The sequence below is a fragment of the Cavia porcellus genome, unplaced genomic scaffold (genome assembly GCF_034190915.1).
Source record: "Cavia porcellus strain 051 isolate PalLab524CR breed Dunkin Hartley unplaced genomic scaffold, mCavPor4.1 scaffold_6, whole genome shotgun sequence".
Lineage (NCBI taxonomy): Eukaryota > Metazoa > Chordata > Mammalia > Rodentia > Caviidae > Cavia > Cavia porcellus.
The window spans coordinates 82,562,283-82,678,882 of NW_026947489.1; the positions used below are offsets into that span (position 1 = coordinate 82,562,283).

The 116,600-nt window shown below is 47.4% G+C and overlaps 3 protein-coding genes and 1 pseudogene across 18 annotated transcripts; 2 read left to right on the forward strand and 2 right to left on the reverse strand.

The window, feature by feature from the left end:
* Positions 1-16,955: 16,955 nt before the first annotated feature.
* On the forward strand, positions 16,956-42,738 carry Tspoap1 (TSPO associated protein 1). 15 transcript variants are annotated; one of them, XR_216237.4, is made up of 33 exons: positions 16,956-18,115; positions 18,820-18,927; positions 19,174-19,302; positions 19,839-20,018; positions 20,573-20,758; positions 21,975-22,052; positions 22,137-22,220; positions 22,431-22,520; positions 22,653-22,775; positions 22,998-23,102; positions 24,415-24,465; positions 24,758-24,778; positions 25,458-25,659; positions 26,252-26,424; positions 27,855-27,970; positions 28,222-28,331; positions 31,467-32,300; positions 32,466-32,617; positions 33,064-33,441; positions 33,518-33,751; positions 34,176-34,370; positions 34,938-35,765; positions 36,376-36,475; positions 36,565-36,716; positions 37,394-37,562; positions 37,910-37,981; positions 38,339-38,425; positions 38,612-38,715; positions 38,801-38,872; positions 39,069-39,179; positions 39,734-39,795; positions 40,854-40,990; positions 41,306-41,488. XR_216237.4 is itself a non-coding variant. In XM_005002354.4 (32 exons), exons 1-31 carry the CDS (start codon positions 17,822-17,824, stop codon positions 39,761-39,763), a joined length of 5,568 nt encoding a protein of 1,855 aa, XP_005002411.2. In that variant the 5' UTR covers positions 16,956-17,821; the 3' UTR covers positions 39,764-39,795; positions 41,306-41,493. The 15 variants fall into 15 exon arrangements, 11 of the variants coding, with proteins under 11 accessions (XP_005002411.2, XP_063107300.1, XP_063107301.1 ...); XR_010048237.1 differs by having other exon boundaries at positions 40,916-40,990; XM_005002354.4 differs by lacking the exon at positions 40,854-40,990 and having other exon boundaries at positions 41,306-41,493.
* An 11,026-nt stretch (positions 42,739-53,764) lies between these two features.
* On the forward strand, positions 53,765-63,669 carry Mpo (myeloperoxidase). Its single transcript, XM_003467011.5, has 14 exons — positions 53,765-53,893; positions 53,989-54,078; positions 54,193-54,286; positions 54,862-55,037; positions 55,241-55,364; positions 55,471-55,600; positions 55,691-55,897; positions 56,614-56,932; positions 58,729-58,889; positions 60,048-60,303; positions 60,762-60,932; positions 61,777-62,014; positions 62,680-62,891; positions 63,579-63,669. The coding sequence occupies exons 2-13, from the start codon at positions 54,003-54,005 to the stop codon at positions 62,882-62,884; spliced, it is 2,157 nt and encodes a 718-aa protein (XP_003467059.3). The 5' UTR covers positions 53,765-53,893; positions 53,989-54,002; the 3' UTR covers positions 62,885-62,891; positions 63,579-63,669.
* Positions 63,670-64,951: 1,282 nt separating this feature from the next.
* On the reverse strand, positions 64,952-83,432 carry Lpo (lactoperoxidase). Of its 2 annotated transcripts, XM_003466812.4 has the most exons (13): positions 83,256-83,432; positions 78,023-78,155; positions 76,919-77,006; positions 74,830-74,993; positions 74,169-74,289; positions 73,759-73,888; positions 72,912-73,118; positions 71,874-72,198; positions 70,506-70,666; positions 67,640-67,892; positions 66,688-66,861; positions 65,810-66,047; positions 64,952-65,628 (listed from the first exon to the last, which is right to left on the reverse strand). In XM_003466812.4, the coding sequence occupies exons 2-13, from the start codon at positions 78,096-78,098 to the stop codon at positions 65,421-65,423; spliced, it is 2,145 nt and encodes a 714-aa protein (XP_003466860.2). In that variant the 5' UTR covers positions 78,099-78,155; positions 83,256-83,432; the 3' UTR covers positions 64,952-65,420. The 2 variants fall into 2 exon arrangements, with proteins under 2 accessions (XP_003466860.2, XP_063107302.1); XM_063251232.1 differs by lacking the exon at positions 83,256-83,432 and having other exon boundaries at positions 78,023-78,301.
* Positions 83,433-107,676: 24,244 nt separating this feature from the next.
* On the reverse strand, positions 107,677-109,816 carry LOC100725561 (ATP-dependent RNA helicase DDX50-like; annotated as a pseudogene).
* Between the last annotated feature and the right edge of the window lie 6,784 nt (positions 109,817-116,600).

Here is a 116,600-nt window from a genome sequence, read left to right on the forward strand (position 1 = left end):
CATTTTGATTTTTTTAACTGTGAAATGGGAGTGATTACACCCACGAGGGCTCCTGTTTGCCCTCATGTTTCAGGATTTTTGTGATTAGAGAGTAAGCAATATATCTTACAAAAGGTAAAATTCGTGTGCTCTGTTTATTAGTCATTCTTATATCCATACACATAAAATACACATTATCAAGTCAAAACGGGGGTGCCCAAACCCCAGCTTCAGGGTGAGTGCTGACCGCTGAGGTGCTGCTGCTACTGTTGTGTCTCAGCCACCTGGTGCTGCTAGTGAGTCAGCCTCAGCTTACCTACGCCTGGCGTGGGTGAGCAGGCGGAGATGCTGGCTCTCCTGTCCCCACCCCATGTCTTTCCTGGACCTGAAGGAACAAAGCAGGGACTGGCTGTGTTGCTCACACTCTCTCACTGGTCCTCAGACTAGAGCCATCTCACTGGTGCCTCCAAGCTCTGAGGGAGTAGTCTGTTAATGCCAGTTCCAAAGAGTTTCCACAGGCCCCCCAAAACAAAGCTCCACAATGGTGCTTTCTCTTGTATTTCAGTCTGAAAGCAGCCCTGCCAGGCTACAGCTTCCACTCTGAAGGGAAGAAATAGCTTTCAGCAGGAGTGTCTGATCATGCAGCCAACACCCAAACTTTCACTGCTTTCTCAAAAAGTCCCCTGGAAAGCCCCAGCTGTGTCCGTGTGTCTGACCCAGACTTGGCTGCTTGGTGAGAATGGAAACAGTTGTGGGGAGGGCAGGTAAGAAGAGCTCTGCACAGATAACCACACAGGGCTGCCTTAGTCCCACACCGAGCGGGGCCCTAACTGTCAGTCTCACAAGAAGCAAGACAGGCACTAATGGTCTTTGCCTGGTAGCTGCTTCTGAATTTCTTTTGTGTTTTTCTGGATGTTGAGCCAGGGAGCTACATCCCTGGCTCTAGAACTTTGTAGTTGAGGCTAGCCTTGAACTTCGTGTCTTCCTTCCTCAGCCTCCTGAATGCTGGGATTACATGCATATGCCACCACATCTGGACTGCCAGTCTCTTTCTTTTGGTACTGGGGATTGAACCCAAGGCATGTATACTGTACAACACCCCAGGATTTTTTGTTTTGTTTTGTTTTTAGAGACAGGGTCTCACTGAGTTGCTGTCTGGCCTCAAACTTGTAACCCTCCTTCCCCAGACCCCTGAGTAGCTGGAATTACAGAGATGTACCATCATGCCTGGCTCTGAATTGCTTTTCTGCCTTCTGGAACCTGAAGTTGCATATGCTGGCACTGAGCACCTCAGACAGTAAGATGCTGGACTCCTATCTACTAGAAGCCTGAAGACAGGGACTCCGTTGCGATGCTTTCAGAGGGCAGGTGGGGTCCAAGTGCTAATACTGCTCCCCTGCAAATGCATTTATTAGGGCTTTCTCTGTCCTACCCATTGTGTCTCAGAGTTTCAGCTCTGTTCCAGTTCCCAAAATTCTGAGTCTGCCCAGGGTCTTAAAATTCCTTCTTAGTGTCTTTCTCAGTAGTTTAACCTTTCTACTTTAGAAGGATAAAGCTTCCTAGTTCAGTAGAAAAGACTCAAGTCAGGCAGGAGACCAAAAATAGTAGTAGCCAGGAGGCTTTCCCCTGTCTGCCTGTCCCGCTCTACTGTAACTACCAAATTCTGTGGTACCAAAAATTGAAGGACAAAGTGGTAGTCCATTGATGACTGCAGCCTCTAGCCCAAGCAGGAACTGAGAGCTGACAGAGTAAGGGCCTTGGAAGAGAACAGTTTCCCCAAGCATAATGGTGACAGACCGGCAAGGGCCTCAGCTTAGATTGGTTTGACCAGGTATAGGGACTGAGGCCTGGCTCTTGCTGTGGCCACTCCCTTATCACTCCCAACCTGTCTGTATCCTGCTAGCCAGTCCTCAGCCCCCCCCCCCCAACATCTCATGCCTGTGTGTGTCAGAGAGACCAGGAGGTAATGTTGAAGGCAGACTAATAATATCTTACCTTGCCTGCAAGTCTGGCTTGTGTTTAGTGTCAGTAAACCCTTTCATTTAAATAGCATTTTGAAGTTGACAAAGGGCATTCACATCCATTATCATTTGATCCTCACAAAACCCCTGAGACACAGTTGACACCCTTATTTAGCAATGCGGAGATAAGCTAGGAGTTAAATGGCCTGGCTCTGATGAAGTAGTAGAGCCTTAGCTTGAAAAATACAATGCCCACACCCAGTTTGGGGCTGTTGTTTCCCACAGATTTAACCCAAAACAGCAGCTTTGCTCCCTTTGTGAGTGTTCCACAGAACCCATGTGCGTCATTAGTAAAGTTACAACACGTCCCTACACAGAAAGAAACCCCATCAGCCACCCTACTCTTAACACCTCTTGTCTACCATCTAAATTTAGCCAGCATGAGGCAGTGGGGGTAGTGGCCCAAGGAGGAGGTCCACAAAATCTCCCTCAAAGATCCCTCTGCAGAGCAACAGGAAAAATCCAGTCCTCAGTTTCCCTACTAACCTCTCTTAGGCACTGGCTGACCTGTTCCCCACATTTTTGTTGTTGTTGTTGTTGTCTTTTTGAGACAGGGTCTCTATGCAGTTCAGGGAGCTGGTATCGAACTTGCAAAGATCCGAGTGCTGGGCTTACGGGTGTGAGCCACCATGCCCAGCTCACACATTTTCCAGTCTCTTGTCTCTGTTTTCCTCCGGCCCGTCTTCCTCTGCCTGTGTGCTGGCTATGCCACCATCACACCACCCTGGAATTCAGATCTGTGTGATGAAAATGCATGTATCGGGCTGGGGATTTAGCTCAGCGGCATAAGTGCCTGCCTTGCAAGTGTGCGGTCCTGAGTTCGATCCCTGGTACCGATAAAAATGAAAAAGACAAAAAAAGAAAGAAAGAAAGAAAATGCATGTATCCAGCTCAGCCCAGTGTTCCTGCCTCCAGGTCTGTAGCATGCACCTGCAGCTAGCCCTGTGTCTTTAAAGTCACCTTCTCTAAAAGTTTTTTCTCTGAAATGGAGTTGTCAAAAGTACAAGCTAGTAAGTGGCAAGATAGTAGTACCTGTGATAGAAAAATACATATTTAAATTTTAAAATGTGGGCTGGGGATTTAACTCAGCAACGTAAGTGCCTTCCTGGCAAGTGCAAGTTTGTGAGTTCAGACCTTGGTACCAAAAAAAAAAACAGGTATTACAGTAACATTACTATCAATCCCCCTCAAAATATTCTTTCTTCCTTTGAACATACTTACTCCCCCCCCCCCTTTTTTTTAATCATTTTGAGACAGAGACTCCCTCTGCAGTTCAGGCTGGCCTTGAGCTCATTTTGTAGCCCAGGCTGGTTTCGAATTTGCAGTGATCCTCCTGCCTCAGCCTTCCTAATGCTGAGATTATTTTCCTTCCTTTTTTTTTTTTTTTTTTTCTATTTTTGCTTTTTGAGACAGGACCTCACTACACAATCCAGGCTGATCTGGAACTCACTATGTAGGCCAGGCAGCCCTTTTGTCTCAGCCTCCCAAGTGCTAGCATTACAGGCATGCCCTACCACTCACGGCCTCTACCACTTTCTGGTGCAGTTAGCAGTACTCTTTCATGAGTATCTTTAGTTTTGGTGTTGTGGCTGCCTCAGTGTCCTGAATCCATTCAAAAATTTGCCTTTCATGGTCATTTTGACTTTGAGAAAGAGCCACAGTGTGCAGATCTGGTGAATGTGGTAGATGAGGACTGTTCGTTTTTTTTTTTTTGTCTTTTTCCTTTTTACCGGTACCGGGGATTGAACTCACGACTGCCTGCTTGCAAGGCAGGCGCTTATGCCGCTGAGCTAAATCTCCAGCCCCATGAGGACTGTTCTTACGAGGCTGCCTTTTTAAAGCCAGGCAGGAGGCTTCCAGAACTGCTTCAGAAAGTGCCAAGAAAGGTGGGACAAGGTTGCTTGAAGTGAGAAGTATTTTGGGGGCGATTCATGGCATTGTGTATTTTACTACAACCATTTGTTTTAATTTAAAATCCATGGTACATTTTGATTACCCCCTCATAGGCGTGTTAGATGAGGGGATGAAGGACACTCACATGCTGACTACATTCTGTTTCTTGATCTGGCTACTAGTTAGGTGGGTCAGTTTACTTTCTGAAAATTTGGTGTTATACTCACTTTTGTTTGTATGTAATATTTCAAATAAGTCTGTTAGTAGTCCCTCTGTTGGGGGGGTTGTGCAGATAACATTAATTTAGGTAAAGGCAATTTGAGAGCTATGAAGTACTAAGTGTATGTAAGAGACCATCATTATCCAAAGCTGTCTACCTCTTGAATAAGTTCTGGTAGCTATGGCAAGAATTTTCTCTCTCTTAAAATTAGTGTTCTGATACATCTATCTTAGAGAAATACTGTATATTGAAACAAAAAAAAACATTTTTCTGAGGCACTAGGGTAGTTTTTTTTTGTTTTGTTTTGTTTGAGACAGAGTCTCACTATGCAGTTCAGGCAGGCCTTGAGCTCACTTTGTAGCCCAGGCTGGCCTTGAACTCAAAACAATCCTCCTGCCTCAGCCTCCTGAGCGCTGGGATTACAGGTGTGCACCACCACGCCCGGCTCAGGGGTTTGTTTTAATTCTGTTCTCATTTTTTGTAGAACCACACCTAGGGCCTCAGGCGTGCCAGGCAAGTGCTCTACTACTGAGGTTAGTTCTAGCCCACTTTTTAAAATATGTATTAGATACTTGTTTGCTTTTGGATAGGAGATTCTGAATGTGCTTCAAATTCTGTTTGCTGCAAAGTCATTGTTAAAACCTCCCTTTTATTTTTGTTCTATTTTTTGTGGAAACAGTGCCTCACTATGTAGTTCAGGCTATTGTAGACCAGATCGGCCGTCCAGTCACAGTGATCCTCGTGCCTCAGCCAGAACGTGTCACCATACCTGTCTTTACAAACCCAGTTTTGTATCATGTGGTAAAACGGTTCCCATACTGATTACTCTTCTAGCTCGTGGATTTTTAACCTGTCAGCTATTACTTCTGTAGGTCATGTGTGGCTGTCTCCTTTCTGGTCTTGCTTGATCCAGAAGAAAAGGACCAGCTTGGTGCACATTACTGGCAGTGAGCCAGCAAGGCTTAGCCTGAGGAGGAAAGCCCTTGGCTGCTTGCTGAGCCTGAGTGGGGTACAGGCCCTCACCTGTGGGAGCGCTGAGGCTGTGGAAAGTGAAGCACATCATAGAATTTCAGGGCCAGGAGAGTCATGACTCCAGCCAGCCCCATGCTGGCTGAGAGGTCTGAAGCCCAGAGACAGTGTCGGCCCTGTCTCCAGAGAGATCCCTGCTTCTTTTCACGTCCCACCCTGTATGGCTCTGCTTTTTGCATAAAGACGCTGTGTTTCTCTTTGCCTGGCACTCCCCACTCCAACATTCCCCTTCAGAACACAGGACAGGACTGTGGTGTTGAAGACAGAGAACTTGAAACCTGGGCAGCTTTCCTTGGGGTCCATCCCACTGCAAATGAAGGCCTGTGCCTGTAAGTCAGGGAGTTTGTGTGGCTTCCGGCCTGTATACCTCCTTCCTGCCATTTAAGTCCTTGTCCTGCAGACAGCTTGACGGAAGGCAGGGAGCAGCTTCAGACCCCGGGTGGAGACCCTGGCTTTTATTCAAAAGCCATTCCTCATTCCTTCTTCCCCAAACCTAGCACCTGCCATGTTTTCAACCCCTTCCCCTACCCCCATCCCAGAAAAATACCTGGAAGAAAGTAAAGGCTCTGAGGCCACTAACCGGAAATGGGGGGTTAACTGTCACCTCTTCCCTGGGGGCTTGAGTAGCAGAAGGCAGAGGGGGAAATGCAAATCCATACTTGGGAGGGAGAGGAAGCAGGTGGCAGCCTGCTGGGAGGCCTGAGCAAGAGAGTGATCAAGCCTGTGTAGGTAGCAACAGTACTTTCTCTGGGCAGCTGAGTAGACTCTCTCACTCAGCCCTGCACCCCAGAGAAGCTGGAGATAGTGGAGGGGTCTCAGGTGGAGAGATGGGGCCTGCTCGGAGTATGCCAGAGTCAGGCCTCTGATGGGGAAGATGAGGCAATGCAGGTGGATATGTCTCTGGGTATCTGTCTGTTCTGACTAAGCGTAGATCTGCAGGACCTCCTGGTCTCCTCTTCCCTGTCATAGATACCAGGGACTGGGGTTGAATCATGTGGCGTCCTTGTAGAGGATCTTCCAGAGCAACTGGAGACAAGAGAAAGAATGGGGAGCAGCCCACAGACTTGTGCTTCTAGAACAGTAATCCACTCCCTTAGTATGGCAGCTTCCAGCTTCAACACTGGCCACTTCATTATTGCATTTGAGCCTCTGTGACATCCTATTAGGTCTTATTATTCTGCTTTCACAAATGAGAAAACTGAGTTTCCCTTACACTCTGTTGTCCAAGGTCAGGCAAGGCTACACTGGTGTTTCAACCCAACCTCTTCCCCCTGCGTTGCACGACACCGCTGTCCTGATGGCTTCCCCTCAGTTTAGTCTTGGCAGGTGGGAATGCACTGCTCGCCACCGGGCTAGGGGCATGAGTTTCTCCTCAAGTTCCTTTTGCCTCCTTGAGTGCCAGCCTGCAGGTGCAGCTCCTGGGGTACAGGTCCACTGACCTCATCACCAGGGTATCTTTAGGGGTGAGGGCCTCAACACTCCTCACCTGATTACCCACCCTCAGACCCCTTCAGGAGGGCCTGGGCCCGGCCCCAAGCTTCCGCTCTCATCTGGCCCCAGGCCCTTCACCTCCCCCTCCGAGCCACAACCCCGTGACGTGCAGCGGCTCCCACCCCATTGGCCCGCCTCACAGCATTTGCCCTTATTTGGCCAGGCCGGCTCCAGGCCGGCCGCCACCCCCCCTCCAGCCCAGCCCCCACAGGCCAGTCTCTCTCACTTCGTCTTTTTGAGGTTTGGCTTTGGGGCCCAGCGGGCGTCGCTTCAAACGCACTTTCTGGTTGAGTCACTTTTTAACGGCTCCAGTGCTGTGAACTGCTGCTGCCGCCTTGGGCCCCCCAGCCTTGGTGGCCGATGTGCTCCCATCTGACTGCTTAGAGGCGCTGAAGGAAGGAGCTAGGTGGCCGCGGCTATAAACATTCTGCAGACCTACTAATTACCCTTTAGGCCCCTCTGCTGCCCTCAGCCACAAGTCTGGGGCCCAGGTCCCTCCCACTGCTTTTCCCAGCTCTTTTCTCAGACTGGGTTTGTGACCAGAGACAGACAGACCCAAACTGTCTTAAAAGACCTATTCGTTTTGGACATACTTTGAGCTGAGCATCACTGAAGGAAGGGAAACATGAGATGCACAGACTGTTGGCCGATTTTCAGGAAGGTGAAACTTAACCTCGCCAAGCTTCCGGTTCCTCATCTCTGAGATGGGGATACCATCATTTACCTCACTGGTCAGCATGATGATCAAATGAGATTCAGGCCGCATGTGTTTATCAAGTCTCTGGGAGCAGGCTGTTGCCCACCCTGTCCCCCAGCACCTATGTAGCCCTGGGAGGAGAATTCGCTGAGCCTGGAGTGATTCCCACACAGATGGGCTTTTCTTCTCACCTCCCACCTGCTACTTTTTCCAGCTGTTCTTGGGATGTTAGGAATCTGTGAGGGACAGCAGGCTGGCAGGAGGAAGCAGGCAACCTTTTACCCTGATTCCCAGCCAGGTCCCGCTAAGGAACTCTTCCTAGCCACCATGGCTTCCCAGATCTCCTGAAGATCTGGCCTTGAGCCAGCCGGGAAGGTTCTAGAGCAAGGTACCACAGTTTCCTCCCTGGCTAAGGTCCCTGGGCCTCATTGTCCTTGCAGACATCCTTGAGCACCAACAGATTTCTCCCTAATTTTTTTTCTGCTCTAATTTTATAGATGAAGAGATAGGCTGGGAGCCCCAACATTACAATGAAGGTGGACACAAGGAGTGGGATAGGCCCAAAGTTTCTTGTCTTCCAGTTCCATCCATCCACTTGGTGGTCCTGATGTTGAGGCTAGGGAGTTGGCTGATGGGAAATCATAGTGTGTCCCAGGCAGGGAACCATCATCATCTCTCCCATTGTCTGTCTGTCTGTCTGTCTGTCTGTCTCTCTGATTTTTGGAAGCAGTTTTTTTAAAACAGAGCAGGTGCAGCTTCTCAAGTTAAATAGGCGCCCATGTGTGGAGAGGGTTTTCATTTCCCAGCTTATGTCTCTAGGAGATCCCAGAGGAGAATGCTTCTAGTTTCATAACTACTCCCACAAGTGTGGTCAGGTGGCCTTCTCCCCTCAACACATCTGCCTCTTCCCAGACACTCTGGAAAGAACCCTGAATTTGGCCCTGACTGCTTTGTGGCCTCAAGCTGCCTTCTGTGTCTCTGGGCTTGCTTCTTGGTTTCCTGACTCAAGGCCTGATGCTCCCACACTTTGCTACTTAAGAATTTTTGAATCTTTTTTTTTGTCATCAGGAGAGCTGAGCCAGAATTCTGCCTCAGAACAAAGGGACCTCCCTGGATCTGCCAGTTCTCCGACGGAGTAGAGTAGGATAGTAAGAAGTTAAATCTAGAGGCCTGAGGGCAAAGCAGGCAAGGACCGGAAGGAGATGGCCCGCCTGCAGGCCTCCTAGCACTACTTGTGTTCCTGAGGCTCCAAAACAGGGGATCTTCCTAGGTACTGATGTGACCCCTGCTGGGGACATGGCCATCAGGGTTTTGAGGTACCTTCCTATTGATACCTGCTTCCCTTTGGCTGGCCCTCCAGGGACGTGTGGAGGGGACCAACATTTGGGACCACTCATTGCAATTGGCTTCACTCCGTTTTGCAATGCCGGGGGCTCAGTTTCCCCCCTTTGTGGCCAAGTCTATCCCCAGCCCTAGCTCCCTGAAGGGCGGGCCTCTCTGCCTTCTCGACTTCCTGTTTGTGAGTGGTTAGGTCGTGTGGCTTCTCTCTTCTTGTCTCTTCACAAGGCAGGTTATCTGGACTGCCATCTCTGCCTGCCTGCTGAGGGAGGGGCCCAGGCCCCTGCAGCTGCAGGAAAAGTCTTGGTTTTCTTCTAATTTCTTTCACTCTCGAGATGTGCCCTCCTTATAAATTTCAGCCTTGCAATGATCATTTTCTCCCTGTTTCTCCTTTTTCCCCATTTCTTCTTCCAAACCTCTTCTACCTACATTCACTTCTGCTAAGAAGTCACCTCTGTGACTCTGAAGCTGCAAGTGAGCATCCAACTGGCCAGTGCCACGACCCATCAACCCCATGGTAGACTACTCCCCACTTGTTGCTATAATGTTGTAAGAAGGTATGTGCGATGGGGTATATGTATGCCCTGCTTCACCACCTCATACTCAGTGTACACTAGACGTAGGAGCCACCTGTTCCCATCGTCCCCATCAGACCTAACACTCTACCCCCTGCTTTGGGTACAAACTGCTCACTGACACTAACAAAACTTGTTGACAGAGCCAGGTGTGGTGGTGCATACCTGTAATTCCAGCTCTCAGGAAGCTGAGGCAGGAGGATCGTTGCAAGGTGGAGGGTTACAAAGTGAGCTCAAAGCCAGCCTGAACTGTATAGCGAGACTCTGTCTCAAAAAGACAACAAAACAAAACTTGCTGACATTGCTGTCACACTGAGCACACTGAGAGGGTCCTAGTCTCACCTTCACCTGCCAACAGCCTCAGCCTGGTACACAAAGATGGCTGTCCCCAAGGTCCATGAGGTGGGGGTGGTATTGAAGGACTGAGCCTGGAGCCCTCTAGTATCCTGAGCCCAGACCACAGTGGCCGCACCGCTCTAAGCTGGGAAAGGGCTATTCCCACTCTTGTGTCTGCTGCTAGCTCTCCCCAAACCTGCCTCCTCTGAGCAGGGGAGTCTGACCCTTGGAATAAGAACATTAGAACCAGAAAGGACTTTGGAGGACATTTTACAGCAGAATCCAAGTGGGTGCAGATTGCCCGGTGTGCCGGGCTGAGCCCAGACATACTGAGGGGGCGGAGTTTGAAGGAGCAACTTGTCTCCTCTGAGACACATCAAGCTTTCCTCCTTAATCACAGCCACCATTAAGGGTACATACACTGAGCCCCTCCTCAAGTCCATGCATCTTCATCCCCGGCCTCAGGATGGAAACAGGGAAAGGCCCAGGCCCTCCAGAAACCTCACCTCAAAAGCTCTGCAGGTGGGGGAAGTAGCGTGCCAGGGTCTCTGTTTAAAACAAATTGGTGACTGTCTTTTGGCACTGAGGACATACAGAGGACAAGTAGTCTCTTGTCAAAAGAATATCCCTACCCTGCTCAGGATGGGACGGGGGCTGGTTGTTCAGGCTGCTGGAGCTCTGAGCGTCCCTCGGAATCTCAAGTCTGATTTGCCACAGGACACAACCTGAGGAGGCCCTGGCACATTTGGACCCAGACAGGACTACTATGCAGTGATGGCTGTGGGGAGCCCTGAGCAGGGGTAGAGGGCAAGGATGGGAACCAGAGACTCAGGTTACTGCACAATTTTGATATTCTTATCCTCTTATCACAGCCGCTTCCCATCGGCCAGGACTGAGCCAGAGGGGTCTCTTAAAGGAACATTGGCCCATTTCTGACCAGTGACCCCACAGGCCACTCTCCTCATGGTTTTTTCTTCAGAATTTAGGGTATGAAGGACATGGTCTCCTTTGTTTGACTTATTTTAGGGGACTGGGATGGGTAATAGTTTTCCAGGTCCTCCCTTCTGCAGGAAAGGGTGTGGGGTAGATCTCCCAGCTCCAGACCCCCAGTCTTCTTTTGGGCCCTGAATCTGAGAGTTGCCTGAAGTCTGCCTGGGCCTGTGTCTAGACGGGGGACCCAGAGAAGTGTCCCCCTGGGACACTTCTGGGAAAGTGTCACTGGCAGTTCTTACCCACTCCTACATTTTCTAGCTCCCCTCAAGCCCATTTCTCTTAATTCCAGGGCCAAACCTACTGAAGTGCTTGGAGGACCCTGGAGGAAATGTGTGCCCCACACTCAGCACACCCCAGCCCCCTGCACAGACCCACACCCTGTTCCCCTCCCCAACCAGGGGCCCTGGGCTGAGCAGCTTCCTGCCTTCCCCATGGGGAAAGCGGGGGTGACATGCAGGTGGGCGGGCCCCATGCCCACATCCGGGGGCTGCCAGAACCTTCCCTCAGAGCCTCCTCACCCACTCCAAGCCCCCTTTCTCTCCTGCCCCCCGTGGCACCTCTACCTGCCTGAGGACCTTAGTTTTCACCACTGCTCTGCCCTTCCCTCCTGTCCCTATAGTCGCTGAGGGATGGGTGAACACCCAGTCTGGGGCCAACAGGCCCACTTGGGCCTGGGTGAGACTCCCCCCCTCTTCCCTCCTCTGTGCTAAGAAGACAGACCTGGTCTATCGGATGAGGCTGGGGGAGGGGTGGCCTCTGAGCAACTGACTCTGAGAAGCGTTTTGGCCTATTGACCAGGACACCTATTATATATCTATTCCTTCATGGCTTCTCTGGGGAGCATTTATGGAGGAACCAGGGCTTGGTGTAAATGTCCAGAAGAGAACGCTATTTTCTGAGCCGACGTCAGTGGGGTTGAGACTCAGAGAAAATGTGCCTTTCTCGTGCTGGAATTCAGGATAACCTTGTTTTAGGCATTCACTGAAGGCCTATCAGGGAGTTTGTCTCTCTTGGAGTCACTGCCAGTGCCCTTAGTCAGTCCCAGACTCTTGGGCCATCTCCTGGAGCAGGTGCCGTGGTGGGGAGAGGGCACCCTGGGGTCCCGGAAGCCACCTGCCCAGCACATGTGAAATGGTTCTCCAGCCCCCCTCCTGCCAATACCCAGCCGTGTCGCTGGTTTCCTGTCAGTCTGTCCTCCCCAGGGTGGGGAGGGGTGGCTAATCTCCACTGCGGTGTGGGGGCGGGCTCCAAGACCGTTGGGCGCCCTGAGATCTGGCCCACGTGATCTCAGGGTTATAAGCCCTGCCCTCCCTGAAGGGAACCCCACTTTGGAGCCTGGAGCACAGGGCTTGTTCCCCTCAGCCCTTCAGCATCAGGTAAGGGCCTAAACTTTCACTCCAGCCCTAAGCAGGGCTCTTTGATTCTGGGCTTGAAGAATTATGAGGAGCTTGGATTACCGGCGGGGGCAAGGAGGTCAGGAACTTGGGTGCTAAGGTTTCCTAGTAGAATTCTAGGCTGACCCTCAAATTACTGGACTTCATGGTGGGACAGTTTCTTTAAAATTCTTTTATTCCTCTACTAGAGGTAGGATTAAAATGAGCTGGGTATGACTATAATCCTAGCTCCTTGGGAAGCTGAGGTGGGAGGACTGCAAGTTTGAGGCCAGCCTGGGCTATTTAGTGACCTTGTCTCAAAATAAAAAAGGGCTAGGTGTTAGCTCAGTGGTAAGTACAAGGCCCTGGGTTCAATTCCCAGAATTACATTAAAAAAATAATAAAGAAAGAAAAGACAAATGACAGGAGCCGGGCGTGGTGGCTCACGCCTATAATCCCAGCACTCGGGAGGCTGAGGCAGGAGGATCATTGCGAGTTCGGGAGACCAGCCTGGGCTACAAAGTGAGCTCAAGGCCAGCCTGCTGAACTGCATAGCGAGACCCTGTCTCAAAAAACAAGACCAAAAAAAAAAAAAAGACAAATCACAGGATTTACGGCCCTCAGATGAAGAGACAGGTGTCTAAGGCCTTGGGAAGGAGGGCTGAAGAGCAGGGTGGGAGAAGGCTGAGAAGTGGGATCAGTGCCGATGACAGGCACCACACCATTTCCCCTGCCCAATATGGCTACCGTTTCTGTTGAGATACAGAGCTCCTCTCTAGGGAGCGGCAAGAAGTGAGGAAGTCAGTACCTTGGGCCAGTGGGGAGGTTGGGGACAGACGTCCTGGAGGGCAGGAGGCTGTGGCTGCCTCAGTTGGACTCTGGACAGCAGATAGATGGGTAATGCAGCTGGGGGACAATTGGTGGGTCAGCAAGTCAAAGAACTAGGGGATGGGGATGAGGTCTCCTGAGTAGCCATGATATGTATCGGAGTGCTCCCTGAGTATGTCCTGAGCACTTTACCTGAGTGGGGCCCATAGGGTGGAGCCCTGGAGGAAGGGAAGAGGGAGTCAAAGAGGAAGTGGGGGGAGGGAGGTAGAGGAGGCAAGTATGGCGCCATGCTGAGTCACCACCCACAAGGCCAAGGGCGGGCCTTCAGGGGGCCATAGGCAGGGTGGTGGGGTCTCAGGAAGCCACACAGGGAGGGCTGGTGAGGCTCTCCAAGTTGGAGTTCAGAGGAAGAGCAGTGGCCAGAAGAGCACACGACGGACAGACAGACAGTGCAGTCACCCATAAAGTAGAAAGCACTACTAACAGCACTGGAGGGTGTAGTGTTTCCTACTTTATGGATGAGTGTACTGTGGGCTTCGGAGACCACGCCACGCTGCGGCCACCAGCCACCGTCTTCCTGTGCCTCAGAACCATGTGAGACAGGTGAGCACCTCTTGCACCTCTCCACCCTGCTTGGACCCCTAAAAGGCCTTCCTTGCCCCCCGCAGGGCTCTCCTTCCTGGTCCTTCACAAGTGCAGCTCTGCCGAAGTCCTGAGCAGGTGGGAGAGGGCCGGACATGTGGGCCTGCTGCGGCAGCCACAGGCAGCTGTGGGACAGGTGGGAAGGGCAGGTGGGGTGGGGCCAGGGACCCCAACACTAATAAAGAATGGATTCTGCTTTTCTTTTGTCTGAGACTCTCTTCCTGGGTTGGGAGTACTGAGTGGGAGTGTGTGGTGTGGACACAGTGCTGGGCGGGAACTCTCACACTTGCCCAAAAGAAAAAAAGGTTTGGTTTGTTTGCCCACAAGAGCTGAAAAGGCTCTGGGCCTGGTCAGGTTGCAGCCAGCGGGGAGAAGTTCCTGCAATCTAAAGAAAGGGACAGAAATATGAGGGGCCCCCATCTTTGAGCCCAGCTCCGGTCCTGCTCTGGTTTCCACTCATTCTCTATACCTCCAAACTGAAGGCTGCTTACTTGTTTTTTTATTTTTTAGTGCTGCCGGGGATTAAACCAGGGCCTTTGCACTGAGCTACTTTATTTATTTATTTTTGAGACAAGGTCTTATTGTGTAGTTCAGGGTGGCCTTGAACTCACTGTGTAGCCCAGGCTGGCCTCAAACTCAGGCTCCTGAGTGCTGGGATTACAGGCATGCACCAGCATGGTCAATACCTATTTATTTATTTAGACAAAGTCTTGCTAAATTGCTCAGTGTGGGTTTTAACTTGTGATTCTCCTGCCTCAGCCTCCCAAGTGCTGGAATTATAGGCATACACCATGGTGCCTGCCTCTGGCTTTAATCTATGTCTGGGGAAGTGGGTCATTTTTTTTCTTATTTTTTTGAGTCAGGATCTCTCTTGATAGCCCAGGGTGGCCTCAGAAATCACGATCCTCCTTAAGCCTCAGGAGTGCTGGGATTATAGGTTATGGAGACCTATACTTGGAGAGAGGGGCTTTGGTAGTATAAGACTTAGACAAAAACATTATGATATACTATGTGCATAGATACTACGTACATGAATAAGGGCATAGGTACTAATATACAAAGCACACAAGCACCAGCATGTATGTGCATTTACATGTAGGCTGTGTACGTGTATGCTAGCAACATAGACATGCAATGACATAGAGATGTGGGTCATGGCTGGTATTTCCCACAATGACACGTGGCTATGTATAATAATACAAGCATGATAGGTCACTAACTCCTCAAAGACATAGTGACATTCACAATAAACATGATGGCTCCACATACACATAGTAACATTTTCATACATGATGATAAATACAAAATAGATATACGGAGCTGGTTGTGGTGGTGTATGCCTCTAATCCCAGCCCTCAGGAGGCTGAGGTAGGACTGTCCAGTGTTGAAGGCCATCCTGCACTCCATAGTGAATTCAAAGCCAGGCTAGACTACATAGTGAAACAGTGTCTCATAAAGCCAAACTAATAAAATAATATTTGATTCATTAACACACTCCCCCATATCTGTGGGTTCTGCATTCATAGATTCAACTACCCTTGGATCAAAAATATTTGAAAAAATTGTGCTTGTACTTCAGTCTACAAGCTTTTATTCCCCCCTATCATTACTCTCTAAATACAACTATCTGCTTTGCATTTGCATTATTTTAAATTTTGTTTTGTTTGGTTTTTTGAGATAGGTTCTCAATATGTAGTTCAAGCTGCCCTTAAACTCACTATGTAGCATAGATTGGCCTTGAATTCACAGAGATCCTCCTGTTTCAGCCTCCCAAGTGCTGGGATTATAGGCATGTGTCACCATGACTGACTACATTATATTAAATATTACAACTAATCTAGAGATGACTTTAAAAGTATACAGGAGAGCCTGAGGGTGTAGCACAGTGGTAGAACACTTGCCTAATGCACAAGGTCATGGGATAGGCCCCAGCGCCACACATACAAAAATAGTATACGGTAGTATTTATGTGGATTAGATGCAAGTATACCCCACCCCCAATTTTTTGAGACAGGTTCTTTCTTTGTAGCTCAGGCTGGCCTGGAAGGTCCTGAAAGTACTAGGATTACAGGTGAGAGCAGCCACACCTAGATGTATATCATTTTACATAAGGAAGTTGAATGTTAGTGACTTTTGGCCTCCTAGGACAGAGAGGTCCTGAAACCAGTTCCCCTTGGGTACTGAGGAATGAATATATATATATATATATATATATATATATATATATATATCCACATCTATATCCACATCATAATATGTACAAGTCATGTTATGTCATTACACATATTTATGTGACCATGGGTATGTATTGCTAATGCCATGTGATGGTATTGATATCCCTGTATCATGGCAGAAGTGTCATTTATAAACTCCATAAAAGCATGCATATTATATACAGACACTGGTAAGTAGACATGCAGTGGCACACAAATGTGTAGCCATGTGCACCCGATGAGATTCCTTAGACACAACAATATACATGTATGTAATGTCCCCCACATACACAGAAACGTATGTCAATTCTATTTGTGCAGTGTATACACTTGTATTTGCATAATGTCATGCATCTATACCTTGCCATAAACATCAACAACACACATCATGCAGTGGCATGCATACTGATGTACACATTGTAAGCGAAGTGAGCGTCACCTCCTCCCCGTGCACCCCCTCCCCTCCCTGCTTCCATCAGCTCTGGCCCAGGGTGGAGTCCACTGTTGGTGGCTCGGTGGTTTAGAATAGCTGCTGCTATTCCACAGGGGTGCCACATGAGGGCCCCTGACCTCAACTGAGACGGGCTGGCCGGCTGCGTCCCAGTTTGTAAGAGAGAGGGGCTGCCACTCTCGGACCTCTTGTGGTGATACCCTTCTCTCTGGGGCCTCTGCCCACCCTCTACTGCCATACATACAAATGGGTCACTGGGTATGGGGGGTGCCTATGTTTTTGTTCCAAAAAGCCATTTTTCTCATAGCAGAAGAGCTTAAGGCTACACAGAAGATGAACTTCCTGGTAATTCAGGACAAAGCCAGCCAGCCCATCAGGTCATGTAGTTTCCCCTGATGACTTGGGACAACCAACTTGCTCCCCAAGTGTGGTCTGTCAGGAGGTAGCTGAGCAATTTTCTTAGCTAATTTCTATCTCTGTCTCTTTGCTTCTGTCTTCCTGTTTTTGTACTCTTTCTTCTCTTTGCTTAATCTCAAATCTCATCTTTTCTAGTCCTGCCCTTCTCCGTGGCTGGATCTCTGTCATCCTTCCCTTGTCTACATCTCACCCTATGAGGAAGACAGTCTCCAGCCCCAGCCTCTGTACCCTGAAGGGTGCGAAGGCGTGTTGGGACAAGGGGCGGAGAGGCCACGTGTGTAGTAGGGTGGCGCTGATCTGGCATCCCGTGAGGAACCTGCTCTTCCCTCTGTCCTGGACCCTGCTAGCCGGTCCAGCCCACCAGTCCAGCGCCATCACCATGGAAACCAGCAGCCGACTTCCTATTGGTAGGCAGGAGAGGAGGAGGGAAAAAGGGAGGGCTGGCTCTCCCCTGCTCCCCCTCCCCATTCTGAGGTTCAGCCCTCCTCCGCACCCACCATCTCAGGGCTCTGGGGCTGTAAGGGACCCCTGCAGTCCCTGAGCTGAGGCCAGCAGCGTGAGAGACTATGAGGCAAGCAGCCCATCGGCCCAGGCCTCCTTAGGACCAGCTCAGCCAGCCAGCAAGCGAGTGAGCTGCAACGGAGAAAGAAGCGGGAGGTAAAGGACCACAGCAGACCACTGGAGCTTACCCCCAGCAGCGCCTGAGGACCCGAGCCAGGGTGAGGGGTCACCATGGATGGCCAGATCCGCAGCCACTGACAGACACATTGACATGGATGCGTGCAGCTGCCCAACGCCGACACACTCAGATACAACCAGTGACAGCATCACACACTGCCACAGCCCTGCAACACAGACACCTACGCACAGAAACAACTGGTAACTCTGAAACAGGCACAAACAGTGACACACGGCATCACTCTCCTCAACACAAGGGCAGCAACACCCTCCAAACACACAAGGCAGCATTGGCCTGAGGGAGCAGACCAGAGAAACACACGCACATCCTCATCCCAGCGCTGCTGGTGGTGGCCTCTGCACATCCTCCCCACCCCCACAGGGACACCCTTGCCTCTCCACATACTCAGACACACACATAACCACGAACATACATAGCTCACATACCCCTGGCTCCAGCTCTGGCAGTCCCCACGTCTTCCGCAGCCTCCTTTGTGGGTCGGGAAAAGCTCAGCCAACCTGGATGGAACCTCGGTGAAGCCAAGTGCCAGAGGAGAAAGAGTCTGGCCTGGAATGACCCTCTCCAGTGCCCCCACTTGGCTGGGTGATGTTCCCCAGCCTGAGTTCTGGGGCCTCTTGGTGCTGCCATGGAGCAATTGACAACCTTCCCACGGCCTGGGGATCCCAGCGTCATGGAACCCTGGGCACTGTCTGCCTGGCAGAGCTGGACTCTGGGCCAAGGGGGCGAACCTAGAGACATAGCTCCAAGCATTGCCGATACTCCGGCAGCTCTGCAGGTTAGAGAAGTGAGTTCCCAGCCCCAGGCGGGCACTGACCCTGAAGGAGCAGAGGCTGGGCTGCCCAGCTTGAGGCAGCAAGTGGGGAACTCTGGACGTGGCTGCCCAAGGCTAGAGGATGAGGAGGTGCAGGCTTTGCCTAAGGTAAGGGGGCTGGGAAAGGGTTGGAATCTTTGAGCTGGGCTTCTATGTCTCCCTGCCAACCAGGAGGCAAGACAAGAGGTGCAACCCCACTGGCCCTCTCCTCTCTTGTCTCTGTGAGTGGGTCTGTCTCTGTGACTATCTGTCCTCCCTTCACTGGATGCAAATCTCAGTGACTCCATTTTTTGCCATTTGTCCGTCCTTTCAACCTGTCCATCTACCCTGTCCTTGGGGGCTGGGGTGTCGGAGGTATGGAGGTATAAAGTAGAATCAGAGTTCAGAGGAGACAAATTAGGGAGAGATGGCTTGGTGCTGGCTGAGCCAGGGAGGACAGGTCTGGGTGGGCGTGAGCAGTCTCCTGTAGAAGAGAGGGGAATAAGATGTTGGGGGAGGGCAGGGGGGCATGAGGAGCTGGAGCCATCAGGATGGGAGTTTGAGCTGGCATTTTCCAGGAGGAGGAGGTGGGCAGGGTTAGGAAGGATCAGGGAATAGGACGGGAGGCACCAGGTAGGAGGTAGGAAGAAGTTGCCATTGGGAGGACCACACTGTGCCTTCTCCTGGGTCTGTGAGCCCCTCGCTGAGGGCCTGGGATGTAGGAGAGAAATTTTACATCTCCTTGGACTGTGGAGGGGAGATGCTTCCCTATGAGATTTGCACTGGGTGGGGTTGGTCCCTGAGACACTGTACCTGGTCCTTTCCCATGCCAGGCCACCCTAAATACCAGCTTTGGGGACCAGCACAATCTGGAGCTGCTGAGGGCCCTGGGGGAGCTGCAGCAGCGCTGTGCCATCCTCAAGGAGGAAAACCAGATGCTGGTGAGGCTCAGAGAGTTCGGGTGCTGTCAAATCCAGCCAGGACCCTCTGTCTCAGTGCCCTCCCTGCTCACCCTGTAGACGTTGCTCAAGAGAGTCACGTGGCTGTGACAAAATCCCACCACCCAGAGAGGGGGAAGCCTTACCTACAGTTGCCAGGGACCCCACTATAAGCCCAAGGATCTGCACAGTAGGATTGGGCATATGGGTGCTCCCCATATGCTCTAATTCTGGTGGACCCCTTGTCAGAGAAACAGCAGCTTTCCTGAGACGGAGGAGAAGGTGCGGCGGCTAAAGAGGAAGAATGCGGAGCTAGCCGTCATTGCCCAGCGCCTGGAGGAGAGGGCCCGGAAGCTGCAGGAAACCAATCTGAGGGTGGTGAGGACAGAGTCTGGGTGACTAGGGAAGAGGGGAGCCAAAGACTGAGTCTCAGAGACTGGGGCTTGGGAGTCATGGACTCTGAGTACTCTGGAGAGCAGGAATTCAGGAACCGAGGATAGGTAGGGTACACTGGCTTGGGGAGGAGGCAGAACGTTGCTGGAGCCCCAAAAGGGAGTGAAAGGCTGGGTGGGGAGGTTCCGACGTAGGCAGGGAGCAGAATTCTGGATCCCCACGTGCTGGTGCTGGCTGCAGCCTCCTGCTGAGCTCATCTCAGGGTGTAGAGCTGGAGTGGGGGCAGGGACAAGACCCAACGAACTGGCAGCCTGGAATTAACAGCATCTTTTGGGCCCAAAGTGAGATGTGGAGTTAACTCTTTCAGTCTTTCAAGGAGAAAGCCAGGAGGAGACCCAGTGAAGCTGCTTGTCCTCTGGAACCCCAGATTGGGTGGTAACTCCTCCTCTGGGAAGGGGTAAGAAGCTGTAAAGTGCCCCAGCCCCTCAGATGACCTTTGGCCTTACCCTTCCTCTGGCTAGGTGAGTGCCCCTGTGCCCCGCTCTGGGGCCAGCTTGGAGATGTGCCGGAAAGCCCTAGCCCGCCAGCGAGCCCGGGACCTCAGTGAGACCGCCAGTGCTCTGCTGGCCAAGGACAAGCAGATCGCTGCCTTGCAGCAGGAGTGCAGGGAGCTGCAGGCCAGGCTCACCCTAGTGGGCAAGGTGCGAGAAGGCCCTGGTCTCTCCTTCCAGCTCCACCCGTGCAGGGCAAGGACTGTCAGCCTGTCTAGTGGGATGTGGAGATGTTAATGAGATGCAAATGAAGGGGGAAGTGGAGGCTGCTGGGGAGTAGGTTTCCTTGGCAACGGCCCAGGTGGGAGAGGGGATAAAGAGGCTGAACTGATGGAGGTGGAGCCATGAGTCCCAGACCTGGGTATTTCTGTTCTGATTTGGGCGGTGCGCCACTGTGTCTGGAGGTATGAACCTATACAGATCTCACACTTGTATGTGAGACTGTTCGCAAGGCTTTTAGCACAGTGTGGGGCAGACTGTGAGCGCCCAATACAGGAGTTGCGGTGAACGTCTCCACACAGGGTCTGGGAGCGTGTGGCTGTGTAAGCACGCACATATGACCAGGCGTGTAGGCAGGGGAGGATGGATGCGCACCTTTCCCCGCATCCAAGCCTCTCGGTTAGTTGACAGGCCGGCCCTGGCGCGGATGGCTGGAGGAAAGGCAGGGCTTAGGTCTGATTCCCCTCCTGGTCACCCTACCCCAGGAGGGTCCCCAGTGGTTCTGCGTGAGGGACTTCGACCGGTTGCTGCGCGAGTCCCAGCGGGAAGTGCTGCGGCTACAGAGGCAGATTGCCCTGCGCAACCAACAGGAGCTGTCCCCGCCGCCCCGACTGCCCGGCCCTGCTCTCCCCTCCAGGGCAGGGGCACCGAAGCCGGTGGCCCCGGGAGAGGTGAGCTAGGCGCCAGGACAGGTGTGCGCGCGCCAACTAGGGATGGGGAATCCCCCTGCGCTGCAATCAGAAGGAACTCGGTGGTGGGCTGCAAGCTCCCAGGGCCTGGGGAGCCTTCCCCATCAGCTGCAGCCGACCTCTCCGGGTCTCGCATGCTTGCACCTGCACCAAGCCCCACTGAGATCCCCCGGCTCCGCTTCTGTGGGCTGCACCCCGCGGGGGCAGCCTGGCGCCCCCCGCCGTGCCGTCAGTGGTACAGCCCAGCCGCAAATCCCTGGTTGCCCTGGCAGCCGCCCGGGGCCCAGCCAGCGCCGCCTTGAACGTCGCGGCTATAGAGCGGGACGCCCATTCCTGCGCCCGCTAGCCCGCCAGGCCTGGCCCGGACCCCCGGGGATGCGGTGAGTCCCACCCGGCTCCAGGTACTGGTGATTTTCACTGAGCGCAGGGCGTAGGCAGCCCTTGTCTGGAGGATCAGAGACCCACTCCGGACCCCAAGGACCTAAGAAAGGTCTGACTCTTAGGTGGGGAGCATCTGGGTCCTCTGCTTTCTTCTGGGAAGAAAAGTGGGAGGAGAGTCCCCATAATAATAGTGACAAAAGCCTCTGGGTAGGGAACACTACCTGCTCAGGTTTTGGCCCTCTGGCTGTCCCATGGAGGGTGATGTCCCTCCCATCAAGACCCATTCCCCTAATAGTTTGCACAGATACACAGGATGTGCAATAGGGTGGGTTTGAGGACAACCAGGAGGCGAGCCTGGCCGGACTAGCCCTGCTCTAGGCCAGGATCAGATTTGGGTGGTCCAGAACCACTAGCTTTGAAAATGCCACATCCATGGCATCCCAAGCGGCCTCCTACTTCTCTGCCAGTTGCTGAAGGACACCCAGGACAGTTATTGAGTGCAGAGCAGGGCAGCTGCTGAGTGCTAAAAAAGGAAAGCTTTGGCCTGGATAAAGGACCCATCTCCCAGGGCACATGTGGGTCCTAGGATCTCAAAGCACTCATGACTGGGGAACACAGGGTGCAGCCTTTGGTCCTCCATGTCAGCTGGACGTGTTAGGAGGGGGTGGGCAGCTAGTATCTCTCCCTCCTCCCAGCACAGTGCACTCATTGCTGATCATGCCCTGAACTGGGGACCTCCTGAGGGCAGACTGGGTTGGGTATGCAGCCCATGGGCCCTGTTCTCAGGTGCCAGCTCCTTGCCCCTGTGCATTTCCAGGTCACGTCCCAGGAGGATGTGGACAGCCTACCTTTGGTGGTAGGGGACCCTGAGAAACAGCAGAGGGTACAGCAGCTGGTAAGTTCCAGGTCAAGGGCTGAGGTGACCTGCCAAGGGTGGATCTGTCTTCCCCCATGAGGAGCCTTGGATTTGACCCTATAGGAGTCTGAGCTCAGCAAGAAGCGGAAGAAATGTGAGAGCCTGGAGCAGGAAGCCCGGAAGAAGCAGAGGCGATGCGAAGAGCTGGTGAGCTTTTAGGCTGCACAGGGGTCCATTCCTACCTTCTGCTGAGCTCGCATCCCTGTTGCCCTCAGGAACATGTGTGTTCCACCCCGCTGCCCATTCCTGGCAGATGCAGGACAACAAAGCCTTCCCTGGGAGGGCAGGGTGTTCTGTGTGTGGAGAAGGAGGAAGGTGGGTGCTAGGCCCCTCTCCAGACCTCTGCTCTCCCCTTAGGAACTACAGCTGAAAGAAGCCCAGAATGAGAATGCCCGCCTGGTGGAAGAGAACTTTCAACTCAGTGGCAGAGCCGCCGAGAGGGAACAGGTATCATTGTACCCTAAGACTCTGAGGCTGTGTCTTGGGCAGAGGAATCGTGCTGGGGTGGAGAGTGAAGGGTGCTATCCCCTGGTGAGGGACAGGTCAAATGCCCAGCTCCCTGCTGATGCCCCCTGCTAGGTGGAATGGGAGAATGCGGAGCTGAGAGACCAGCTTTTGGGGGTGACACAGGAGAGGGACTCAGCTCTTCGCAAGAGCCAGGGCCTGCAGAGCAAGCTGGAGAGCCTGGAGCAGGTGCTGAAGGTGAGGGGCCTGGGTAGGCAGGGAGGGCATTGGGACTTGGCACAAGGGAAGGGGAACAGTAGAACGGGCCCTTTCTGCAGCCCAGTCCTGGGGCTGCCAACCCTTTGCTCTTTCCTGATTCGGTTTCTTTTTAAAGAAAACACCTGGAGCAGATCATCTTAGATGTTCTGTGGGGATGGCAGAGTGGGGGCTCTGGCCTTGACTCCAAGTCTTGTCTTTTAGCACATGCGGGAGGTGGCCCAGCGGCGGCAGCAGCTGGAGGTGGAACATGAACAGGCTCGGCTTAGCCTTCGGGAGAAGCAGGAGGAGGTCCGGAGGCTGCAGCAGGTGGGGCAGGAGTGGGAGGAGCTGGTAGCTTTGGGACCTCAGCTTGGTCATCCTCTCAGCCAGCCAGCATTTACTGAGCACCTACTATATACCAGACACTGCGCTAGGCACTGGGGAACCGAGGCCAGGTTCCTGACCTGTCATCAGATAAGCAGACTCATGAATGAGATAAGTAGACTCATGAAAGTGATGATAAACACACTGGGGAGATGAAGAGGGTGAGTGATGAAAAGTGGAGAGTGGCTTTAAAGATGTCATCAGGAAACCCCTCCCTGAGAAGGTGACAATTGAATTAATAGCTCAGGAGTGAGAGGAAGTCAGGGTAGCCAGGGGAGAGCAGACCAGACAGGCAGAATAGATGTGCTAATATCCTGTGGCAGAGAAGAGCTAGTGGGAGTAGCTAAGGCCAGGGTAGCTAGAAGATAGCAAGGAACAGAGCAGCAGGAGTTGGACCTTAAAAGTGTGGGAAGAGTTTGGGTGTTTTGGTCTGTGAGTGGTTAGAAAGTCTAAGCAGGGAGTGACATGATCAGACAGACTTGATAAGACTCAGAGCTGGGCACCGTGGCACAGAATGGTAATCCCAGCACTCAGGAGGCTGATGCGGGAGGATTTCTAGTTCAAGGCTCGACTGCCCTAAATATCAAATCCCTGTTCCAAGCAAACAACCCTAAAGCCAACCAAACCAAACCAAAGCCTTACTTGGAATTCCAGTTGAATCACTACTTGGTCACCCTCTTTCTCATGATTCCTATGGGAAAGGTGGGGCTTTCCACTCACCCCAGGAGGTGAAGGATGAGGGCCAGCAGCTTTGAGAGATGAGGAGCATGAGTTCCAGGGAGTCCTGCTTTGGCAAATTTGCGCTGTGAGCTACGACACTCAGACAGAGGTGTCTGAAGCCGGTTGGGTGCATGAGTCTGCAGTTAAGGGGAAGCTGGTCTTGCAGATATCTGGAGTGATCAGCGCATTCAACAGTGTGACTGGTGGGGCTTTGGGAGAGAGAAGACTATAAGGTGGCCCAACACTGTGCCTGACATCCAGGGGCGGGCAGACAGGTCAAGAAGGAGCAGCAGGAAGGCAGAGAGAAACCAGGAGGGAGGATGTGCCTTGATTCCTCTGCCCTGGTCTAAGAAAGGGTTCAGCGGTGGGGTGGGGTGGGGTGGGAGGGAGAAACCTCAGCCTCTCCCTCCAAGACCCCCTTTCCTTTTCTCCGGTCCCTTCTTTGTTCCCCACCTTCCTCCTCTTACACCTGCCTCTGCTTCCCCTATTCCTCGTCCTCCTCCTCCTCCAGCATCTTGCCTCTCTCCTTCTTTAGGCCCAGGCAGAAGCCAAGAGGGAGCATGAAGGAGCCGTGCAGCTGCTGGAGGTAGAGTCCCTGGAGGTGGCAGAGTACACCAGAGACTGTGTGTGCGCGGGGTTGTAGGCTGGGGCTGTAACAGGGCCCCTAAACACTGCAGGGCCTGGGAGGGGGGGCCCCTCCATGCTTGACCTATTTCTCCCAGTCTGGGAGTGGTCATCTCCCACTGTCAGCGCCTGAGGCTGCCTTCACCCTGAAATATCCTTCCAGTTAGGAAGTGCTCTCTCTCTCCCTCTCTGGGTCAGTGACCTACAGGGCTCAGGGTTCTAACCTCTCCTCTGCGCTTCCTTCCCTGCTGCAGTCTACCCTGGATTCGATGCAGGTACCACCTCTTTACCTGTATGCCTCCCTGGGGGGTCCCCTCCTTCCTCCCCCACATCCCTTCCCAAGGGCCCCAGTGCTTGTGTCCAACAAAGGGGCTGTTCCTGGTGGCAGACCTGAGAATCTGTAAGTGGATGGGGTTCCTACGAGGACACATGGACTGTACCCTCATCTCAGACCTGCTGCTGTGCCTGGCAGACACCCGGGCTTCCTCCTGTGGCCTCTCAGGCCGTGACAAATTGTGTCACAGCTGCCCATGCTCCTGGTGACATTGGCCAGGGAAGAGACCCTGACCTGGGGACTCTCCTGATAACCGAGTGAAGGTCCTGAAAACCGGCTGTTCCCCATCATGAACATGTCCCCAGCATCCTGTGAAGTCTCTGCCTGCCTCTGGGACAGGGATTTGGGTCACAGCCTGGGAGGATGACCAGAGATGGAACTGAGCACACTCCTGAGATGACAGTGGTAGTGGTGATGGGGTGGGGATGAACTTCTTTGGCCTAGAGACCATCCAGAAGCAGGAGTGCCACTGTCCAGGATGTGAGGGCTGGGGAATGTGTCGCAGGCCCAGGCCTTGGCTTTGGTGCCCAGGCTGGGTGCTGGGTGGATGTGATCTGAGGTTCAGCATGGGGCTGTGTGGAGAGAGCATGGCCTGGGGGCTCATGGTGGTCTTGGCCCAGGCCCGGGTCCGAGAGCTGGAGGAGCAGTGCCGCAGCCAAACCGAGCGCTTCAGCCTCCTGGCTCAGGAGCTCCAGGCTTTCCGTCTACACCCAGGTCCCTTGGACCTGCTCACTTCTGTGCTGGGCTGCAGTGCCCTTGGGGACCACCCTCCACCTCCCTGCTGCTCCACCCCTCAGCCCTGCCGGGGCTCTGGCCCCAAAGGTAAGGTGGACCCAATGACATTGGCCTGGAACCTCCAGGTCTGGGGCTTTTGTATGGAGCAGAGTTCAGGATCAGAAAAGTCCAGCCACTCATTTAAAGCCATAGAGGAAGGGCAAGCTGTATCTGCCAGGAGCCAGGCTCTGATGGGGCAAAGGAATGCCCCTAGGAGTGAGTGTCCTGGACACTGACCCAGCCACCTCAGGCCAGTGTCCCTCTCCCTGTAACTCACCCTCTGTGGTCATACTGAGAGTTGGGCACTAGGAGCCAGTAGCAGGCTATGTGACCTTGGAAAGAGTCAAGGCTTGGGGATCAGTCAGACCTGGTGGTCCCAGCTCCACTCAGTAAGAATGTGATATTAAGCATGTTACTTAACCTCTCTGGGCTGTAGTTTCCTAAGCTTTGATGACCATGTGAAATAATATATGTAAATCACCCACATTTCTGCTTAGTAAGTCCCCCCCACCAAGTATTTCCCTTCTTATAAGGAAATCTGGGTATGGAGGGCCTGATCCCCATATCTAGGAGGCCCCCATATCTCCCTGGACCCTCCTCAGGCTACACGTTCCAAGCCCAGGTATCATCTTTTCTTTAGACCTTGACCTTCTGCCGGGTTCCCCGGGGCACGGCACCCCAAAGTCTTCCGAGCCTGCTCCTGCCGCCCTTACTGGGGCTCCTCGAAGGACAGCCAAGAAGGCAGAGTCTCTCTCTAACTCCTCACGCTCTGAGTCCATCCACAACAGCCCCAAATCATGCCCTACGCCAGAGGTCAGTGCTGGGAGGGGCTGAGGTCTGGCGTTGGCTTGGGAAAGGTGGGAAGAGGTTAGCTCTTGGCTCTCCAGGGAGCTCCCAGGAGTGAGAGCCATTGGTTCCAAATTGGGAGGTGATCACCCTGTGGATGCCTCCCTGGGTGGTGAGTGTGGGTGGAACTTGTCACTGCTCTCCAGGGCTCCTGCCAGCTCCACTGAGGCCCTGAGGGCCCTAAGCTCTAGCCCTGGCCCTCAGCTCCAGTGAGGCCCTAAGGTTTCTGGGCTGGATGGAAACCCTGGATGCCAGAATCTGACTAGTGAGTTGTTCATAAAAGCATTTCTAGAGAAGCAGCGGTTGTGAAAAAGAGCACAGGTTCTGGGATTCAAATCCCAGCTTTGTCTCTGGTAGCACACCCTTTCTGGGTCCTGGTATACCTATCTGAATACTGGTGGTAATAAAACCTTCCTCCTGAGGTAGTTGCAAAGGTTACCTGAACTAAGATATAAGGCAAGTGCCTCTCCCTGTGGGACACCCACGAAGTAATTAACATGTGGCAGCTGTTAGGTCACTAAGTTCCTGGGCATCACCCACAGCTCATGGAATCACCTTCTCTTTGTACCCACAAATCCCAAAAAGTGTAAGGGGACAGGTCAGAGCAGTTTTAGAATGGGTAGATCCCAGCCCTGGGCCTCTGCTGCCTCCTGGTGGGCTACAATGGTGGTGCTGGTGATGGAGGTGGTGGACCAGCTGCTTGCCTTGCCCTTTAGTTTCCTTCTAGTGGACAGCAAGTTCAGGGTTGCAATGCTGGACCACAAAACGTTGCCACCATAAGAGGCAGAGAGTTCTTCACCCCTTCTGCTTCCTTGCTTCCAACTCTTTTTTTTTTTTTTTGGTATGGGCTATTGAACTCGCAACCTTGTGCTTGCCAGGCGCTTACGCCACTGAGCCCCCCAACTCTTTACAGTCAAGATGCTTTGCTGAAGCTGGGAGTGGTGATATGAGCCTGAAGCAGGAGGATTACAAGTTTGAGCCCAACCTGGGCAACTTAGTCACCTAGTGAAACCCTGTCTGAAAAAAAAGAAAGAGCCATTGATGTAGCTCAGTACCAAGGCCCTGGGGTCTACTCCCCACACCAGCTTGGCCTCACTCCTTTTGATCTTATTTACTGGGCTGCTGGAGTAGAGGCCAGAACTTAGGGATGGGTCCAGGTTGTACCTACTACCTCTGCCTAAGCAGCTGAGTGCTTCCTGGACCTGCTGGCTCAGGTGCTGCTTAGAACCCTCAGGGGCTTGCCTTGGTGGTGCTGGCCTTGCCAGCGTGGGTGGCTGCATCTGTGCTCACTCCCTTATTCAGAACAGTGACTCTTCTCTGGCTCAGCCTGCAAATCTGCCTGCTGTGCCATTGACCCAGGCCCTGGAGAAGACCTGACCCTTTCTGTCTCCCCCCAGGTGGACACAGCCAGTGAGGTGGAGGAGCTGGAGGTAGACAGCATCTCCCTGCTCCCAGCAGCAACAGAGAGCAACCCAGGAGCATCCAGGATCCAGGTCTTCCTCACACGCTATAGGTGGGCCCTTCACTCCTGCTTCTCCATGCTTAGATTTGGAGTGTGTGGGAGGGTGGGGCTGGGTGAAGATGGAGACCTCGCCAGGACTCCAGGTTGACTTGCTCTCAATAACCTAGTTGAGGCAGAGTGACTGTTCTACTTGGCAAAGGTGGAAACCTGATCTCCACAAAGGCTTCGCAGGGTGAAAGAAGACTGACATAGAAATGCAATGTAGGTTGCCGTCCTGCTTCTCTTCTGTGTTCCCCCGATAGCTACAACCCCTTTGAGGGCCCCAATGAGAATCCAGAGGCAGAGCTTCCGCTAACAGCTGGTGAATACATCTATATCTATGGCAATATGGACGAGGATGGCTTTTTTGAAGGTAAGCCAGTAGCAGGGATCATTCTGTCTCATCTTTATGCTGTCATTCCCAAAGTCCTCCATCCATCCATTCCCGTTCCCAGCACCCTGAGCCCACCATAACTTTTCAGACTCAATTAATTGCATTCAGCGACCTGGCAGCCAGTGGGGAAAGAGGGCAAAAGAGCTCTGGCTTCAAGCATGATGGGTCAGCACTTACCACAGTCATGAGGGATTTTGGTTCCATTCATTTTGGTACTGGTAAACAGCATGGTGTTGTTTAACATGTGTGACACTTGAGGTCAGGCTGGTAGTGTAGATTTGATGCTAGACTTCCAGCATGTGTAAAGAGGAGGGACCCAGGTCCAGATCCCAGGAGAAGGTGTCAGCAAGGGCTTGGTAGGTGACAGGGCAGGAGCCTCAGGAAAGTTCCCCAGTTCTGGGGCCAGGGGGTGCCAGAGGACTCATCAGTGTATCTCTATTGAGATTGGGCCTCATAACTGGGCCCATAGCAGATATGGCCATGGGATCCTCCTTCAGGGTGGTCTTGACTCAGATACCAGGCTATATCTTTAGGAGTCGGGGCAGGGCGGGTGTGTGTGTGACAGAAACTGGAATAAGATAAGGGCTGGGCAAGACGGACCCACTGTATTTGGAGGTTTAGGAAAGGGTTAGCTCTGAGTGCGGAACACTGAAAGCTTTGACTCCTGCTCTTCTCTTTTCCCTGGGCCCTCTGCCCATTATTTTGTGGTCCAAACAGCTAAACTCCCCAAGGGGTAGATTTTGAAGAGCAGGATTAAATTGCTCCTGGGATAATAGACTTTTTTTTTTTGGTACTGGAAATGGAACTCAGGACCTTGTGCTTGCCAGGCAAATGCTACTCCACTGAGCTACATCCCCAGCCTGAGACTTTTTCCTTTTAAATGAAAACAAACAACATCATTTTTCAGAGGAGGCCAGCAAAAGCATAAGGATTAACTCACCCCAAATTATTCGAATTTGAAATAGGCAATTTCAGGATATGGGGATAGATTTAAAGGCATGTAGATAACTGACTTCAGAATGCCCTATTCCTTGTCCAACTTTATTAAGACACTACTTCTCCATATCTGGCTCTAGCTGTGCTTCTGTTTTTGGTGCTATGAGCTTAGTGGGCTTGACTAAGTGGTCTTGGCTGGCCCAGGCTTCAGCTCTGGCTTGTAGGATGCAGATTGGTGTAGGCTCTGATTATAATTCAGCACTCCAAGTACTGGTGTTAATATTAATTGCCCAATCCTGCCGTACAAATTACTACCAACTGGGTGACTTCAGACAGCAGGTCTTTATGGAATCATTGGCTTTTTTTTAGGAGGCTGAAGTTGGAAATAGGTGTTGATAGGGCTACACTCCCTGTGGAAGCTCTAGCAGAGATCTCATTCTGTCTCTTTCAGCTGTGGGGGGCTCTAAATGTCAGTGGGTTGTGGGCACACTATTCCAGGTTTTGCATCAGCAGACATGTTGCCTCCTTCTCTCTGAGTGTCCATTTCCTGTGTGTCTTTTTTTTTTTTTTTTTTTTTTGGTATTGGGGATCAAACTCACAACTGTGTGCTTGCAAGGCAGGCCCTTATGCCTCCAAGCTAAATCCCCAGCCACTGTGTGTCTTCATTTTATAAGAACATTTGTCATTAAATTTAGTACTCACCCTGGTAATCTAGGATGATCTCATTTCAAGATCTTTAATATAATTACATTTCTAAAGATGCTTTTTCCAAATGAGGTCACTTTCATAGGTTCCAGGCATTAGGATATGGGCATATTTTTGGGTGGCCACATTTAACCCACTATAATCGTAATATACTATTAAACTTAGTGAGGCTGCCTGTTGTTTCTTTAAGTTCTCACACTGTATTTCTTTCCTACATAAGCAGAGGGAGAGAATGGGGGCTACGAATCACTATTGGGTAAACTTGCATGGACCCTGCACCTCAGTTCTGCTGACCCCGCCACTCTGCTCTGGGGTCTGGCTTGTGCTTTCTTTTCTCCTTTAAATTGTTCGCTCCCTGAGTTTTTTTCCTCCTTAAATTGGCCACAGCATGACTTGTGTGTGCCTGGCTTCCTTCTCCCCTGATTTCCCTCAAAGAAACAACAAATGTTTTTTAAGAAAAACTCTTGTCAAGTCTTTAGAACTGAGACGAGCTCACCACTCGCTGCTCCTGGACTGGCTGCCAGCTGTGTTCTGAGGTGTCTTCCGGAACCCAAAGCGACTTTTTTTTGGCACTTCCTTCCGTTGTCCTTGCTCTGATGAGGTGGTCGCATCCCTCTTCCTTTGTGGATGCCTGTTTTTCACAGAGGGAAGGTGAGGGGCACTGCAGGGTACCTCTCAGGCCCCTGTAAAGCCCACAGGAGCTTTCCAGTCAGTACCATCCATTTCCTTTTCTCTTTCCCTCTTTCTCTCTCTGTGTGCATGTGTGTATGTGTGTACGTGTGTGTGTGCGCATGGTAGAGATTGAACCAGGGCCTTACATATCCTAAGCATGTTACAACAGCTCTACCACTAATCTACACCCTCAGCCCTTGCTTCTCCTCTTCACCTGTTCACCTTTTTCACTTTTTTAGTAAGGAAGCTTCCAAATATATAGAAAAATCAGAAAAGCACCTTTATACTCACCAGTGAGATTTTACAGTTCTTCACACTTCACTATATTTGCTTTATCATGCATATGTAGGTCAAAAATGATTTTCAAGCAAGTTGTAGACATTGTAACGCTTTGGAAATACTTCAGCATGCATCTCCTTGGACCATGGATGCTGTCCTACATGTTTTCAGTACCAGTGCCTTGGTGCTTTGTTAGAAATGCAGATACTCAGCTCCACCCAGACCGAACTGAATTAGAATCTCCATTTTAACAAATCTGCAAATGATTCACATGTGCATTAAAATTTAAGAAGCACTGTCCTATATAACTCAAAAATGCCTACAAAACCTAATAATAATTCTTTAATCCAGAGCTGCTCTTGTCTTTTAAAAGCACTGATGGGTAAATGTTCATTCAAATCAAATGCTTAATTAAGATCACTCACTAGCCGCTATAAAAATGCATTTATTGAATGGAGTTTTCTTTACCTGTTCTGTGTTTGTCTTTCCTTTCCCTGCCTTTTCCTGTCCTCCCTCTGCCAGGGGAGCTCATGGATGGCCGAAGGGGCCTGGTCCCTTCCAATTTTGTGGAGCGTGTGTCTGATGATGACCTCCTGACCTCCCTCCCTTTGGAGCTGGCTGATTTGTCCCACAGCTCAGGCCCTGAACTCAGTTTCCTGAGCAGAGGTGGGGGAGGCAGCAGTAGCGGGGGCCAGAGCAGCGGGGGACATAGCCAGCCCAGACCAGAAGAGAAGGAGGAGGATGCAAGGGACGAGCTCAGCCTGAGCCCCCCGCCGGAGGGCCTGGGCGCTCTTGCAGTGCCTTACCCTCGCCATCTGGTAGTCCTCAAACAGCTGGCCCACAGTGTGGTGCTGGCCTGGGAGCTGCCTCCTGAGCGAGTAGAACTCTGTGGCTTCCATATCTGTGTGAACGGGAAGCTGCATCAGGCCCTGGGGCCTGGGGTGCCCCCCAAGGCTGTGCTTGAGAACTTGGACCTGCGGGCTGGGCCCCTCCATGTTTCTGTCCAGGCCCTGACCAGCAAGGGCAGCTCCGACCCTCTGCGCTGTTGCTTGGCCGTGGGTGCTCGAGCTGGGGTAGTACCTAGCCAGCTGCGGGTCCATCGGTTGACAGCCACATCTGCTGAGATCACCTGGGTGCCCGGCAATAGCAACTTGGCCCATGCCATCTACCTCAATGGGGAAGAGTGCCCACCTGCCCGCCCCAGCACCTATTGGACCACCTTCTGCAACCTACGGCCTGGCACACTGTATCAGGCCCGGGTAGAAGCTCAGCTCCCACCTCAAGGAGCTTGGGAACCAGGCTGGGAGAGGCTGGAGCAGCGGTCTGCCACCCTACAGTTCACTACACTCCCTGCAGGTATGCAGGGGTGGGCACTGCTGTCTGGAACCCTCAGGAGGCCAGAGATTCTGAGTGGCAGGGAAGACTGGCCCTGCTGCTAGTGTCAGTGAAATGGCAGATTGGGCTGGTATCTCAGACAGGGAGTATCCTACATTTCTGGGTTTTATCCCTGAATTGCCCCAGGCCCACCTGATGCCCCCCTGGATGTGCAGATTGAGCTGGGACCCTCCCCTGGCATCTTGATCATCAGTTGGCTCCCAGTCACCATTGATGCTGCTGGTACCTCCAATGGTGTCCGGGTCACCGGCTATGCCATCTATGCTGATGGACAGAAGGTATGACCTGGAAAATTTACCTGCTTGTACCCTGGTGCCCCTATGGGTAACCTTCCTTGCTATACCTAGAGCGCTTGCCTCCCTGGCCTGGCAGTAATAGCCTGCCCCTGGCATTTGGGCCCTAGGTGGCAGGTTGGTTAAAAGCATAGGCTTTGTAGGAGCTGGGGATTTAGCTCAGCGGCATAAGCGCCTGCCTTGCAAGCAGGCGGTCGTGAGTTCGATCCCTGGTACCGATAAAAACTGAAAAAGACAAAAACAAACAAACAAACAAAAAAAAAACCACCATAGGCTTTGGAAGCACATGAGGGATTAAAAACTGCTTTAGTGCCATAGGCCAAGAGGACTGAATGAGATAAGGCACACAGAGCACTTAGCCTAGCAGGGTGCCTTCTGCCTTTGGCTCTCTCAGCCTCACCTTCCCCTCCTCTGCCCCTGCCTCCCTGCAGATCATGGAGGTGGCCTCACCCACAGCAGGCAGTGTGCTGGTGGAGCTGTCCCAGCTGCAGCTGCTGCAGGTGTCCCATGAAGTAACTGTGCGCACCATGTCACCCCATGGCGAGTCGGCTGACTCCATCCCTGCTCCTATTGCTCCAGCCCTGGCTTCCACCTGTTCAGCAGCCAGGGTCACCTGCCCCTCACCACGACCAAGCCCAGAGGTTAGAACACCCCTTGCTTCAGCATCCCCAGGGCCTGGGGACCCCAGTTCTCCCTTCTGGCGCACTGCTACCCATGGAACTCCGGAGCCTCCAGGAGGTCCCCCAGCAAGCCCCATCAAACAGATGCCAAAAGGAGCCCAGGAAGAGCCTGCAGCACCTTGCGCCCAGGTACCTGTCTGGTGGCCGGGTGAGCAGACGCGGGCTGGCAGAAGAGCCAGCTCTACCTCAGTGCTGTCTATTTCAGGAGGAGGCTGGGGCAGCCATGCTGCAAGCCTCAGAGGAGAGGAGGGCCAGTGAGCCACCCGTGGGTGAGGGAAGCTCTGGCCCTGTGGCTCCCTGCCAGATGATGCAGGAGGCTGAGTCAACTGCAGGAGAGGCCAGACCCACGGTCTGCCCCATCCAGGGAGCACTGACCCAGAGGGCGCCCAGTACTGAGGCCTGCCGTGGAGCCGACCCTGGGCTAAGAGCCAGGGCTGAGGTAGGGATTGGGGACACACTGTCACAGAATCGGGGCTTGCCTCCCTACACTTTGCCATCCCAAATATGGTTATCTTCTTCACTTGTCCTCTGCTCTGATTGGCTCTGATTCCTTTGTATTATACGTCTGTTTCTTATTTTTATTTTATTATTATTATTTTTGGGTACTGGGAATTGAATTCATGACCTCACTCTCGTCAGGCAGGTGCTGTGCCTGGGCTATATCCCCAGCTCGTGTGTCTGTTTTTTATTCCTTTTTCCTTTGCAGATTTCTCTCCCCACCGTGGCTCCTATCCCCGACCCTTGCATTCTGGGCATGGTTCTTTCTTCCCCTTCCAAGGACCCATGGTGGCTGATCCTGCCCACAGTCTCAAGGGTCCCTCATATCCCTTCTTGTCTTTTTTCCCTTGTCTCGCTATCTTCAGAGGGAAGACCCAGCAGAGCTTGGGGTTCGTCTGGTAAACCCTCTTGTGGATCATGGCCGTAACTCAGACCTGTCAGACATCCAAGAAGAGGAGGAGGAGGAAGAGGAAGAGAAAGAAGAGGAGGAGCTGGGTTCCAGGACTTGCTCCTTCCAGAAGCAGGTTGCTGGCAACAGCATCAGGGAGAGTGGGGCCAAGGTAATGGGGTGAGGAGGGGTTGGTGGGCCTCAGGTCTTGGGCTCCAAGAGTCTTCATCCCGTGTGTCAGCAGCTGCTTCATCATTGCCACTGAGTGCCAGTGACACTCACTGTAGGTGTGTGGCCCGGGTCCTGGCTCAGACAGCAGATATGAAAAGGCGCAGAGAGGGCCTCAGCCCTGCTGGGGAGATGGGAGGAGGAGGAGAGCTTCCCTGTACACCTTCCCTCCAGCCTATTGCATGTAGTGCCTTGTGCTGCCAGCCTCTGGGGAGGGGAGGGGATGGCCTCCCCACAATGACAGGGACAGCCTGCTTGCTGATGCTCCTACCTTGCAGGAGTTGGTGCCTGCTCCTCAGGTATATTCCCTTATTCTTCCTCTGGCTCTGCCTGGACATATGTGTGACTTTGGACTGCCGTGGCCCCTCTGATTCTTTTCCCTTGGAGGACACCAAGGGAGGGCTGTGGGCTTTCCCTGAGCCCCGTCCTCACTCGAGGGCAAGAATCACAGCTCTCCCCGGTTCCCCGTGGACATTTCTCTTCTCTGCTGCTCTCTTTTCCCCACCCTCAGCCCCAGCCCGACCCCTTTTGTGAGACTGACAGTGATGAGGAAATCTTGGAGCAGATCTTGGAGCTGCCCCTCCAGCAGTTCTGCAGCAAGAAGCTCTTTAGCATCCCGGAGGAGGAAGAAGAGGAGAATGAAGAAGACAATGAGGAGCAGAAGCCAGGGATGGGCTTTTCCCAAGACCCTAGTCCACTGGAACCAGTATTGCTGGGGTTGGGCTGTGACAGTGGTCAGCCTCCAGGACTTGGCCTGTGTTCCCTGTCTCCTGAGCCCTCCAGGGCCAGGGACCACCTGGAGGACATGGCTGGACTAGTCAGTGGAAGCAGCCGGAGGAGAGGATGTGGCTCCCCTGAGAAGCTCCCAAACCGCAGGCGGCCTCCAGATCCCCGAGAACACTGCAGTCGGCTTCTCAGCAATGGCGGCCCCCAGGCCTCCTCACGGCCAGCCCCCTCATGGGACAGGAGCAGCCTTCCTGTGATTGAGGGCACCAGGGGTGGAATGGAGGCTAGTGGAAAAGGGCGACCAGGCACTTCCCGGAGATGCCCCCGTGGCCGAGCCCTGGAGTCTGGCCTGGCCAGCTGCCTGTCCCCCAAGGGCTCAGAAATCAGCATTGAATATGACTCTGAGGATGAGGAGGAGGTGGGCAGCGGGGGCATCGGCATCACCAGCTCCTGCTACCCTGCAGATGGGGAGCCCTGGGGCATGGCACCTATAGGAAGACCGAGGGGGCCTCTGAAGGTCAACTCAGGCCCCAGCCTCCCAGCCTGGGAGAAAGGGGAGCCAGAGCGGAGAGGCCGCAGCGCGACCAGCAGAGCCAAGGAGCCACCCTCCTGGGTCTGTGCCCATTCCCGCCCTGGGCAGCCCCCTGCCTGCTGCCGCCTGGTGGCCCTGCTTGCTGCCCACCAGCCACTCCCATTCCATGCTGCAGCCTCCATCAGCAGAGGTGGGGCTGGGCCTCCTGGCCCCCTCACCCGCCTCCTCCCACCCACATTCCACCGCTTTGCTGCTTCTGCTGATTGAAACTGGGATGCACACTGTTCTGTCACCACTAGTTGCCAGTTGCTACCTTGAGGCAGGGTGGCCCTTCCCTCTGTGTAGCTAGTTATGTCTTCAGGACACTGACTGTGATGCCATGTCCAAGAGTCACCAGCCCTCACACCGAGGAGGAACGTCTTCTCACAAGCTGTTTGGCCACCTTAGTTCCCTCTACTGCACTCATCTATGGGGGCAGGCTGGGCTGGGGCCTTCCCTCCTGTCCCTCCCTCTGTGGGGCATTTGCTGTCTCCTCAAGGCCACCAAAGACACAGGAGAGGAATGCTATGTCCCTATTCTGCTGGGCTGCTGACACTGCTGCTGCTGCTGGCGGGGCAGAGTGGGAAATGTGGGTCCACCAGAAGGGTGGCATGGCATGTCACTTCTGCCATCTGTTGCCTTTTCTTTGCAGGCAGCGGAGATTGGGGAGGCCAGAGGGCAGAACGGCTCTGGGCGGAAGGGCCACCAGAGGAGAGGGGCCCGGATGCCCAGGCTGAGCACCACTGAGCTGGGTGAGCACCTTATGGAGCCAGAGTTGGCCTGGGGGGGCCCTTCCTAAGCCCTCACTGAGCCTCTGCGCTGTTCTCTCCATGCTCCCCAGCCCCTCCAAGGAGCCACTCAGAAACGCTGGCGCACCAGAACATACCTGTTAGGGTCTTTGTGGCTCTGTTTGACTACGACCCTGTGTCAATGTCGCCCAACCCTGATGCTGGAGAAGAGGAGCTCCCTTTCCGGGAGGGCCAGATTTTGAAGGTGAGTGACAGTGGCGGGCTCTCTGCCCAGAACTCCAGAATCGAGTCATTGTCAGGTCTAGTCACTGTGGAATGGCTGTGCTCCCTCCTCCTTCTCCTTTTCCTCTTCGGCTGGAGGCATCACGGTGGGGCTGGAGAACATAACTTCTTGAGTCAAATGATGGGATTGGATCCTGTCTCTGGCTCTTCGAGCTGTGTTATTTTGCATAATTACTTACCCTCTCTAAGCCTCAGTTTTCTCATTGGTAAATGGGGGTAATACTGATTTTCTGACTCACAGGGCTGTTTGTGGGGTCAATGATCCCATGTACAGACATCTCCCTTACTCACCCGCTGCAGCCAGTGCAGACTGCCTGTTTGCTGTTAACTTGGCTACTTTCACTGTCCCCCCAAAGATTGATCGAAAGCTTTTTGCTGTGTCTCTGAGGTTTTGGGGGTCCAATCTGGGGTTCAGGGGCAAGGGAGAGCTGTGTAGACAGCAGATGGTGACACAGAAAGAGCTGTTTTCTTATTTCCCTCTGACTCTGATTCTAGCTGTTTCCCCTCCTCTGTCCCATGGCCTGCAGAGGGCAGACCAACCTTCTGCAGTGCCAAGTAGGGTGATGCCAAGGCTCAGGGTCTGGGGGTGCAGGAAGCAAGCCCAACTGGCCTCCTGAGACAACTGGTCTTTGCTTCTAGGTGTTTGGGGACAAAGATGCTGATGGCTTCTATCGGGGGGAAAGTGGCGGCCAGACAGGCTACATCCCATGCAACATGGTGGCTGAGGTGGCTGTGAGCAGTCCCACAGGGAGACAGCAGCTGTTCCAGTGGGGTTACTTGTCTCCAGAGGTTGTCACTGAGGGCACAGGTAGGACCCGCTGTCCTCACCACCTGGGTTCCTCCCCAACCCCATCCTGAGAGATTGGTGTATCTAGGGTGACCAGTGCCTCATTTACACAGAGCCGTTGGAACCAAGGCCAGGCAGCCACCCCCTGGGTGCCGAGTCTGGTGCCAAGGAGAAGCCGCTTTGGGAGAACCCAGTGCTGCTAGCCATGCACTTTGGGCTCGGAGGTTGGAAGGTTGGGAGGGACTCTTATTCAGCCCTGTAGAAAATGAGCTCAGGAACCCTGTGCCACCCTAGAGGAGGCTCCAGAGTCGGTCCTATTTCCCTGTCTTGCCTCAGTTTCTCTCACACCTACTTGCCTTCCTGGACAGGGAACAGTCCCTTTGTGTACTCCACAGCCCATACAACTGCGCCTCCCCCCAAGCCCCGCCGCTCCAAGAAAGGTGAGCAGACCCCATCTCCTGAGGGTGACTGTGATGGAAGGTGTGTGCGGGTGGGGGTTAGGGTGGCACTGTTTGGCTCTCTGTGGGATTTTGAGCAGATAAAAGGAATCAGAGGAAAACTTTGCCCACATCTACCTGCTCCAGTGTGGGGCTTTATGGAGGATGGTTTGTCAAGATTTCTGTTCCCCAAACTATCAGACTGTAAATGCTGTGCAGCCTTGCACATATCACTTACACTTTCTGGGCCTTAGTCCATTCCGAAAGCAAAGCGTTATGCTGATGGGCCTCTGGGCACCCTTTCCCTTCCACATCCCTCCTGAGAGGGTGGGCAGTCCCGCCTACCCTTATTACCCCCAGACAGGATGAAGCAGGAAGGGCAGGATGGGACTCAGAGGCATCTTTTCCCTACAGCAGAACTGGAAGACCCTGCTCAGCCCTGCCCAGGTGAGGAGTTAACCTGAGGCAGGGATGTTTGGGGAAAGAAGGTGGGTGAGGTTACCTCTGGTCTTGTCCCAGGGGATATAGCTAGTCAGATAGTGGTGAATAGGTAGTTGTCCTGCCTCCATTACAGGTTGCAGGGAATGAGGGTAGTCTAGAGAGAGTCCTGATTCTTCTCTCCTCTCTGTGCAGGTCCCCCAGAGCCCATTGCCTCTGCTGCCTTGAAAGCTCCCCACCCCATGGTAGCTGCTTTTGACTACAACCCCCGGGAAAACTCCCCCAATATGGATGTGGAGGTGAAGCCCCTAGGATGGTGCCTAGCAATGGGTGTGGTAGTGGGGCCTCCCTGAGTCTGACATCTACCTCTTGCTGTCTCTACAGGCAGAGCTGCCCTTCAGGGCAGGGGACGTCATTACTGTGTTTGGGAGCATGGACGATGATGGTTTCTACTATGTGAGGACATTGTCGGGAAGGGTGCCTTGTACCCCTGCTTACCATCTGGGCATGGGATGGGCAACCGTCCCCACCAAAGCATCACTTCCCATCACAGCGATGTTGGTCCTAGGATGTTCTCCAAGGGGCCTCAGGTCCAGGGGGCAGGGCTGGGACCTCTGTCCCAGTCTCTGTCTCATCAGCATCTCCTCCCCAGGGGGAACTGAATGGACAAAGGGGCCTGGTTCCATCCAACTTTCTGGAGGGCCCCAGGCCTGAAGTAGGCAGCTCGGACAGGGAACCCACAATGCCCCAGGCAGAGAGTCAAGTGAGTGAGGAGCTGAGCTCTCAACTTGGTGTTTGTCTTTCCCGTGCTAGCGAGGTAGGTCCAGGGCTGTGGTAGGAGGGATGCAGCTGCGCTGAGTTACTCTAGAGCAGGGGCCTGGATAGGATTCTCTCTGCCAAGGGGAGATGGCTATGACTTTGATCCCAGATCCTAACCATCAACACCCCCGGCCCGTGCAGGGGAGGGGGACCTTTTCACTCAACCTCTAGGCAGTCACACCCTGGTGCAGGTACTCCCACCCTACTGGGCCTCTCTGTCCCCAGATGCCTGATGAGGCCCATAGCTCAGCAAGGCTGGCTTCCTGATTCTGGTTCTTACAGCCTGCTCGCCTTGGTTCGGGTGGGGGACAGTTAAATCTCCAGCTTCAGGGGGCAGGGCAAGGATGAGGAGGCCACGCCCCCAGCATAAGGCTCAGGGATTCCCTGCACAGAGCTCCAAACTCAAAGGCTGTGCCAAGCAGGAGCCATCTGGTGACTGGGCAGAGAGCTCACGGGTCTGTCGATAACTCATCTCCTCTCTTTGTTCCCTGCTCTCAGAGAACGAGGAGGAGAAGAGTCCAGTGCTAGATGGAGATAGATATATGTAGAGAGAGCAACATGTAAGTGGGAGGATTGGCCTCTATGTCTCATGCATCCCTACCCCTCACTTCACTGTACTCAGACAGCACCCCTTTGTGTCAAATCAGCTGGCTTGGCTTTCCCATCCCCCCCCTTCTAGGGAGTGGGGAGGAAGCTCTTGTCATGAGCCAGATTTGAGTGTGAGATTGTCCTCCCCCATTCTCCCTGTCCCTTTGTCTGCCTTTACCCTGGGCAGTGCCAGCTGTCACAGGGCACATGTCTTAGCATATGACACCCCATGTTAGCTGGCCCCTGTCTCCTCATAACTCATGTGGCTTATGGACTGTTATGTGATACCATATATTATGACTCACAGTGGTATTATGATACTGCATGGCTATGGTATTATAATATTATGATTATTATGGGTGACAGAAAGAGAACCCTGTAATGTCACCAATAATAATAACCTCCCACCCTTGTTCTCTGCATTACTACCCGTTAGGGAGGCCGCATACATGCTTTTACTGCCAACTCTCAAGTTTCTCTGGTTGAGGAATGAAAAGGAGGACCTTGTAGAGTTGAAATCCATACACATCCCCAAACCATTCTTCTCTGGGGCTCCCGGGTGGTCAGAGCCTTGGCAATCAGTGCTCTAATCTTTGGGTCTAGGAGGGGCTACTGCTTCACTCAGGGCCTTGCAGCAGGTAGAGGGGTGCTTGGCTGTGTGCCCAGGTCCCTCGCCTCTGGTCTGGTCAGGCTCTGTGGTTGGTTCTACCTGGGAATTTGAGGGAGGCAGGAGGAAAGAGGGGAGGCTGGACGGACTGGCAAGAGCTGACAGGGCTGTGCCAGGTCCAGGAGGCCCAGGGATTACATACACATGGGAATGCTTTTCTGGTGGTTCCCTGGTCAGTCAGCAGCCTCCCCTTATGCCACCACTTCCGGGGTGTACTTCCTGGGTGGGCCTGAGGCAGAGGGAGCAGCTGAGAGTTGCAAATAGAACTGGGAGGAGATTTGACAAGTGAGATGCTAAAGTGGAGGCTAATAATGCCTCCACCAGGATGTGCCCTCAGGGCCTGGCCTCCCTGTGTCCTCTCAGGAGGTTTCCAACAGAGATTCCAGATCTCTGTCCTTATGCCATGGCCATGGCTTCACTTCCAGAAGGCCTTTGAGAGACTGCCTCTGCCTGTGAGGTGCAGTCCAGTCGGCACTGCCGTCCCAAAGGGATGGCAGCTTGTAAGTGGTTCCTGTCCTTGCTGTCCCTTCCTTGGGTGGAGGATGATATGTGGGAAGTTGAGGGTACCTATCCCAAGAGTCAGGTTCCCAGCCTGGGTCGCAGAGTGAGATGTAGGGAAGGGGAGAGGCCTGCCCTGCACCGCAAGGAAGCAGATCTAAGAGGCCGTGTCCTGTCTCCATTCACCTGTGTGTTCTGTGTGTCCAGGCCAGTGGTGGGTGGTGACCCCTGACCCTAAGCTCAGGGCCCTAAAGAGAAAAGGAGTTTGGGTGGGGAGGGAACAGGCCCTGATCTTACTTTTCTCTCTCCCATTCCAGGGCTGGGTCGGCACAGGAGGACCCTCAGTGCCCCCAGGCTGGCACTGCATCTCCAGCCCTGGAAGCCTCCCCAGGACCGAACTGGGTGAGCCACAGGGCACAGCTAAGAAGCTGTGGGGTCTTCTGTCCAAAGGGAAGCAGCTCCTCAGGAAACTGGCCTCTGGGAAGGAGTGAAGCTGTGGCCTATCCCGCAGGGAGAAGTGTGGTCTCTGGAGATGCCCAGGGCACCACTGTGGCTGGACAGAGGGGCCCTCAAGGGCCCAGAACCCCTGTTCTCTGAGTTAACACTGTGGCACTTGGATGAGAATCAGAGAATTGGTGAAAGTGAGAGGCTAGGTGGAAGGGCGCATCCTCTAGCTGGGCCCCTTCCCCTTGTAGGAGGGAGACTGAGCCCCACAGTGAGTAACCAATGTTGCTGAGCAGCCAGTGAGACCAGGACTGGGCTCAGGACTCTTGACTCTCAGTCTACCTGCCTGTCTAATGCTAGTTTCCCACCAGGCTGGGCAGGTCCCTTCTTTGGTCCTCTCTCCCTATACCCAGGAGGAGACCGAAGGGACAAGGGGCTGTTTCAACCCCCAGCACGTCTTCCCTCCCCTGAAGGGAAGTTTGCCCTGGAGTGTCCCCAGGAGCAGTGGGCACAGTTGTGTATATCATTGGAGTGTCCCCAGGGAGTGTCCCCAGGGGCAATGGGTGGAGCCGTGTATATCACTGGAGAGTCCCCAGGGGCAGTGGGCAGAGCCGTGTACATCACTGGAGTATCCCCAGGGGCAGTGGGCGGAGCCGTGTATATCACTGGAGTGTCCCCAGGGGCAGTGGGCGGAGCCATGTATATCACTGGAGTGTCCCCAGGGGCAGTGGGCGGAGCCATGTATATCACTGGAGTGTCCCCAGGGGCAGTGGGCGGAGCCGTGTATATATGTACATACTCAGTGCCTCACTCCAGCCCCTCCATCTCGCCTCCACTGCACAGCACAGGCCGGTGGTGGGAGGAAGGCCATGCCAAAGCGGGCCTGACCCACCCCACCGTGCTCCACCCCTCCCTGCCCTGCCACCTGGCCCTGGGGTCATCCCCCCTGCTAGAAACCCAGGGGACCAGGGGGCAGAAAGCAGGAGTTGAGTTTGCCTTATTTTGCTCATTGGATTCAACTTCTCTTTTGCATTATTTTCTTCTGGCCCCCGTGGGAGTCCAGGGGCTGAGTTTAAGGACAGATTACACAGCTATTTTCATACATTCCCCTTTCAGAGTGGGCAGGGGCTGCTCCACCCTCATTTGAGCCATCCACCCCTCACCCTGGCTCTGCATGTTCCCTATGCTGCGGTGGGAGGCTGTTCCACTGAACTCCCACCTCCACCTTGGTCTCCGGGAGTGTGGAATAGTGGAGGCATTTGTTTAAAAAGACATTTTATTATAATAAAGTCTATTTTCACAAAAATCTATTCTGGACTCTACTTGGGCAAAAGACTCTTGGTGGGGTGAGGGTGGGCGGTTGTGCTGGGATTTGGATGCACAGTTTTGGAATCCAGAAATTACACCCACAGTGTGAGGGGCAAAAACTAGTTAACACCAAACAGGTCTGCAGTTCTGTGTGTTTGTTTGTTTGTTTGTTTGAGACAGGGCCTGACTGTGTAGTTCAGTCTGAGCTTGAACTTTCTGTGTAACCCAGGCTGGCCTCTTGAGGCAGAAGCAATCCTCCTGCCTCAGGCTTCTGAGTGCTGGAATTACAGGCCTGCCTGCATCACCGCACTTGGACTGAGTTCCATTTCTTAAGAAGAAGAGCAGGTGGCTTTCAGAGCTGCTGGACCATTTTACGTAGAGTCAGGGCAGGCTGAAGAGGGGAGAGACCTGGGAATGGGGACAGAGGACTTAGGAAGAGAAGAGGCATTAGTTTTAAATTGATGAACTAAACACATACTGCCTTGTTTCTTCCCTGCCAAATCCATAGAAATAATAAAACTGAGACAAACAGAACAAATGAGCAAATACCATACAAAGTTCCATTCAAAAGCAAGAAAGGAAACTCTGTAGACTAGAAACAGCAGAATTCTGGGACAGAAAGACAGAAAGAAAATGAAGATCATGCTCACAACCCCTGACAAACTGCACGTGGGAAAGATCTGCATGGTGCTCCATTTCCTATGGCAACAGGGCAAGGGAGTCCTGGGACAATGACAGGCTGATTAGTTGGTATCCCAGTGGAGAGTTGTTGCCTATTCTCCTCTCTCAGTGGGCCTGAGGCCAAAGGGTTAGATGAGAACAGTTTGGACAAGAACAGTGGAGGTGACAGTTGGGTTAGTGACCCGGCCATTCGTTAGGTGGCAGGTGACATTTGGCAGCAACAAGAAGCATGATATGAAAGAAGACAGATTCCAGGATGTCACAGGACTGTGCGAGGAACACAGTTGTGTTCCTCTAGATGAGCATGTTATGCCCTCCTGCCTATCTCACTTGACTCCTCCAAGAAAAGGCAGCAGTTCCTACCTAGCCGTCAGGCAGGGACTCTCTAATACAAGGTGAGGACAAAATTTAGGCCCAACAAACTTGGGAACATTAAGAAACAGACCGGTTGGACTAGGGTATAACTCAGTGGTACTAAAGCAGAATTTAGAGGACAATCATTTTTTTCCACCCAGCCTTGAGCAGTTCCTCCTTGAATTCCTCCTCCCTTTAACTGCTGACCCCTCTGATCCTGATAAAGCTTGACAACTGTGTTCCTCTGAACAGTCCTGTGGCATCCTGGAACCTGTCTTCTTTCAAGGCTAAGTTGTAAAACTGTCACTGAGTAAATAATTGCCTTTGTTTCACTTCCGTAACTTTGCTTATACCCCCTTTCAGTTTAGAGCCAATTCCCTTCAACTACATGTATAAAAATTGGAGCCCTCCCTTTCGACATGAGTCTCCTGAATTGGTGTACACCTAAAATAAGTGGATCTTCCTGTTTCTTCCAGGATCTCTAGATTTTTTTTTTTTTTTTGTACCTGGACGTGAACTCAGGACCATGTGCTTGCCAAGCAGGCACTGTGCTGCTGAGCTATATCCCCAGCCCTCTCTGGACTCACAGTACAGAACTTGCCTAGCAGGGTAAGGCCTCGGGTACTAACCCTAGCACTAAAATAAACAAATGAAAATATATATATATATATATACACACTATTCACTCTTGTTTGCCAAATCTGGGGTGCTTCTGGTCATTATCTCTTCCAGTATTTCCCCACATCTCATTTTCTCCCTCTTTCTGTGACTTGACACAAATGGGGTAGAGAGCTTTCCTGATTCCCCTTTTCCTCTCTTTGGTACCCTAAGATTCTTGGCTTTCTAGGCTTCATTTACCTTTTTCTGGGATGCCCTTCTTGTGATTATGCCTGCAGCTGGGCCCAGGCAGTGGGAAGACAGAAAAAGAAGGGGAAAGCCCCACTTTCTGGGGAGCACAGAGCTTCCTCCTGGAGAGGAAGTTTCCCCTCAGCCAACTTTGCTGTCATGGCTATAGAACTGCTTGTGGCTGGGATGCAAGATAATGCAGAAAAGACAGAAAGAAAAGAAAAAGGGGAAAATGAGGGGTTCTGTATTTCCTAGACACCATGAAATCTCTTTCTTGCCCCTCAAGTCAGAACTAGGTGCTTTTCTTTGGACTTCTGCTGTTCCTACCAGGGTCCACCTTGGGTCTCAGGTTCACCTCTGCATCAGGTTCAGGGTTGGGGACACAAGAAAAAAACTCATAAGGTCATCACTCCTTGAGTGATATGTGAAGTATATTCCTCTTCCTTAGCCTGCCAGCTCTGAATTCCTTTCAGAATCCTCATGTGGTTGCTCTGTGCCCGCGAGCAGGGTTGTAGCTACAGTCACTGAGCGGAGGGCTAGTGTTGTCACTCCGTCTTGCATGGAACTGGACCTTCTCTCTCTCAGGATCACAATTTCAGTTGCACTGACTCTGTGCATCATTAGGGAATAACTGATATTTTCACAATTTTGAGTCTTCTGCAAGCTGGGCTTAGTGGTACATGCCTGTCATCCCAGCACTGGGGAGGATAAGGCAGGAGGATCACTGCAGCCTGGGTTACACGGTGAATTAAAGGCCAATCTGAGCTGCATAGTGAGACCCCATCTCAGAAACAAAAACTGAGTCTTCTGACTTGTGAACAAAGTATACAGATTCCTTTTGTTTATTTAGAACTTTGATTTCTCTTAGCAACGTGTTATGGTTTTCAATGCAGGCATTATACATCTCGTGATTTTTTTCCCTAAGTACTTCCTATTTTAGATGCTGTTCTGTGATACTATTTTAAATTTCAATTTTGGTTTATTGAGAGTACATAGAAATAACTGATTTTTAAATTTTGGCTTGTAGAGCGTGACCTTGCTAAACTCACTTGGTAATTCTGGTGGTTGTTTTGTACATTCCTTAGAATTTTCTACATAAGTGATGACTGTATGTAATCGAAGACAATTTTACTTCTTCCTGTCAAATTCTTATCCTTGTAATTTCTTTTTCTTGCCCGATTGCACTGAACAAAACCTCTAGTTCAATGCTGAACAGAAATGGCAGGGACAGACCTCTGCTTGGTTTTGATCTTAGACAGAAGGCATTCACCATTAAGTAAGATTATAGGCATAGCTATTCTTCATCAGGTTTGAGAAAGTCACTTCTATTAGTTTGAAGTGTTTTTTTGAAGTCAGTAATGAACACTGAATTTTGGCAAATGAGCTATGTGCATCTAATGAGAAATCATATCATTCTTCTTTCTGACTTATGACAAATTACACTGATTGACTTTTAATGTTGATCCTTACTTTCTTCGAATAAACTCCATTTGGTCATGATGTGGGAGAGGTAGAAAGCCAGTTCCTTCTTGTTGAGTTTTTGGTAGATATAAAACATATAAGATGAGGGGGTATAGGGATGATGAGGGAATTCATTCGCTCTGTCTCTTCCCTGCACTCAGCTGGGGAACCTTATCCAATAGGGAATCTCTCGTACTTACTTCCATCCAACTTCCCCTCAGTCATAGGCCTCTAGACCTCAGGGCAAAGCTGCTTCCACTCCCTAACCTGGCCAGGGCTCAGCACCCTGTGCAACACCCCCTCTCCCAAATTGTCACCGGCCTGGCGGGGCAGTTTTCCTGTCTCATAGTTGCTCATAGGACAGGTGCTGATGTGAGGAGTGCAGTACGATGTGGAGGAGGGCACCCCAGGGGGTTCCTCCTGACCAGCTGTGTGCCCTCCTCAGAAGCCAGGCTCCTGTCTCCCTAGGGCTTTCCACAGCCCTTATTATTATTATTATTTTTTTTTTGTTCTTTGACATTTCATTCTCATGTCTGGGGCATCTCCATGGGCAGGTTTGTCTGATGGTGCCTGCAGCCCAGGCTCATCTGGCTTTGCTTGAAACAGTGGTGGGCATCTGCATTTCCAGAATTGGAAGTTGATGGGTAACAGAGAACGTGGCAGTAATACTATGTAGATAAAAATAATAAAATCGTATCTCTCCAGAACTGAATTGAATGCAATTTGAACTTGGATTTTCTACTTTAACAAAATATTAGTTATATTATCCAAGCTTCCCATAGGTGATGTGATCATTCCCAAATATCATAGATATCAGTGTCACCCTTTTGGTCTTTATTCATGTTTGGCTTCATATCAAGAAACCAATGTAAAAAAAAAAAAGCAAAAGCAAAAGACATCAATGTAAAATTAATCCCAAACCACCAATTGGGCAAAAAAAATCAAGTTTGTTACTTTGGGGGGTTGAGGTGGAGGTAGAGAGTATGTTATTTCAGGATAAAAATTATTATTTTTCTAGTAAAAAATTCAAACAGAGGGTACTAGATAAAAAATTAAGACATTTCAGTTCATTTTCCAAAAGTAAACACTTTTATGCCTTTGTGCCTTTGCCTAGAGTCTTCTCCATATATTTAAATACTTGGTATACATACACGCATGCATTCATATTTTGTAGGATTGCAATATGCTGTGTAGAATTGCAACTAGCTCTTTTCTTTTGGCAATATTTCTTTCTATTTTACTAAAATATATCTCCTTCATTATTTTTAAAGGTGACATAAAGGTATATCCATTATGTGAATATACTACAATATAGCAAGACAGTTTTGGTAGGCTTGACTTGTTTCTAGACTTCTGCTGGTAGAAATGAGACTGAAACAAACACGTTCACGTGGGTGTCTTTCCTAAGACTTCATCTGAAAGATAAATTCCTACCTAGAAGTAGAATTGCTGAGCCAGAGCATTTGGAGTGTAACCGACACTGTCATATTGCCCATGGCATTGGACTAAACTACACTTATTTTTCACATCTGTCTGACACTGGATTCATACATCTTTTATCTTTGAATTCATCTATTTGATACATAATGTTTATTTATTTATGCATTTACTTGCTTTGCCAGGTGTTGAGTTCAGGGCTTTAGGCTTGCTAAGCAAGTCCTCCACTACTGAGCAGCTTCTCCAGCTAATTCTTTTTCCTTAAATTTAACTTGAGCTTAATCTTTCATTCCTTTAAAACTAATTAATTAATTTTTAATACTGAGGATTGAACTCAGGCTTTAATTTCAGCTGTTTTTTCCAAGTTCTGAGGACTGAACCCAGTACTTAGCTATAACCTTAGACCTTTTAATTAAAAAAAATGTTTTTTGTGACAGAGCCTGGTAAGTCATTAAATGGCCCTGGGTAGGCTCAAATGTGTGATCCTTCTGCCTCAGCCTCTGAGAGTGCTGGATTTACAGGTAAGCCCCACCATGCCCTGAACCTTCACTAGAAAAGTGAATTTTAAAGAAAAAAAAAAGAGTTTTTACACATTCTGTGAAGAAGTTAATAACCAAATTTATATATAATTTTCAAAAAAGAAGTACTTAGGAACAAATTTAACCAAAATGAACAAGTGCTTTATAGGCAAAAAAATTCAATGCAGAATACAAAAGAAGACAAACAGAGTGATACATTGTGTTACTCAGGAGTGGGACTCCACTAGCCTGTAAATCTAGCACTCTGAAATGCTGAAGCAGGAGGGTTTCAAGTTTGAGTCCAGTCTGGGCAATTTGGTGACATGGTGAGAACCTATCCTCCTCCCCCCCTCGTAAAAAAAGGAAGGTAAATTCCACGACAGCAAGTTGTTTATTACTGTAGCCCCAGTATTCAGAACAGTGCTGACAGGTAGTAGATACTCAGCAAATATATAGTGAATTAATAAATATATATAAATGAGAAGGCAATATTATAAGAATATCAACTGTTACCTATTTTACATGTTAACTGAGTGCAATATAAATAAAAACCTCAAGATTTCTTACAGAGCTAGACAAATATTCAAGAAATTTTAAGAAAGTATAAAAATTTTAGAATATTGAAGATTCATTTGCAAAAGAAGACCCGAAAAAGGAGAATTTCTTTTACCAGAAATCAAAGCACATTAGAAAATTGTAGTAATTGCAATGATGAGTTATTGAGATCAGTATGTCAATAGACTGGAACAATCTAGAAATATACGACTTATGATGAGTGACAAAGGCCTAGTCCATATTAGTAGAAAAATGACAAGCTGTTCAACGAGAGGCACAGGAATAATTGGTAACCTCTTTGGGAAAAGAAGTGGTTCCATAATTCATACTGTGCACACACCTACCTCCCCGACATGCGCATTACAGATGGTTTATCAACCTAAATATATAAAACTATGTTTTTATGAGCATGCACAGGACAAAATGTTTATGATTTTCAAAGACTGTGCCCCGGAGTGGTAATGTGTGCTTGTAATCTTAGTACTTTGGGGAGGCTGAGGTGGGAAGAAGCTAAGTTAGATCCCAGTTTGGGCAATGTAGCAATTTAGTGAAACACTGTCTCAAAACAGAAAATAAAAAGGTGGCTGGGACTATAACTCAGTGCAAGTCTTGGGTTTGATTTCCAGTACAAAAAAAAAAAAACAATTCCAGGAAGGAAAAGATTGATTAATTTGATCACTTTAAAATTAAGTGGCCAGGTGTGGTGGTGCATGCCCATAACCCTAGTACTCAGAGGCTGAGGCAGGAGGACTGTTGTGAGTTCGAGGCCAGCCTAGGTTACAAAGTGATTTTAGCACCACCCTGAAATGCATAACAAGGCTCTGCCTCAAAAATACAAAAGAAAAAAATTAAGATACTATTAAAAATTTAAAAATGATCGATTGAAGACTTTCACAATGTAACAGGTGGAGTATTATTTTTTATTCAGAATATATAACTTTTACAAATAAATAAAATGTTGCAATCCAATAGAAAAGTAGATAAAACCAAATAGCAAAGTAACAAGAAGGTGTGATATAAATAAAAGATGCCCAACCTCACTATTATAAAGTAATAAATAGCAAATCCATTATGTGACTATATTCCTTGCCTGTGAGATTTTTATAAAGCTTAGAAGACAATTTAACAATATTTCTCCATTAGACATTTAAAATGCACGAAACCTGTGGCCCATTTCCAAATTTTTGCCTTGGAGAATGGTGTGTGTGTGTGTGTGTGTGTGTGTACAGGATCTTTCTGCTGCATTTTTTTTTTTTTTTGGTCTTTAAGAGACAGGTCTCACTACACAGTTCAGGTTGGCCTTGAGCTCACTTTGAATCCCAGGCTGGTCTTGAACTCGCAACAATCCTCCTGCTTCAGCCCCCTGAGTGCTGGGATTACAGGCATGAGCAACCATGCCTGGCTTGCACTGTTTTTAAAAAAGGGGAAAATGTCAATTCTATTAAAAAATGAATGATTACATAATGGAAAATACAATTCAACTAAAAATATTGTATAATAGTTCAGAAAGTGAAATTGTTCTTTATTTGGAAGCTGATGGTCTTGCTAGATATATTATAGAACAATGTACATAGAGAGCAATGCCACCTATGGAAAAATAAAAGAAAGGATATTTTCTATAGATCCATTTATAGGAAATGAATACAAAACAAAAATAATCACTTACTGCTGGGGATTTAGCTCGGCGGTGTAAGCACCAGACTGGCAAACACTAGGCCATAAGTTCTATCCCTGGTACAAAAAACAAAAGACAAACAGACAAAAAACCAAAAAGCTTGAAAGGACAAACATAAAAATGACAACAGTGTTAATGTCTAAAAAGTGGAGAAAAGATTGGAATTGGAGCTGTTATTTATCTTATAATAACCTAAGTTAAAGAGAGTTTTAACCCTATTAATAATCTTTCTCAGTATATATCAAGGAAAAAAGCTGGGTATAGTGGTGGACACCTGTAATCTCAGCACTTGAGAGGCTGAGGCAGGAAGATTGTTGTGAGCTTGAGGCCAGCTTGGGGTACGCAGTAAGTTCAAGGCCAGCCTGAACTACATAGTGATACCCTGTCTCGAAAATCAAAATCAAATAATAACAAATATATATTGACTGAGCTCTATTAACAAATATATATCCACTGAGCTCTAACCCCAGGATTTTGAATAAAAAAACTTGAGAAGATCCACAGGCTGAGTGCAGTTAGTGTCTGAGTAGCCAAAGCCTCTACCTCCTCTCCAGCTTCTGTGGTCTTCTGATGATGCCTCTCTCTCTCTCTCTCTCTCTCTCTCTCTCTTTCTCTCTCTCTCTCTCTTACACACACACACACACACACACACACACACACACACACACACACTTACGGGTACACAGAGGAAACCTGGCTGTAATCCCAACTGAATTATTTGCTAAACAACATTGAGAAAGAATGAATGGTTTCGCAAGCAGTAATAGCCAAGGGGGCCTTTTATCCCGCAGGCAGTTGGACTAAACCTTGGGGTGAGGACGTACGGGAAAGTCTGGTGGAAGGCAGAGTGTGCGCGTGCTTAGGTGGGGCTCCCTCCTATGACTGCAGTCCTGGGGTGTAGCAGCCCTGGCAGTGTCCTCCAGTGGCCCACGTGTTGCTCCATGGAGCATGTCACTGCCCAGCACAGCTTCCAGCACACGCAAGGGCCCAACAGGTACCTGTTGATCAAGCGATTGAATGTAAGACGTAATGCAGAGGCCACTGGGCAGAGAGCAGTGGTTTGGAAGCCAGGGGACTTGACACTGAGGTTATTCTGTGCTATGCCACACTGTCACCTGTGGCAAGGTCACTTCCTTTGCTGGACTTCCTTTTTATCATCCCTGCTAGAAAGGGTTTGCATTATACATCTCTTTCTTCTTGACTCTTAACTCTCCCTTACAAGACGAAAGGGACACTAACAATCAGGGTTGCTGAGGCTGATGGGGAGCAGACATTCCCACGTACGGTGGTGGGTGAATGAGATATGATCTTCACGAGGCCATTGACAATAAATATCAAGAACCCTTAAACCTGGGTATGCCCAAACATGCAGTGATTTTACTTTTAAGGCTCGTTGCCTTAGGAAATAACTGAAGATGTGGCTGGAGATTTAGCTCCACTGATGTTCATCCTTGTACTGATTATAACAATGAAAACTGGAAACAACCCAAGTATCTAACAAGAAATAATTAGATAGATTAATGAATCATACAAAATATGCAGACATAAAAATAAACATATTTATTGACATAGATACTTAGCCTACCATTGTTCAGTACTAAAAGTAGACCATAAAATAATATTTAAAGTTGCTTTTATTGCTGTTTAAAAATACATACTATATCTATATATGATATCAAATTATTAAGTAAGATATTGTTAAGTGGTGATGTGAGGGAAAAATTAAAATTTCACATAAAAGCTAGCCAGAATGTCCATCAAGACCAAGTGGAGATGTCCAGACAAACCTGATAACAGAACTTTCCCTTCTTTGTACGAGCGTGGCTAACAGGTGCTCTAATACTGTAATTTCAGGTGTTTCTTTGTATTGCCCTTGTCTTTACTGCCTTTGTATCACTAATGCTAATGGCCTTTTCACGTAACTTAAAATGTAACAGAACATTTCTTCCTCTGTATAACCCATGATGACACCCAACCCATGAATCATATGCGCCAAATTTGCCTTTGCACCTCCCTGTGTAGTATCCCTTTAAAGCGTGGAAGCTCCACCAGGTGAGGTTCTGACTCTTTAGGAGAGATCCTAGTCAGAAGCCCACCAGTATAATAAACTGCTTCCTTAACCTCCTTGGTTCCATTTCGTCCTTTGTTTGGCCTGTGTTTCCATAACAGTGGGATCATGGGAAATTACTTTCCTTCTTACTGCTTATTTACAAGAAAAACAGTGACAAACCTTGAAAAATTACCCATAATTCCCACTGATTATAAGTAATTTCAATCTATTTGTAATCTGTCTTCTCCAACTTCTCATCAATTAAAATATATTGCTTGTAAACTTAAAATTTTTTTCAAAAGCCTATAAAATTCTAGAACCTTCTTCACAAAGAGCCACTTGATCAAGTTTACATAGAGAAAGTCACAGACAGAAAATGACTAGAAGGATGGCCCTGCTCTGAGGAAGGGCTGGACTCTGTTTCCCACCAGGTGACAGGATCCATGAACACACTAAGGTGATGTGTGGTTGTGCTCGTTCCTTGGTCAAAGTGTGATCTGGACATAGAAGACAAGAGTGAGTAGCGGAAAGGTGGCTGAAAGTACAAGGTGTGGCCAGCTCAGAGCAGGGCATGGGAGTCATGGTTGTCATGAGCTGGGCCTTAGGATCGTTAACCTGAATCGTTAACGCCAGTCCTCCCAACTGTGCCGACCATTTCCCAGAAAGGCTGAGGCTGCGTCACCCAACTAATCACTAACCACAGTCAGCTCTGTCCTCTCCTGGTTCCTGAAATCCAGGAGCAGATGGTGGGCTGTTGCAGGCAGCCCCCTACCAAAAGCTAAGAAGAAGGGAGGGAAGGGCAAGGGATAGAGGAAGTTACAGTGGTTCTCAGTTTGGAGCCCCCAGGGTCCTCCTTCCTGTGAAGCCCAACAGTCTCCAGCCAGATTTCCTGTTTCCTTGGCCCCATCAGAACTGAGGGCTGCCTCAGCACAACTGTTGGGGTACAAGTGACCCCTTGATTGGAACAGCATCACTCTAGGTCTTTCCTTCACTCTCCCTTGGGGTATTGGGAACCACTCTATTGCCCATGATTTCTTAGGTCAGTGATGGTGACCTTTTCAGTTTCCAAAGACACAAAAAGCCTGCTGCCGCACTCATGCCATAGATTTGCCACCATTGCCTTAGGCTGCTGGTTCCTGACTCTTGCTTGCTTTAAAGGAATCCTAGGTTCTCTTTTAACCAGAATTTTGGGGGGCTTAGTTATGTATGCTGTCTGGAGATAACACTGGGGTAGACCTGTGACGAGCAGCTGAGAAACCCTCGGTTGACAGTGTTAAGTTCAAGAGTTGGGGAGAACTTTGGTCCCTTCTTTTGTCCCTGTCCTCTATTTTAAGAACGCCCCTCAGTGTATCTCCAACCCCCCAGGGGAGGAGACAGACCTCCCTCGGCCCAGCCCCTCCCCCCAGCTTAGAGGACATAAAAGCCCAGATTCTGTGAGCAGAGTTGCCAATGTCAGGCGAACTGTGGATCTGAGGTCCTGGGGGGCTGCTGGTGACTGCAGCTGGCAAGGGCACGGGGGCCTGTAGACCCCTCCTCAAGCAAGCCTGGCTTTGCCACATAGTCCAGGCCTATTGAGGTGGGGCTGAGTGTGGAGTGTGGTGCGAGGGACCTGGGAGCAGAGTGATGGTGGGCTCCCTGCTCCCAATGCTCAGGTTTCTCGTTGGGTTGCAGGTCTCAGTGCAGAGATGAAGCTGGTCTTGGCCCTCACAGGGCTCCTGGCCACTCTGGTCATGCCTCAGCCCTCTGACAGTGCCACTCCAGGTAACAGTTCATCAGCAGGGAAAGAGGGGAGTGCTGGGGGTGGTTCTGAGTCCCGGCGAATCCTCAGCAGACTCCCAGGGTTTGGAACCTGACTTTGTTTCTTGCTCTGCCCAGCTGTCCCTGAGGAGGTGGAGACCTCGGTGGTGCTGACATGCATGGAGGAGGCCAAGCAGCTAGTGGACAAGGCCTACAAGGATCGGAGGGAAAGGTGTGGACACCGGGCACTGTCCCAGGCCTTGCAGCAGGAAGTTTGTGGATGAAGTGGGGGTTTGGTGGTGGCGGTGGGTGGACTCTGTCTTTGCATCTCTAGGTGTGAGAACATTTTCAAAACCATCCTTCCTGGACTTTGCTTCTGTCTGTACAACCAGGTCCCTATCGTTTTTATAAAAGGAAATCTTCCCATGCTGCTTGTCCACTGCTGGACGGGGGAGCACCCAGCTGAGTGCATCTCTTCTCTGGTTCTCTTTTCCTTTCCTTTCCTTTTTTTTTTTCTATTTTGTACCGGGACATGAATGCATGACCAGCAGTTGAACTCATGACCAGGACTTGAACTCATGACTTGCCAGACAGGTGCTGTGCTACCATTTATATCTTTGACACATTTATATCTTTTTTTTTTTTTAAAGTCAGGGTCTCACTGAGTAGTGCAGGCTGGCCTTGAACTCACTTATGTAGCCTAGGCTGGCCTGGAATTCACAGCAATCCTTCTGCTTCAGCCTCCTCAGTGCTGGGATTACAGGCATGTGCCACTACCCCTGCCCTCAGCTCTCCCTTTCCATGCAGCATCAAGCAGCGGCTTCGCAGTGGCTCAGCCAGCCCCATGGAGCTCCTGTCCTACTTCAAGCAGCCAGTGGCAGCCACCAGGACAGCCGTGAGGGCTGCTGACTATCTGCATGTGGCCCTAGACCTGCTGAAGATGAAGCTGCGGCCTCTGCGACCAGGGCCTTTCAATGTCACTGGTAACACTGCTGCACCGGGAACCCTGCCTGGTGACCCCAGGCATGTCCCAGTGAGCCCCAAGCCCCTTTCTAAGAAATCTCAGAGGCATCCTAGCATCCCTCCACTTCTTAGCCTGTGCCCCCAGCTCCAGGGTGCTTGGGAGATCCAGTCTTGTTTCCTGGAACAGGAAATGGAGGTTTTAGCTCTCCCACGCCGCTTGCAGATGTGCTCACAGAGGCTCAACTGAATCTGTTGTCCAAGTCGAGTGGCTGCGCCTACCAGGACGTGGGGGTGAGGTGCCCAGAGCGGGACAAATATCGCACCATCACTGGCCACTGCAACAACAGGTGGGGCTCTGGTGGGGCTCAGGGCGGCGTCCTGGCCCCGGTCCCGGTCCCGGTCCTCGTCGTCCCCACCATGCTGCCCTGAGTCAGCGCCCTGCGTCCCCCGTAGACGCAGCCCCACGCTGGGGGCCTCCAACCGCGCCTTTGCTCGCTGGCTGCCGGCGGAGTACGAGGACGGCGTGTCGCTGCCCTTCGGCTGGACGTCAGGGGTCAAGCGCAGCGGCTTTGCGGTGCCCCTGGTGAGCACGGTGGCGGGCAGAGACCCACCCGGACTCCCGAACCCATGAGGTGTGGGGACAAGGCGCTCGCTGACACCAGGTGTCCCGCAGACTCGCGCAGTCTCCAACGCCATCGTGCGCTTCCCCACGGAGCAGCTGACTCCGGACCAGGAGCGCTCGCTCATGTTCATGCAGTGGGGCCAGCTGCTGGACCACGACCTGGACTTCACTCCAGAGCCCGCCGCCCGGGCCTCCTTCTTCACCGGCGTCAACTGTGAGACCAGCTGCCTGCAGCAGCCTCCCTGCTTCCCACTCAAGGTCAGCTCCCGGCCCCCACGTGGCTCCCTCCCTCTGGGCCCAGGCTTCCTGCTCCAGCCTCCAGGGAAGCTGTCCTTGCCTCTTCGGTCCAGAGCTAGTGCCTGACCCCCTCTACCACACCAAGGGAGTAGAGACCTCGCTGGGTGGCTGGGAGAGAGTTCTGGGATGTAAATCCCCCCTCAAATCTCAGGGTGTAGATGCCCCGTGCTCAGTCTTATTTCCTCCCTTCTGATAGAGGGACACTTGGGTACCACACAAAGCAGGGCCCAGGTAAGTGGCTCGAGTACATGCTGAAGATGGAGGAAAGAGGAGAGAAAAGAAAGTCTGAGAGGGACAGAGAAAGGGATGGGAGAAGGACAGGGGCGAGTGAGAGACGAAAGGGGCAAAGGAGATGGAGATGGGGGAGGAAAGGAAGAGGAAGAGGAGGCAGAGTGAAAGCTTAGGGGCCAAATCCAGAGAAGAGGGAGGAGAGAGATTTAGTGAGGAGAGGTCAGAGCACGCACTGCGCCCGCTCCCAGGGGTCCCCCCAGATTTTGCCCATCACATCTGAAACTCAGAGGCGCTGTGCTTGTGGGTCTCCAGACAGTGATCCCGCTGGGCCTTGGAGACACCTCCTATCAGGCTGAGGGAGCCAGAGGTCCCAAGGACAAGGACAAATCACTCTTGCCCACTGTCCCTGCCCTTGGGAGTCTGTCTAGCTTCTCTCTGTGCCACAGATCCCACCCAATGACCCCCGCATCAAGAACCAGAAAGACTGCATTCCCTTCTTCCGCTCCTGCCCCGCCTGCACCGGGAGCAACATCACCATCCGCAACCAGATCAACGCGCTCACCTCCTTCGTGGATGCCAGCATGGTGTACGGTAGCGAGGACCCCTTGGCCAGGAACCTGCGCAACTTGACCAACCAGCTTGGACTGCTGGCTGTCAACACCCGCTTCCAGGACAACGGCCGGGCTCTGCTGCCCTTTGACAACCTGCATGATGACCCCTGTCTCCTCACCAACCGTACCGCACGCATCCCCTGCTTCCTGGCAGGTCAGCTCTGGGGCTAAGAAGGGCATGGGTGGCACAGGAGACATTTCCTATGGGAGCCACAGTGAGCCTGTTTGCAAGCAGCGTGTGGGTTCGCCATGAGAGATGCTGCCCTCACCAACTTCATATTGGTCTAGTTGCCTTGGTGACAAGTTGAATGGAGAAAGGAAAGCAAAAACAAGAACAAAAATCCCTCCAAGATGGAGACCTAGGCCTGGCCAAGGAACCTCTGTCAAGTGTAGTCTCTCTTTTCCTGTCTGAACTCTGGGAGGAAGGAGAGTCGAGTTCCTCAGGGGCAGGGAAGTAGATGACAGAGCTGTGGTCCTCACTCTCTGGAATCCCATCACCTAATCTGGAATCAGTAGCCAATGTGATTGTTTTACTTTTGCTTATTTTATATTTTATTTTGGTACTAGAGATCAAACTCAGGACCTCACGCTCACCAGGCAAGCACTTGAGCCACTGAGCTAAATCCCCAGCCCAATTTTACTTGTTTTAAATTAAATAAAAACTTCAGTCTCGCAGTTGCACTAATTATATTTCAAGTGCTCAGTAACTTCTTGGGACACTGGTTCCTCTAAAGCGGTGCAGAATTAGATGGATTTCATAGCTTAGAAAGCTTTAGTGGACACCTGGCAGTTTAGGGTAAGTTTGGGGCAGTGATGTAGGCACATCCAGAAATTTTCCAGTGTGTTTTAGCGTAAACCCAGTGGTAGGCCAAGGCAAACAACCTTGCTCCTCCTCACCCTTTTCCTGGTGGCCCCTGGTGATCACTCCCTGGGCCCCTGGGAGGAGAATGAAGGTGAGTGCCAGTGTGAACTTCCTGGGGAAGGGGCCTATCTTCTTCAGGGCCACTGAGGCCAGGGCAGTACTACTAGGCCTGACACAGCTGCCTCCAGCCTCACAATGACCAGCTGGCTCTATGTCCCCACCCTGGACCATCATGCCTCTAGCTGCCCACAGGATGGAGAAGCTGCCTTCAGAGGATGTGTGTTCCAAGTTCCTCTGTAGAGCTGCCACAGGCTGAACGCGGAATCCTACTGAAACGGCTCTAGCCCTCTGGGCCCTTGAAGGAAAGGTTCCGAGAAGACTGGGGGAGTCAGGGATTCTTGTTCAGTTTTTCTGAGCAGAGTGCCAGGTGTGAATTCCATGTACCTATCAACCACCACCTCACGGCGGCATGGTTGGCACGCAGGAAGGATGGAGCTGGCATTGCTGTTCATCAGTGGTGGTGACTTTCTGGGATCCGTGTTGAGAAGAATTTTGGGTTGCCTCCAATTTTGGCAGGAAAGAGTGCTGTCATCATTAGCCATGTCTGATAGGGGCAGGAAAATAGGGGAGCTAACAGGCATGCTCCTTTGTGGCTCTTCCTGAATCAAGAGAATCAGCCAAGTGGGTAGTGTTCACGGGTCCGATACTTGGTGCAGGCCTAGTACTGAGCCCCAAGGATTGATGTATGTTGGAAAGGATGGTTATATACAAAGAGGTGGGAGACTTGGACCTTGTCCTCAAGGAGCCCCCAGTTTCAGCTACAGGCAGCTGACAGGTCATGGGCTGATGCCTATTGAACGAGTCTCTGGCCAGAAGTGTCCTCGTACAGGGCAAGAAGCTGACATGGCAGATGCGGGGCCTCAAGACGTCCTCCTGGCAGAGTGTAAATGGAGCCTGGTGTGCAAAGGGGAGCGGAGAGCAGGCCAAACAGGAGACACTGCAGGGCTCAGCTAGACAAGGAGTTTCAGTGGAGCAAACTTTTGTCAGCTGAAGGTCTTAGGAGTGACAGTGGCTTTTGCTTCCCGCAGGGGACACCCGCGCCAGTGAGATGCCTGAGCTCTCCTCCATGCACACCCTTTTTGTTCGAGAGCACAACCGGCTGGCCACACAGCTCAAGCGCCTGAACCCCAGATGGAATGGAGAGAAGCTCTACCAGGAGGCCCGGAAGATTGTAGGGGCCATGGTCCAGGTAGGTTAGCCTGAGTGTCGGGCAGATTCAGGATCCACATGTGCCTCTGCAGCCTACCAGCTGTGCAACCATCCCATCCCTAGGCGAGTTTCTATCCTCCAGAGGTCTGGCTTCTTCATCCCTGGTGCTGAAACAGAAAAACACTGTGAAGTGCTTGACGAAGCTCCTCCCTTCTCTGCCCTCCGTCCCAGCCTTGCTTCTTTCCTGTGGGTCCAGGAATGGTGTTGGGAGGGTTTTCCAGGAGGGTTCAGCTGTCTGGCCCATAGTAACTATTCAGTGAAGGACTTTCGCTTCCTCTATCTCATTGTCAACTCTTGGCATCTTTATTTAGTCACCTCATCATTCTGGCTTTATCGTCATCCAACTGACCTCCAAACAGCACTTACCCCTGGGCAGTGTTTCTGGTTCTTTCTCAGTTTTTGATGTTCAGGGCCACCTGTCTGTCCCCAATGAGTGGATCTCTCTCTCTCTCTCTCACTCTCTCTCTTTCTCTCTCTCTCTTTCTCTCTCTCTCTCTCTTTCTCTCTCTCTCTTTCTGTCCTGGGTTCTGGAGAAGGAAAGAGTTTCAGGTATTTTCGGTGAGCTTTTAATTGATACTAACATTCGAGTCAGACTCACTTCAATTTCAAAAGAAACTTGAGAGTCCAGACTCTAGAATGAGGCTGTTCCGCGTCTCCCCTTTCCATTGGGAGAAATCATGTTACTGCAGCCTTTATTCCCTCCTGCCTCTCTGCCCTCCGCAAACCTATACTGACCCCTACTGTGGGCCAGGCATATGCTGGGCACTGGGGGTTATTTCAAGACTCTCAATTTCCCCGGCTCTCAAGGACTTTATATGATAGTAGATATGAGATTACTGATTCACAGTAACTCAAAGGAGGTTAATGCAAGGACTATAACAAACAGCTTTATTACTTAAAGCAGAGTGTAATTTTCCTTATTTTATACTTGAGGTTCAGAGATGTCAATAAGTGGCTGAAAGTCACACGGCCAGGAGGGCTCTGTTTGTGCCCCTTAGTGTTACTGTGGTAGGTTTAGATCTGGTACTGGGGATGGTGGCCCCCTCACCGCAGATGGATGGGAAGGATCCTCCAAGCCAGGAGAAAGCAGAGACTGCAGAGAGTGAGTGGAGAGGCCATTTCCAGTGACTCTCTCTAGATCATCACCTACCGAGACTACCTGCCCCTGGTGCTGGGGCCAGCGGCCTTCAGGAAGTACCTGCCCAGATACCGCGGCTACAATGAATCGGTCGACCCACGTATTGCCAATGTCTTCACTAATGCCTTTCGCTATGGCCACACCCTCATCCAACCCTTCACGTTCCGCCTGGATAGTCAGTACCGGCCCAGAGGGCCCAATCCCCTCGTCCCACTCAGCAAGGTCTTTTTTGCCACTTGGAGGGTGGTGCTGGAAGGTGAGTGAGACTTGGGCCCTGGAGACAGTGGGTTGGCAGCCGGGGGTGGGGGTGGGAGTGGGGGGTGGAAGTGGTGTAGGCAGCTGGGGTGTGGAGAGGTCTTCCTTCTTTCCTTCCTGTGGGACCTAGTTTGACTTTCCAATCCCAGCGTACCTGATCTGCTTTCAGATCAGAGTGTAAATAGGGGGGTGAGGGTGGAGAGGGTGGGTTCTCAAAGGGAGCTGAGTCCTTCCTCTGTGTTGTGACACTCTGTGATCTGGGAGGCCAGGCACTGGGAGCATCTCAATTTTGCATGTCTGAATGGCATAATCTGAGGACCTACTCCCTGTGGTCACCTTGGCACTAAGCCCTCTTCTCTTCTCCAAGTCCCCTGTCCCCACATGGTCTTGCTTTCGCTCTAGTCTGAGCTCCTGTACTGAGGGGAACCTTCCCTTCAACCTTGTCCCTCTTTCCTGAAGGGGGCATCGACCCCATTCTCCGAGGCCTCATGGCCACCCCTGCCAAGCTGAATCGCCAGAACCAAATTGTGGTGGATGAGATCCGGGAGCGACTGTTTGAGCAGGTGATGAGGATCGGGCTGGACCTGCCGGCTCTGAACATGCAGCGCAGCAGGGACCATGGCCTCCCAGGTGAGGGGTTGCAGGAGTCTCCCCTCCCCAACCTGCAGGCAGCCCATGGCTCCCTTTCCACTTGAGGGCCTTACCCTTTCCATTCCCCCGTGCAGCTCAGGACTCCCCCCGCCCCCAAAACCTTGGCATCTTCTTGTCTGGTTCATATCTGGCCTGTAAGGTGTCCCTCCCAGGATGGACAATTTATAAATGACCAAAACTGTCCTCTACTCCGTGGAAGCAGTCCTGGATACAGGGGTGAGAGTGGGCCTGACCCTCAACACTGTGCTTCTAGGAAGCTATCTAAGGCCAGTCCCCTCCTTCCCCCTGGGTCCTCTGTGAAACCCCAGCTTCTCTGGGCTCCTTTGCAAGCTGTGACCCTCCAAGCTATGACAGTAGTTAAAGTAACATGCAGCCCCAAAGGCTCTCTCTACCATGGTTCACCCTGACTCACTGTTCATAGACTCTGAGGGGAAGAGACCATCACCTCCACTTGATGAGTGAATAGGCTGGCAGTCATTCAGAACCTGGCTAGGTGTTCTTGCCAAGTCAGGGATGAATTTGGAACTTGGACCCAGATCAGCCTAACCCTACAACGTGTGCTTGTGTTATGGTCTGCCCCCCATGATATGCTTTACCCATCTTGGGTCAGACAGATGCTCTGGGTTGCTCTAGGAGACAATGAGATCCTCCCACTTTTGGACATGACAGGGGTTGTGTGGGAGGGTAAGGGAAGGACAGTGAGGGTCCAAGGATGCCCAGCTGTCCCCTAAGTCTGAGCCAAGGGTTCAGGGTTCCTTTGCCTTCCCCACCTTGCAACAGCTGGAAGACCTGTCCATGGCCACCCGTCTCCTTTTGCACACAGGGTACAATGCCTGGAGGCGTTTCTGTGGGTTCCCACAGCCCAGTACGGTGGGTGAGCTGGGCACAGTTTTGAGAAACCTGGACCTGGCACGGAAGCTGATACAGCAGTATGGCACGCCCGACAACATCGACATCTGGATGGGTGGTGTGGCCGAGCCCCTGGAGCGCAATGGCCGTGTGGGCCAGCTCCTCGCCTGCCTCATCGGCACCCAATTCAGGAAGCTTCGGGATGGTGATCGGTGAGGAGGGGCATGGGTGACTCAGGCACATTGGGTGGCTGTGGACTATTCCTGAAATTATGGGGACCCTGATTTCCATCAGTGGTTTTTCAGTGTGTTCCCAGGAAGTTCCATGTCACCCCTAATGTGCCCTGAACCTGTGGGCGTACAGCATGGAGGACATTGGAGCTCTGACAGTGAAGGACAGAAGACAGAAAAATGCCACCTTCCTTTTTCTGCTTTTATTTGAACAATTATGGAAGTGTCAGTCACCACTGAACAGTCTCAACATAGCTTTCCCATGACTTCCCTCTGTGTCCTTTCCTGTGGTTCTGACATCTACATATCTAGTTCTTACCTAGCTTCTGCTGGCCCTGCAGGCCAACCCCTGTGGATGCAGCCCTGGGCACAGGGTTTCATGACTGAGGGTGGAGCTGGCTCCCTCTAGAATGGGTACGGGGAGGCTGCTAGGCTGGAGCAGTGGAGGTAACCAGGCAGCCGTGCTCTACTCTGTTGTGTGCAGGGGACCCTGTAATGGCCTGGAGTGCTCCTGTGTCACAGGGCAGAGTTTCCTATACTCCTCTTGCATACAGGGAGTAGCTCAAGCCAGGTGATCGATCCCCACTGGCCCAGTACCTACCAGCCCAGTGACTTCCTGGCACAGTGTCCGTGGTGCCCCCTTGCAGGTTTTGGTGGGAGAACAAGGATGTATTCAGCAAGCAGCAGCGGCAGGCGCTGGCCAAGATCTCCTTGCCCCGTATCATCTGCGACAATACAGGCATCACCACTGTATCCAAGAACAACATCTTCATGTCCAACTCCTTTCCCCGGGACTTTGTCAAGTGCAGCACTCTCCCTGCATTGAATCTGACTTCCTGGAAGGAGGCGTAGAGGCTGGGTAAGAGTGCACAGCCATGAAGGGTGTACCTGGGCCGCCAGTTGGTACCACGGTGACCTCCCGTCCCTGTTCGGAGTGCTAGTTGAGTGGCTGGGCATTCATTCGTGTATATGTGTGTGTGTGCATGTATATGCACTCAAGTGCATGCGTGTGTGTGTTTACATGTGTTTGCATCTGTGTGTGTGCCTGGTATATAAAAGACAGCATGTGTGGGTCATCTGTGATGTGCCGCTCATGTGAGTGTGTGCCTGCTCAAGAGACCGTTAAGTGTATTGAAGGCACCAGAGGTGATTGGTGAGCACAGCTCAGGTTTACATCCAGCTCTGCAGCTGATGAGCTGCATGACCTTGGACAAACTACTTAATCTCCCTAAGCTGAGTTTTCTTCCTTGTAAACAGCAGCTATGGCTGCTTAGAGGGCCCACTTGAATCCTCTAGTTCTTCATTCATTGGGTATCTACTGTGTGCCAGTCACGGTGTTAGGCATGGGAAACACAGAAAGGCAGGACAGATACTGTTTGTGCCCTCAGAGAGCTTGCACAGAGACTGTGTCCAGGTTAGCAGAAGTGAACCAGTGGCCTCTGGAGCAAGGAGTTTTTAACGGTTCGGCTGTGAGGCTGAGTTCTGGGCCTCGCTGGCTGGGCGCAGTCATGGGTCTCCTTGTCTTACTCTGTTCTCTTTTTCACAGGAGCCTGCCTGGAGAGGAGTGAGGGCCACAAGCCCTTCTGTATCATTTGTTTGTACCTGATGTTTACATAATAAAGCACGGAGGATGGGAATTTCTATCTGTCTGTCTGTTTGTCTGTGAGGGGGTAAGGCCCTGAACTTGAGCCTGTGTGGTCTGTGTCTCAGGGGCCCATGATCCTGATCCAGGGCCAGGGCTTCAGGGAGTCCTCCTTTGTCCATACACGGAGGGCAGTCAATTCAGAATCAGGCTGCATATTGAGCAAACCCTCGTCCCTCATCCCTCACCTCCGACCTCTGCCACCTTGCAGTACAGGGATGTGGTCACCAAGGGCTAATGTTTGCGCGTTCCATGGAAAAGGTTTGCCTCATGCTCATTCTGTCAGGTGCTGGGAAGCAGAGGGGACAAACGCTGTCCTGTGGGAGTGAAAGAGCTGAGGTCGGATGGGAAGGACTGGGCCAGATGACAGAAACCCCTGGCTCCTGCATCCCCAGAGTCTGGCACAGGGCTTTGGAGGCTTAAGATGGAAAACTCCTCATGCCACGTTTCAAGTGGTCAGGCTGGGCTCAGAAGGCAGGGCCAGTACATGTCCCTAGCAGTCTTGCCTGACTGGGACCCCTGGCTGGTAGGCTCCCCACATCCTTCCTCCCATGTTTCTGCATAAGGGAGAGGGGCACCAAAGCTGGAAGCCACAAAGTGTGTGCTCGGGGTCCCTGTGGAAAGCCAGGTGTCACCATGGTGCACAGCAGGACAAACATTCCTTGTCCTCACTTCACTGAGGAGGGGGCTGCTCAGGGAGAGAAAGGCTGCATCAGAGGTTGGGAAGAAGTGGGAGCCAGAGGTGGGCTGCAGCCTGGTCTTCTGCCCTGGGCTCTTGCCATAGAATAAGTGTCTCCTCCTCCCCACCCCCACCCCATCAGTCAGGGAATCTGGGCTGCTGCTTCTCATAGGGTCATTTGAAAAGAATGTATAGGATGTATATTGGGGAACAGCCCAAATATTGTTCCTTAGCTGCCCCTTTGGAGGTCTGTTAAGCCCCAAGCACTGCCCTGGAAGAGAAGAGTGTTTCCTAGATGGCAGGAAGAGAAATAAATTTTAGCAGTAGGGAGTCCATGCTTGTTTTTCCTGTCTGTTTTGTCCGTTGACACCCCTCCTGCTCTCTCTTGCCACCCCATTGCTTCATGTCCCCAGGAGCCCTTACCCCCTCCCTTCTTCAGCTATTCACTCTCAGAATTCCTGCCCAACCACTCTCTGCTCCCACAGAACATGAACACATCTTTCGAGGAAGACACATCTGGGATGAAAAGCTCTAGAGACTTATTTGCTGGGGATTCCAAGGCCCGCCTTGAGAAAGAAACGGGGTCATCATCAGCATCTTAGCCAATCATTGATGTTTACTGGGTGCTTGATGTACAGCACTGTGCTGAGTGCCATGGCCATACTCAAAAGCTGACACTCTAACCTGGGAGGACAGGAGGAAAGAAAAAGTTCAAAGGCCAGCACCTCAGCTAGTCTTATTTAGGGGAGCGGTTGGAAAACATTGGCCAAACAGGCCTGGCGGGGCACGTTGGAAGGTCTAAGTCTTCAAATGAAGGGAGGATTTCTATGGGCCTGGAAAGATGGGGGACAGGGATGATGGAAGCCAGGCAGAGTAACTGAAAAGGCGAGTTAACTAGTTGCCCTAGGATTTGAGCAAGCCATTCATCTGGTGTGTGCATGAAAGGCTGAGAGAAAGGCTGGGCCTAGCATGCACAGTTCAAAGCACGTCACTGAACGTGCATGAAATGCCATTGCGGACCACAGGAAGTTGTGCACTGCAGTGTGGGAGTCCTTGAGTCCAGGACTCTACTCCTCCACTGAGGCCCAAGGCAAGAGGTCCAGCTCCTCAACATCAGAGCAGTCCACAAAGCCTTCTGGATAGCTGTTGGCCTGGAATGGGTTCAGCGGGACCTTGGTGATGCGGGTGTTGTCACAGACAAGGCGTGAGAAGGACATTTTCCACAGGGAGTTCTGCTGCTTCTCCGTGAAGATTCCCGTATTTTCCCACCAGAATCTGCACAGACAAAATGAAACATCACATGGTGCAACTGCCGGGCCCTCCCCATGTTGACAAAGAAAGTCATTGGGAACATGAGGAGCTGCACCCATGCTGAGGAGTTAGTCCTCATGCAGGACATTGGGACAGTGTCCTGGAAGGGATCCCCACTGCCTGCTGGGGTGGAAGTGTCACTTGCCTGTCTCCATCACGGATCCGCTGGAACTGGTGGCCCAGGAGGCAGGCCAGGAGAGGCCCCACCCTGCCCCTTTCCACCAAGGGCTCAGCAATGGCTCCCACCCAGATGTCAATGTTGTCAGGTGTCCCATAGAGATCCAATAACTTCTTGGCCAGCATCTCATTCTTCAGCACAGCACTCAGTTCTTCCAGGGTTTGTGGCTGCGAGAGGCCACAAAAGTGTCTCCAGGAGTTGTACCCTAGGGTTGGAGGGAGAGGCTGTCTTATGACAGGAACTTCCTGCTTATGGCCTCCCTTGGGGGACACACCCATTCCAACTCCATTAGCTCCAGAAAATCCAGACTCATAGCCTCTGGAGGTTTGTATCTGTGGTACTTCAGTCTTGGCAGGGTGGGGAAGGGCTGGGAACTTTCTGGGTACTGACCATGGATCTAGACACTACTGTAAATAGGTGAGTTAAGGAGCAAATGTGTCAAGTGACTTGTCCCCTCCTCCTAACTACCAAATGGCACAGCTAGGATTTGAACTCAAGTAGTCGGGCTCTATTTATGTTAAATTGCCTTTCATGGGTGTGAAAGAAAATATCAACAGTCTTTGGCTTTTCTCTATTCTTTTCTCAATCTTTTCTGGGATGTTAACTGATTTCAGAAGTTTGTTGGTCTCTTTTTCATCTCAGGAACTCCAAGACAATACCAAATATGTGTTCATGCCTCTGCTTGAAGGAGAATAAAAGATTCCATATCATGGACGAGCAAAATGGGTTTTATAAACCTTTTTCTTGGAATTGATCACAGTCTGTGGTTTCTGGGGTGAGGCTCCAGGGTCCTCAGAAGGAAGCTAAGGGTTCTTGAGGCTAGCCCTGAGCCTGGGCCCACTCACCAGGCTGCCCGTGGTCCCGGCACCGCTGTATGTTAAGGGCAGCCAGGTCAAAGCCATGGATGGTGTGAGTCGGCTGGAAGAGCTTGTTGCGCAGCTCTCCTGTCATCATTTTATTCTGATCCATGAACTTGGCCTTCTTGGCCAACAGGCCCCGCAACAGAGGATCGATTCCACCTGCAAAGGGAGATCCAGAGGCCATCCTCGGGATGCGAGTAAAGGGGAGACTCCTTCCGTGGTTAAGGAAGCACCAACTGAGCACGCTCAGGGAAAGGGGGGTCCAGGTGGCCTGACTCTGGGGTGGCAGAAAGGGGAGCTCATGGGATGACAGCATGAATATGATGCCACTTTCAAGTTTTAGTTCATGGAGTTAACACTTTGTCCTCCTGGAACATTCATCCTCCTGGGAACCCTGTAGCACCAGAAGAGGCAGCAGGAGCCTTTAGAAAATGGTCCTGACTTGTGATGCTCTAAGGAAAGCCAACCACAACCCGGGACAAAGGAGGGTTATTTCCCACCTTTGACACTTCATGGAGGCGGAAAGCTCTGGAGGAGAGCAGGACAGAGCTGCTTCTTTACCAAGACCATGAACTCTTTCTTCAAAGGTAAGAGAAGCCAAGGGCAAGGAGTGGCGGCAGAGAAATTCTAGACCACCAGGAAGCAGGAAGGAGGAAAGAAATAGTAATGACTAATATTTATTAGTCACTTGCTGTGTGTTAGGAACTCTCGTAGGGTGCTCCACATGTTTACCTCAGTTAATTTTTAAAAATATCATGAGTTGAGTACTATGATTGTGCCTATTCTTACAAAGGAGGAAACTGAGGCTCAGTGAGATGAATTCAGTGGCCCAAGGTCACATGGAAGGTGTGTGGAGTCTGACTGCTAAACCAGGCTTCCCTAGCGGGGGATTGCAGAGTGGGCAGAGCCAGGAGAGCACTCTCCCGGAAGGCCGTACCTTCCTTGACCATCCTCCAAGTGTTGAAGAAGAGGGTATGCAGTGGCAGCTCTGGTTCTGGCCCCCATGGCTTATAATTCTCATCCAGGCGAAATATAGTAGAAGGGACCTCCAAATGGCCAAAGCGGAAAGCAAAGGTAAAGACATTGGAAATTCGGGGATCTACAGACTCGTTGTAGCCTTGGTATGGGGGGATCCACTTCTGCATCTCATCACCTAGCACGATGGGTAGGTAGTCCCGGAAGGTGATGATCTGAAGGGAGAAATAAGTCATAAGGAAAGGGGATGAGAAGGGTTAAATGTTTGCAGAGGGGAGCTCTAGAGAAACCGCCCCCAAGAGAAATAAGCAGGCAAAAATCAAGGACGGCACACTGAGAGCATCGAAGCCTTTGCCCCATGAACCAGTCTGGTGCTAATCCTGCCAGCCTGTGGTGGTGGCAGTACTGGAGTCCTGTGTCCTTTTGCTCTTTAGCCTTCACTTTACACCAAGGAGACCCAGGCAGGTGGTTTCTGCTTCTCTAGGAGGTTGCTTAGCAACAGCAGGCAGCTAAGAAAGAACCTTCTTGCCCTGAAGACAGTACCAGCAGGGATGGAGGGAGAAGCTCAGAATGCAGGAGGGGTGAAATGGACCAGAACAGCATTAGGACGGCTCAGGAAGCCAGGCCACCGTTGGAACGAAAACCCCTAAAAGTAGATCGATTCTACATGCTAAACCTAAACTAGGTAATGACATGCTAAAATAGAATATTTAAATAAGATCAAGCATCTCCTAATAATCAAAATGACTAAGATACAATTCAAAATAACCTCTAATACCAAGCACCAAGAAAATTTAATTTTGAGTAAGAAAAGGCAGTAATTGATGCCAATGAGGATGTGAATCAGATACTGGCATTATCTGATAAAGGTTTTAAAGCAGCCACCTTCAAAATCCTTCAATAGTCACAGATTCTCCTGAAAAATAAGAAACTCAAATACCTCAGGAAGAAGCAGAAGTTATTTAAAAAGATGAATTCATGGAACTGAAACTATACTACCTGAAACTAAAAACAAATTTGGATAGATTTCATAGTAAAGTGGTAACGATAGAGAGTAGACCTGAGAATAGAGGAGTGAGATTCAATCTGTAGAACAGAGAGAAAATAGACCTAAAATATCTCAGTTGAGTGTGGTGCCACATGCTTCCCAGAACTCAGGGAAGCTGAGGAAGGAGGTACACGAGTTCAAGTCCAGCCAGTGTAACTTAGTGACCTGGCAAGACCTTGTCTCAAAATAAAAAAGGGGGGGGACTATGTGGGGGACTGGGGATGTAGCTTAGTAAGAAGGCCCTGGATGGAAGCAACCCTCAGTGCTATAACAAGCAAACAAACAAAATAAAACAAAACACCCTCTCGCAAACCAGAGCCTCAGAATTCTGTGGGACAAAAATAAAAGATCCAGCACTCATATCAGTGGAGTTCCAGGAGACAGGAAGGAGGGTGAAACCAAAAGATTATTTTAGAAATAATGCCTAAAAATTTCCCTGAATTGGTGAAAGACATACAGTTATAGATGTAAGAAGCTGAATGAACTCTAAACAGCATAAAACCAAAGAAACTCACTCCAAGGCATATAATAATTAAATATCTGAAGACTAAACACAAGTAAAAAGTTTTAAAGGCAATCAAAGAGATAAAGGATTAATATCTAGATTATAAAAAAAAATTCAAAGTATTAGACTTCACCCCTCAGATTTAAAGACTCGATTAAAAAATTGTGCATCTGGAATGAATAGATACTTGTCAGATGAAGAAGTACAAATGGCCAATAAATACATGAAAAAAAAATCAACATCTTTGGTCATCTGAGAACTATTAATTAAAACAACACTGATATTCCATATCATCATCTCACTCCAGAAAGAATGACTATCTTCAAGAAATCAAATAAATGCTGGAGAGGCTGCAGGGTGGGGGTGGAGGAAGGAATCCATCTTCCAATCTGGAATCCAGTGTCCTCCAACAGCTGACTACTAGCCGGCAATGACACATGAGTTGGAGGAATCTCACAGATACTATGCTTGGCGCGGAAAAAAATCTCTCTCAAAAGGAAACACACTGAATGATTCCATTATGTAACACGTGTGAACTAGTGTAATGATAGAGATGCAGAACAGATTAGCATTTTCTAGGAGTCATTTGCTGCGGGTAGTTGTGACTGTAAAAAGGTAGCATGAGAGTCTTGTTCATGCAGCTAAGTCATTTTTTATGGTGTTTACGTAATGCTATACAGACTTGCACACATGTCCCACACACAGACGACTGCATTATAGCTGGTGAAACCTGAACAAACTCCTTGGTTTGCATCCACAGTAACCCCCTGGTCAAAGCTGATTTTGCTTTTGTTTTGCAGTTACAGTATAGTTATGCAAGACAGAGGGGATTAGCATCAGCAGAGGCTGGGTGAAGGGTACACAGATCCCTCTATACATTATTATTACAACTTCTTGAGACACTGTAATTATTTTAAAATAAAATGCTTAAAAAAGAATATGTATGGTTGACATCAACCTGCCAAAGGACCTATAAAAGGAAGAGAATGAAATCAAAATAGCCCAAGTCACTGCCAAGCAGCAGTCTCAGGGCCAATAAAGCCTTGGGTCCCCCTCACGGCACCAGAGAAGGTTGCACTAAAAGGACCAACACTCTGAACCCAGGAATTTGCTTTGGGATAGAAAGCCAAAGACATGAAAGAAGAAAGAGAATAAAAGACTCAGGCAATGGAAGAGGAAAAGGTAGGGAATGTGTGGGAAATGGAGGTGGCTGAGATAGTCAGCTGCAGCAGGACAGGTGGGTGGCCATGGCAGGTTGCCACTGTGTCTCTGTACCTGCATGAAGGCGCCCAGGATTTTCCGGGCTTCTTGGTAGAGCTTCTCTCCATCCCACCGAGGGTTGAGTGCCTTCAGTTCTTGGGCCAGCCGGTTGTGCTCGCGGAGAAAGAGGGTGTGGGACATGGCCAACAGAATTTGCTCAGAGGCTCGGGAATCTCCTACAAGCCCAGAAGGCAAGAAGGTGAAGCCATATCTACCTGAATAGTTCCAGGAACCATGGACCTACACAGAGATAATGGCGCCCCAGAGAACCCACTCCTAAATCCTCCTTCCCAGCAGCTTAAGGGAAGTGAGGTGCAGAAGGACAGAGGTAGCAATTATAGGTTTGCATCTCAGTTCTGTATACATACATTTTGGTCATTATAACCCAATTGTCTTGTAAGAAGGGCAGTTCAAATAAACAAGAGGGCACCTTCACTTTGCAAGGCACATCTGAAGTCTTTAGAAATGAATTCCTCTGGGTAAAAAAGGGAGAAGAATCTGGAGACAGGGTCTTTGGGGAGAAGAAGAGATGAGCAAGGGGGCGGGCAGTTAAGTGGCTAAAGACCAGAGATGTCTCACAAGGGTGCCTTGCCCTGCATTCTCTAAGCTTCAAGAACATCTGTTAAACTCACAGGCTTGAGACATTAAATTCAAGAAATCATCCAGACAGCTTAGCCTAAGTAGACTGCTGTCTCATCAGCGTGGCAAGGAACAGAAGAAGACTAGGTGGACACATGGTTGTATAGAGTGTGCCCAGGTTACAAGAAAAGTCTTAATGTCTATATCCATTCCTCTTAATCTAATAGGTGTGTCCAACCTGTGGCTCATGTGGCATCACTCGATTTCTTTTGCTATAATAAAAATTATATGAAAAACAAGTTGTGTTACCTATATATGCTAACTACACTAGACATTTTATATGTGACCCGAGACAATTCCTTTTCACTCAGTGTAGCCCAAGTAGGCCAGCTGTGCCCAACTTGGGAGCTGTGAGTTCGACACTCCTGTAAGAAGAGTTAATGCCATGGGATGTGGTCAAGTGAAGACATCAGGTTATAGAGCATTACTTACAGTGTGACCCCAGTTATGTAAAGCTATTCTTGTGATATAAGAAATCCTGGGAAGATTGGCAACACAAGCTTAACTATGATTGTTAGTTTGTGATGGGATTGTGCGGCTTTTCTTTGATGAATTTCCTTATTTTGTTTTGTGTTTACAGTATGCACATATTTTCAGATTACTTTTTCATCTGGCCCTCCTGCCAGTCCTGGATCAGTGCCATGGACAGCAGTGACTCAGTTCATTTTTCTGGAAAAATGTGGGGAAGGGAGTGGCGGTAAAGCCTCTCTGAGTGTGCTTGTTCTCTTCCAGGCCTACACTTACCAGCCAGGAAGCAGGGCACACCAGCTGTGGTGTTGATGACCTCACAGGGGCTAGGCTGCTGGGTGACGAAGGGCAGGTAAGGCAGCCCATCATCTGAGACCTCCTGGTTGACAGCCATGAGACCCAAGGGGCTGCTGAGGTTGCGCAGGCGGCTGGCCAGGCTTGGCTCAGGGCCATACACCAAGCTGGCATCCAGGAAGGAGGTTAGAGCGTTGACTTGTTCTCGGGCCAGAGACTGGTAGGGTGGAGTGGGGCAGACAAACCCGGTTCGGAAGAAAGGCATGCACTTCCCTTGAGTCTTCACCTTGGGGTCACTGGGTGGGAACTGCAGAGAGATTGGGGGAGGGTAGCTAGGCAGAGACAGCACATCTGGACCCCACAGCCTCTCTCCAGGACTAATCTGGATGTAAAGATGCTGATGGTGTCTCTCTGGGACCCTTGTACCAGATAAGAAGGTCAGGTGCCTCCTGCTGACATTACACATGTCCTGCTTTATGAAAATTTATTTTTTGGTGCTGAGGATTGAACTTATGACCTTGTGCTTGCCAGGCAGGTGCTTAACCTGCTGAGCTAAATCCTGACCCCAATGACCTGCTGTAAAAAATGCTAAGCAATCATTTATTCTCAGGGAGGGCTCTGAAGTTTTGATAGGGACAGTGTCCTGAGAACCCTGGGTAGAGAAGCAACATGTGACGTGGGAAAGAGCTGTTAGTAATCACTCCTAACAAAAAGGGCCCTTTTTTACTTTGGAGCTACCATGTATTCTGCGCACTTTATCTCACTTTGGTACTCATAAAACCCTGTAAGGTAGACAATTCCATCCCATTTTGCATGTGAGAAAACTGAGGCTCAGAAAGATTAAGAAACTGGTCTAAACTGGAAGGTAAAGATATGAGACTTAGATCCCTAGCTCGTACTCTTTATACCATAGCACATCGCTTTGATTTGTTGCTAGGTGAATAAATGACTCTGCAAAATCCACGAGTAACAGGAAAAGGTGCACCATTTCCAGCCTCTCTCCCTTCCAGCAGGACCTACCATGATGGGGTAGCAGTTGTCTCCTTGGATACAGTGCTCATCGCACTGGGCTTTGGAGAAACTGCTACTCCCCATTTCAGTTTCAGGGGCAAAGTCCAGGTCGTGGTCCACAATTTGACCCCACTGCATGAAGAGCATGGACCTGTTTTGGTCTAGAACATCTTCCTCGTTCAGATAGCTGATGATCTTGTTGGATACATCACGGGCCTACAGAAGGAGAGAGAAAGGAGGGCAGAATGAAGGAAATCGTGCTTTGAGTCCCTGCGATGCATGCATCCCTAGGAAGAGTCTGTGAGGCCGGCAGCGTTACCTCACCTTGTAGATGAGGAGCCTCAACTCTATAAAGGCAACGTGCCAAGGTCTTGCAGCTACAAAGAGTCAGGGATGGGACTGAACCCAGGATTGTATGACTTGAGGGCGTGCAAGGCCAGTGTCCTTTGCACTGTGGAGCCAGAAAACAGACAAGCAGTCCCTGGAGTAAGCTCGGCGGAGGAGGTGCCAAGTGTCGGGGCACTGGAGAGGGGGCCTCTGGGAAGGGGCTGCCAACTCCGAAGAAGCCAACAGATAAGGCTTCCAGGAAAACGACAGTTGCTGCACCCCAGGGGCAGGAGCCGGGTAAGCGCGAGCAAATAGGGCAGGGAGACCATCTGCCCCAGACCCGCGGGGGCTGGGATGTGACCACCACGTGGCTGGGCTATGCTGCCCTCTCGTGGCGTTTTGGGGGACATCGCCAGGGAGCAAGTCCAAATCTCCGTCTCCTGGGGGGCTCCATCCGGCTTCCCTCTGACCCCGCAGCCCATCCTTCACCCCATCCTCCAGGGCTCGCCCCGATTCCGCTCTTCCTCACCAGCGGGACCGGGAAGCCGTTCCGTGTCTTCCCCGGTGTCCACCCGAAAGGGAGGGAGAGCCCGTCCTCGTACTCAGCCGGCAGCCAGCGAGCCAGCGCCCTGTTGGCGGCGCCCAACGCCGGGTTCCTCCTGAAATCCGCGAGACCCCGCTCAGTCACAGCGGGTCACCTGCTCAGGGTAGCTGCAAAGCCCAGGACCCCAGCGGGAGGGGAGGTGCAGGGAGGGGACTCATGTGTGGGTCTCTAAATTCCCCAACTGAGCCCTGGCATTGCAATCTTTAGGTGGGTCCCAGAGAGCTGGGGGGTAGGTGTAGAGGAGGGAGAGGCTCTGCTAGGAACACCCAAAGGGCAGAGACCCTGGCTGGGCGGGGCTGGGCAGGCGGCTGGAGTCCCCCCTCCACCAAGGGCACCTGTTGTTACAGTCTCCCGTGATGGTGCGGTAAGGGCTGTTCATGTCACAGCTCACCACAGGGGCAGGGGCCGCCTGGCAGCCCACTTCGGCAGACAGCGAAGTCAAGTCCAGGCTGGAGCCTGAAACGGAAGGGACCCCAAAGAGACTAAGTGCTTTCTCCATTCTGAGTCACAGGACGAGAGGCAGGAAATCAAACCAGAGGTGTCATCGTGGTGTTACCGGTAACATGATAGAGATCTCATCTCTTGCAACATAATCCCAGTAAATCCACCTGACACAGTTGATTTACATGTGCCCTCTGCTAACAGCCGAGGTGACACTGTGGTTTGGAACAGGGAGCCCGTGTTTATTGACTTTAGCACTTCCTTCAGGCAGAGGCCTGACCGATGGTATTATACCAAGAACACCATGTCCCCTCACAAGGAGTTGGCAAGGTGATCTTGCTAGATCTAAGTTTCTTTGTATGCTGTGACCTGGCTGTCCCCTCAGCTCCTCTTTGCCTTGCCCACCTGGTGTATGATGATTCTAAGAAGGCAGACACAGGGGTGCCTTTCCTTGTAGACAGCTTTGCCAGGGGGTGTGACTTGTGGTGGCCTCTGCTCTTTTTTCTGCAGTGATGTGCTTTTCCTGCTGTCAAAAGGCTGGTGAGTTTTCTGTACCTGTGACATTGGTCAAGGGGGTCTGCAGCCTCAGCTTCTTTAAGGACTCTTCCCACACCTGCCCTATGCGGATGGCTGTCCGCGTGCGGCCTTTGGCATGCTTGAGGTACTCGGAGAGCTGTCTCGTGGTGGGAGGCATCCCCGAGGTCATGGCAGTCTTCAGCCTATGGAGGAGAGCAGAGTGCATCATGAGCTGGTCCCTGCCGAAGGGGCTGACAGGAGGTGGTGCATGTATAGGAGGGAGCCACAGGGACTGGGTGACACACAGGGGACAAACACCCTGTATTTCTCAGCATCTTTTCTTCAGTTTTCTTCTAAGGGCTTTGGAAAATCTCTTTTGGGAGAAGGAAACCACATTGGTTGTGAAGCTTTGATGGGTCTGGTACTGAGAGCAGGCAGGCTGGTGGCCAGGAGCATCTGGAAGCCCCAAATCAAGCAGAATCTACAGAGTACTGAGACATAGAGAACCCCTGTATATAGATAGCATGTTACATGATTTGTGGGTGGAGAAGTCTAAGCATAGGATGCTTATGGGTCTCCAGTTTTGCCTGTGAAAACATCCCCTCATTGACCTGGCCCCAGAGCTGCCAAGGAGTTTGGGGCCTGAAGGATCTGACCTACTGCCAAGGATCTTGTACAACTGCTCAGGCTCCCCCTTCCTTTAAGTTCCATGTATAAAACAAGAAACCAAGACTCCTGTGCTACAAAGTTTGTGACTGAGGACGAGATGCTGTCAGTGAAGTCCTTCATGAGAACCCCTGGTTCCCTCACCGTGCCTCAGTTCCCTTAGGTACTGAAGATCTATCAGGTGATCTATCAGGTCCCTTATTTACTGAAGATCTATCAGAAGACCTATCAGGTGATCCCTATGTCTCTCAGACTGAAATTTTGTAAAAGACTCAAATTCTCAAAAAGGCAACCTGACCGTTGGATACAGTTCACTGGCTTTGGTGTCTGGTCTGTTAAATGCATGTCAGACCACTATTTAAAGTATTAGAAGGTATAGGTTCTCAGTGTGAGGAACCACCTGGTGAAGGGCTGTGGTGACTGGCCTCGTGTGTCCAGGTCTATCCTAACCTCCCCACAGCCTTCATAAAAAGAACCCAAGAGACAGACGCTCTGTCATTTTGGTCTTATTGCCCAGTAGCCCAGAAGGCCAAGTGGAGACAGCAAAGGAGGCAGCCTGATACTCCCAGGCCAAGGACTGGAGGCTTACACCACAGGATGGAGAATTTCCCGGGTATAGAGTTGGCAGCTGAATTTCTAAGACACTGGAAAAGGGCCCAAAAAGAAGAGGAGTGTAAGAGACTAACCTGTCCGGGGGAATGGGAGTTGTCTTCCCTTATAGCCCCTCCATTTCATGAGTCCTGGCTTCTTGCTGGGAGGAGGATGCTGGCATCTCAGGGACTGCTGGGTCCCTTGGATTCTTGAAGAGGGTTGGTGCGCTCCTCTCCTCATTGCAAATGCGGTACTCAAGGGTCAGTGCTATAACCCTTGTTGGGTACTCAAATCTGAGCCATTGGAGCAGCACAGCTGGAGCCGCCTTGGAGTGGCCTGTGTGCTTTGATGTCTGCCCAGCTGACCCTGGGACCACAGTAGGTGTTCCTTGTGTTCCAGGTCTTGCTAGGGGACCAGGCTGAAGTTAAACCTGGAACATCACTGTCACTTCTCTTTCCTGTCTCCAGCTGCCCTCATTCCATTCATTCTGTGACAGCTTTCCCGAGAGTGCTACCTTGCTTAGTCACCTGTGCCTGGGTCCAGAATTGGGTTCTACTTCTGTGGAGGCCGACCCAGGTGAGCATTAGTTGAATGCACAAAGAATTATCTGAGACTGTTACATTTGGCCCAGGGAAACAAGGAACCACACACAAGAAAGTCCTTCTAAGACTAGATGTCTGTGCGAAATACCTTAGAAGCTGGAGCTTTGGACTTGGGAGCTATTAGTCTTGCATTCCAAATACCTGGGAGTAGGGGTGGGTGGAAGGGCAAGTTTTATAATTGCTTTGGCTCTGGTTTGTCAGGGCTGGTAGATGCTCTTGTCCTGAGGAGGAAGGACACACAGAGACGTGTGTGCATGTGTGTCGCATACCTAGTTCGGGAATCCAGGAAGGCTTTGTTGACCTGGACCTTGACCTGATTCACAGTATCAGCGATGATTGAAGTTTGGGTGGTCTGTGCTTGGGGGAAAATAGGGGAAGGAAGCAAGAACAGGGTATCAGACACCACACTTTTTTGGGATGTACTTTGCTTCTGTCTGCTTTTTCCCAGTCAGTGTGTTCGCCTCTCAAATCTGAGCAGGCAGGAGAGAAGGACTGATCAGGGGAGTTTCCCAAGAGTCTTTAAGTAAGCAGAAGAAGCACAGGATGGGAAGAGTGCCCCCGATCTTTTTTTTTTTTTTGTCTTTTTCTTTTTTATCGGTACTGGGGATCGAACTCACGACTGCCTGCTTGCAAGGCAGGCACTTATGCCGCTGAGCTAAACCCCCAGCCCCAAGTGCCCCCGATCTTTAATAAGGTGTCAACATTGCCTTTTGGAATCCCACTAAAGTACCCAGTGATGAGATTCCTGGGGATCCAGCGTGACTACCCAAGTTGGCTTGGGATGCTGGGCTCTGAGGGATTTTTCTGGCTCCTCATGAGATGGTTCCAGGAACCCTTAAGCAAAGCCATCAAAGTGCTTAGTGATCACACTGAAGTAGGGAACGGGGTAGCACAAAGGTAGAGGCAGGATTCCTTGTTTTCACTAATGTTGGGGTCTGGAATGTTAGGGGCAGGCCCCGTTCTCTGAACATGGATTGGATTGAATAATGTCTGCCCCAAACTTGTGACCACTTGGAACTTTAGATGGTGACCTTATTTTCAAATAGTCTCTGCAGATGCAGTTAATTCAGATGAGGCCACAAAGAATTGGGGTGCATGGTGAATCTCATGTCCAGTGGACACAGGGATAAGGCAAGGTGAAGGCTGAGCCAGAGATTGGGGGATGCAACTCTGACCTCCCAAACATGATGGGAGCTGCCAGAGCAAGAAAGGATTCCCCGCTAAGGCTTAGAGGGAGCACAGCCCTGCTACTCCCTTGATCCTAGACCTCCAGCCTCCTGGTGAGTGAGAGAAGAAGTTTCTCTAATCTTTAACCCCTCACATATGGCGCTGTGTTACAGCAACCTCAGGAAATAAAAACAATGGACACTTACCTTTTGTGAGGGGTACTGTAGCCTGGAGCCACAGCAGGGAAGCCAGGAGCGCTGGGAGAAGAAGAAGGACCCTCATCACTGAAATGAGACCAGGGCTATGCTGGGAGTCTTGCTGGAGCTCCAATGGGAGGGACTGAATCACAGAAAGGAGAGAACAACAAGACAGATGCTCTAAGGGCCAGGGCAAACACCGCTTCAGAAGCAGCTGTGTACGCACAGGCCCACACCAGGTATGGAGAAACAAATGAAGCAAGGGAAGGAAGGAGAGAGCTCTGGCTTCAGAGTCCAAGACCTTGAGTTGTAGCTGAAGTCGCTCTAACAACGCTGTAACCTTGGAGAGGTTATTCAGCACCTCTGGGCTGCTGGCCTGCCTAGTGATTGCTGACAGCCCGTGATCCTGAAATCTTGTACTTGTTTTGCTACAGAAATGGCATTACCAAGTCTTTGGCGTTCTCTTCTTCCTTTACCCAGGATGTTTTGCTTCCTGCCAGTCAGTCTTCTCTGGAACACAACAGGGGAGTGTGCCAGGGGCAGGCACCCCTGCCTGTCCTCAGAAACCCCAGTGGCTCTGCCTTCTCAAGGAGCAGATCTGACGGAATTACATGCAAGAGAGTTGGGAAAAAGCTCAGAAGCTGCGTGAGCCAGGGCTGTGTTCTAGGCTGTGTAGAGTCATTCCAGCTCTCAAATTAATCCCTTCATCATGGCCTTTAACTCTGAGCCTAAGTCACTCAACTGCTTGTTTTCTTCCTCTTTTTTGTTTCCTTCTTCTGAGGTGCTGTGGCTTGAACCGCTGACCTTACATATTCCAGATAAGTGCTCTCCCACTGAGCTATTCCTTCCACCGGGGCAGCTTTCCAATGAGGGGCTGCAGGGAGCTCAGTGGAGTAGACCCAAACTAACTTTTGAGAAGATCCTGGCTCCAACCTGCCTAGGTCCAGCATTCCACAGTCTCTTGATGGGCTCCTCACCTTTCACAAGAGGGCATGCCTTCTCCCCACAGCAAGACGCTCCCCAGAAACTCACAGGGAAGACCCCTCTGCTGCACCTCCATATCTCTCCAAAGGTTTCTGAGAGAAATCACAGCTCTGGAGCTTTGCCAGAGCCATGACCCAGCCCACCTCGCAGACACTCTCTGGTGACCCCAGGGATCAGCTTAGCCCAGAAGAGGAGAACTGCACACCTAGACCAGGCCATTTCTACCTCTTCAGACAGCCCAATTCCCCCTTGCTTTTTTGTGTCTCCCTCTTAATAATTTATGCATTTTTGGATATACTTTTGGTCGGCTGAGAGTGGTACCACTTGCCTATGATTCCAGCACTTGGGAGCTGAGATAGGAGGATTTTGAGTTTGAGGTCAGCCTAGGCTACCAAATGAGGTCAAGGAAGCCTGAACTGAATAGTGAGACCCTGTCTAAAAACATAAATAAATAAAAATAAAAAAGAATATACTCTTTGTAAGCTAACTTTAGAAAAGAGGCAAGGTATGAGTGAACTACTTTTCTGACCAAGACTTTTTTTCCCCAAGGCACATTCTCCAATGGATCAACTCTTCTGTGGACTCTTGTCTTTACACTTGTATAGCCCCAAGTAGGAACAAATTATGTGACTTTCTCTCCCTCTGTCACCCTTTCTTTGACTGGAGAACTTTGCAGGGTCTATTAAGTCAGTGGAAATCTGCCCTTCCAGGAAAACAACGATAATGGTTCAGGAGTAAAAGGAATTTTACTTTTAAAAAATTGTCTAATTGTGGTATAAAATTATAGCATAAAATTTCCCCATCTTAACTAGGAGACCTTCACTGTGAGCCAGATTCAGTGGGACAGGCCTGTGACCCCAGCGCTCTTTGAGGCTGACAGGAAGATTGCAGTTCCAGCCCAGCCTGGACAACTTGAAAACTGGAGATGTAGCTCAGCTCAAAAGTCTTGGGTTCAATTCCTAGTAACACACACACACACACACACACACACACGACATTCATATTGTTTTGCTAGAACTTTTTCTTGCAAAACTGAAGCTCTACCCACGGAATACTTAGTCTCCATATCCCCTTCCTCCAGTTCCTGGCCACCACCACATCACTGATTTTTTTTTAAGGGGACTGATGGGCACATTCATATATTCATATGGACTCACATATTACTATTGTTGTTACAATAAATTGTAAGTGGTAAGTAAAAGGTTAGCCTAGGAAAAATCGCATTCTCAGGGAGCGACTGAAGGAGAGGAATATCACAGTAAAAGACCTGAAAGCTGGGAAATCAGAACAGAAAACGAAACTGCAATACATATTTTCTTTGGGATAATCTTCATGCTCTACTCACTGGGAAGCGAGAGAGCGAGGAGTTCCAGGATAAAACTAAATTGTTTTCCGTGTTATGGCCACAGTTCCTGGTGAGTGTGAAGGAAGGGTGAGGGGCAGAGAGCAGAGCAGATATTTATGGAGTCATTGCCTCCTGACAATGACTGTGGAGAAAGATTCTGTCTGCAGCCAGAACCAAGCATGGCAAAAGGCTGAGGGCGTGGGGCCTACAGTGTCTGAGGCCAGCCAGGGGCGTCTGCAATTTTTAGATGTTTGTCTACATTCTTATCCTCGGGGCCAGTGTAGAAAGCATTCCCAAGCCCCTTGGTCTTCCATCAATCAAAGCCTTCTGTGGGACCTAGCTTTCTCTGAATCCAGAGCCATAGCCTCTGACCCTCAAATGCCAGGATGGTCCACAATCTTATGCCTCTACTTAGGCAGCGTCTTCTCTGCCTCATAAATTCCTATTCACTCATCAAAACCCAGACCAAATACCACTTCCTCTGTGCATTTTACCATATTTCTCCAGGCAAAGTTAGGTCATTGTTTTTAACTGTCCTCCCTCAGTGCTTGACTCCTATCTTATACTACTGTTTTCCTGTTTGCATGTCAGACAATAGGCTTCTTAAGAGTGATGTCCTATTTATTTCTGTCCTTCTAGTGTCTAAACATAGAATTGGCACATAATAGGTGGTAGGTACGCGTCAAATGAAGGACGGAACAGAAAAGTGAACCAGCTGGAGTTGTTGCGGGGTAGAGGGCTAATGGTCTCATAACAGGCCTCTCATACTGTAATATGTTCAAGAATCACCTGGGGAGTCCTAGTGAATGCAGAGTCTGACTTGGGAGGTCATGGGGGCGGGGAGGCAAGAGTGCCCTAGCAGCAAGCTCCCCAGCGATGCTGCTGGCTACAGACCACTCTCTGAGAACCCCAGCCTTCAGAGTTTGACTCTCAGATTTGCTGGGTTGTCACCAGAAAGACTGCAGGAAGCCCTAAGAAAGGAAGACATCAGTAGACTTCTCCTCCAGGACAGGCAAGAGCTCTGCTGAGGCTGGGGGGATGAGCCCAGGGGAAAGCCAACAAATCGCCAGAAAGAATGCTCTAGTTGACCTCTTGAGCAACTCTAGGATCAAGAGAATAAAGAGAGGAAACTGTGATATTATATATATACATATACATTTTTAAAATTTTCATTCTAGCTTTCTGGTTTAAAACTGCCTCTCCAAGGTAACCGTAGAAACTAGAATTTTTCTTCCCCAAAAGAAACCACAGAAACCACAGAAACCAAATCTGCTTTCTGTCTCAGAGGTGGCTATAATGAGATTCTCGGATTTCCCTTACTTAATAGTAAAGTGTAACACTCTCATTTCAGAAGGGATTGCGCCTTTGCCTGGGAGGGAAGATGTGGCACAAAGAGCCCAAGAGGAACCTGAACAGACAGGCTTTGCTGGGTTTCCCCACTCGGTCCATCAGTATTAGCTCGACAAGGTTGTCCAGGTTCCAATTATGTAACAAAAATCTCCCTGAAACCCCAAATGATAGTGTTCATGGGGGAGCTTGAGGATAGCTGAATGCATAGAGCTTCTGGAAGGGTGGAGTGCCCAGGAAGTGTGCAGAAGCTCTGGGGTTCCTTCCTCCATACTTCGACCTCTGCACCTCTCCATCTGTACACTTTGTAACATTCTTTATAATGAACTGATAAACAGGAATATGTGGTTTCCTGATTTTATTTTTTTAGCACTAGAGATTGAACTCAGGGCCTTCCCACTGAGCTATAGCCTCAGCCCTTTCTAAAATTTTGTGACAGAGTCTTACTAAATTGTTAAATTTCCCAGGTTGAGTTTGAACTCGTGATAATTTGCTTCAGCCTACCAGAGTCCTGTGACTGCAGGAAATTCCCTAAATTTTGTGGGCAACTGTTACAAGTTTGTCAACCTTGAGGAGGGAGTTGTGGGAATCCTGATTTGTAGGTAGTTGGTCAGGAGCTTGGTATAGCAGGCTGCTTTCGGTTGGCATCAAAAGGGAGAGTGGTCTTTGGGATTGAGCCCTGTCCTGTGGGGTCTGGTGCTGCCTCCAAGGTAGACAGTGTTAGAACAGGATTAGAGGACACCCAGTTGGTAATTGCTCTTGCAGAACTGCTTGTAGAAAACTCCCACATACCTGGAGTCTGAAAATATACTAGAAACTAATCTGAATTTGAATTTGTTTTCCTTTTATAACCTCAGTGGCTCTCATCAAGCCCTGTATAGCAGAAACAATCTTCTCAGCTGAAGGAAGGTGTTGGGTACTTGGCCGAATGCACCCAGCTGCTAAAAAAACAATATGGTTCAGCCATTCTGCTCTCCCAGAATGAAGCTCATCTCGTACTGCTGAAGTCCATGCCCTTGACTAAAAGCATACTGGGGGCATTTAAGAGCCTGGGAATAGACAGTCAGTTCAGATCTGCTGCAGATAGTAGGTGTGAGATACTGCAGAGAAGATGACTATCTAAGAGCCCTGGCTTAGGGAACCTTAAAGACACTGCAAAAGCCCGGCAGTATTGCTAAAAAGTCAGACTATTTATTCCAGTATTAAGACCACTGTGTGGAACTGCGATTCTGTTACTATTCCCTCCAACTTTCTGTGTGACCTTGAACACCTGTCTGAGACCTCAGTTGCTAATAGGGATGGATAAAAGAGAACTAAGGGACCTTCTAGCCCGAAGAGTTTATGATTCTATGACTTAGTTTTCAGAAACATAGAAACCTTCTTGCCCAGTAGTGGATTTAGTCCCATTTTCTCTTACCCCAAACAGGGATGACCTGTCATGTGGTAGGCAAATCTGGTACCAAGAAGCAAAGCCTCAATTCAGTACTAAGATTTCTGAGAAGCAGTTAGGAAGTTTTACCATTCACTTTGCAAAAGCCAGGAAAGATTACTGCTAGCAAGTCTTACCTGCCACTCGCCTTAGCCTCCTGTGGTAGCCAGGGGAGTTGCTTTGCCCAGAGCAGCTGTTCTTTTTATACTTTCTTGTAAGAGTCCATTTCTGGGAAGTCCCAAAAGGAAAAATTTTGAGGGACTGAGGTGGCTTGGAGGAGACACTCAGGTTCAGCAGGAAATTCTGTGACTGGTTCTGGGCATATGCACAAGGAAGCTGCAGAATGACGAGGATGGTTGATGCAATACCATTGCCTCTGGGTGAAGCAACTCTTCTTCTTCCTATTTTCCAGCTTACATATGTAGTCCTGGGAGGTAAAATTCCAAGCCTTGAGCATGCTTCTTTTCAACTTCTTGTGGTTTCTGAATAGTTTAAAACTAGGAATAATTCAACTGGGTATGGTGGTACATGCCTGTAATCCCAGCACTCAGGAGGCTGAGGCAGGAGGATCACTGCAAGTTTGAGACCAACCTGGGCTACAAAGTGAATTCAAGGCCAGACTGAACTGCATAGTGAGGCCTTGTCTCAAAAATACAGAAAACTAAGAAACAAAATAAGGGGTTGAGGATGTAGCTCAGTGGCACAAGTGCCTGCTTGGCAAATGTGAGGTGGTGAGTTCCATCCCCAGTACCAACAAACAAACAAAAAACCCTACGAATAATTAAGTGGTTCCCTTCACATTCATTTACTCACTGCCTTTTGATGTCTCCTTTACCTTATATCCAATCTATTAATTCAGTGGATTCCTTGGCAGGATTTAAAGTGATTATAAACATTAATTAATTGGCCACATTTTTAAAATACTTATTTTTGAAGGAATCTGCCAGAAAGATGAGAAGAGCCCTGAATTTGTCATCTGGATGGTGGGTTGCTATCCCTATTTCTGTCACTGTATGTCTCTAGGCATATCACTTTACCTATTGGTGCTTTAGAATTTCTAGCAGTGAAGTCAATGGTTAATTTGAATTGTTAGTATAAATCTATGACTTTATCTCTTTTATTTAAAAACAGACTGGAAATCATTGATCTAAGGGCCAAGTATTAATGTCACATACCTTCTACCTTAATGTCTTTGAGAATTTAGGCTCATTAGATCCATACAAGAAGGAAACAGGAAGAATCAGAGGAAACACCATTTCTTGAAAGCATATTTTACAAACAATTTAAAACATATGAAATCACGCTTTCATTTGGAAGTACTTGGAGAGGACATTCAGAAACTCTTTCACCAAAAACCCGACTCCTTGGTTTACCTTCTAAAGTGTGCTGTCCCTTCCCCAGGGCATGGAAAGTATTTAAAGATTCTTTCTCTGTGATGAATCCAGGCAAATGAGCCGAGCATTTCAGAAGGAGCCAACTGTCTGGGAATAAAGCAAAACTTCAGAGTCTTCTTGTTTTCTTTCAAATACATTTCAATTCCATGACCGAGCATTGTTTTCCACATCTAACCATTCCCTGAATGTTATAGCCCATTTCCCAAATTGCTCACTTTCAGGCGTCATGCTTATAGGTTCAGCAAGCTCTGCATTTGGATGTATTTTTCCTAGTTCTAGGGATCAAACCCAGGGCCTGGCACACACTGGACAGGTGTGCTCTTCCACTGAGCTGTAGCCTCAGCCCCTACATAAATCTTGAGCTAGTTAGTTTCAAATGATTTCAAGAAGGAACTTCCTTCTAGAAGAGACCATAAAATAATGCTTTCTCTGATGTGCAATATACAGTGAGCTCCTGGTGGCGGGGTAACAATAAAATGCAGATCTGGCCACCCTGTGTCTTTGGCATGTTATAGCATATGTGCCTACTTTTAACCTTTGTGTAATGCCTAGGGATGGAGCCATGTCGGAGCCAAGTTGTATTTCCAGAGCTTTGCTATATGCCGTTGATGATATGTTTTCATGGGCTTATCTCAGTTTAGTCAAATCTGTTTAGCACAGGTGAGAGAGAAAAAAAATACCATCCACTGGAATGTCCTTTCGAAAATTTCCCACATAGGTCTTGCAGGGTCTGGCCAAGACTTTCCCAGTCCCCCTCACCGCAGTTGTGCTTATGTAACAACCTTGCTTATCACAGCCCAAAGTTATAAAAATAAAAGTGTACCTGTGTTCGGGGCTTTTTGCAGGGAGGCCTGAGTCCCCTTCAAGTCCATCGGCAGTGAAGCCACTTTCTCCTATCCCGTGTCAGAGTGCTTTGTGCAAAAATACCACTCTTCCCATTAAAAATTAGCAAATCAGTTTGAGAAATGGAGATTGAGAAACACAAATTCTGGAGAAAACTGAAAACACCAGCAGTTCCTCATAAGTCAGTGCAGAGACTCCTGGATATTTTAGCAACACCTAGGTTGCAATAGAGGATGCCCAGTGAAGATAAGGTGCATCACATGCCTGAGGTTGTACATATGCACACATGCATACCTGTGTGTGCTAGGAGTGCATGGTTTATAAGGGAAATCAACCCCAAATATGGTTGCTTTCCAGAATTAGAATGCTGTATGCTGTACACACAACTTTGCCTGATCCAGGGGACTTGTATTGTTACTGACAGGGTGACCAATCTGTTTAAGGTGACTGTCACTCTCCCAGCCACTCACACTATGTCAAATGCTATCTTCTTGGAGGCCAAACCAGTCTCTTCTCAGCTTTCTGTGTTCATACCTCTCCCATGGGCCTGTCAGTCATTCATTGCTGAGCAGGTTATTATTCCTTTCCTGGCCAAAATACATTTCTTCTTGTTTTCCTAGAACATCAGATAGACTTCCTATTTGAGGAGAGCTCCATTTGCCGATGTTACCTATTTGGGACTCACTCATTTGTTTTACCCCAGATAATAGGTAAACCTAGGTCTAGCTAAAGCAGCCTTGGTATTGGAGAGATGTGAAGATGACAAAGCTCATAATGCATCCCTGAGCAGCACAGGCCAGAAGCAGATGGGGACACTGCCAGGCACCCCCATTCAGAACAAGGAAGGATCTGTGGACAAGTGAAATAAACACCTAGAGGCCAGGTATGGGGTCATATGCCTGCAGTCCCAGAACCCTGGGAGACTAAGGCAGCAGGATCATGAGTTTGGGGATGAACTGAGCTATGTAATGAGTCCTAGGCTAGCCTAGACCACAACAAGACCTGGACTCAACCACATACACGTGGACACACACACACACACACCAAAACAAAACAAAACAAAACAAAACAAAACAAAACAAAACACCTGGGATAGTTTGTATTTCTTCCCTTGGAAGAACAAAAGAGTCTCTGATCTCTTTCCCAGGTATTTATTTAGTAGGACAATGGATCAGAGATCTGATTACTTCTGAGACTGGCATAATGCAAGGCAAACCCAGTATCAATGAGTTTCCCTAATCAGTCACAGCATGTTTGGCTGAAGGGCTGGGCTTCTTAGGAGCCTGCCTGGGAACCAGCCTAGTGGGATGGGACATGGGGAGTTCCCTAGAACCACCCTGGCCCTTCCCACTCTTAATTAATGAAAATATTCTCCCCCTTTTTTCCATCAAAAGCTATTTTCTCATTCTTGTCCTTGTTTCCTTCTTTCATCTTCATCTATTCTTAAATATTCATTGGGCGCTTAGTATATGCATCCTATTTTTTCTTACTTCCATTCCTCTCTTTCTAATTAGCTTACAAATTATGAATTTTAATAAGTTTGCTTCAAAGGAGAAAGGTGTCATATTTGTTCCATGCCTTGACAAGGTAATGAGGAAATATGGTTGGGAAAAGCAGAGATCTCAGAGCTCAGTCAAGACAACGTGATTGGAAATAAATTCTGTGATGGTTGGAATAAAAATGAGGTGATAAGCCAGTCATTATAGAAGTCACAAATAAACACAGGATTTAAAAAAACTTGAATTAGTATTGATTTCCCATAAGGAGTATGAGGAAGGATGCTTTGTGGAAAACCCACAGAGAACGTATCATTTCAATAAAATTCCCCATTTCTCTAAAATGATAGTCACAGAGCAGCTAACACAATAAGGAGCACCGGATTGTTAAGACCCAACAAGCCGGGTGCTAGTCCTAGTTTGCTATTGGCTGGCTGTGTGACCTTGGGGGAAGTCACTCTCATTCAGCCTCCTGCTCTGTAAAGAGAAGTGGGTCCATTAAATAACTGTGGCTGTTGGGTCCCTTGAGCCCTGCTGGCTGGAATTCTGTTGCAAACATCAGATCCAGCAGGTCCTGGCACCAGCTTTCCTCTGCTGCATGGCACAGTCTTACCCACATCACATAGCCTCAGGCTGAGGGGCTGAGAATTCTATTAGCATTTTGTTAGGGATGGAAACGGGCCGCAGGGACAGTTTCCCCAAAGGCCAACCCCTTAGTTCCAAGGACAGTCCAAAGTAGAAGAACAGGAGCAATCTTAACAAGAGAAAGAAAAAGAAAAATTCTCTTCATTGTCTCAGATACTCAAACTGGGAGCCAGGAAGTTGTCCTCTCCTCTTGGCTCTTCTTTAGCCTTTCCCGTTTCTAGGCACTTCACATTCCATCACCCCCTGCACCCCTGCCTCCTCTGTTCTTTTTTTTTTTTTTTTTTTTTTTATTTTTATTTAAGGAGAAAAGAAAAGATAAAAAAAACAGTGAAGGGTACAAGTTATACAGATTTACAGAAGAAAAAAATGCGCAGTAGGAAATCACTAGTTAATAGATTACATATTGCCATCTTAGAAATAATTGTTCAAGTCACAGAATTAAAGTTTGTAGAGTGGACATTCCAGCAATGATACTGCAAACAGTTCTGTTCAATGATCCATTAGAACTCTGTGATGTCATTTTCTGTCTTATACATTTAAATATACATGCAGTTATATAGTTTAGAGCATTTTCTTTTCCTCTCTTTTGTACAGTGACTATTACACCTTTTGGGTTTCATTGCTCCCACTGTTCTTATTGCTTTTTTGGAAGAGAGTAAAACCAAATGTGACATAACAGAACAGAATCGGTCAAGTCAAAAGGGTGGATATAATAGATAATATAAAAACATAATACAAGGTGATCAACAATGGTTACCCTAATGCCTCCCGCTATTTCTAATAGAATTGCCTATATCATTAGTTGTAATACTATTGAACAAAACCATAAAGGATAAAACCGACAAAACCAAAACATTGGAGATATTGTAGGTCTTCAAAAGTAGATAGAAGTCAACGAGAATGGGCGTTATAATGAATCTCATTATCTTCTCAGCTGATGCCTAAACTTTCGAACCTGATACTATTCAGCAAAACAGAATAGAGGAACCTCAGTCAAAAACAAGATGGTGAGAGTAATACAGGGCTTCAAATCGAGAAAATAGAAAGTCAAAGTGGGTTACTATATTATATCCTGCTATATTTTTCCCTTTAATTAAATGGATAACAATAAAAAAGTATATAATGGAGTGGAGATTGAGAAAAAGAAAAAGAGGGCATAACAGCGAAACAGGGCAGATCAAGACATAACCTTTTAAGCAGAATAGTGTTTCACCACCAGATATTTCCGACTTAAAAATAGTTACCATATTGACTCCCTCCCTGAAGTCCTTGAGTACAACTTCATATACTGTAGCATTAAGTATATCAAAACAATGTAAAACCATTTAAGAGAATGACAGCATTATAGAGTATTTGGAATTGACTAACAGAAAATGAACAATGGTCTCTGTATAATCTCCTTGTCTTTAAAAGGTTTTTGCTTATACTAACATACATAACAAAATCCAATAAGATACAACCTGGTTAGACCATTGGAGACAGAAGAACAAAAGCTAGATGAGACTTCAAAACAAGATGGTACTGAATCAGCATTACCTATTAAGATGTCATTTTCTCAAAAATAGCTGTTCCTATCATCCAATCTTCTCTGTCTCATTTCTGTTGAGCTCTTTTTCTGTCAGTAGCTGTCAGTTTGTCTTCTTCATTTTGTTCTCTGCTCCATTCGTTGTGGCCTCCCTGCCACTATTTCTGGGTTCTTTGTATTTTTCTTTTTTTAGAATATCCTGCAATACTTTCTGTAGAGTTGAATTGGTGGTTGCAAATTCCCCCAGTTCCTCTTTATCCTGGAAGCACCTCGTTTTTCCATCAATTTCCAGGGACAGTTGTGCAGGATATCTCAATCTTGGCTGGAGATTATTATCTTTCAAAGCTTGAATTATTTCCCCCCATGCTCTTCGTGATTTGATGGTTTGTGAAGAGAAATCTGCTGTAATTCTGATGGGTGTTCCTTTGTAAGTGATCTGTTTCTTGTCTCTTACAGCTTTTAATATTCTGTTCTTGTATTGAATTTCTGGGATTTTTATTATTATATGCCTGGGTGTTTCTCTGTTAGGGTTGTAGGTAGCTGGGGTCCTGTATGCCTCATACAACTGAGTATCTTTACCTTTTGCTAAATTAGGAAAATTCTCCTGGATTATTTCTGTGAGTAGCTTTTGTAATTCACTTGTTTGTGTCCCTACTTCTTCTTCTATGTTCTTAATCCTTAAGTGGTGGCTCCTCTTATCATCTTCTTGTCTTTGTATTATTGCTGTTTGTTTCTTTGTTATTTTTAAGAAGTTTTTCATTTCATTCTCCCATATTTCAAGTCTGCCCTCCAGTTCAGATAGTCTGTCCTTAGTTTCTTTCAAGCTGTTATGCCAGTCTTGTATAGACTTATTAATTTCTTGATAGTCCCTTTGAACCTGCTTCACATACTCAATGCTTTCTCTGTTTTCTCCATCAAGCAATTCTCCCCTCTTTTTCTGTTCTTCCATTCCACCATCTGTTTTTTCCTGGGTGGTGTTTAGCATTTCTCTAACTATTCTGCATACTTCTAGCTTCAGATCATTGATAACTTCATTCCTGAATTGGTCTATGAGGCTCTCAATATGGTGCTTAATGTATACTGGTGCGGCATCCATTATTGCCTGTTTCTCAGGATTGGGGGCCGAGGAGCTTTTTTTGTTGCTTCCCTTCCCCATATTTTTTGTTCCTTATAAAATGCAATCTTACAAAGGAGGCCCGGCTTCCCTGCCTGTCAGCCACAGCCTGATCAAATTGCGCTGGCTAGTTGTTCCCGCCCACCGCTGCGCACCAGGGAGTTGGAGGAGGCAGCCTACGCGGAAGTCAGTCGCTCCTCCGGGCCATCGTCCGGCTCTGGGATCTGGGTTAGGCTAGTCTAGCCTAGAGAGTCCGCCAGCAGCGTCACTCAGGCCAGGCACTTTTCTCCAATCCCGTCCGAGAGGGGAATGGCGCCCAGAGAGATCTCCGCTAGAGTCAAACTGTGGTGGGGGGTCAGATTCTCACTCACCTCGCCACCAGTCAGTTTTCGTGTACACCTCTGTCCGTCCTTTTTTTTTTTTCGACTCCGTTCTCCCGTTCCCAGAGCTCGGCGCTCCCAGAGCTCGGCGCGTCTCTCCTTGCTGAGCCGCTGTGGAGATAGCCGGCCGCCGCACGGCGGGAAATCCAAACCGGTTTCCGATGGCGCGGAGTCGAGCCTCCACACCGAGATTTTTCTGTTCCTATTTTAGCGCCAGGACTGTATTCCAAGTTGGATTCTCTCAGCCCAGTTCGTTCCTGAGTCAGCAGAGCATATCTCTACTGATTCGTGTCTCCCTAGTCCGCATTATTTCTGGCCTCTGAGCCGAACCTTTCAGAGAGCCTCTGGTAGTTGCTGTTGTCTGTCCGCCATGTTCTCTGGTCTCCGTTGCCTCCTCTGTTCTAAAGTTTTTCCTAAATGCCCTACTACTGCCCGTGACCAAATCTCAGTTTTAGCCAAGAGTCCGTACTGCCTACCTCTCCGGCTCGTTGCTCATCACTCTTTTACTCCAGCTCTTCTGTTCATTCTTCCCAGACCCGCCACACTCATTCCTGCTGCTATGCCTTTCCCTCTGCCATCCCACATTCCTGGCTTTCTCTTTGCCTTCTTTTGTTTTTGGCTTTTTCCTTTTTACCGGTACCAGGGATCGAACTCACGACTGCCTGCTTGCAAGGCAGGCGCTTATGCCGCTGAGCTAAATCTCCAGCCCCTTCTCTTTGCCTTCTTAACCAAGGCAAGTATCTAGATCAAAGGCTATCTTTTCCATGAAGCATTGTCTGTCTGCCAAACCCCATAAGGCATAGTATATCCGTCCTCTCTCTCTCTCTCCTTTACTTTTCCTATTTATCTCATTATTTATCCATCTGTTCTACTGCCCAAAGTAGATGAGAAACTCTATTGGAGTTCTGAATTTTGTTGAACAATCAATAATATTTACTTGGATGATCAACATGATGATGCTGGTATAGAAATTACCTCAGATTCCTTCAGTCATTAAATTCTTGACCATATGTTCTAAAGTGGTTCCTGTAAACAATTTTCTTGGCTGATTCAAGTGTGGTCATTTAAATTCTTGCTAGAAGCTGGATGTAGTGATGTATTCCTGTAATCACAGTACTTGGGAGATTGAGGCAGGAAGATTGTTGCCAGTTTGACACCAGCCTGGGCTACAAAGTGAGCCCAAGGCCAGCCTGAACCACATAGTGAGACCCTGACTCACCAAAAACAAAAACAAAAATACCAAAGTCACTAGAGGTTATGATCGCTCTATTTTTCTCTTCTTTCTTTTTCCTGACTTAAAGCTCCCACTACTTGTCATGAACTGGACAAAATCAGAGCTGAGCGATCACGAGGAACAGCTGCATCTTGGTCCACTTACATTGGGAGAACACAGCAGCTGGAGCCACTTTTACTGACCTGGGGAAGAATTTTAATTTTGTTCTCCAGCTGCTCCAAAAATCTGTCACCAGTAACAGCACTGGTATAGCCCAAGTCTTGTGCATTGCATTGTTTGGTCTTGAAGTGAGATGCAGGATGGAGTCCTGAATGGACATTCCCTAGAAGGTTTTCTGCTTCCCTGCTGATTAAGCCACTCTCACCAGAGTACGTGCTCACTGAGACTCACTGTATGGCTGAATTTCTTCCCCTTTGTGCCTGGGGCTCCACCCGGATGAGTGGAGTGCACTAGGGTAATAGATGCTCTGGGACATTGTGATGGAGGTTGGAACAGAGTGAGGTATTGAACAGATGGTCCTGAGATTCCTTCTACTCTGGCAGTAATCTGGGGAAGGGCAGGTGGTTATCTGTGTCTGAGTCTTCTCACAGTGCAAAGAGGCAGAGAACAGGGAGGGCAGTGGAGGAATCTTTGCTGCCATGGTCTCTTGTGCTTCCTTTAATGAACTATGAGCATGCATTGAAGGAAGTCCTTCTACCCTACCAGCAATGGGGGAGGCTTTTCAAACAGGGTCTCTGTCGTACCTCTAACAAAAGAGAAATGTGATCAAGTACCTTTGGAAGAGGTCAAGATTCTAAAATTTCTTCAACAGCCCACATTTTAAAAAGAAAATATTTATTTTAGAAAAGTTTTAGACTTAAGGCAGATAGTCAACTTGATTTGGGTTTGAATCCACCATGGGACATTTCTGGGAGTATCTGAGTGCTCAAAGAAGCATGATCTTGGATCTATAGCTGGTCCCTCATCTACTGTCAAGCATTCTTCCCTTGTTCTCTTTCCCAGCTGACACAAACAGTATCTTCATTCTGCTATAGGCATCCACCATGATGTTTCTGCCTTGGAGCCAAACAGCTATGGACTGAACCCCCTGAAGCCATGAGCTAAATTAAACCTCTCCCCTCTTAAGATTAGGTATTGTGTCTCAGTGAGGGAAAAGCTAATGAATATAAATATTATTAGAAAGATAGTCAGAGGTTCCCTGTGTACCCCACACTCAGTTTCCACTATCACTAACATTTTACATTAGTGTGGTATATTTGTCACAATTAATGAGCTAATATTGTTGCATTATTAGTGAGAAGTCAACATCTCAAAGTTTAACTTCAAAACGTCATGTTTTGTGTTCCATTTGAGACATTGTTTGTGTATAAAAGTTTAAAATTTACTTTATATCAAATTAAAATAAATGCTCAGGAACAATAAGACCATGTGGTCTTTGCCTTGGTGTCTAGACCACTACAGTGGTGTCTGGAGGAGGTTTCCAATCAGCTTGGGCAGCCTGAGGCACTGAGGGTGAGCTAAGACTGGGGTCAGAAAAAAATGTCCAGGGACCCTGCCTGCCCTGCTTCATCTTCATGGTAGCCTAGTACAGTCACTCTGTGTCTGAGCCTCAGCTTTCTCCTCTGGGAAATGGGAGTAATAACGACAGTCTGGGTCTCTGGTGCTGTGAGGATCAACTGAGACACACATGCAGACATGTAAAGCGTGATTCACACCAAGATTTTCATCAAGATTTATGAGTCACGGAGGGGAGCAGCTACTTTGCATGAAATGGCCCTTGACATGTCATGCCTTTGCTCTCTCAGCTTATGTTAATCTTCATCTCCATTCTTACAGGAGAAGAAACTGAGTCTGAGAAGCGAGCAGTTTAAACTCTGTGCTAGGTTGTGGGCCACAGACAGGGAAACAGGAATGGAAGGTTTCTTTTTTTGTCTTTTGATGCTGGATTTCCGTCCTGTCTGCTCTAATGATTTGTGATTTCCCTATGGGCTTCTTGCTGCCTGAGGAGGAGTAAAAAGACAATTGAGGGCCAGCTTAGTTCAGCAGCATAACCATCTGCCTGAAAAGCACAAGGTCCTGAGTTCGATTCCCAGCGCCCCAAATAAAAAATACAGTAAAATAAAAATGAGTTGATGGGACCATCCTGTCCCCACAAGGATCACATAGACAGGAAAGACACTATCACCAGCCTGGGCACAGCAGGCACCGTGGGCAGTTTCTGCTCTTGGGCTCAGGAGCTCCAGCTTGCTGCTTCTCAGAAGTCCCTGTGGACCTGCCTGTGGCACGGTCAGTGATGCCTGGGCCCTGAGTGATCCCCGCAGGATCTCCCAGCTACACCTGAAAACCAGCTCCCTGTGTTTTCTCTTCTCCCTTCCTTCTTTAGCTTTTGGAAAGCCCAAAACCCAGACCCATCCCTCAATGTTAGGCACTGCCAAACTCTGAAATTTTACCTCGAATCCCAGCCTGGTGCTCAGGGCAGTGCTACTCTTGATGTTTAATGCAGTCAGGACACTCCAAATAAGCATGTACTGAGTAATCATTTGCTTACCTGAGGATAAAAGATGAACTAAACCTTCTTAGGAAATACATAAAAGAGAATTATACACTTATTAGAGAAGTACTTATCTTGAGCTGGGCACTTAAATTCTAATGGGTGGTTTCCAAAATGCATATAAAGCTAGAGTCAGAAACACGTATCATTATGTATGTTGGTTTCTAGAGCTGTGCACTGAGAGAGCCTAGAAACAAGCACTTCCCAACAGAAAGGAGCATGCCTAGTCTCAGACTTTGGTTTCTAGACACTATTGTCCATTACAAACGAATCCTGACTCCCCAGAGAATTGCATTGTCAAGGTAAAGGCAGAATGGAACCTTTCAGATACCTCTTAGTTTGGTAGCTCCCATTGACCAAGGTCAGGCATAATATAGGTGCAGTAACAGTTCACATGTCAGCACCAGGTGCTGACCTGGTAAAGAAGATCCAAAGAGGGCACTAGCATTTGCTGCAAGTACTTTTGGGGAGGTGATTCCAGAACAGCAGGTGGGAATTGAATGAAATCCAGGTCAACTCACTTCAGGTCCCCAAGAGGGTAAACATGCCCCTCTTCCCAGTTCCTTGCAGGCACTGTGTTAACAGAACAGAGCAGACCATGTGACTATGATCACTGCCATTACCAGAGTCCATGGGAAAGTACATAGTTCAGCAGGACTCAGGAGCTCCACCTCTCAAGCATTTTGCTTGTGTGTCTCAGTGAGACCTCAGATGCCTTTCCTAAGAAAGATACTAAGCTTGTGAAGTTCATTGTTTCTAATCCGCTCCATGTTTCTGACAGTGTGTTCCAGTTCCATTGGCCCCTGGTCTTCACTGATGTGTTGAGACTTGGAGCAATAGCAGTGTTCTAAATCATAGGTCTCTGGTAGCTCTTCCCAGTCCAAGGAGAGATGTCAATATTTTAGAAATACAGGGACTTTAAAATTTCACCTTCCACTTCCGGGAGAACATGGCGGACAGATAACAGCAACTACTGGAGGCTCTCTGAAAGACTCGGCTCAGAAGCCAGGAATGGTGCGGACTAAGGAGACATAAGTCGGTGGAGATATGCTCTGCTGACTCAGGAACGAACTGGGCTGAGAGAAGCCAACTTGGAATGCAGTCCTGCTGCTAAAACAGGAACAGAAAAGACTTGGTGTGGAGGCTGGAACCGCGCCATTGTAAGCCGCGATTTGGGTTTCCCGCCGCGCGGCGGCTGGCTGCCTCTACAGTGGCTCAGCAAGGAAAGAGACACGCAGAAGCTCTGAGAACGGCAATCTGCGAACGGCAGGGAGGCGTGCACTGACTTGTGGTGAGGTGAGTGAGAGAAACTGACACTCTACCACAGTTTGACTCCAGCAGAGGACTTTCTGGGCCCGAGCAGTCCTGCGGGAGCAGGGCGCGGTGGCGACTCCTGCCACACATCCCCCTCTCGGGCGGGATTGGTGAAAAGTGCCTGGCCTGCGTGACGCTGCCAGCGGACCTGGTAGGCTGTCCCAACCCAGATCCCAGAGCCTGACGGTGGCCGGGAGGGGAAACGCGTAGGCTGCCTGGTCCGTAACTCCCTGGTGCGCAGCGGTGAGCGGGAACACCTAACTGGCGCAATTCGATCAGGCTGTGGCTGACTGGGAGAGAAGCTGGGCCTCTTATATAAGCTTGCATATATAAGGAACAGAGAAGAAGAGGCAGCATGGGAAGAGGCAGCAACAAGAAAGGCTCCTCGGCCCCCAATTCTGAGAAACAGGCAATAGCAGACACCGCACCAATATACATAAGGCACCATATAGAGAGCCTCATAGACCAATTCAGGAATGAAGTTATCAATGACCTGAAGCTAGAAGTATGCAGAATAGTTAGAGAAATGCTAAGTACCACCCAAGAAAAAACAGATGGTGGAGTGGAAGAACAGAAAAAGAGGGGAGAATTGTTTGATGGAGAAAACAGAGAAAGCATAGAATACGTGAAGCAGGTTCAAAGGGACTACCAAGATACTAAGAAGTCTATAGAAGACTGGCATAACAGCTTGAAAGAAACTAAGGACAGACTACCTGAACTGGAGGGCAGACTTGTAATATGGGAGAATGAAATGAAAAACTTCTTAAAAATAACAAAGAAACAAACAGCAATAATACAAAGACAAGAAGATGATAAGAGGATCCATAACTTAAGGATTAAGAACATAAAAGAAGAAGTAGGGACACAAACAAGTGAACTACAAAAGCTACTCACAGAAATAATCCAGGAGAATTTTCCTAATTTAGCAAAAGGTAAAGATACTCAGATGTATGAGGCATACAGGACCCCAGCTACCTACAACCCAAACAGAGCAACACCCAGGCATATAATAATAAAAATTCCAGAAATTCAATACAAGAACAGAATATTAAAAGCTGTAAGAGACAAGAAACAGACCACTTACAAGGGAACACCCATCAGAATTACAGCAGATTTCTCTGAACAAACCATCAAATCACGAAGAGCGTGGGGGGAAATAATTCAAGCATTGAAAGATAATAATCTCCAGCCAAGATTGAGATATCCTGCACAACTGTCCCTGGAAATTGATGGAAAAACAAGGTGCTTCCAGGATAAAGAGGAACTGGGGGAATTTGCAACCACCAATTCAACTCTACAGAGAGTATTGCAGGATATTCTAAAAAAAGAAAAATACAAAGAATCCAGAAATAATGGCAGAGAGGCCACAGCGAATGGAGCAGAGAACAAAATGAAGAAGACAAACTGACCTCTACGGAAAGAAAAAGAGCTTAACAGAAATGAGGCAGAGAAGATTGGATGATAGGAACAGCTATTTTGGAGAAAATGACATCTTAATAGGTAATACTGATTTAGTATCATCTTGTTTTGAAGTCTCATCTAGCTTTTGTCCTTCTGTCTCCAATGGTCTAAATAGGCTGTATCTTATTGGATTTTATTATGTACGATAGTATAAGCAAAAACCTTTTAAAGACAAGGAGATTACACAGAAACCATTGTTCATTTTCTGTTAGTCGATTCTAAATACTCTGTAATGCTGTCATTCTCTTGAATGGTTTTACATTGTTTTGATATACTTAATGCTACAGTATACGAAGTTGTACTCAAGGATTTCAAAGAAAGAAACAATATGGTAACTACTTTTAGGTTAGGATTATCTGGTGGTGAAACACTATTCTGCTTAAATGGTTATGTTTTGATCTGCGCTGTTTCGTTGTTATGCCCTCTTTTATCTCAATCTCCACTCCATTATTTACTTTTTTATCTTTATCCTTTTAATTAAAGGAAAAAAAATAGCAGGATATAGTATAGTAACCCACTTTGACTTTTCATTACCTTGATTTAAAGCCCTGTATTACTCTCACCATCTTGTTTTTGACTGATGTTCCCCTATTCTGTTTTGCTGGATAGTATCAGGTTCGAAAGTTTAGGCATCAGCTGTGAAGATAATGAGATTCATTATGACGCCCATTCTTGTTGACTTTTATCTACTTTTGAAGACCTACAATGTCTCCAATGTTTTGGTTTTGTCGGTTTTATTCTTTACTGTTTTGTTCAATTGTATTATAACTAATGATATAGGCAATTCTATTAGAGATAGCGGGAGGCATTATGGTAACCATTGTTGATCACCTTGTATTATGTTTTTACATTATCTATTATGTCCACCCTTTTGACTTGACCGATTCTGTTCTGTTATGTCACATTTGGTTTTACTCTCTTCCAAAAAAGTAATAAGAACCGTGGGAGCAATGAAACCCAAAATGTGTAATAGTCATGGTACAAAAGAGAGGAAAAGAAAGTGCTCCAAACTATATAACTGCATGTATATTTAAGTGTATAAGATAGAGATTGATATCACAGAGTTTTATTGGATCAATGAACAGAACTGTTTGCAGTATCATTGATGGAATGTCCACTTTACAAGCTTTAATTTTGTGACTTGAACAATTATTTCTAAGATGACAATATGTAATCCATTAACTTGTGATTTCCTACTGTTCATTTTTTTTTCTGTAAATCTGTATAACTTGTACCCTTTCCCTGCTTTTTTTTTCTTTTCTCCTTAAATAAAATTAAAAAAAAATTCAAAAAAAAAAATTTCACCTTCCAGATCAGTATGCAGATGTCTCAAAAACTAAACCTAGAAATTCCATTCAACCCAGCCATCCCCCTTCTAGGTATGTTCCCCCAAAGAGTTAAAGACATCATATTGTAGTGATATGTGCATACCTATGTGTAAGCAGCACAGCTCATAATAGTTAAATATTGGAAGTGGCCATATGCCCACCAGCAGATGAATGAATAAGAAAATGTGGTATTTTCATACATGTTCTGCCATTAAGAAGGATAAACTTGAGAGACCTTAATGTTAAGTGAAATAAATCGGACACATAAGCTTAAATATTATGTGTTTTTTCTTGTATGAGAAACACAAAATGTAAATAAAGAGTGAAATAAAAGATAGATAATAGGAAGTAAAGGGATAGAACTTTCTCTAATGGGAAGAGGATGAAGAAATGGGGACAAGAGGATGAAAGGCTGTCATGTACATTGTATCAACTCCCCACAAGCAGTGTAATCATTATGCAATTACTGCAAACATGAACTAATACATTTTTAAAATTCACCTTCCATGAACCTCCTTTTTTTTGCTTTTTTTTGTTGTTGTTATTTACCTGAAAATCACAATGAAATTACCCTCTTCAGCAAATTATCTCACATCTTCATTAGTCCTTGTTAGTTTCACTGTCCCTGCTCACCACCTACCTCTTTCCCACCTTCTCCAGATCACCTTGCCATCTCTACAAAGCCTACCACCCTTGTTTTTTTTTTTTAACAAATGGCTCTTGATTTTGTTCTTTATTCGTATTTTGGATCTCAACCATGTGCTATTTAACTTTGTGACTGACTTATTTTACAGCATTATGGTCTCAGAGGCCATCCATTTTTCTACAAATGACGCAAATTCATCTTTCTTTATGACTGAGAAATATATATACGCATACATATATGTGTATATATATTTTTTACATCTTTTTGGTCCCCCTTTTTTTTACAATTCATATGTGTCTAGGAGTCTATCCATTTCTTCTAGATTCTCCTATTTATTGGGATATATGTACTTAACAGTGACTACCTGTACTTAACAGTGACTACCACAATGAATGGATAAAAATGTGATATATATACACATATATCACATTTTTATTCATTTATTTATTGATGAGCAAATAGGCTGCTTTCATGATTTAACTACTGTGAGTTGTGTTGCTAGAAACATGGATATGCACATATCACTTTAGTTCTTCTGGGAAGATACCCAGAAAGACTTTGCAGGGTTGAATGAACTTATATTTTTAAGAAATTTCCACATAATTTCGAAGTAGTTGTGCTAGTTTAAATTCCCACCAACAATGTCAAAGTGTCCCCCCCCCCGCCATGACTTCATCAGCATTTTTGGTTTTTTGAGACAGGACCTTACTATGTCATTTAGGTGGACCTCAAACTCACTATGTAACTCAGGCTGACTGCGAACTCACAGTAATGCCCAGCATTTGCTATTTTTTGAGTACTTGATAATGGCCACTCTTAGTGGAATAAGGTGGAATCTCAATGTGTTTTGATCTGCATTTCTCTAATGGCCAATGATGCTGTTTTTTTTTTTTTTTTTACATATTTATTGGCCATTTGTGTTTTTTCTTCAGTGAAATGTCAATTCATTTCAATGGCCCATGTTTTGGACTGGATTTTTTATTTTGCTGGTCTAATATTTTAAACTTCTTCATATATTCCAGATATTCTAAATGCCTTCTGGTAGTGCTTTGGGTTTCCTATGCAAAGGATGATGTCATCTGCAAATAAGATATTTTGATTTCTTTCTTTCCTATTCCAATATTTTTATTTCTTTCTCCTGCTTAATCATGCTGGCTAAAGTTTCCAGTACTATGTTGATCAGGAGTAGTGAGAGTGGACACGCTTGCCTTGTTTCTGATTTTCATGAGAATGCTTTTAGTTTTTCCTCAGCTAGTATGATGTTGGCAGTAGGTTTGGCTTTTATCAGTTTAAGATAAGGTTATTCTATACCAGTTACTATCAGCATTTTTATCATGAATGGTTGTTGAATTTTGTCAAAGATTTTTCCTGTATCTATTGAGATGATCGTGTGATTTTTATCCTTATTTCTGTTTCTGTGGTATGTTCATTTGTTGATTTATGTATGTCGAACCATCATCCTTGCATTCCTGGGATGAAACCGATTTGGTGATGTCATATAGTCTTTTTCATGATTTGCTCTATCCTATTTTTTTTTTTTTTTTTTTTGTCTTTTTCGTTTTTATCGGTACCAGGGATCGAACTCACGACTGCCTGCTTGCAAGGCAGGTGCTTATGCCGCTGAGCTAAATCCCCAGCCCCTGCTCTATCCTATTTTTAAGTATTTTATGGAATTTTGCATTTCTGTTCTTTTTTGTTGTTGTTGTTACCGGAGATCGAACTCATGGCCTTGCTCTCGCCAGGCAAGCGCTTACGTCATTGAACTCAGTCCCCAGCCCATTACATTTCTGTTCATTAAGCAAATTAGTTGATAATTTTCTTTTTTGTTAGGTCCTTGTCTGATGTTGACATTAGGGTCACGGCTGGCTTCCAGGAATCAGTTTAGCAGTGTTACTTCCTTTTTAGTATTGTGAGGGAGTTGGAAGAGTATTGGCATTAATTCTGTGAAATTCTTGTAAAATTCAGTGGTGAATCCAGCAGGTACCTGGTTTTCCTTGGTAGGGTTTTTTTTTTTTTTTTTTTTTTTTGTATCAGGGTTCAAACTCATGACCTTGCACTTGCCAGGCAAACTCTTCTACCACTGAGCTAAATCCCTGGCCCTTGGAAGGTTTTTTTTTTTTTTATTGCTTCCTAAATTTCATAGCCTGTTATTGGATTATTGAGTAATTTTTACATCTTTTTGGTCCCCCCTCCCTTTTTTTTTACAATTCATATGTGTCTAGGAGTCTATCCATTTCTTCTAGATTCTCCTGTTTATTGGGAGATATATATATATATGTGTGTGTGTGTGTGTATATATATATATATTTTTTTTTAAGCAACACAGAATTTCACTAGAAGACAACCAGTACTTAACAGTGACTACCACAATGTCTCTTTCTTTGAAATAGTTGAGTAGAACTTCATATACAATAGTATCAAACATAATAAAATAGTATAAAAACATTCAAAAGAATGAGAGTATTACAGGGCATTCAGAACCAAATAACAGAAAGCAAACAATGGCTACTCTATTTTCTCATTTTCCATAGCAAATTTCTTTATACTTTCACAGGTAATACAATCCAATAAGGTACAACATGATAGAACCAATGGAAACAGAAGAGCAAAAGCATAGGTAGGACTGCATAGTAGGATGATATTATACCAGTACTGGCTATTATAATGACTTGTTTCCCTCAAATTAGCTGTTCATATCATCACAGTTAATAAAATCAAACAAACAAGGACAAATCCATTACAACTAACCGATGCAATCATTATAAGTTTTCAAAACAATGTAATGGGGAATCATGATTACCATAAACTCTTATGTACCCTTACTATTTCTTACACTAGGAAGACTATATGGTATTTATACATGTGAGTTTGATTTATTTCGCTTATGAATATGGTCTCAAGTTGCTATTGGGCTATATATTTTCGAAGTAGCTAATTTTCTGGATTTTAGTAGTGTCCCTCATAACTTTATTAATTACACATCTAATTGCATTGATATTGGTGTTTTCTTTCCTTCATTTGATAAGTTTGACTAAAGACTTATCTATATTGTATCCTTTAAAAACATCAATTTTCGATTCTTTGATTCTTTGTGGCATGTTTGGTCTCAATTTCATTAATTATTATTTTATAATTTCTTTCTTGGCACCAGTTTTGGATTTGAATTGTACTTGTTTACTAGGACCTTAAAGTTGATCATTAGGTTGTTTATTTGAGATTGCTTTGTTTTTCTAATGTGGGGATTCATAACTGAAAATCTCCTCTTAAGTCTGCTTTCTCTGTGTTATATGATTCTCGTACACTATACAGCCATTATGATTTTATTCTAGGAACCATTTAATTTCTTCCTTGGTCTCTGCTATGACTCCCTTGTTTACTCAATAGTGTACTATTTAATCTGTGTTTGCATAATATCTGCCACTTCCTTTCCATTGATTTTCAGTTTCATCTTGCTGTAAACTGATAATATGCATGAGATGATTTTAATTCTTTTTGTATTTATTTAAGCATGCTTTATAATCTAGTATGTGGTCTATTTCAGGGAAAGTTCTGTGTGCTTCTTAGAGAAATGTGTACTCTGTTGCTGGGTGGAGCACTCTGTAGATATTATTAAGTTCATTTGTTCATAGGTGTGTTTCAACTCTGATATTTCCTTATTGATTTTTGTCTAGTTGATCTATTTGTGACAGTGTGGTATTAAAGTGCTATTATATTATGCTGATGTTTATCTAATCTTTTATGTTTGAAAAATTGCTCTTATTATTTATATTTCCTTCATCGTTCAGCCCCACTGTGCATTTGTAATAGTTCCAGAACTGCTAACCAAGTAATGCTGAAAAAAAATATTTGCACTCTAGAGTTTGCTTTGTCTATAGCCTTTAGTTTCCTGTTGAAATACTGTTTTCCAAAGTGCCCAATTTGTCTCCCTTTTCCCTCAGTCTCTTCAAGGTGTTTTTACAAGATTAATTTGTAACACAATTAGATTCATTTGCCATAGTTTGTATTGTATTATAAATACCTTTCACCAATCTGATAATTTAAAATTTTCTCAGTAAAAGTCACTCATTGTGGTACATGTCCCTACAGGTTTTAACAAAGGCAGTGTTTAGCGTACCACTTTTGCTGCAGGTCCGTAGAAAACAGTCTTGTCTTTCCCAAATTTCCCTCACGCTGCTCCTCACATTTATTTCTACCTCCAACCCAATTCCTGGTGATTACTTTTATTTTTCACCTCTATAGATTTTTTTCTTTTTCTACAATATCATAATTATACTGTAATTGTAATATAATTTTGTGTCTAGCTTCTTTCATTTAGTGTAATGATTCTGAGAGTCATTTGTGTGGTTTTATATATCAGTACACTGTTTTTATTATAAGTAAAATTTGCCTAAGCATCTACATGTTGACAGACATTAAGACTGCTTCCCATTTTTACTATTATGAATAAAATTGCTATGCACATCAACATACAATGTCATTCCTCTTGAGCAGGTACTTAAGAGTGGGTGTGCTGGATTGTATGGCATGGAAGTGTTTCACTTCATAAGAAATTTCTAGTCTTCCAAAGTGGCTGTATTATTTTGCATTCTTCTCAGCACTTCTGAGTTTTCCAGCCACTCTACATCCTCAAAAGGCTTTTTAGTATTGTCCACCATTTAAATTCTAGCTATTCTAATAGATGTGCAGTGATATTATTTTTTAATATGCAACCTCTTAATGATTAATGACAATGAGCATCTCTTCATGGGCTTGTTGCCACTCATATTTCTTTATTGAAGTGTCCATTTAAATCTAACCATTTTGAAAAAGAGATTATCTTAAAAAATAAGATTATCTTAAAAATTAGGATTCTTTTATTACGACTCAATTTTAAGAGTATATTATACATTCTGGATGTAGTCCTTCACATAAGAAATATTTTTCCAACTCTGTTTTTGCTTATTCTTTCTTTTTTTCCTTTAGTATTCTGAGACAGGACCTCACTGTGTATGTAGCCAAGGCTAGCCTTGACCTTTTCGTAGTTTACACATATTGAGTCCTAGATAAGAAATTAGTTAAAACTCAGGGTTTTAAAGATTTCCCCTCATTTTTTCTAGAAATTTCTTAGTGATAGGTTCATTTTATTTTAATTTATTAAAATGTGCTGTTAGGAATTGAGTTTGGTTTGTCTTTGTTTTTGCCTGGTTTATGGATTTACAATTGTTCCAGCATTAGTTGTTTAAAATATTGTTTTGTTCTTCACTGAATTATGTTGATATCTTTGTCAAAAATTGATTGATCATATGTGTGTGGAACTATTTTGAACTCTACAAGAACTTGCTTCAGTGGCACATATACTAAAATACACTATTACACTGATTTATATATGTGTCTTTGTGCCAATATGATCCTACAGTGATTGCTGTATTTTTATAGTCTAGAAATCAGGTAATATCCTTAGCTTTTTTTCCTTTGATTTTCAAAATACTTTTAACATTTTAAACCCTTTGTATTTTCATGTAAGATTTTTTTTGAAAAAAAAAGAGGCTTTTTATTTAAAGGTGGAACAATCTGGTTTTTTTTTTCTTTTTCGGTACTGGGAATCAAACTCAGGATCTTGCACTTTCCAGGCAGGCACTGTAGCTTCAGCCCACGACCATTCTTAGAAATAGTTTTTAATTAACTATCAAATGCTCAATCAAAACTGTGGCCTATTCCAGTGAACCTGTTTGGCTCCTTTATCAAAGATAAGGTGGTTGAGTGTGTTTGTAGTTGTGGTTGTATCTTCTAATCTATTCCATTGATCTTCGGCTCTGTTTTGATTCCAGTACCATGTTGATTTTACTACAGTTGCTTTGTAGAATAACTTCAAGTCAGGGATTGTGATGCCTCCTGCCTTGCCTTTGCTGCTTAGAACTGTCTGCTATTCTAGGTCTCTTCTGGATCCAGATGAATTTTAGGAGTGATTTCTCTAGATCTATGAGGTATGTTGATGGTATTTATTTATTGGGATAGTACTGAATCTGTATAACAGTTTTGGGAGAGTGGCCATTTTCACAATATTTATTCTTCCTATCCATGAGCAAGGGATGTCTTTCCATTTTCTGAGATCCTCTTCGATTTCCTTTTTCAGGGGATTATAATTTTCCACACATAGATCTTCCACTTCTTTCGTGAGAATGCTTCCTAAGTATTTCATTTTTTTGGATGATGGTGTGAAACGTGTGGCTTCTCTTATTTCTATGTCTGTGATTTTGTTGTTAGTGTATAGGAATGCTATTGATTTTTGAGTACTGATTTTGTATCCATCTACATGGCTGAATTTATTTATTATATCTAGGAGTCTTTCAATGGAGTTTTGGGGGTCTTCTGTGTAGAGTATCATGTCATCCACAAATAACGATAATTTAACTTCTTGTTTTCCTATCTTTATTCCTTTTATTTCTCTCTCTTGTCTAATTGCTCTGGGTAGTATTTCCAGTACTATATTAGATAGGAGAGGTGATAAGGGACATCCTTGTCTTGTGCCTGATTTTAAGGTAAAGGCCTTCAGTTTTTGGTCATTTAGTATGATACTGGCTGTTGGTTTGTCACTGGAAGAACGACAGTCTCTTTAATAAATGGAGTTGGAAAAACTGGCTCTCCATATGCCAAAAACTAAAACTAGACCCATGCTTACACTATGTACTAAATTAAAATCTAATTGGATCAAAGATCTGAATATTAAAACAGAAACACTAAATCTATTGGAAGACAAATTGGGTAAAAACCTTGAAGACACAGGGGTACATAGAGAATTCACGAACAGGAATCAAACCCCACGGGAAATACTTCCCAGAACCAATAACTGGGATCACGTCTTATTAAAAAGTTTCTGCACGTCAAAAGAAATCTCCAGCACAGTGAAAAGAAAACCCACAAACTGAGAAAAAAATCTTAGTGAACTGTCCCTCAGACAAATCACTTCTGTCTAAAATATATAAAGAATTAAAAAAAATCAGACCCCCAAAATTGAAATATCCAATCCAAAAATGGGCATCTGAGATGAATACACAATTCTCAGATGAAGAAATACAAATGGCAAATAAATACATGGAAAAATGTTCATCATCATTGGTCATTAGAGAAATGCAAATTAAAACCACACTGAGATTCCATCTCACTCCTGAAAGAATGGCCAGGATCAAGAAAACCAACAACAACAAATGCTGGAGAGGTTGTAGGGAAAAAAGAACTCTCCTGCACTGTTGGGAATGTAGGCTGGTGCAACCATTATGGAGGTCAGTCTGGAGATTTCTCAAAAAGCTGGGATTGGAAGTCCCATTTGTTCCAGCTATTCCACTTCTAGGCATATTCCCAGAAGAACTGAAAACATCATACTACGTGATATATGTGCACCCATGTTTATAGCAGCACAATTTGTAATAGCCAGATCTTGGAAACAACCCAAGTGTCCATCAGCTGAGGGATGGATTAAAAAAAGTTGTGGTATTTTTATACAATGGAATACTACTCAGCTATAAAGAATGATCACATTGACATATTTATAAATAAATGGATGCAGCTTGAGACCATACTAATAAGTGAAATAAATCAATTTCACATGTATATATACTGAATAGTTTCCCTAGTGTAAGAAATGATAAGAATACATAAAAGTATATGGTAATCATGATTCCTCATTATATTGCTTTGAAGCCTTATGTTTTCACTCATTAGATGGAATTGTTTTATTCCAGGTTGTTTGATTTTATTGTCTGTGATGGTATGAACAGCTATTTTGAAGAAAATAAGACATTATAATAGCTAGTGATGATTTAATATCATCTTGTTTTGAAGTCCCACCAAGCTTTTGTTCTTCTGTCTCCATTGTTTTTATCATGTTGTGTCTTATTGGATTTTATTATATGTGATAGTATAAACAAAACTTTTTTATGGACAAGAAGATAATATAGTAACCATTGTTCGTTTTCTGTTAGTTGGTTCTGAATACCCTGTAATACTTTTATTCTCTTGAATGGTTTTATACTGTTTTGTTATGTTTGATACTATAGTATATGAAGCTATACTCAAATATTTCAGAAAAAGAGACACTATGGTAGCTACTGTTATGTTGGGTTGTCTTGTGGTGAAACACTATGTTGCTTAAATTGTTCTGTTCTGACCTGTTTCGTCATGTCCTCTTTTATCTTAATCTATTTTTAAAATTTAAAAAAATCTGTGGCTTCTGTTTCTTGATCAGTTTCTGTTCTCATTTCATCTTCTGCCATCTTGTCTACTTCCTGACCAACTTCCCCGCAGCTTCATCTACCTTTCTGGACCCTCGATTGGCCACCTGACCAGCTAACTGGCCGACTCTGCTACTTGACCAGTACTTCTCTGTCTGGAATTAGAACATGTGTTTCCATCATAATATTCTTCAGTTTCAAGTAATTTGGCTTGGAGCTGAGAGTAGCCCGTCTGAATCATTCCACTGTGACCCTAACTGTGGGAACATCAAAGCAAACACCTCTATTTCTTTTTAGGAGGTATTCCTGGTAATTTGGGACAATGAACTACTACTGTAAGTTCTTTCCAAGAACAGCTGGCATCCTATAGTTCTTCTGGGATTTCTAGAGTCATATCCACAAATCCCCTAACAGAAGTGATCAAAAAATGTGGTTCAAACTTGATGCATCAGAAATACAGGCTAATGCTGCAGCCACGGCATCCACTGCCCCTTTGTCTTCTATCAATCTCTGAGCTGGTGATTGGGAAAAAAAAATCAAAGCAGCATAAAAAACAGAAACCAGAGACCTGACAGTATCCATGCTTTTAGAATTTACTGTCCATTGTAGAAGGAACACCCACACATTTAAAAGTAATTCGTGCTTTTTGCTCCACATATCTTAGAATTGACCTTTTTCTTCTGTTTGATAAAACGTATGCAAATCTCTGCCCCACCAGCTCCCACCATGTCTCCAGAATGATGAACATAGGATTCAACATCTTGTGGAGGAGAACTTTGAATCACCAGGTCAACCACAGGGATGTCCACGTTGGTGGCCATTAAAACTTTAAAACTACCTTCTCTGAAGCCTTTCAGTGTAATTTCTCTTTGTGACTGTGCCGTGTCCCCATGTAAACATTGGACATTCTTTTTTATGTGTGATTTCATGGCCATCTCAGTTACATTGTTTTTGGTCTCACAGAAGATAATATCCCTCCCTTTAGATCCACTGTAGACGTGAAGGACAGCTCCAATAACTACTGGCCTCTGAGAACAGTGGCACCAGATGACCAAATGTCCCACAGTAGTTTCAGGCTTTTGGATTATTTTCCCAACAAGGTCAATCTGTTCATATCTAGATTTCATGTGTTTTTGTGGAACTAACTTCGTGTATCCACCGTGGGCAAGTTGCCAAAACAAGTGGGGTCTGAAGATTATCTTCAGAATCAATTTTGTAGGATTCAAGGATGAGTTCAACTTGTTCAGCAAAACCTAAATCTAACGTTTGATCCACTTCATCAAGTGCCACATGCAACAGTATAGAAAGATCCAGATGGCAACTCTGCAGATATGACCAGGGCTCCCAACCAAGATGTCAATACCAAAGCAGGGAGGTAACAAGAGGAACCCAACAGTAATCTGATCAATCAGTTTCAGGAAAGCATGATGCATACAAGCAAATGTTGAGGATGAGCAGGACCCTGTGGGAAGACAAAAGGACTTCTCAGACTGACACTGGCCCATTAAGAGAGGGAGAGTGTGGTAAGTGTTCTGGAAAAGGAAGACCTACTTCCAAGTCAAACTTCACTGCTTGTAATTCCATATATTGATTTCAACTGGGCCAAGAAGTAGTCATTTTGGGGTATAAAAATTCCTAGACAAAACGTCCCTTTGGGCAATCCACTGGGGTCCCCTGTCAGGTTGCCTGGGGCTGTTTGCTTTCACTTTACAATAAATGATGCTTTCTGCTTCTGTTCTACAATAAATGCTTTGCTCAGCCCTCTTTGGACTCTCTACCTTGTAATTCTTTCTGGATTGAGAGAAAAATCCAACAGCTGGAGGGTAACATTTTTCATTATCAATATGGTTAATTTGGCTTTGATATGATGTTCCACAATAAAAACATACCACACTGAGTTTTCTAGTTGTATCTTTGAAGTCTTTGGTTACTTGGGTTGTCATTTCATTTATCGGAGCCAAAACAAGGTGAGTACCTTTGATGATTAGCTTTTTTTTTTTTTTTTTTTGTCTTTTTCTTTTTCTTTTTTATCGGTACCAGGGATCAAACTCATGACTGCCTGCTCACAAGGCAGGCGCTTATGCTGCTGAGCTAAATCCCCAGCCCCTGAAGATTAGCTTTTTACAACTGCCTTTTGATTTCTTTGGAGACTTTCAACTAAGGTTATGGCAAGAGAATGTCTTTCCTGCTCCTGTCCATGCTTGGGCAATTAAGTCTTTTCCTTCATATACAGGACCAAAGGTCTTATTGTGAATAGGAAAGAGGTATGTTATCCTTTGACCTTTCAGAAGGTTTATGGTCTCTTCAGAAATATAGAAATTGGAGAAGGCTCCCTCTTTCTGTTCACAAGCTAGCATTTCCTCTAGCTGATTATTACTTGATTTATGAATAGAAATTTCTAAGGATGTCACTCGTTTTGATTTTTTTCTACATGTGTCAGTATCTCCATTTGGTAGACCTTTCTTCTTGTGAGACGTGGAAGTTCTTCTGAATACCTTTCTTCAGTGTCTCCATTTAGCTTCTCTTTTAGCTTTTGTGGGCTTGGGAGCAACCGGGTCATCTGCACTGCAATTTTCTTTCTTTCTTTTTTTTTTTTTTTTTTTTCCATATGAGTCATGATATTGCCTTGACGTTCTTCTGTAACTCCAGCTTTATGCAATGTGTTTTTCACTTATCTTGTTTACATCTCCATAGAAACTCTAAGGGACGCACAGGTCCATAAGCTCTTACCCCAAATTTTGGTATCCATTAAGCTCTTTTGCTGCTCCCTCCTGTGTCTCTCAAACTCTTCCAAGGGTGTTTCCAGCTCCCTAATGTACCCCAGAGGAGTTGCCAAGCATTAGTGGCAACTTCCTGGCTTGGTAGCCATCCCTAAGGGCCACCCTAAGTGACAGCATGAAAGGAAACGGGGGGAGGGCAGCTACAGGGCCAGGGTTCTCCATGTCAATTTTCCAATCAATTGTTCAATTGTTAAAAAAAGCCTGGGGTGGTTTAGATAATTTTTTTATAGTAGTTCCAAAATTTTATTTTTTATGTGCTTGTTTTACTTACTTTATTTATTTGGTTTTTTTTTGTTCTTTTTTTTTTTTTTGCTACTGGGAATCAAACTCATGACCTTCTGTTTGCCAGGCAGGCACATAAGCAACTGAGCTAAGCTAAATCCCCAGATGTTTTGTTTACTTCATATGTATTTTTATTAGTATATATTTGTAATGTACAATTACATTCACTGTGGAGAATTTTTACATATATAGTTAGATCATTTTGAGGATGATTATCTCAATGATGTTAATTCTGTCAACACATGAAGATGTTACAACACTCCATTTTATCTAGACTGTTATCTCAGTAATTTTTGAAATTTGCATATTTTGTTAATTTTTCCATTCCATATTTTTATGTTATTCTACGGAATTGTGTTTCTTAAATTTCAATTTCAAATGGTTTGTTCTCGGTATACAGAAATACAAATGACTTTTCCATATTGACTTCATAGTCTGTGACTTTGTTAAGCTTACTTATTTGTTCTAGGCATTTTTATAGATCCTTTGGTACTGTCTACGTATACCTCATAGTGTATGTAGACAAAAATAATTTTACATCTTTAAAATTATACTTTTTATTTTGGTTTTCCTGTCTTTTTTTGTACTGGGAATTGACTTCATGAGCTCATGCTTGCCAGGCAGATGCTGTGCCACTGAGTTATATCCCCAGATGCTGGCTAAAATTTTGAGAACAATGATGTATAAAAACACTGGCATAGTGGAACGAATGGGGCAGTGTTCTCGCTTCTGTTGCTCGGCAGAGTTGGTAAAGCTTTGCTATTAATTCTAGAAATGTTTGATTGAAATACAGTAAAGCTATCTGGGCCTGGAATTTTCCTTGTGGAACATTTTCGTGTGTGTGTGTCTGTGTGTTTTGTTGTTAAAAATTGCCAATTCAGTTTGTCACACATAGTTCTATTCAGATGTTCTTTCTTTTTTAGTAAGATTTGGTAGATTTTATCTGGTTGAGGCTATTTAACTTGCTGGCATGCATTCATTTACAATTCTTTATAATACTTTTTGTTTATTCTATTGGTACATGTTTGTGATACATAGTATTACAATTAGCTTGGGGGTTTGCTACATATACATGTTGCATCTTGATTATTTTTACTCCCTTTCTCTCTGTAGTCTTTTCCTGTCTCTCCTTGATAAGATATCATTCCTATTTATGTAGTCTACTTCCCTGTTTTAAGAAATATGGTTATTTATTTCATAATTTAAGTCATTTGTATATTCCGTTTCTCATATTAAAGAGGCCATGTGATCTTCACCTCTTGAGACTGACTTACTTCACTTAACATTATAGTTTCAAGATCCATCCATTTTCCTAAAAATATTCAAATTTATCCTTCTTTATAGCTAATACTCTGCTATGAATATATACCACATTTTCTTTCTTTCTTTTTTTTTTTTGTCGTTTTTTCGGTACCGGGGATCGAACTCACGACTGCCTGTTTGCAAGGGATCAAACTCACGACTGCCTGCTTCCAAGGCAAGTGCTTATGCCGCTGAGCTAAATCCCCGGCCCCCACATTTTCTTTCTTTTTTGGTACCGGGGATCAAACTCATGACTGTGTGCTTGCAAGGCAGGCGCTTATGCTGCTGAGCTAAATCCCCAGTGTACCACATCTTCTTTACCCATGCATCTGTTGGTGGGTATAGAGGCTGCTTCTATGATTTAGCTGTTGTGAATGCTAGTGCTATAAATATGGATATACATGTAACACTGCAGTAAGGTGAATTTAATTCTGGAAAGATTTCCAGGAGAAGGATAGTTGGGTAAGATGAAATTTCTATTTTTAGTTTTTTGAGAAATCCCCATGCTGATTTCCAGAGTGGCTGTACTGGTATACATTCCCACCAACAATATAGAAGAAATCCCTTTTCTCCAGTTTCACTGGCATTTGTTATTTTGTGAGTCCCTGATAATGGCTGCTCTTATTGGAATAAGGTGGAATCTCAAGGTGTTTTGATTTGCATTTCTCTAATGGCCAAAGATACTGAAGGTTGTTTTTAGCATATTTATTGGCCGTTTGTATTTCTTCTTCAGTGAAATGTTTATTCATTGGCTTGTTGATCATTTTATCAATTAAATCCATTATCTGTTTAGTAACCGCATGTTTGAGCTTGCTGAGCATCTTAATGATCTTTTCTTTATTGTTGTTGTTTCTTCTTTTATCACTTCATAAATTTTAGTAATTTGTTTTGTTTTTTACATTCTTCTCATCAGCATTTACTGGACCAGCTTTGGAGGAATAAAGCATTTTTAGAGTCATTTTGTTGCCTTATTTTCTCATGCTTTGATCATTATTATTATTATTAATTATTACTATTATTGCTGAGAGTTCTGGGTCAGTTACTGTGATAAAACACTTGTTGCCAGTATGTAAAACTCTTTAGTTAGTGTTTGCTTCCCAGTGGTGGGACCTGGGCTTTGGCTGTGTTTTGGTATTTATATAACCCTTCAATCTATTCAGCATGATAGGATTAGACTGAATCACTGTGCTGTGAGGACAGAATCCCCACCAGCTATATCAACATCGACAGATTCAACCATGGTCTCCATTCCCAAACTCCATATCAGGTAACAAACATGACCACGTGTACATTAAAACTTGTTCTAACAATTTCACCTTGTTTAATGACTCATGAAGACTGCAATATACTATTACTGCAATGGCAAACAGAAGCACTGAAACAATACCTGGAATTGGGGGGCATATTTTATGTTGATGGGCACTGATTGGGGTCATTCCCAAAATATCAGGCCCTGATTTCTGCTGGTCCGGGGCTTATATGAGATAACTGAGTAGGAAGTACAGAGGCAGGATGGCTTGCCAATTGGGGTTGGTTTTTACACTGACCAGCTATATACATCGCAGCAACCAGCAGTTCCTAAGAACAAAAATAACAGAAACTGGAACTGAAACTATTACCTGGGGGGCTGGGGATTTAGCTCAGCGGCATAAGCACCTTCCTTGCAAGTGTGCGGTCGTGAGTTCAATCCCTGGTACCGATGAAAACGAAAAAGACAAAAAAAATTAAAAAAAAAAAAAGAAACTATTACCTGGGTAAATAACAAACTGAAGTATACTGGCTGGGGGAGGGGACATCTTCTGATAGGCTACTGCCAGGTAGGATGGCATATGATGGGTGGAGAGAAGGATAAAGAAAGAAACAAACAAAAGAGTGTAGATCAGAAAAAATAGAAGAAAAAAGAACTAACAATAAGCAAATGAGAGAGGGGATAAACTCTATTAGTATTTCTATAACCAGAGTACAGGGCTGCTGAAGAGGAGGTTTGAGAGAATATTTGGGGGAACTGTAAGAAGGGATACAGAGAGAAAAAAGTATAGCTGGAGTTTGAGGGAAGCTGTAAAAAGGTTGGAACCTGTTAATATGCCACCAGCTAGCTATACACAATTTTGGCAGGGCTATCCATGAAAGGTACTATTTATGTTAAAGACCTGAAAATTCTTATTCTACTTTTCACATACCCATGTATCTCCCATATATATGGTAGATAGAAGGAGAAAAGTTTAGAAGACAACCTGAGCACCTCTCCTTGAATGCAGAACAATTGTTCTTCAGCTTTAAAGCAAGCCCTGTTTCCATGTACTGATATGTACAGAGCTGGCTATGCCACGTCCTTCTGTTACAGGCAGCTGAGTTAGTTAGAAATATTATAGGCAGTCATAGAGTGCTGAGCCCTTAAAGGAGCCAGAACAGAAGTTCAGATAACTTGTAGCCTTGGAAGAGATAATCATCTCCTGCTGTGGGCCAAATCTCAAGACAAAAGGCAAAGCAAATACAACCACATCCTAAGGATCCACAGTCCAAATAGTTCTCTGTCACCCTGAGGAACTCAAGAGTCAACATCCCAACCCACTACAGGAAGGATCACTGCTGTTAAGCTTGCCTACTTGCTACATGACTGGCTCTCCCATTTGCTTCTAATTTAATCCATTTTACCTGAGCAATTAATCTTATTGGTTGACCACAGTTCTGTCCCGCCTTATGCCCACCTTGCAAATTCCCATTTTTCCCCACCTGTGACCCATCTAACCTCATAATTTTACTCAATAAAAGTCTCTAGAAAAGATAGAGTCCCTGGCAACCCACTCGGGACCCTTTCTGTCTCTCAGACAGAAGCTTTCTTTTCTCAATGAAAATATTCTGCTTTTAATCTCTGTTGTTCCTAAAATTCATTCTTCGATTTTAAAGAACATGAACTCATACTGGACATAGAGTAGGTCGGGAGTTTCATTCCCCTATATTACTTCTGTCTTCAATTGGTTTTATACAATGCAAATAAGGCTAGCTGAGGTACTGGTATGTAACACTTAAAACTAGCCAACAATTTCCTGTTTCCTCACATCGTATTCCCTGTGAGCAGATGAGCACAGTGGGATGGCAGAGCCAAACAGCTCCAGGAATGTCAACTGGGCACAAGCCTCAAAATAAGAAGCTATGACTTCCCAGGGCACAGAAGTTTACATGTCAGAAACTGAAGCAGCAGTCTCTTAAATTCATTCATATGCTATCCCCGTTTTCATATTCCTCATGGTCTGAGAAGTTTTATATTTGTAATCCCACTGAAATATTATTGGAATCCTGGTGAGTTAATTCCAATTCACCACCTCCAGTGCAATCCACAGAGAGAACAGAAACACTAGACATATTGAAAGTTATGGGCAGCTAAGGGGTCCTGAGTCTGGTCTAGGTGAGAATGCGTGGAGCAAAAGGCCTTGATTCAAAGCCTTACGTAGGATTTATTATCTCACAAAGAAGGGAGTGGCTTGCTTCTGATTTAATCCATTTTACCTGAGCAATTAATCTTGCTTGAGGATGACTGGCAGTCATTAAGGCAGGAATTATGTGAGTAATATGAGCAGAGCTAGCCAGGTGATGAGAAAAGCACCCCTGAATATGCAGGGAGAGGTTACGCAGAAGGACCACTCTGCCTAACTCAATGAGGATAGCATACAAATGAATTTAAGAGATGCTACTTCAGTTTCTAACATGAAAACGTTTGTGCCCTGGGAAATCATAGCTTCTTATTTTGAGGCTTGTGCCCAGTTGACATTCCGGGAGCTGTTTGGCTCTGCCATCCCACTGTGCTCAACTGCTTACAGGGAACATGATGGAGGAAACAGGAAACTGTGGCTTGTTTTAAGGGTTACATACCAGTGCCTCAGCTAGCCTTATTCGTATTGCTTAAAGCCAATTGAAGATAGAAGGAAATGGAATAGGCAGCTCAGTATATATCTGTACATGGAAACAGGACTTGCTTTAACTAAAGCTGAAGAAGCGATTGTTCTGGATTCAAGGAGAGATGCTCAGGTTGTCTTTTACGGAAAGGAAAAGAAGGAAGATAAAGAAATAAAGAAAGGGGAGGGGAGCAACAACAAGAGAAAGAAAGAGAGAGAGAGAGAGAAAGAAAGGAAGGAAGGAAGGAAGGAAGGAAGGAAGGAAGGAAGGAAGGAAGGAAGGAAGGAAGGATCTAGTGCCCTGCAGGACACAGCCAGTACCTCAGTGATACCCAGGCTACTGGAAGAGGCACCTAACCTCCCTTCCCACAGTTATAGGAACACAATATCAACAAGCTCTCACAGTCTTATTTATATTGCAGTCTAAATTAAGCCAGAGAGATCTTCTTCCTACATTCACAAAGGGAAAGTTTAGTCTTGGAGTGGTGGTGGCGGGTCTGGGTGGATTTCTGGGTCTGGTTCTTTCATGCAGCTCCATACTCCCCAGAACACCACTGCCCACAAGGTACTTTTTCACCTCGCCTTTGTGGGCCCACAGTTTGCTCCTGAACCCCTCTTGGTCAGTCCTCAGGGATCTGGACAGACTGCTGGGCCCACATCCCTGCGGCGGACCCAGTTCTCTTTCACTTCGGTTCATTTCTGTGGTCGCGGCCTGCCTATCTTCCCACTGGACCCCTTAAGTTAAACCGGGGGCGGTGTGCGGTGTGGTTAGGCCCAGCTCAAATTTTTGCTGATTTCCTAGAGGTCCCTGTGGGTCCCCGCTGCGGCCCTGCATGATAAACCCTGCTGCAGCCGCTAAATGTTCTTTCTATGAGGTTCAGGAGCAGCGTGCGTGCACCACGCCTGCTGGCTTCCTGCTGGCTTCCCTCCGGCTCTCTGCAGTGCCAGCTCCGGCCGGGGCTGGTGCCTTAGGGTTCCCAGAGCTCAGCAGCTTTTGACTGTGATGGTGGTGGTAGGGTCCCTTGCAGGAGCCAAATGATGAATGGTGGGTACCGAAAAGGATTTCCCACAGGTAGAGCGCTCCCCG

Bases quoted from the DNA above. Each gene is read 5' to 3' on its own strand.
- Tspoap1 (XM_013149472.3), top strand. From the start codon at position 17,822: ATGGAGCAATTGACAACCTTCCCACGGCCTGGGGATCCCAGCGTCATG. The intron at 22,053-22,136 runs GTAAGTTCCAGG...TTGACCCTATAG, and splicing joins AGCAGAGGGTACAGCAGCTG to GAGTCTGAGCTCAGCAAGAA. The intron at 33,752-34,175 runs GTAGGGATTGGG...CGCTATCTTCAG, and splicing joins GGCTAAGAGCCAGGGCTGAG to AGGGAAGACCCAGCAGAGCT.
- Mpo (XM_003467011.5), top strand. From the start codon at position 54,003: ATGAAGCTGGTCTTGGCCCTCACAGGGCTCCTGGCCACTCTGGTCATG. The intron at 54,287-54,861 runs GTGTGGACACCG...CTTTCCATGCAG, and splicing joins TACAAGGATCGGAGGGAAAG to CATCAAGCAGCGGCTTCGCA. The intron at 60,304-60,761 runs GTGAGTGAGACT...TCTTTCCTGAAG, and splicing joins TTGGAGGGTGGTGCTGGAAG to GGGGCATCGACCCCATTCTC.
- Lpo (XM_003466812.4), bottom strand. From the start codon at position 78,098: ATGAGGGTCCTTCTTCTTCTCCCAGCGCTCCTGGCTTCCCTGCTGTGG. The intron at 70,667-71,873 runs GTAAGTGTAGGC...CTGGGCTTGTAG, and splicing joins TGTGCCCTGCTTCCTGGCTG to GAGATTCCCGAGCCTCTGAG. The intron at 66,048-66,687 runs GTGAGTGGGCCC...CTCCAACCCTAG, and splicing joins CCGGGACCACGGGCAGCCTG to GGTACAACTCCTGGAGACAC.